This window comes from Acomys minous (assembly GCF_964271855.1).
Source record: "Acomys minous genome assembly, chromosome: 1".
Taxonomy (NCBI): domain Eukaryota; kingdom Metazoa; phylum Chordata; class Mammalia; order Rodentia; family Muridae; genus Acomys; species Acomys minous.
Window position 1 is genome coordinate 55,456,939 of NC_140483.1, and position 134,041 is coordinate 55,590,979.

The 134,041-nt window shown below is 49.1% G+C and overlaps 3 protein-coding genes across 7 annotated transcripts; 2 read left to right on the forward strand and 1 right to left on the reverse strand.

Annotated features, from left to right (window-relative positions):
• Positions 1-12,954: 12,954 nt before the first annotated feature.
• On the forward strand, positions 12,955-29,408 carry TMEM183A (transmembrane protein 183A). Its single transcript, XM_084796330.1, has 8 exons — positions 12,955-13,170; positions 13,303-13,392; positions 14,300-14,467; positions 18,325-18,484; positions 19,554-19,734; positions 22,050-22,130; positions 25,744-25,899; positions 27,310-29,408. Exons 1-8 carry the CDS (start codon positions 13,062-13,064, stop codon positions 27,493-27,495), a joined length of 1,131 nt encoding a protein of 376 aa, XP_084652456.1. The 5' UTR covers positions 12,955-13,061; the 3' UTR covers positions 27,496-29,408.
• A 1,280-nt stretch (positions 29,409-30,688) lies between these two features.
• PPFIA4 (PTPRF interacting protein alpha 4) lies at positions 30,689-80,993 on the forward strand. Of its 4 annotated transcripts, XR_014781996.1 has the most exons (30): positions 30,689-30,814; positions 44,689-45,327; positions 48,380-48,481; positions 48,819-48,983; positions 49,244-49,318; positions 49,502-49,591; positions 50,139-50,330; positions 50,613-50,759; positions 50,973-51,107; positions 52,775-52,858; positions 53,144-53,275; positions 54,228-54,319; positions 56,415-56,523; positions 57,989-58,212; positions 59,406-59,646; positions 59,977-60,012; positions 60,242-60,375; positions 60,636-60,799; positions 63,711-63,804; positions 64,318-64,399; positions 64,730-64,930; positions 65,327-65,389; positions 65,947-65,973; positions 68,201-68,376; positions 73,440-73,537; positions 74,212-74,387; positions 77,798-77,866; positions 79,929-80,106; positions 80,262-80,371; positions 80,570-80,993. XR_014781996.1 is itself a non-coding variant. In XM_084796150.1 (28 exons), exons 1-28 carry the CDS (start codon positions 45,094-45,096, stop codon positions 80,617-80,619), a joined length of 3,570 nt encoding a protein of 1,189 aa, XP_084652276.1. In that variant the 5' UTR covers positions 45,055-45,093; the 3' UTR covers positions 80,620-80,993. The 4 variants fall into 4 exon arrangements, 2 of the variants coding, with proteins under 2 accessions (XP_084652277.1, XP_084652276.1); XR_014781997.1 differs by lacking the exons at positions 30,689-30,814; positions 65,947-65,973 and having other exon boundaries at positions 45,054-45,327; XM_084796150.1 differs by lacking the exons at positions 30,689-30,814; positions 80,262-80,371 and having other exon boundaries at positions 45,055-45,327.
• Positions 80,994-87,465: 6,472 nt separating this feature from the next.
• Positions 87,466-90,123, reverse strand: MYOG (myogenin). Of its 2 annotated transcripts, none has more exons than XM_084780415.1 (3): positions 89,587-90,123; positions 88,900-88,981; positions 87,466-88,356 (listed from the first exon to the last, which is right to left on the reverse strand). In XM_084780415.1, the coding sequence occupies exons 1-3, from the start codon at positions 90,055-90,057 to the stop codon at positions 88,232-88,234; spliced, it is 678 nt and encodes a 225-aa protein (XP_084636541.1). In that variant the 5' UTR covers positions 90,058-90,123; the 3' UTR covers positions 87,466-88,231. The 2 variants fall into 2 exon arrangements, with proteins under 2 accessions (XP_084636541.1, XP_084636542.1); XM_084780416.1 differs by having other exon boundaries at positions 88,900-88,984; positions 89,587-90,119.
• Positions 90,124-134,041: the final 43,918 nt, after the last annotated feature.

Consider the following 134,041-nt stretch of genomic DNA (forward strand, 5'->3'; position numbering starts at 1 on the left):
TACAGGTGGTTGTGGGCAGCTTCACGTGAGTGCTAGGAACCAAGGCGGGGTCTTCCAGAAGTGTAGCAAATGCTCTTTCTTTCTTTCTTTTTTTTTTATTTTTAAAGATTTCTTTATTTATTATGTATACAATATCCTGCCTGCAAGCTAGAAGAGGACACCAGATCTCATTATAGATGGTTGTGAGCCACCATGTGGTTGGTGGGAATTGAACTCATGACCTTTGGAAGAGCAGTCAGTGCTCTTAACCTCTGAGCCATCTCTCCCGCCCCAGTAGCAAATGTTCTTAACCATCGAGCCCTATCTCCAGCCCACACACTGTTTAATATGCTAAGCAGAATATATTTTGTTGGCAGAACAAGGTACGGAGACACAGCTCTTGCCTGAAGGCCTTTTGGACTTAACATGGTAGACTACGTGACCCATGGCTGAGCATCACCAGCCATCCAGGGAAAATGACAACCCTTCGGTTCGCACAGTCACCCACTCAGCAAAGTGCCGGCTATGCAATCTTGAGGATCTGAGTTCAGGTCTCCAAGCCCCACATTAAACTCAAGCATGCTTGAACCCCAGTGCTAGGAAAGGTGGGGGTGGTAGCAATAGGTGAATACTTGAAGTTCATTGCCGGCCCGTCTAGTGGAATCAGTTAAGTTCCCGCTTCAGTGAGAGGTCACGTCTTTAAAAATTATGTAGAGATGGAAAAAAAACAAAAACAAAACAACAACCTACTCAAAGTTGACTTTTGGCCTCCATACATAATGTACCCTGACCCCTCGCACAGACACAAACAAATACCACACCAGGCTCTCCTCCACAACCACAGTGAGGCATGACTTCACACACGCATTGGGATAGCCACGATGAGAGAGATGGACAGTAGCAAGTGTTGGTGAGGAGTCGAGGAAATCAGATGCCTTCACAGTTGGTGGGAGATTGAAATGGTGCCACTGCTGTGGTAGTTAGTGTCCACTATTAAAAAAGATCAAGACAAAATCAGACATCAGGGCACAGGACTGAAAGCCTGAGGAAGACCGTTTGTGAGCTGGAGGCCAGCCAGGGCTGCACAGGAAACCATCTCCAAAACCAAACACAACAAATGTTAGCACTACCACATCAGCTTTACTTCTTGTATAAACTCAAGAGAACTGAAGCATAGGCTCACCCCAAATTTTCCCACGAATACCCAGGGAGCATTGTGCAAAATAGCCCAAAGCCCAGTCCAGTGTGGTGGTGCAGACCTGTAATCCCTAGACTTGGGAAGTGCAGGCAAGAAGGATCAGGGGTTTAAGGCTACCCTTAGCTACATAGCAAGGGTGATCCCTTTGAGGTTAGCCTGGGCTACATGAGACTTCTCTCAAACAAAACAAAATGAAATCCCAAACAAACCATTGACCACAGGGGCTGGAGAGATAGCTTAGAGGTTAAGAGCACAGACTGCACTCCCAGAGGACCACTACCACCCACGTGGCAGCTCACGACTGTAACTCCAAGACCTGACACCCTCACACAGACACACATGCAGGCAAAACAGCTATGCACATTTTAAAAATTTGAAAACAGAATCAACAACAAAAATACAGCAAAACAGAAATAATTCAAATTTCCTGTGACTGATAAACAAAATATGATATTTCATCCAATGAAGCATCACTTGATGTAATAATCATATCTGCATTGCTGTTACCACATACCTGACGTAAACAACTTAAAGGAGAAAAAGTTTATTTGGGGCCACAGATTCAGAGTCTGGTCATGATAGTCAGCTCTGTTGATTCGGGGTGATGCAGGGCCTCATGCTGTGGGTTCACATGGTAGAAAGTACTCACTGCATGGCTGATAAGAAGCAGAGAAAGGGATTGTGGGAAGTAGCCGGGGCAAAACCAAATCCCCAAGGACAAGCTCCCAGAGACCTAATTAGGTCCTATTTTTCACTACCTCTTAGCAATAACATCATTTTTATAATCAAACAAGTGATTATGGTTAGGTCAGATCCCTTAGGATTCAGCTACCTCCTGAAGCTCACCCTCTGGCAACTAAACCTTGAATACACAAACCTGTGGGGACATTTCAAATTCAAAATCGAAACATTCTTCATTTGTCCCTGAAATGTTCATGGCCATCTTATGATGAAAAAAAATTTTTTTTAGTTTATTTCCAAGAGTTTTTGAACTCTTAAAGACTTTAAACATTATTCAAAAACTTAAGTCCAATATCTCTTTGAGACTCAAAGCAGCCAGTTGGTGGTGGAGGACGCCTTTAATCCCAGCACTCAGACGATAGAGGCAGGCAGGACTCTGAGTTCTAGGCCATTATAGTCTACATAACAAGTTCCAGGACAGCCAGAGTTCCATACAGAAACCCTGCCTAGAAAACAAACAAACAAATGAACAAACAAACAACAAAAACAAACAGAGAGAGAGAGACTCAAAGCAAACACTTAGTTGTAAGATATTGTTAAAAAATCAAGACACAAGTTATGTCATTCCAATGTCCAGCATCCAATGGGGCAGAGTAAACAGTCCCCATTCCAAAATGGGACCTTGAAGGCCTAGAAAGAAAGGATGAGACCAAAGCAGGAAAACCCAGCAGGGCACGCATGGAGTGCAGTAGGTCCATGTCTGGAATCTGGTGCACATGGTGACATCATCTGAGACCCGGTGGTGTGGATAAGTCCACCAGTGTCATTTTCCCTGTTGCAGTACACGGGGCCTGGTCCTACTCGTTGCTGGGGATCTCTTCAGCATGGGTCCCAGATTTCAGGCATCTCCAGCATCCTGGAGATACCACGGAAGCTCACTCTTTACTGTTTCAGCTTCAAACATCCCCCCCCACCCCCCAGACAGGGTTTCTCTGTGTAGCTCTGGCTGTCCTGGACTTACTTTGTAGACCAGGCTGGCCTTGAACTCACATCGATCTGACTGCCTTTGTCCGCTGAGTGCTGGGATTAAAGGTGCATGCCCCCATGTCGGCCTGCCTCAGCTGTCTTGAGTGCTAGGATTACAGGCATGCACCCACATGGCTTGGCTAAGCATATACTGTTGATTATTGACTTATGCCAACACATAACCCTTCAATCACACCTTCTGTAACCAGCCCCCATCGGGAGACTGTAGTTACCAATCATCTCATTTGCATATAAAAGATCTTTTTGTATATTCCAAGAAGTCAAGGAGTTGTATGCCCAGGAATGGGGATATTTTACAAAACACCATTTCTTTCTTTTTTCAGTGTTGGGGGATTGGCCGTAGGGCCTCCCACATGTGTAGGCAAGCAAGCTCTCCAGCCTCTGGCTCCTCGATGGTCTCAACGTCAATTACAGTTCCTTCTTTTTTTTTTTTTTTTTTTTTTTTGTTGTTGTTGTTGATTCTCCCTATCTCCCTGCAAGGTTGGCGGATTCTTCAAGATTCATCTTAATGTCTCCTTCCAAATTTATGTTTTGCCATGGTGGCAGGGATTTTGGAGAGACATACCTGAAAGTCTTGGAAAGGTGGTAAAGCACAAACCTTTCCCTCCCGCGCCACATTTCCACCGTGGGAGCAAACTGGAAGGCATGAGGAAGTTTCCCAGCTCTGGAAACCCTCCCCACAATTGGAGGCAGTAAGTCCATCGCAGTCATGTGGGATTTCTGGTGGGTCTCAGGTCATACACTCGAAAGAGACTTCGAGTACCCCAGAGAATAGTGGTCTTGCCCAAACGGAAAAGAAGCTGAAGGCCTCCGTTCTGTACAAAGTGGGCTGAGGTTTCCTGAATTGCTCCTTCAAGATAGTCGCCCACTGGCCGGCCACGCGTAAGACCCTCCGGCCAAGGAGGAGCAAGAGGAATGGGGAGGACGGTTAGGGATAGAAGGAGGGGGGAGGGGGGAAGTCATGCAGCATAAACTTGGAAATCACAAAAATAAGCTTGTTAATATCAAGCTCAGTTTTGCAGTCAGATTTCAGGAAGTCCGAGCATTTTGATGCTCTAATGAGGCTCTGCTGCCCCCATGCGGTGCAGCCTGCTCAGACACGTCTGTAAAGAGATAGAAGAGTACTTACTATGTTAGACAGCTGAGGCTTTGTGATCTTTGTGGTGTGGAGTGAACACAGCCACTCATCGAGGAAGATGTGGTCACAGCTGCAGCAGAATTCTGGTCGGCCTTGTCAGCTTCTGCGCATTAGCAGATGTGGCGTTTAAGAGCACGGAAAGAGACCGGCGGAAGTGGAAGTCTCAGAATTAGACTCTTCCTAAGCAGGCCTGACAGGAAAAACACGGAGAGGGACTGGTGATGATGGCGTTACAGGTCACACTAAAGGGGCTCAAGGTGGAAGGGACACGTTGGATCCCAAACAAGAGTCCTAGACTCCTTGAGAGAAACTCCTTGGGATGAAGGTGCAACGACTCGGGAGAATCCGAGATTATTCACATGAGAACCAGAGCTGGATTAACCACCAGCTGGTGTGCTCTGCTGGTCCTGGCACCTTCTCTCTGAGTTACAAAGGGACCAAGTAGCCATAGGACAAAAAAATGCATTCCAATAAAACTTTAGGCAGTTAGGGGTCATTCTGACTTGATTTGCTGGCCTGGAGAAAATATTTTAAATGAAAAAGTAAGTTATTTTATGTATAACTTTTTTTCTGCATGTCTGTCTGTCTGTGTACCATGTGCACACTTTTTTATTTGTTTGTTTCTGTTTTTCGAGACAGGGTTTCTCCGTGTAGCCTTGGCTGTCCTGGACTCGCTTTGTAGACCAGGCTGGCCTCGAACTCACAGAGATCTGCCTGCCTCTGCCTCCTGAGTGCTGGGATTAAAGGCGTGCACCCCCACTGCCCCGCCAGAGATAAGATTTAAAATTTTAGGTGGTTAGAATCTTTGGTGTGGGGTCAGACCAACTGCCTGTTATAAAAGTTCACCACCAAGGCATCTGTTATGTTAATTCAAAGATCATACTTCTGCTTGTAGTGGATGTTTACTGAGTACATAGTACATATTAAATACTGCTAAGCTAAGAGCTTCCCATATACTTTCTCTCTTATCCCCCACAGCTCTATGAATTGGGTACTACGGTTCCACCTATTTTACATATTTAGAAGGTGAGATGAAGTAATTTACTTCAGGTAAGCCATTGTTGGCAAGAAGGACAACAGTTCAAACTCCGACAATAGCCCTAAGGCCCCATCCCTAGGCTCCTCTTTTTCTTATTTTAACAGGAAAACACTGCAGTGGAGCATGTCTCTGACAGGCTTTGCCCTTCTCCTCGATTCCCTCTGCCTTGCTAAAAACCCTCATATTACCTTCCTAAAGCTGGCTACCATGGTCTAGTCCGTCATTGGCCACTTCCTCCTCCTGAGGTTGACTATGACTATCAAGGTCCAGATATCAACGTACTGAAGTCCAGTAATCAAAAGCTCCCTTTGGTTCACCTAATTAACATATCCAATGAAAATGAAACATCTCATCCTAACATTGTTTTCCCATTTTATCTTTATAAACTGCCACTTTTCCCCTTACTCCCCTCCCCTATGACTGTGACTGAGGGAGACCTCCTCCCCCTGTATATGCTCATAGGATATTAAGCCTCTTCTTGGTAGCCTGCTATCCTTCCTCTGAGTGCCACCAGGCCTCCCCATCCAGGGGACGTGGTTAAATATGGCGCACCAGAGTTCGTGTGAAAGTCAGTCCCCACTCTCCACTCAACTGTGGAGAATGTCCTGACCATTGGCTAGATCTGAGTAGGGGATCAAAGTTTATTGCACATATTGTCCTTGGCTGGTGCCATAGTTTGAGCAGGACCCCCGGGCCCAGATCCCCCATCGTAATGTTCTTCTTGTAGGTTTCTAGGACCCTCTGGATCCTTCTATTTCCCCATTATCCCATGCTTCTCTCACTTAGAGTCCCAGTAGGATTTCCTCCCCTCTGTCTCACTTTCATGGTAAGTGAAGACTTTCATGGGACATGCCCCTTGGGTTAGTGTCCAGATATAAGTGAGTATATACCATTTGAGTCTTTCTGCTTCTGGGTTAACTCACTCATTATGATCATTTCTAGTTCAATCCATTTGTCCACAAATTTTGGGAATTCCTTGTTTTTAATAGCTGAGTAGTGTTTCATAGTGTAAATGTACCACAGTTTCTATATCCATTCTTCTACTGAGGGACACTTAGGCTGTTTCCATGTTCTGGCTATTATGAATAAGGCCACTATGAACAGGGTTGAGCAAATGTCTTTGTTGGGTGCTGGAGCATCTTCTGGGTATATCCCAAGGAGTGGAATAGCTGGGTCTTGAGGAAACCTTATTCCCAGTTTTCTGATATAGCACCAGATAGATTTCCAAAGTGGCTGTACTAGTTTGCATTCCCACCAGCAATGAAGGAGTGTTCCTCTCTCCCCACATCCTCTCCAGCATGTGGTGTTGCTTGAATTTTTGATCTTAGCCATTCTGATGGGTGTAAGATGGAATCTCAGAGTTGTTTTGATTTACATTTCCCTGATGACTAAGGAGGTTGAGCATTTCTTTAAGTGTTTCTCAGCTATTCGATATTCCTCTGTTGAGAATTCTCTGTTTAGTTCTGAGCCCCATTTCTCATTTGGGTTATTTGGTTTGGTGGTGTTTAACTTCTTGAGTTCTTTATATATTTTGGATATTAGACTTTTGTCAGATGTAGGGTTGGTGAAGATCTTTTCCTAATCTGTAGGCTGTTGACAGTGTCTCCTGCCTTACAGAAGCTTTTCAGCCTCATGAGGTCCCATTTATTGTTGACCTTAAGGCCTGGGCTGTTGGTGTTCTGTTCAGGAAGTTGTCTCCTGTGCCAAAGTGTTCCAGGCTTTTCCCCACTTTTTCTTCTAACCAATTTAGTGTCTCTGGTTTTATGTTTAGGTCTTTGATCCACTTGGATTTGAGTTTTGTGCATAGTGACAAATATGGGTCCAATTGCATTTTTCTACATGTAGCCATCTGGTTAGACCAGCACCATTTGTTGAATATGCTATCTTTTTTCCATTGAATAGATTTGGCTTTGTCAAAAATCAAGTGACCATATGTGTGTGGATTCATTTCTGGGTCTTCGATACGATTCCATTGATCAACCAGCCTATTGCTGTGCCAGTACCATGCTGTTTTAATTACTGTTGCTCTATAGTACAGCCTGAGAGGGAGGAATGGGAGGATACAAGGGATGGGATAACAATTGAGATGTAATATGAATAAATTAATAAAACAAAAAAAGAAAAACAAAAACTATTATATTGAAGTTGGACAGGACAAAACAACAGAAGGAAAAGAGTCAAAGAGAAGGCACAAGAATCAGAGACCCACTCACTCACACATTCATAGGGTCCCATAGAAACACTAAACTGGAAGCCACAGTACATAGGCGGGGGATCTGGTGCAAACAGGAGCAGGGCTTGTGCATGCTGCGTCAATCTCTGTGAAGTGGTATGAGTTTTGCTCATGCTGATTTAGACAACCTTGTTTTCTTGATGTTATCCATCCCCCTTGACTGTTACACTATTCCTGACTCTCTGCCACAGAGCTACCTAAGCCCTGAGGGGAGAGATTTGATGGAGTCATCCCATTTAGGGCTGAGTGTTCCAGGGTCTCTCACTCTCTGCATCATGCCTAGCTGTGTGTCTCTATTTTCGTTCTCATCTGCCGCAGGAGGAAGCTTCTCTGCTGTTGGCTGAACAAGGCACTGTGAGTATAGCAGGATATCATTAGGAGTCATTTTATTTGTTTGTTTGGTTTTCCTTTTTTTTAAAAAAAAAAACAGTATTATTTGGTTTTCTGCTAGGTCCCTGGGTTATTTAGTCTTTGGTTCTTGGTCACCCAAGAGGTGTCAGAAGTTCCATGTCTTGGAGTGGGCCTTAAGTCACACTGTTATTGGTTGGTTGCTCCCATAAGCTTACCACAATCCCCTTCCCTTTCCTCCTTTCAACCTCGCCCCCCCCATGAATTTCTCCCTGCTCTCTTTCAACTTCATGCCCTTCTTTATAACCACTTGTAATTTACATACATATTTGTATTTGTATACACACATATATTCCTAATTATTACCTGTTGAATCTATATAATATTACTTATACGTATGTTTTCAGGGCTGACCAGTTGACATTGGACAACCAATTGCTATGTTCTTCCCTGGGAAGGTGACCTCTTCTGTCCCCAGCCTTACTCAGTGGCCTCTAGTTCTTCCTGCAGAGTTGAGGCTTTGCAGGCTCTTCCCACGGAGTTTGGCATGTATCGGGGAGTTCTCCTTGTTCTCTTCATGTCTGAGTAGTCATGTTCCTGTTCCTTCTGTTCTTACTTGGAGATACAATCTCACAGAAACCTCTTGATCCTCTGGCTCTTATGATCCTTTCATCTCTTTATCGATGGTCTCTGAAGCATACGTGCCAGGGTTGTTTTGTAGATGTGGGCACTGGGTCTGGACTCCACAGCTCTGCCAATTGATTAGTTTCAGTGTTTGGTAATAGTCTCTGTCTCCTGTAAAGAGAAGTTTTCCTGATGAGGGGTGAAGACGACACTTACCAAATGGGTATAAGGATATCCTATACACTTTATGAAAAAAGTTTATGGATCTGTGTTCCTCTCACCACATGTTAGAACAAAAACACATGTTTAGTATATACTGTATTACTTCCTTAACACATATCATTGTGAAAGCAACTTTTACTTTGAAACAAAAGATAAAAAAACTGCCATTTTTTCCTAGGTGCCACATATGTTTTCTCTCTATCCAGAGGTAGTCCTTTGTCCCTCTGGGACAAATATCCCTGCCCCTTTCCCTTCTCCCTCATCTGCTAGCTCCTGTCTTTGTCCCTTGTCCTATGATCTCTGTCCCCCTGAGGCAAATAACTCTCCTTTGTGCTAAGAACTTGGTCTTGGGGGACCTGAGGTGATACCAATCTTAATACTCAGTACCTGAACTTAACCAAATGAACTATTAAAAAAAAAACATAGGGCTGGAGAGATGGCTCAGAGGTTCTTCCAGAGGTCCTGAGTTCAATTCCCAGAAACCACATGGTGGCTCACAACCATCTATAATGTGATCTGATGCCCTCTTCTGGAATGTGGGCAGAGCAATGTATACATAATAATAATAAAAAAAACCTACATAGATTAAATCAGGCTTACAAAGCCAGTCACAGGCACCCTTAGCTAGATTTAACTAATACACTTTTCCTGATGCCACCAATTTCTTACTCAGAATTAAATTTTTCTTAGACTTCATCCATAGCTTGGACATGTATTAAGTAACCTTCCCATTTGTTTTCTTCTTACAGTTTCTCCAAGATGCCACTGTTTGGCCCCATTTCTCCTTGCTATCCTGATTTTCCTTCTTAGATTATTAATGTTCATTTTATAGGTGACATAGTGTACTGGTTTTAGATATGGACTCGGGAGGCAGTCTTCTGTTTGAAAGTCTCATCTTGCCACTTGCCAGCTGGTCTGTCAGGATTTTAATCTACTGGAATGGACTGTCTTGATTGTGACTCTGTGTTGTAAGTAGAGGCAAAAAGTCATCACGCTTTGTGGAACGCACCCACGGAGACATCTCAGCCCACATAAGTGTCTTTAAAGTACCTCAGCTGCAACTCAACTATCATTACCACCACCACAATAACCATAGCTGGTAGTTGCTGGGTGCTGGCTGTATGCTACTTTAAATGCTTTTTATGAGTTAATGTACTCATTTGGTAATCCTGTCAAGCAGATGATATTGCCTGTACTCTGTAGTTAAGGGATAATGTTACATATATAGTAATCAGCAGGGACCTTATTTTCACTTCTGGCAATAAAACTCAGGATCATATGCTAAGCAGCAAGTATTCTACCATTGAGTCTCCAGTCCCGGATCTTGGATTTTGAGACAAAGTCTCATCCAGACTGGCCTTGAATTCATGACCTTCTGCCTTTGTGTCAGAAATGCTGGTCTTACAGGTGTGTACTACATCTGTAGTTTTTTACCCAAGCAAGTCTAACTTCACAATCAATACTCTGTTTTTATTTTTATTTTTGAGAAGGCTTTTGCTAAGTTCTAGTTTGGAACTTGTTAGGGTAGGACAGGTTTCCTCCAAATACGGAGATCCCTTGTTTCAGCTTGCCAAGTGCTGGGATCAAAGGTACGTGTCACCACTCCTGGACACCACGCCACTCCTGGACACCACACCCGCGACACACGCCACGCCATCCCCGACACACACCACCCCACCCCCGACACACACCACCCCACCCCCGACACACACCACCCCACCCCCGACACACACCACACTACTCCTGGACCCCCCACCCCTGACACACACCACGCCACTCCTGGACACACACCACGCCACTCCTGGACCCCCCCACCCCCGCCACACACCACGCCACTCCTGGACACACACCACGCCACTCCTGGACACACACCACGCCACTCTTGGACACACACCACGCCACTCCTGGACACACACCACGCCACTCCTGGACACACACCACGCCACTCCTGGACACACACCACGCCACTCCTGGACACACACCATGTCACTCCTGGACACACACCACGCCACTCCTGGACACACACCACGCCACTCCTGGACACACACCACGTCACTCCTGGACACACACCACGCCACTCTTGGACACACACCACGCCACTCCTGGACACACACCACGCCACTCTTGGACACCACACCACTCCTGGCTATATTCTTTCTTTTGAAAAGTAAGACACTGAAGAGACAAATCTTTTAACTTCATGTTACTGAACTGCCTTCAGTAGGAAGTTACACTGTGGTGGATGCCTTCAGTAGGACTGACCAAAGATTCTGTATAGAACCAGTATAGTTTCTTTCTTTCTTTCTTTCTTTCTTTTTTTTTTTGAGACAGGGTTTCTCTGTGTAGCCTTGGCTGTCTTGGACACTTTGTAGACCAGGCTGGCCTTGGAGTCACATCGATCCACCTGCCTCTGCCTCCCGAGTGCCGGGATTAAAGGTGTGCGTCACCACGCCTGGTTACCAGCATAGGTTTTTAAGGAAGGATCTTAAAAGGCACACACAATACTATTTACTATTAACACAAAATAAAATACAATGTGATACCAGAGGCACTGTGTACATAATCTAGAAAGATAGCACATATTAATACTTTTCCTGTCTATATATTATCCTTACATTTCCTGCTTCGTGCTTGGTTGGAAAAGACCTACTTTTTTCCTAATAGCCAGGTTAAGCAACTTCCATTTAAATACAATAGCAGCTTAGGTAAATTTACCTATTATCTTTTAAGAAAGAACCTGTAAATTTGGGTCTGATAAGTAATACAACTAGTTGAAGTGTGTGTGTGTGTGTGTGTGTGTGTGTGTGTGTGTGTGTGTGTGTGTAAGGGGGTGACCAGTAAGCCCCACGGATTAGCCTGTTTCGGCTTCCCCAGGGAGCCCACATAGCCACCGCCATAACTCCAAACCACCCTTGGCTTTTTATGTGGGAGTGGGAGAGATGATAAAGCTCTCGCCAAGGCATCTTTCATGGCAAGCACTTTATAGAGCGAACCATTTCTCCAGCCACCAGTTGTTGGTTTTTTACTGAAAGGAGGAATAAAATACCTGTGGGTCCTTTGTTCCTCGGAAGAGGCTAAGTACTCTGAGAAACCTTGTTTATGATTTTTCGCAGTCAAACCTTGAGAGAATACATTTTTGGGTGGGGGAGGCATCTAGTATATTTCTCATTCCGAAGCATTAAAATGAGACCATTTCAGCCAAAATCTCCATGTTTTTAAAGCAGCGACGGGGTGTTCAGGGCCTGAGTTTCTTGCACCTCTGATTCTTTCCAGGCCCCCGGGTGTGGGGATTCAGGAGTGCCGCATGAGCAGACATCAGAGCGCACGAAAGCTTCATTAATTTTTTACTGGTAATGTGAGATGAGAAGGCGCGGTGCTGACCAGCTGTATTGTGAGCCCAACTACAGACATGAATTATTTATACACAAAGCGATTTGCAACAATTTTACTCTGTTCTAGTCTGTTAGACCCTTGCTTCTTGTTATAATTCTAGATAAATTAGAGTATAATTATAATCAATTATGTTGCCTCAATTATCATTCCTAATTGAGCCAAGCCTTAATACACAATCTCTGGTAGTTTCATAATTCTAGTAAAAATGATGTGGCTTGCTCTTAATGAACGTCTGTGCACAGTCCCAGTTAATTAGATTAGAATGAAGCTCCCCTCGAGGTGTCTTAGAGGGTAGCTCTCTGGATCGAGCTACCAGTTGGATGCCTGGGTCAAAAGAACTGTTTCTCCAGTCAAAGACTCTTACACGTTGGGAACTGAAAGGAGAGTAGAATACAGATGCAACTCGGGACTTCTCTTACAATACAAAGGAAATACGATATTCTTTTCTCATCTATCCTTCTAGAAGCTGCTTGGATGATGGCGATGGGAAAGCCTTTTAAGAATCCTTCCTACGTTGAGAATTCAGACATTTATTTGCTTATTTATTTTTGAGACAGCATCTCATGTCGCTCAGCCGGTTACGAACTGAGGACGACCTTCAACTTTTGATCTCCTTTCTACTTCCTCTTCTGTGTTGGCATTACGGGCGTTAGCTACGGTCTGGATGGAGAGTTCCTAAAGCTTTTGTAAGCAAAATTATGGCGAACACTTTGATGTTTAGGTACTTGGCGTCAGTGGGAAAGAGAGAATGGAGTGAACAATGTATATGCAATCTAGATATTGAAGTGGACCTTTAGTGTGGAAAGAATAACCAGCAGGGATAATCAGGGAGACCAGGATGTAAACTGTTGGTCCTAATAAACACGGTTGGAAGACTGGACTGGATCTGACACACCAAACACCCCAGAGAAGATCATAGCGAACACACCCTGTTCAAAGGCAGCTTCACTTACAGAAACTTAGCCTCTGCTCTCGCTGAGGGCGCCGGCTGATGACGTAACCCGGGCCCGGAGGCGATTGGCTCCCCGAGAAGAGCGTCGGCAACCAACCCAGAGCCTCCGCCTAAGTCCTCGCGATAGCCGCGGCCTCGGTGCGGGATGGCCGCGGAGCCGGGTGGAGGTCCCCCGCGGCTCCGGGAGCCGGCTCTCGGGGCCGAGACATGGCCCGGGGCCCAGGCCAGCTAGGCGGGCCTCGTCCGGACACCGTAGCCATGCCCAAGAGAGGGAAGCGGCTCAAGTTCCGGGCCCACGACGCTTGCTCGGGCCGAGGTGGGCGAGGGGCGGGGCCGGGCGGCGGAGGGGGGCTGGGCAGCAGGGTCGGCCAGGGAAAGCATCCGCCGGGAGCGGCTGGGAGACTTTGCCCGGAGTCTGAGGAGGCCTTGGCACTTTGCTCTCTTTCAGTGACCGTGGCCGACTATGCCAACTCGGATCCGGCGGTGGTGAGGTCTGGACGGGTTAAGAAAGCCGTGGCCAACGCTGTTCAGCAGGAAGGTAGGCTTTTCGCGGATCTTTCTAGGTTCAAACGTTTAAGATAGCTTTAGGTGTTGTATTTTCCTGGAATTTTGTCCCGCTGTTTTTACTGCAGCCCTTTGGGCATCTGGCCACGAACGTGTTTGCTTTTTCCACTGTTTACTTTCTCCTGGGATGGGTGTGTGTGTGGCCAAAACTAGTAGGTTCCAGAGCTGAGATAAATTTGTTTCCTCTTTGAGTTAACGTTCATACAACTTTATGAGTTGGCCATTCCTTTAACCTCAGCACTGGGGAGGCAGAACACGTGGATCTCTGTGAGTTTAAGGCTAGCCTGGTCTACCTAGCCTTTTGCATTGTGAGATCCTGTCTGAAAAGAACAACCAACCAAAATAAGAGTGAAGTCCCCCCACAACTTTATGTACTCTTTAGTTTCTGCTGTCACTTCTTGATATCAGTCTATTATTTTTTTTTTGTAATTTATACATATTTTACCACACAGTTGACATCCGTTTATGTCACATGTCTAGTCTCCTGTGCAGGAGAGGGTTAAATTGGATCCCATTTTTCTTAAGCCATTGCTCCTCAGAGTTGAGGTGCAAGACTGGAGACTTGACTTTTTGCTTTTATTGTCCTGCACGGTTCACAGTGGAACAGATGGACAGACAGACCCCTTCACACCCCCACACCCCCCACACCCTCCACTGAAGTTGGCACTTGGAAGGAAATCAATTTCTGCATCTTTGGAGACAGTTTGCCAGTTGCTTTCCAATTCTTTTGGTTCTTAAAATACTACCATTTTGTTTCATCTTTTGTTATAGGTCCTCAGCTTTCTTCAACATTGCCTCTCTCCTCCATGGTAGCTGATCCATTGGCTAAGTATCTTTGGCGGGGACCAAATGCATTTAAATCTTTACTTGTTTTCTCCTAGTAAAATCCCTTTGTGGCTTGGAAGCCTCCCAGGTGCCTGCAGAGGAGGCTCTTTCGGGGGTGGGTGAGCCGTGTGACGTCATGGACAGCAGTGATGAGATGGATGCCCAGGAGGAAAGCACTCGTGAAAGATCAGTCTCCAGAAAAAAGAAAAGCAAGAGACACAAAGGTACGGGGCTTGCTTTTCTGAGCATTCTGAGTTCTGTCTCTGATCGATCCTGGTGACGTTCAACATAGGGGAATCTAAGAGGTAATAGTGTTGCTATACCAGTTATTGTCAGTGTTAATCTTTCTCAAGATCCAAAAATTGATAGCAATACTTGTTATATTTTATTCTTTCTTAATTCTGTTATGGATGTAAACACACACCCACTCACTCTCACGCTTTCTCAGGATCCAAAAATTGATAGCAGCAATTTTGTTCATGCATATGTGTGTATATGTATTCTTCAGGAAATTTGCCAGTTATATTTGAAAAGTTTTATTTGTTTGTTTGCTTAGTTAATTATTTATTTGAGACAGTGTTTGTCTGTTTAGCCTTGGCTGTCAGTGGACTCACAGAGATCTGCTTGCCTTGCCTCCCTGAGGGCTGGGATTAGGTGTGTACCACTGTGCCCGGCTTAAAGCTTTTTTTTTAGGTACTGAATATGAGCGTGTGTACATGTATATGTGTGCATCACTTGTACGCCTGGTACCCTCAGAGGTCAGAAGAGGGCATTAGATTCCCTGGAACTAGAGTGGAGTTGGGACTTAGATGGTTGAATGGATGACTGTGAACTCTGATGTTCGTTCTTTCTTTCTTTCTTTCTTTCTTTCTTTCTTTCTTTCTTTCTTTCTTTCTTTGTGATGTGTTTCTCTGTGTAACAGAGCCCCAGCTGTTGTGGAGCTCGATTTGTAGCCCAGGCTGGCTTCAAATCCATGGAGATCCACCTGCCTTTGCCTCCCACGTGCTGGGATTAAAGGGGTGTGCCACCAAGCTGGGCCTCAAGACAATTTTCTTTCCTTTCTTTTTTTTATTTTTTGAGATGAGGTCGTACTGTGTAGGCCAGGCTGGTCTTGAAACTCACAGAGACCCCCATGCCTGTCTCTCTCCAGTGCTGGGATTAAAGGGGTGTGCCGCCATGTCTGGCAAGACAATTTTTAAGTACATAGTTGAGTAGTTTTGCTATTTTCCCAGTTGTTCTGTTCTCGTTGTGAGCTAAGTATAGAACATCTCCATCACTCAAAAAGAATTCCCAAACCATTAACATCACTGTTTCTGATGAACACCACCCCTGCCTGATCTAATTTCATTAACATCACTGTTTGTGATGGACACCACCCCTGCCTGATCTAGTTTCATTAACATCACTGTTTGTGATGGACACCACCCCTGCCTAATCCAATTTCATTCTCTGCACATTTACCTGTGTGGACATTCCATACAAATGGAATGCAAGCATGTTTTTTCAGGTCTGGTTTCTTTGATGTGGTTTAATGTGTTTAGGGTTCATCCATGTGGAATATGTACCAATAGTTCATTTTTATTGCCTTTTGGCCATTTTTCATTATATGGCAACCTCAGGGATAATTTTTGTGTAGGTAAATGCTGTCACTGATAATAGGTAAGGAGCAGTCACACAGTTTCTGGATTGTGTGGTATGCTATGCTTAAGGTTTCAGGACTTAACCAAATGGCTCTGTTATTTGATGTTTCTTTCTTTTTTTGTATTTGTCTTCATTTTGTTTTGGTTTTTTTTGAGACAGGATTTCTCTGTGTTAGCCTTGGCTCTCTTGGTCTTGCTGTGTAGACCAGGCTGCCCTCTCCTTTAATGTTTCTAACAATAGTGTATGAACATTGTAATATCTTCACATCCTTGCCAACATTGTTTTACTTATGACACTATAATGGGTATGAAGTAGTATCTTTAAAAATACATTAAGCCGGGCATGGTGGCTCAGGCCTTTAATCCTAGCACTTGGAAGGCAGAGACAGGAGGATCACTGTGGTTCGAGGCCAGCCTGGTCTACAAAGTGAGTTCAGGACAGCCAAGGCTAACACAGAGAAACCCTGTCTCAAAAAACAAAAACAAAAACAAAACAAAACTTGTTTAGAAGTGTGTGTGTTTTGTGAATGTTTTGTTGTGCGTGTATGCCTGCAGAGATCAGAAAAGAGTTAGACCCCCGGTGGCTGTGCATGCCCTCACAGGGACTGGAAACCAAACTGGGAGAGCAGCAGTGTTCTTAGCCCCTGAGTTATCTCTTTAGCCCCATGAATATGAAATAGTATCTTCTTATGGGTTTATTTAAATTTTATTTATTTATTTATTTAGAGACAAAGCCTCACTATAAAGCTCTGGCTGGCCTGCTACTCCTATGTAGACCAGGCTGGCCTTGAACTCTTAGAGATCTACCTGTCTCTGTCTCTCAAGTGCTGGGATTAAAGGAATATACCTCCATGCTTGGCTCTTCATTCATCTCTTTATTAAAATACTGTATTATAAGACTCCATATATCCAGGATATAAATGATTTGTAGCTTACAAACTCTTTAACATCATTTTTATTTTTTTGCTTTACTGTATCTCTGTTACGTACCTCTTCTAGTTAGATTATTCCTTTTTTCTTTTAAAAATATTTTAAAAATCACTTTACTTGTTTCTTTCTCTCCTCTCTCCTCTCTTCTCTCTCTCTCTCTCTCTCTCTCTCTTCTCTTCTCTTCTCTTTTCTTTTCTCTTCTCCTCTCTCTCTCTCTCTCTCTCTCTCTCTCTCTGTGTGTGTGTGTAGGGGGTACAGTAACGGCAGTGTGTATTCAGGGTGTGCAGGTGGATATCAGATGACATGCTGTGGTAGTTGTCTCCTCTCATCATCTGAGTCCCAGGGTTAAACTCAGATAGACAGGCTTGGCTGCAAGCTCTGTTACCTCAAAGCCATCTGGTTGCCTCTGCCTTTTAGTTTCTTTTAAACGAACCAGAAGAGGATAGTTTAATCAGGCCATTGTAACCACTGTTGAACAGCTGTAAACTCATTGCTATTTATGTTTCAACCCTTACTCCTCTCTCCCGTTACATCCACTGTAGATAAGTTTAAGTAATTCCTAGATATCATTATCTCTGTAAATGTAGGTTTCCTCAAAAGAGATATACTCTTCAAAAGTACTATTGTTATTTTTCAATAATCTCAGGAGAGAGAGGAGGATCAAGAATTGAAGGCCAAGCCCAGTTACCTGTTAGAGGCCAACCTGGGTTACATTAGACCCTGTCTGAAAAAGCTAAAAAAACAACAGAAAATCTGAAATGCTGAGAAAAAAAATGGTTATGATTAATTACAATTAAGGTGTCTTTCTGGCATATGTGTTGTTATTCAAACCTGAGATGTATATTGGACCTTAGGAATGAAGGGAATTAGCAGTAATGAGGTCTGAAGGAGGAAGAGGAGATAGCAAGGACATGCTACCAAATAGCAGCGGAGGAAAGAAAACTAGAAGAGCGCTTGGCTAGCCGGCTGGTGGCCTCCAGGTGCAGTGAGAGACCATGCCTTAAAAAATGAGGTAGAAAAATGATTGAAGAACATGCTGGATATTGATTGTGCACACACACACACACACACACACACACACACACACACACACACGCATCTGTGGCCACACATGAAAATACATACACACATGCACATACAACAAACAAAGGCCTTTAGAACATTAACTCATCTCTTGGGCAACAGAAGTCAAAAGGATTTTAGCAGCAAAAATTATCAGGAAACTGTCAGCTTGAGGGGTTTCCTTGGACCTGTTTTAAACCCTTTTCTTTGCTGGGTGTGGTAGCATACACCATTCATCCCAGCACTCTGGAGGCAGAGGTAGGTCAGTCTCTGAGTTCAAGGCTAGCCCAGTTTACAGAGTAAGTTCTAGGATAGCCTGGCTACACAGAGAAAGAAAGAAAAAAGAAACAACAAAAATGCATTGTTTTGAATAAGAGAGAATTGGAATGAATGCCTTTAGGTGTGTGTGTAGTAGTAGAACACAGAATCTTGTTCTTTTTATGTTTCAGAAGACCCAGGTGGGGCTGGAGGAGAAGAGTATCCTATGGATATTTGGCTGCTGCTGGCTTCTTATATCCGTCCTGAGGACATTGTGAATTTTTCCCTGATTTGTAAGAATGCTTGGACTGTCACTTGCACTGCTGCCTTTTGGACCAGGTTGTACCGAAGGTGCGACCACAGAGTGCCACAGTGTTTCCTCTGTAGCTGATTTCGTTCCTCTTTGTGATTTGGAGCTATGCCTGAGGTGATAGGCTCTTGTCACTTCCTCTCTTCCATGTCTTGGCATGACCCTGTCTTTGGACTTCTTGATACCCTCTACATCTTATGTTACTGATTCCTGCAGGTGATGGTCTTCCCCGTGTCTGCCACCCTAGCCACAGGGTGTCTTTTTTTTTTTTTTAAACCCAAATGATACTACTTCAGGTCCCAGGAAGAACGTAGACTTTACTTTAGAGATTTATTTTATTACGTGATCAGTAAAAGCGCTAGGTTTTAGTGTGGGGTACAGAAGGGTAGTGGGCTTTATGAGCTATAGGGCTGAGGCAGGATGGAGTAGAGAATTTGTTGATACGGCTGACAGGGACACCCAGTGGCTCTTTTCCACGGCAGGTTGTTTTTGAGCAATTAAAGCATATCACACTATCACCAATTCAGAGGCTTGGGTTTTTCCTTTGTTTTGGTTTTTGTTTTTGGTTTTTCGAGACAGGGTTTCTCTGTGTAGCCTTGGCTATCCTGGACTCGCTTTGTAGACTAGGCTGGCCTCGAACTCACAGAGATCTGCCTGCCTCTGCCTCCCGAGTGCTGGGATTAAAGGCGTGCGCCACCACCGCCCAGCTTGTTTTTGTTTTTGAAACAGGGTTTCTCTTGTTGTCCTGGCTGTCCTGGCCTCACTTTGTAGACCAGGCTGGCCTCGAACTCACAGAGATCCGCCTGCCTCTAGAGTACTGGGATTAAAGACATGCGTCCCCACACTTGGCTAGAGGCTTGTGATTTTTTTTAGAATCTGAAATAGTCCAAATTGAAACTGAGAAAGGTGGAGAACCACAGGGTTACAATTACAAGATAAAGAAGCAAAAAACACTGATAATTTAAGGAGATAGTGATTGTATTTTTAAGAACTGGCCAAGCTAGTAGACTAGTGGAATAAAGTTCACATGGAAACCAGGAGTCCTGGGAGACTGAGTAAGAGCAGGAGAGACGTGTCACATATTGGTAGGAGTCATGTGTCGTGTTTCAGGCACTATACGTTGGATGCTTCTCTGCCTTTGCGCCTGCGACCAGAGTCCATGGAGAAGCTGCGTTGTCTCCGGGCATGTGTGATCCGATCTCTGTACCATATGTATGAACCATTTGCTGCTCGAATCTCCAAGAATCCAGCCATTCCAGAAAGCACTCCCAGCACATTAAAGAATTCCAAAGTAAGTGAAAAATTGCTGTTGGGGTTTGGCCAATGAACTCTTGTGCGGTGGGCCTGTTCCTGTGCCTTGTTTGTAGCCTCTTGATGGGGAGGGCTGTTGGTCCCAACCCACTAGGGGGCTAATGTAAACTTGTAGGGTTCAGAAGTCTCCTTTCTCCAACACGTTCCTGCTGGGCTGGGCGGGGCTGTGCTGTGCTATCCTTCCTTAAAACGTTCTTGTGCTGTTAGTGTACTTCTTAGTCTCTTTATTTCAGCTTATTTTTATGCACTTATGTTAGACCACTGCAGATAGAATGGTTTTGAAAGTTTGGGCTAGGAAGAACACTTGAATGGCAGATGTATATTCCAGTTCTCACTAAGTACTTGGTCATGACACACATAACATGAGGAGCTCAACTGACTTTGTCTCTGCTGGAACCCCGGCCTCTGGGATTCCACTTCTTCCTTGACTTCCCTTAAGGACTGGGATAGACATCACTTGCTCAGCCGCTGTGCCAGGCTCAGCGGTATAAGGTACTCCAGTTCACAGATCTTAGGATTCCAAAGTCTTCTATGCTTTCGGCTGCCTTTGTCTTAGGGTTTCCCACATAGTTTAGATGTATACACTGTATTCAAGTTTCTGGTGTTCTGAATCATAAACAGGTCTGTTAGCTGTCGGCCTGTTTTCTCCTCCCTGCTGAAATCACCTTTACCTAGCTAGATGAGTCTAGTTATTATGGTTCTTCAGGCACGTTGCTGTCTCAGCCCTTACCTCACTCAGCTGATACTGTATGCATTTCTTACCTTTTGAATTTGTAGGTAATGTTTACAGCTCTGTTCTACCCACTCTAATCCATTCTGTAGCACTTTCTTTCTCTTGTGCTTTGCCTTTATGCTCTTAGGTGTTACCTGACTCTTCTCTCCTAGTTGAGCTCTCAGCCTATATTAATTCCAGGAATAAAAGGTACTATTGTTTCAGAGTAATCAAGATCCCCCCGCCCCTTAGAAATGGAGGTCATCAGGACCTTCGGCCTGACTCTGTTTAACTTAATGATAGTTGATGGATTCAGGGCAGGATTAGTGTATTGTGTGAGTAGAGTATCACCCTGAAGCTGCTTCTGCTTGGGATGTGAGTGGACAGTGTCCCATCGTACATTTACAGTGTCTTCCTCCTAGAAGCATTTAATATTGTCCAATTAACTATAAGGAGGGTGATAACGATTACAAAGTTAGCCATGCCAGGTGTGGAGCAGGGCAGCATTGAGTGGGCAAATCCTCATGCTTGACACATCTTAGCGGCTCCAGTGCACAATGCAAGGGCTACTGTTGCTTCGGTTCTAAAACACCCATATCTTTATATTCTTGTTACTGTGTCTTTTTTTTTTTTAAAGTAGATTAGGAAGCCAAAGTGGATTGAAAAACATAAGCTCTTAATCCAGGTAGTCAGCACAGGCTACCTGGCAGCCTTTTTTGTGTTGTTAGAGATCCTCTGAAGAGGATATGGGTCCTATAGTGGCAGATGCCTGGTACATGGCCTCACCACTTATGTGCCTGTAATCACATGGCACTCAGTTGCCAGCATGCCTGGGAAGTTGTCCCATTTCCTGGACTCCAGCTTTTCGTATTTGATCCCCTCTCTCTCTTTTCAGTAGCATAGCTTGTGTGGGACACTGGAGCCGTTGTGATGGCAGCAGAAATGTTTTCCCCTAAAAGCCAAGCCCATTATTTTTGATGGAGCAGCAGGACGTACAGGGCATGTCTGAAGGCAGGACAGCTGGCACGGCGGACGACCCACCCCTTGTCCCCTGGGAGGTACTTCACTTCTTGTGCTTAACCCTAGCTATAGCCTGACTTCATTGAGGGGCTTGCTTTAGACTGAATTCGGCTTAGCTCATTGGGTTCCATAACAGCTGTCTGTTCCCAGAAAGTCCTGAGTGGCTTGTTCCTGTTACAGGGCTAGCCCTCCTTGCCTGCTTTGTGGCCTTGTTACCATCTTGCCTGGTGGCTGCTTGCTGCCTTTATATTTTAATGTAGAGCAGTGGCCTGCTGAATCAGAGAAAATGCCCCACAAAGATGAGAACAATAGGGGTTGATCTTAATAAGCCTCTGAGGTTGACTTGTATTGGTCCCTCTTGTCCTTCCTGAGTAGCATTGTGACTGTCTTCATGTTGCACCAGTGTCAACTTGGGGGTCTGTGTGTGCCAAAGTAAATCCTCTGCATCGGGACTGTAGTTGGCTTTAGAGCTGTCAGATATTTTTGCTTTGTTTTTTTGTTTGTTTGTTTGTTTATAATACATTTTGATGTCATTCCCTTAGTTTATTTGTGCTTTCTTACAGTGCTTACTTTTCTGGTGCAGAAAGATTGTTGGGAACAGACAAGAACCAATGTGGGAGTTCAACTTCAAGTTTAAAAAACAGGCATGTGTCCTTTTTTGTCTCTATTTTTTTTTTTTTTTATAAATTTAATTTTATTTTTTTAAGATTTGCTTATTTGAAGCCGGGCGTGGTGGCGCACGCCTTTAATCCCAGCACTCGGGAGGCTGAGGCAGGCGGATCGCTGTGAGTTCGAGGCCAGCCTGGTCTACAAAGCGAGTCCAGGACAGCCAAGGCTACACAGAGAAACCCTGCCTCAAAAAAACAAAAAAAACAAACAAACAAAAAAAAAGATTTGCTTATTTGGGTAGCTGGATGGCTCAGAGGATAAGCAAGAATACTGCATTTATAGGGGACTCTAGGGCACCTAATACCACTTCTGGCCTTGTAGGGCAGCACACTCATATGTTCAAACCACTATCCACACATACCCACCTTAAAATCAAATTTTAAACATAATGTATGAGTTTGTTTGTTTGTTTGTTTTTTGAGACAGAGCCTATGTATCTATATATCCTTGGCTGTCCTGAAACTTGCCATGTAGACCAGGAAGGCCTCAAACTAATAGGGATCTGTCTGCTTCTGTCTCTTGAGTGCTTGGATTAAAGGCCTGTGCCACCATATCTGGCTTGTCGACTGAGTGTCTTGCCTGCATGTATGGTGTGCACCAGGCATGCCTGGTACTTGTGTTGGCCAGAAGAAGGTGTCAGCTTGCCTAGAATTGGAGTTGTGGACAGTTGTTAGCTTCCAGATGGGTGCTGGCAACCAAACCTGTGTCCTTTGCAAGAGAAGCAAGAGCTCTTAACTCTGAGCATCTCTGCATTCCATCAGCTGTCTTACGTAATGAATTTCACTATGTCTTAATCCCTTTGTGCTGCTGTAATAAAGTGCCAGAGATTGGGTTATGCCTCCCCCCCTCCCCCCCAAAACAGGGTTTCTCTTATAGTCCTGGCTGTCCTGGACTCACTTTGTAGACCTGGCCGGCCTCGAACTCACAGAGATTTGCTTGCCTTTGCCTCCCAAGTGCTGGGATTACAAGCATATGCCACCACACCTGGAGATTGGGTTACTTACAAACAACAGAAATTAATTCCCTCATATACTGTAGGCCAGGAGATCCAAGTAGATTCTATGTCTGATGAGGCTCTGGTGCCTTTTGTACCCTGTGTATTCTCACATAGCTTTGGTGGATGGCCGAAAGGGGCCGAATCCATTTTAAAGCCCTTATTTTAGTGAGAGCCTTCATCCATTCATGAGAGAGGAGTCCTTATGACATTATCACCTTCTTTTTTCTTTTTCTTTTTTCTTTTTTTCCGAGACAGGGTCTCTCTGTGTAGCCTTGGCTGTCCTGGACTCACTTTGTAGACGAGGCTGGCCTTGAACTCACAGCAATCTACCTGCTTCTCCCTCCCGAGTGCTGGGATTAAAGGCGTGCACCACCATGCCCGGTGACATTATCACCTTCTAAAGTCTCCATCTCTTATATGACAGTAGATTAAATTTCAAAATAAATTTTGGAGGGAACTATTTTATATTGGATTTAAAAAAAGATAGCAACTTCAGTTGTTACCAAAGGTAAACCATGACAAATTGCCAGATCAGAGAACAGGGCTATAAAGAATGAGTGAGTGATTGAGAGAGAGAGTGTGTGTTTGTGTGTGTGTGTGTGTGTGTTTGTGTGTGTGTGTGTGTGTGTGTGTGTTTGTATAGAGCTATGGCTCAGTAGATAAAATAACTGCCACAAGCTTGAGAACCTGAGTAAGAGAGTGTGTGTGTGGTGTGTGTGTGTGTGTGTGTGTGTGTAGCTATGGCTCAGATAAAGCCACAGCCAGGTGTGGTGGCGCACGCCTTTAATCCCAGCACTAAGGAGGCAGTGGCAGGAGGATCACTGAGTTCCAGGCCAACCTAGTCTACAAAGTGAGTCCAGGATAGTCAAGGGTACACAGAGAAAACCCTGTCTCAAAAAACCAAAAACCAAACCAAACCAAAACAAAAAACCCAAAAAAACCAAACCTGCCATAAGCTCGAGGACTTGAATTTGGCTACTCAAAACCTGTGTAAAAACTAATGTGGCTGTGTGCTTCTGTAACCTCACTGTTGACAAGTGGAACTGGCAGAATGCTGGGAGGGCTCACCAGCCAGCCAGTTCATCCAGGTTCAGTAAGAGACCACTTCAAAACTAAAATGGAGGGAGGTGGGTGGGTGGGGGCATGGAGATACTCAGCATTTACCTGTGGCTTTCACACGTATGTGCACTCACACATCCACCTTCACAAACCCCACCCCCACACAGTTTGTGGGCAGCTGAGAAAAATTAAATATTTGTGGCATGTTAGTGCTTTATTGCTGTGAAGAGACATCATGACATCAGCAGTTCTTAAAAAAGAAAGGATTTAATTGCAGTTTGCTTACAGTTTCAGAGGCATAGTCTATCCACTGTCATGGTGGGAAGGATGGTGGCATGCAGGCAGACATGGTCCTGGAGAAGTAGCCAAGAGATCTACATCATGTTTCTCTGTTATTTATTTTAAAAACCATAGTTCTAGGGGCTGGAGAGATGGCTCAGTGGTTAAGAACACGGACTTTTTTTTTTTTTTTTGAACACAGACTTCTTTTTCAAGAGGTTCTGAGTTCAGTTCCCAGCAACCACATGGTGGTTTAAATGTGACCTAATGTACACTGTATACATAATTAATAAATAAATAAATCAAAACCAAAAACATGGTTCTGGTGCAGAAATTTGTAAGAAACTCACAGTCTAGAGCCAGGCGTGGTAGAGCATGCCTGTAATCCCAGCACTTGGGAGGCGGAGGCAGGCGGATTGCTGTGAGTTCGAGGGCAGCCTGGTCTACAAAGAGAGTCCAGGACGGCCAGGGCTATACAGAGAAACCCTGTCTTGGAAAAAAAAAAAGAAACTCACAGTGTGTGATGTCGATTAGACACTTTTCTCTCCTCAGGGGTAGCCCTAGCAGTGGGGAAGTGGGACAGGAGACTAGGATTACTGCAGGAATTGAATGCTGAGAGTTCCTTTAGTCCTGATGCTTGGGAACCCAGATTTATGGTTCCTGGAATTCGGGGCTTGCTTCTACTTCTGTCCTCTTCTACAGTAAATACTGGGAAGTCTCACACATCATATGGAATTTGAAGTTTTCAAATTGGAGAGTGGCTGACAGAGTCACTCTCGTCAGGGGGCAGAATACTATCTAAATGAACCTGACCTACTGCTGTTTGCTAATCGAAACACACACTTTCCCTTTCTTTCTTTCTTTCTTTCTTTCTTTCTTTCTTTCTTTCTTTCTTTCTTTCTCTCTCTTTCTCTCTTTCTTTCTTTTTTTGTTTTTTGAGACAGGGTTCTCTGTAGCCTTGGCTGTCCTAGACTCACTTTGAAGACCAGGCTGGCCTCGAACTCAAAGTGATCTGCCTGGCTCTGCCTCCCAAGTGCTGGGATTAAAGGCGTGCGCCACCACACCCATCCACTTTCCCTCTCTTAACTGGTAGATTGTCTTTAATCTCTGCGTGGAAGCTAGTACATATGCAGAAAGGAGATGACAGAAAATTTTATCTTATTTTAGTTTACCTGTTGGGTTTTTCTTCACAGCATCTTAAAGAGCATACATATTTTCTCTAAGCCACTAGATTAATGCCTGCCTCTCTTTAGTCCCCTAGATTAAAGAGCAAGTGTATGGACCGGTTGCAGCCACCCATTCAATATGAAGATGTTCATACCAACCCTGACCAGGACTGCTGCCTGCTGCAGGTCACCACCCTCAATTTCATCTTTATTCCTATTGTCATGGGGATGATATTTACCTTGGTAAGTGGGGATTCCACTCTTCTGTAGATTGTCACTCTATGGTTTGAAAAAGGATTTGTGGATTTAACTATTGGGGAAAAATATCTGAAGAATAATAAAGTCCAAAATTAAAACTAGAATAACACATGGGTGTACCGTTTCTTCCCCCATTAAGTGATTGCACACATACCAAAACCAAAATAAAACCCACAAAAGAAGAACAGTACAAGTTGTAGTTGTAGTTGTTGTAGTAGTAGTAATGGAAGTTGTAGTAGTGGTAAGAACCACAACCCCAAACACCTCCTCAGACAAATAAAAACAGAACAAAGTCTGAAATCAGATTTGCGTAGTAGAAAGACAGACAGATACGGGGAGAAGCTAATTATGTCTGAGGCTGTTTTGCCTGCCTCGTCTGTAATAAGGGAAGGCCTTCCTATCTTTCTGCATGTCTTGAAGGGAACATTGGCAGACATACACTTGTGCTGTCAAGACCTTGGCCATTGGTTATGTGCTGCCATATGGAATATTAAAATAGAGGATAACTAGCTCTGTTCTTGTGTGATGCTTTTGAGTCTTCAAAACTTGGCCAATAATTACGTGAGTAAGTAATATATGTGCTGTAGCTTATACTTTCCATGTTTAAAAATACTTAACTGGATAGGCAGCCAGAAAGTTAATTTTATTTGCTATTTGTCTTCTCTGTGTCTTAGGCTTATGTTCAGAGATGTGTGGAATTCCACTCTGGTTAATTTTTAATGATAATATATGTATCATGAAGAATTTAAATAATAACCTACATTTATTGAGACAGTAGAGGTGACTTAGATGCCACAGTCCTGTAACTACAATTAACTTTCTGGAGACTGTTTCTAAAGTGTGTCAAGTATACCTCCTCTTGTAGATACTTTATTGTAGTTGAAATGTATCATAATGCTATTTTTATCACAGGCATTTTCCCTCCTTTCAGGTTAGGCTGCATTAATGACCTCACTGTTATTCATAGTCAATATATGCCATACTAATTCTGTATAAACCCATATAGAAATACTTGAAGATTTTTACAAAAAAATGGCATCAGGCTTAGGTTTCATGTATCTTGCTTGCCTTGTTCATCAGTGTGTTATCAGAATTTCATCTTTGTCCTAAATGTATAGCATGATTACATGGCTTTTGTGGTAGTATGTGCATATATCCTCTTGATCTGTAAGGCCCTTTAACATGTTACAAAGAGAGTAGAGAAAACCTTCGAAAAGCCATCCCGAGTTTTTTGTGTTTTTACAAATGTGTTGGTGATACAACTTAATAGACAAATCTTGAGACTGAACCAAGGTATATACGTGTAGACCATCACCAGGAGAGCCTAGAGAAACCAAAATCACATCAAATACTAAACATACTTAGATTAAATGCTAATGTCCCTTTCTCTTCTAGTTTACTATTAATGTGAGTACAGATATGCGACATCATCGAGTGAGATTGGTGTTCCAAGATTCTCCTGTCCGTGGTGGTCAGAATCTGCGCGGTGAACAGGGTGTGCAAGTTGTCCTGGATCCAGTGCACAGCGTTCGGCTCTTTGACTGGTGGCACCCACAGTATCCATTCTCCCTGCGAGCATAGTTTCGGCTGCCCTTCCCCTGGGACAGCCTCCAGTCCCATCCGTTAGCCATCAGGTTCTGTTGGGAAGGGGCAGCTGGATGGTGTAGCTGATTAGTGATGCACACACTCTTTGGTCCTGCGGATCCTATTACAGGAGGTGAAGAGGTTGAATCAAGAGGAAAAACAACTATGATTTATAAACATTTTCATGTAAAATTTGCATATTTGAAAGGAGACGCCTGGTCATTTTCTGTGTTAAGTCCCAGTTGGTGCTGTTGAGTTTGTTCTTTATTCTTTTATCTCAGCAAATGGATGATCTTTTGATAGGGGAAAATTAAGCTCTTATTACTCTTCAAGCAAGGAAAAATTTCCCCTTGTGGATCAGAGGAACCCAGAGGCTTAAAAAGGTTGCTCCAGTGTGTTGCTCCTCAAATTGAAATGAATATTTTTTTCTTTGCCTTTTACCCTTTTCCAGAAATAAAGCAGGTGACAGGGTTGTCAAAATCTTACAAGATTGACTTGTGCATCTTTAAAAAAAATGCTTTTTGGATATTTATTACATGAATATTGATTGTTTTGCTGATTTTGTATTTTGGGTTTCTGTTTCATTGCATGAGATTGATAGTGATGGTAATGATTATGTGCCCCGGTACTGTCGTAAGAACTTTATAGATTGTGTCTCTAATCCTTGTGTCTTGCAAGGTAGTTGAAACCCTTCCCGTTTTATGGTTGAGAAACTGAATCATTGACTTACCCAAGGCCAGAAGTACTGCTACATGCAGAGCTGGCATTCTGACCCATGCCTATTGTTGCTATACCACAACTGCAAGGGCCAGTCTCAGTTTTCTTGTGGTATATAGTGGTAAAAAGGAATAGGCAGAGTGTGATAAATAAAAAATTGAAAGACTGAGTTATTTGAATCTTTTGGATAGACCATATTAACTGAAAGGTAAAACAGTTTAAGAAGAATTGTGGTGTTTGCATTAAATTGTTAGGCTTTATTATACTAAAAGTCATTTTCAAAAGATGTGTTGCATGTTGAAACCAGCCTTAAACTAGAGCAATTAGTGGCTTTTCCCTGCCCTGTCCTGTCCTTTGCAACCTTTGTTTTTCCTTTTAAAATCATCCTGTGTGCTTTCAGGAGCCTGGTCTTCTGTCTTCACAGAAGCGTTGACACCCTCATTGGTCAAGGTTCTTACTGTTAGTGGCATGCTCTGAGAAAAGGATCATAGGTGGGTTTATGTTTCTTTCATTAAGAAAATCTTGTTGCTTCCCACATGAGGATGTGGCAGGAGGTAGACATTTAAGATGGTAGTCTTGCACTCACGATCTTGAGTTCAACCCCTAGCACTGCAGTGCAGCCTCCTCGCCCCACAAAAGCAGTCTCTTGAGACAGGGTCTTGTGTGTAGCTCAGGCTGGCCTTGAACTTAATCCTCTCACTTTAGCCACCTGGTGTGTTGCGATTATAGGTATGAGTCACCAGACAGGACAAAGGCAATATTTTTTAAACGTAAAAATACCGTGGGGTAGATACTATTGTGAGCTAAATTGCTAAATTAGTGTGTTGGTTTTCATCGCTGTCCTCACCCCATGCTGTTTAAAGAACATTCTTAAGAAGCATCTGTTTGATACTGCTGCTGACAACCAGCCTTACCCCACACGGGGGCATTGCGGGTGAACAGAGAGTGAGCCTGGGTCAGTAAACACAACTAGACTTTGGGTACTTAATTAACATAAGCCAACGGAACCCAGGACAGTGAAAGCCACAGACCTCTGCGATCAACAGCTGTCTCCCTGAAGCAGGAGAAAAGAAGCACAGACTCTGGATTCCCCAACACAAGGCGCCATGGAGCAGGGGACGGCTGTCCTTGAGGACTGTGTGTCCCCCACCTAGGTTTACCTTAAGGGGTGAAATAAATGTGGCTTAATTGTTTTCTGGCTCAACTTCTGAGTTCTTGTGCCAAACTCCATGGTGTGATGGTAGATGCTGCATTCTGCCTTTGAAGTTGCTGCTCTGCTGTGTTGTTAACACATTGCCAACGCTTGGTGAAGTGACTCCTCACTTTATGGTTGCCATAGCTTCAGCCTTACTCAGCACTGACTGAGTTGTCTCTTCTGGCATTATCATGTTTTGTTAATGAAAGGGTGTGTGTGAAGAATCTCAAGGATTGCCTTTTCCTAAAAACTAGAGCACCTGGATTTAAATGTTTTTCACTTCTGGAATTACATATTCTTGCTCAGAGTGTCAGACAAATACTACAAATTGAGAGTCTTCCAGCCCTGTTAGAATGACATTTCCATCCCTTTCTCTAAAGATGCAAGGGAATGTTGAATACATTGGGAGAAAGTGAGTGAAAGGCTGTGTTAACTGACCTCAGACCTGCATCCCTTACAGGACACACTGTTGTAACTACCTATGTGCATACATAGAACACTTAGCCACCACTGCCGCAGCGCAGACCTTGAATCCCAGCACAGGAGGCAGAAGCCGGTGGATCTCTAGAGTTTGAAGCCCGCCTGGTCTGCATAGCCCCAGGATACCCAGGGCTACACAGAGAAACTGTCTTGAAAAACCTAAAATAGAAGAAGAAAAAAGCCCCAAACAGTTCTTCACACTTATGATAGTGTATATGGGGTATTTGTAAAAGATTTGAGTAGGCACTGTAATGAAATTTCACAAGCCAGATGGGAAAGATACATTAATAGCCATGGGGGCAGGGAAAGGGAGCAATTCAGAAAAGCAAGCTTAGCTAAAATTTGTCAGAATTTTGGCATTTGAGCATGTTTTCATAGGATGTATGTATCAGACAAACACTTGGTTTTATAGTAACAGTGTTAGGACAATCACATGCCTAAAAGCAAGCACATACTATGAGAGTGTCTGGGTTTCCAGTTTCTTCACTTAAAAAAAGGTGACAAACACTGGCCATTTAGGAACAGGTTAGATTTCGATAGGTGAGTTCAAGAAGATAGAAGTGAGTAGGATGTGCTCTGCATTCCAAGTCCTGAGGCCTAAATACCTACCACATTAAATGCTTGCCCTGCCCTTTCAGGCCCAACCAAGATGGCGAACAGCATCAAAGCAGCGCCCTTGTCACGTGTGAACCTGGGCTGGGGAGCGCCTGAGTGTCGGGGGCGTGGCCTCGGGAGAGATGGCCAGGCCCCGCCCTTGGGGGTGGGGCCAGGGTATCCGCGGAGGAAGGGGGCGGGTCCTTGAGGCCTGGGTACTGGGCGGCGGAGGCTGCAGCTACCTTTGCGCGCTGGCCTCTAGGACTCCTCGCGCTGCCGAGGTCGGGGGCGGCGCCCTTCTGCTGCTGGGCCTTCGATTATTCCACACAGGTGAGCACCCACAGCCCGCTCCACCGGGAAAAATATCCCTTTCTCTAGCTTCAGCTCCCCTGCACAGTTAGAGGAGGAGTCTCAGTGCGCTCTGGGAAACAGTCTTTTCTGGTCTGGACATGTCTCTGCGGGGCGCGGGTTTCGTCGCCCCTCGCCTTTGCTGTGCCCTGTGCCCTTGGGGATGAGGATGGGGGTCGATGCCCATTTTTCAGGGAGGATGTGGAGTTCGTCCTCAGCTCCGTCTGCTCCTGGGAAGGGGGCAGCCGGCTGCACTGCGCCCCCCACATCCTCTCCAGGACAGTCAGAGCAAAAGCACCTCGGGCTTGGGGGCCAACTCTGTTCCTTGGGCGAGCACTTGTGAGAGACCGAGATCTTCGTTCTTCCCGGGGGGTCTTCGTTCTTTCCGCGTGCCTCTTTACGCCCTTGGTTACTATCGCCAGCTCTGCATTCCTTGAACTGTCAGGGTGTCAGATACCCCCATCTCCGCAGTGCTGGGGCGGTGGGGTGGAAGGAATGGGCCTGGTTGGGCGTGGAGATGAGGGTGGGCGCAACACGAAAGGACTGTCATAATAGAGATTCCTGAAGTGGGGTGGGGTGGGGGTGAGGAGCCAATTAGTGATCACAGTAGAGGTATTTCCCAGCACGGATCTTGAGGGGTTTATGGTGGGTAGGAAGGGAGGTCGGGCTGGAAGACTTGGAAATGTGTTATAGGTGGTTTCTTTGAGAAGGAGGAGGGATCTAGGACTAAGTGCCACTAGGTGCTGATGTCACCTTTGAGGAGAGATGTGTTGGAGAGGAGGAGAGTTGAGGCAGCTCCTCAGTACTGCTCATGGAGAGCAAGTGGTTAAGGGGGTTGTGCTTAGCTTGTTGAGTCGCTCTTGGTGGGGGCTTCAGGAGGCTGCTCCAGGAGCCTGGTTTCAGGGACTCCCTCCCTGCAGTCCTTTCCAGAGTTGTTGGAGTTGGCTCTTAGTACTCTTTTCAATATCGAGTAAACATTTATTGGGCACCTACTACATGCATGCCAGACACCATGCTAGATATTTGGAACAACTGAATGGTACCCCAAGTAGGCACACATCCTCCTATATACAATTTAGTTACATTGCTAGTGGACTGGCAAAAACAAAATCAACCAACGAACCAACCAACAAACCAAACCAAACAAAAACAAAAGACAAAACAAAACAAAAACCCACAAAACAATAGCAACAAAACTAACCAATGTTAACTGTCCAGGTAGTCTTTAGTATAAATGACAGCTTGACTGATTTGCTTTGGCTATTTTCTTAGATTTTGTGCTAAGGCCTGACAAGGCTTCCTAAGATAAATTGATGTCTCAAAGTAATGACAAGAGGGATAGCACACTTTTTTGGGGGGCCATGGGGGCACCATATGCTGTGCAGTAGAGACACCATCTCCAGAAATGAGTGGGTACCGGAGGCTGGCATGAGTGGACTTCTCATGAGGAGGTGTTGGGTCTGTGCTGCTGAGTGTGTCATGATGTCAGCGTATGAGCTCGGCCCCGGCAGCTGGCCTGGAAAGGAAGACTGGAGGGGCAGAGTAGGGCAGCAGTCTGCTCGTGGGGGTCACCTCTCAGTCATGATTGGAATCTTAGACTTGGAAAAAACATATGGGGGTTTGCTAGGGGTCCCTTCCGAACCTCTGAGGGTGGTAGGGTTAAATCTAGGAATACGTTGGATAGTTGGGCTGGGCTGGTGATGAGGCAGGGACCAAAGGCTTGGGAGGACCAAGAAGCTGATGCCAAAGGGGCCTTCAGACACAGGGACGTTAACTGGCCGCCTTATGCCAGGAATACTCTCCCCTGGGCCTTCAAGAGCTGTATTATGTTAAGTTGGTAGAGGGTTTGCCCTATGAACAAGGTGTGCTGTGCTGACTGAGCAGTATAGAGAGGGTGTTTGTATGTGTGTGTGTGTGTGTGTGTGTGTGTGTGTGTACACATGGATGGTGTACATGGGTGTGCTTGTGCAAATGGGTGTGCTGGTAATGAGTAAGAAAGACTGAGTAAAACCTGCCACGGAGTCTGGGTCCCACATAAGGAATTGGAAGAGATGAATGGGAGGGAGCAGGGTCAGAGGGAGAGATAAGTGTGTATTGCAACCACATAAGTCACCATCTGTCCCCCTCTCTCTGGCCTGCTAGCTCACTGACCTATAATTAGCTCTGGAGGGCATACGGTGCTGGCTCACAGGAGTGTGGCACTTCAGGTGGCTAGCAGAGTCAAGAACGCTCAGAGGGGCTGTGGTGCTATGCATACATACATACATACATACATACATACATACATACACACACACACACACACACACTCACATACCCAGGGCCACAACCCATCTGAATTCTCCAGTCTGAGAAGGGTTCTGTATTGCTAAGGTGGGAAGGGGGCCTTAGGGACATGAGACTGGTAATGAGCTGGAGCTGGTGGCGGGGTGGTGGAGCAGCAATGGGGCAAGGGGCTCGAAGCAAGGTAATATGAGACGTGAGGCCAGCAGACCCTAAGGCTCTGCTTTTGTCCTCCCCTAGCTGCTGCCTCACCACACAGGCATGACCGCAGCAGCCTGGCTTAGCACTCAGATTGCAGATGGCCTGGGGCTGTGTTGGGGGGCTTCCTTCCTGTGTTTTCTGTTGTCCCAGGAGAAGTCAGTTCTAGCACAGAGCAGCTATGTGCCTGAGAGAGTTGGGGACTGAGAGGCCTTGGTTCAGGGTCACTTTTCCTGAGAGCTTCAGTTGCTTATGCTCCAGGTGGTGCCCAGCACTGACCCCAGACCAGAGGCTGGCCAACTGCTGTTCTGAAATAAGGACAGGTATGTCTGTATTCTCCTGAGGAGCCTGTGATGTGCCTTACAGGTTTTCTGTATCTGTAACAGTACTCTGAGTGATGTTGAATTGAATTGAAGTGGTCTGTCTTCTGGTCCCCTGGGTTTTATGAAGCAGGCTCTCCTTGCAATTACGATATTAACCTACAGCAGAGCTGTGCCTGGGGACCGGGTACCATACTGTTACATTCCATTGAGGGAACTGGCTGTAGATGACATGACAATCCCTAAGTCTTGTCATAAAGCAGAGAGTACTTGGGTTGGTTTATGTTTATGACCTTGAACAGTGCTAGAAATGTATAGATTTAGTATATCTTGTTTATATGTACTTTATAGAAGTACGCAGCATGTTGTAAGGCAATTCAAAAAAGAACTTATAGTTTTAAAAATTAGGAGAAAATTAACTTCATGTGTATGAGTGCTATGCTTGTAAGAGCAACTGTGCACCCTCTGTGTCCCTGTTGCCTTTGGAAGCCAGAAGAGGGCGTTGGACCCCTGGGACTCTGCAGTCATAGACAGCTGGTGGCCACCATGTGGATGCTGGGACTTGAACCTGGGTCGTTTAGAAGAGCAACCAATGTTCTTAGCCACTGAGCTATCTCTCCACGCTCCTCTGAAACACACACACACAGACACACACAGACATACACAGACACACACACACACACACACAGACACACACACAGACACACACACAGACACACACAGACACACACACAGACACACACACACACAGACACACACAGACACAGACAGAAACACACACACACACACAGACACACATAGACACAGACACAGAAACACACACAGAAACACACACACACAGACACACACACAAACACACACACACAGACACACACACACAAACACACAGACACACACAGACACAGACACAGAAACACACACACACACAAACACACACACACACACAGACACACACACACAGACACACACAGACACAGAAACACACACACACAAACACACACACACACAGACACAGAAACACACACACAAACATACACACACACAAACAAACACACACACACAAACACACACACACAGACACAGAAACACACACACAAACATACACACACACACAAACAAACACACACACACAAACACACACACACACAGACACAGAAACACACACACACACACACAAACACACACACAAACACACACACAGACACAGACACAGACACTGAAACACACACACAAACATACACACACACACAAACAAACACACACACACACAGACACACACAGGAGGCAAGGTCTCTTTACATAGCCCTGGCTGTCTGGATCTCACTACATAGACCAGGCTGGTCTCAAACTCAGAGAGATTCACCTGCCTCTGTCTCCTGAGTGTTGGATCAAAGGTGTGTGCCCAGCTTTGAAGTAGTCCACCCCATCCCGGCCCCTACCCCGGAGACAGGGTTTCTCTGTGTAGCCTTGGCTGTTCTGGTCTTGTAGACTAGGCTGGCCTTGAACTCACAGCGATCCACCTGCCTCTGCCTCCCAGAGTGCTGGGATTATAGGCGTAATCAAAGTAATTTTTTGATTGTGACATGAAGTAGTTGGTTTGCATTTAGAGACCTTTCTTGCTATCTTGCCCAGCCAATCCAATGAGTTGAAGTTTCATGAATTATGAGTGTGCACACTCGAGTGTGTGTATGTGTGTGTGTGTGTGTGATATATAGGGTTTCATGCAGCACAGACTGGCTTCAAACTCGCTGTATAGTTGAGGATGAGCTTGAATTAATGATCTTTCTGCCCCTATATAAAACGCTAGGATTACAGGTGTGCAGTTGTGTGCATAGCTGATGTGTCTCTATGGCTATTGTTTTCAGATGGATAGCTGTCTTTTCAGAGGGGAGATAGGATTCCACTCACTTTAAGAAAATCTTCCACAGAATGATGGAAGTCCCTTCCTGTGGTAATGAGCTCCTTATTCCTGAGTAAGATGTGAAGGGAACACACGGTGGGGGATGCAAAGCTACAGGGGGGGGGAGGGGGGGTGCCTCAGAGAGTGGGGGAGGGGCAGAAGGTGATAGGTGTAGTGGCTCTTGGTGGTTGCTTTAAAAGGACGCCTTTCTGTGTTTGGCTTAGAAAAGTGGAGAGCTGGGAAGGCTGGCTGCCTGAGATTGGCTAGGGCTGCTCCATGCTATTTGCCATTCTGAGAGTGAACAGAGGGTGAACCCAGGATTCTCGCATGAGCATAGAGACCTGGGCTTGGAGACCCTGCAATGCATCCCTAATAGGCTGAGGTAATCAAAGGGAGGGTTGGGCCCACTCCTATGACCTGAGCTCACACAAGACTAGCGTGGTGTGTCTACATCTTTTGGTCCTGTAAGGGGCAGATCACCGGAAACAACATTCTTTCATCCCCATCCTTTCTGCTCAGGTGTTCTCACATAGGCTCACTTATGACCAACAGTGCACGTCTATGGTCACACGTATATGCCCAAGCTTTCATGGCCCTCACTGTACTTTCAGGCGCATACAAGATTTCTTGTCTCCTAGATGCATATCATATGCCTGTCGTTACCACACACACTCCTTCTCATGGCTGTACACCTGCTCACACACAATCACATCCAGTCGTGAGCCCTGACATATAACCACGTGCCACGTGTGTTTATAACTCACTGCTGATGTTTAGGACATGCTTACACACTCACTGGCTTTCAGGCACACAGTCAGGCCCTGGTTGTCATGGCTGTAAGCTCTTACCATAGTCTCATTCCCATCCTAACTTTTTCATGGCTGCACACACATACCAACCGTTCTCATGGCTGCGTGCTCACATACCTGACTGCGTAAAGAACATGACCTCCTCGGTCTCTGTTTTATAAACACATGTACGCATGCTGTTTTTGACCACACACAGACCCACACAGACACACACAGACACAGACACACACACACACACACACACATACACACACCACACACAGACACAGACATACACATACACACACATACCACACACACAGACACACAGACACACAGACAGACAGACAGACAGACAGACACACACACACACACACACACACACACACACACACACACCACACACAGACACAGACATACACATACACACACATACCACACACACAGACACACAGACACACAGACAGACAGACAGACAGACAGACACACACACACACACACACACACACACACACACACACACCACACACAGACACAGACATACACATACACACACATACCACACACACAGACACACAGACAGACAGACAGACACACACACACACACACCACACACACAGACATACACATACACACACATACACACACACATACCACACACACAGACACACAGACAGATAGACAGACAGACAGACACACACACACACACACACCCCTCTTTTACAGTGCTTGTATTTCTCAGTAGTTCTGTACCCTGATGCTTCACCCTGACACCTGTCAGTGCTTTGACCAGGACTGTTTGCTGCAATGTGATAGCTCCTTAATCTTAACACTGACTCACTAATGCAGTGACTTCTGAGCATTTATTTTTTCCCATGCCAGAGAACCCTGTTGTTGGACATTTGTCCCACATAGATCCTCGGCTTTGAAAGACTTTTATTTTCCAAATATATCATACACATTGCTTTGCTTCTTCTTTGGAAAACTATTTGAGGACACTTGTTTCAGTTGATGGCTCTGATGAATACGAGATGGCTGGAATATGTCTGTACTCGGTGATGAGGGATGGAGGGGCCGAGGGCTGTGTTCAGTGTCTTTGAGATGGCTGGAATGTAGGAAATGGCCGGCAGAGCGCGGTGCCAGCTGTGACTGCGCCAGGTCTTTTGTTCTGTTGCATTGATATTCTGGCTTTCTGATTGAAACTTTTCATTTTAGCAAAACAGGAGAACTGTATTTAGTATCTTTTTTTTTTTTTTTTTTAAAGATCAGAATGGACCAGGGCTTTATTTTCTTTGTTTAATTTTATGTGCATTGGTGTGAAGGTATCAGATGTACTAGAGTTACAGACAGTTGTGAGCTGCCATGTGGGTGCTGGGAATTGAACCTGGGTCCTTTGGAAGAGCAGGCAGTGCTCTTAACCACTGAGCCATCTCTCCAGCTCCTGTATTTAGTATCTTAACAGACAGTACTTAAGCCAGAAATTGTCAAGCCATGTTTTAGACTAACATCCTTTTAATACAAGAGAAACCTTAGGCAAGTGTTCTGTAAAAAGGACACATTTGTAATCAATGAGAGTCAAATAAGAAAAGGGGTTTGTGGACTGATGAGCTGGCTCAGTGGTTAAAGGTTGCTTCCATGAAGACATGACAGCTTAAGACCCGACAGTGGAAGGAAAGACTGACTTCTGAGAGTGTTCTCTGACCTCCAGAAGTATACCATGGTATACACTCACCTGGACTCACACACATACAATAAATAGGATTTAAAAAGATCAATAAAGAAGAGAGTTTAGAGCCCTTTGAGTTGTCACACTGCTTCCACCCTGGCTGTCCTTGAAAGTACACCTATTAAAAAAAAAGAGAGAGAGAAAGAAAGTACACCTATAAACGCCCCACTCGACGGGCAGAGACAGGTGGATGGATCTCTGAGTTCAAGGTCAGCCTGGTCTACAGAGGGCGGCCCAGGACAGCCAGGGATCCGCAGAGAAACCTTGTCTCAGAAACTAAAAAAAGCCAGGCACAGTGGCACACGCCCATAATCTCAGCACTCAGAGAGTCAGGGGCAGGTGGATCTCTGTGAGTTCAAGGCCAGCCTGGTCTACAGAATGAGTCCAGGACAGCCAAGGCTACACAGAGAAAGCCTGTCTTGAAGAACTAAAAAAAGAAAGAAAGTACTAGGTCAGAGAGTCCAGTTTGTAGTCTTTGGAGTTAGAGAGGGAGTCATGATCTCTGGAATTGGGTGTCGCAGAGGAGGAACTAAAGTGACAGGTGTGTCCAGGATGGACCTGGTGCCCTGGTGTGATGGTCTGCGGAGCTTCCCTTCATTGTCGAGGACTTAGCTTGGGCAGTACACTGTGTGCTCACAGAGGTGATAGGAGCTAACTTGGGACAAAGAGACCCATCACTGTTATTTTAGGGAGTAACTGGAAAGCTGGAGTTCAGAGAGAGCCCAGGGGAGCTTGTGCAGTAAGCCAGTGCCCACCTGAATGTGCCAGCGTTGGGAATGCTGAGTGCTGAGGCTGGAAGCTGCTGCCAACTTGTACTTGGGTCACACTCGACACCCTTTCAGAACCCCTTCTTGGCTGTTGTCTCCTGTGAGCCCCTTGACATTCCGTGAGCTCCCTAAAGCATTATGTGCTATGTCCTTCCTTTGTCAGATTCAGAAACCCAAAATACAGAGGCAAAATTTCACTGCTGGTCTTTTTTAAAAAATATTTTATTTAAATTTTAATTTATGTGCGTTGGTATAGGGGGATCAGATCTTGGAATTACAGACAGTTGTGAGCTGCCATGTGTGTGCTGGGAATTGAACCCGAGTCTTTTGGAAGAGCAGGTAGTGCTCTTAACCACTGAGCCATCTCCCCAGCCCCTTCACTGCTGGTCTTATAGGAGGTGAAGAGAACTGGACCCCTCTGAAGGGTTTGTGCTAGCAACTACCAAGTAAATCTTGTCCAAGACTTTATTCTCTGGGAATGGCTTCCTGAAGTAAGGTTTTGATTTTTCTGATGTTATTTGGGTGGGCCCAGCCTTGAGGGCTTCAGGAGCTAGGAGCTGGCACAGAGTTTGTATTGCCAGGAAGTGATGTTTGCACTTCATGAATAGAGACGTGTAAATCTCTGCTAGCTGCCTGAAGTGGGGCCTGCTAGCTATCACTCCCATCTCACAGAGGGACACTGAGGCCCAGGGAGAATAAGTGTCTTCCCAGGGTCATGTGAACAGCGGGCTCCAGAGTCTGCCTTTAGAGAGAGGAGTGCCCTCAGGTTGCTGGTGGGGGGCTGTGGTTTTCAGAAGTTAAGTGAGCCTAGTCCTGGGCCAGGATTTCTTCCTTGAACTCTTTTCTCTTTCTCCTTCCCCTCACCCCCTCTCTCTGTCTCTCTCTGTCTCTGTCTCTGTCTCTCTCTGTCTCTGTCTCTCTCTCTCTCTGTCTCTCTCTCTCTCTCTCTTTCTCTCTCTCTCTCTCTCTCACTCTCTGGTTTTTCGAGACAGGATTTCTCTGTGTAGCCCTGGCTGTCCTGGACTCACTTTTGTAGACCAGGCTGGCCTCGAACTCACAGAGATCCGCCTGCCTCTGCCTCCCTGAGTGCTGGGGTTATAGGTGTGCGACATCGTGCTCGGCTCTCTTTGAAGTCTTGTTAGGTATGAACTTCTACAAACCACACATGTGCTCAGTTTCTCTCACATGAAGGCCCGGCGTTAGAGCTTCCAAAGCTGCCTGGAGTTCTTATGACGGGCCGGCAGACTGAGATGATGTAAAGAGTGCCCGTGTCAGAAAGAGGTCTAAGTATAGGCCTGTAAGGGTCATATAAGAGTGGACCCTGAGCTGGACAAAGATGGAGCTTCGAGGTAGGAGCCTCTTTAAAGTCTTGCGAGGGGATTAGACAAGGCTCTATGGATGATGTGTGAGGTGAGCATGGGCAGTCCTAGTTTATTAGAGGAGGCAGGCCAGGCAAGGCCTTGGGGTGATGAGTTAGACACTACCCTTCATCCTGGAGAAGGAGCAGCATCTGGGTGAGCAGGAAGGATGGCAAGTGGTCTGAGGGCAGGGGCAGTTGGTTGTTGGTGGCCCTGGGGGACTAAGGGATACCATGACCCAGAAAAAAAAAAGTGTGGGCTGGAGTGTGCAGGTGAGCTGGTGGTGGGCAACACACAAGGGGAGGTTTATAAATCTGTGTGGAGCTAGCCAGCCAAGGCAGGGGCAAGTGATCTGGGTACCTGGATGGGGCTTTGGAGACAAACGGCCACCTCTGTGAGCATGACACATGTCTGCCTCAGGCTTGAGGAGAATAGCTGAGGGAAAGCCCAAGCTAGTTCTCAACAGGCCACCACCTGCCTGAGAGGTGTAAGAGAGGGCACGCTCAGGGAAGACAAGATGCCTGAAACACTCCCACCCCTTTTGCTCTTGGTTTTTAGCACTATCCTGATTTTTTTTCCTTTTACAATCTGCGGGGACTTGCTTATGTGACGCCAAGTCCCAGTTCTCATAGGACATGGGAAGAAGGACTGAAAGTTAGCACCATCTCGGCATGTGACAAATACTGATACATCCTAGTGGCAGGCATCATTGTCATTTTTTGGGTCACCACCTCCATTTCCTTAAGATTCCCACCCTCCCTTAGTCTAGGGCACATAAGACCGTCCTCTTGTTCTGTTGACTTTAAAGAGGCTCCTACCCCGATGCTCCATCTTTGTCCAGCTCAGGATCCACTTGGGCATGAGCACGGTTCCCAGCAGCTTGGCTGTGGCTCTGTATCCTTTGCTGAGCCAGGCAAGGGCTGGGGCTTGCCATCTGGTAGGGCAGTAGGGAGCCAGGTCTGTGTGACTGACTATACAGCCAGAGCGTCAGACTGGGATGTTTAGCTCTCCTGTTAGTTAGGGGGTAATGGGGGTGACTTTGGGGGGAGCCAGAGATGCTGGGAGATTGCCTTTTATGTTTAGAGAGCCAGAGGCCTAGTTTTCAGGCACCCCCTCCCTTCTTAACACCCACCCACCCACTCACTCACTCTTGAGCCTTCTGTTGTTCGCAGCCTGCCCCACACCCTTCCTGGCAAAGCCCCTCGCAAATGCTGGCTTTGGGGCCTGGCACTTTCGTCTCTGAATCAAGACCTGTGAGTTTGGGAGTTGCAGCTTCTGCTAAACTGAGATGATAATTGCACTATTTAAAGCTGGCCCCGGAGCCAGAGAGGCCAGGTGTCCCCATGTGGCTAGTCTAAAGTTTCTTCTTCTTACCTGGTGGGTGGGTGGTCCTGTGTGGTCCTCCAGGGCTTTCTGCCTGGCATCTTTCTCTGGGCTCATCTCCAGACAGCTCTTCTTGCCATTTCGCCAGAGGAAGCGGAGTTGCCACCTGGCACCTGGTTTGCAGGGAGGCTGAGAAAAGGTTTCTGGCAGCAAAATTAGTTTCTCAGTTGTCAGAGTGGCTAGGAGGATGTAGGGAGGCTGGGCTGCACCACATAGCCGGTACCTTATACTGTTGTTCTATCTGGTCTCACCTGCTTACTCCAGCAGCATTCTTTTTTAAAGATTTGTTTATTTATTATTATGTATACAGCTCTCTGCCTGCATGTACACCTGCAGGCAGAGGAGGGCATCAGATCACATTATAGATGGTTGTGAGCCACCATTGGTTGCTGGGAAATGAACTCATGACCTCTGGAAGAGCAGACAGTGCTCTTAACCACTGAGCCATCATCATTCCAGCCCCATCCAGCAGCATTCTTTACTTTTCCTTTTTTTTTTTTTTTTTTTTTTTTTTTTTTTTTGAGACAGGGTTTCTCTGTGTAGCCTTGACTATCCTGGTCTCACTTTGTAGACCAGGCTGCAGCATCATTCTTAAAAGAGACTTTTCAAATGGGATGAGGTGCCATCACGTGATGGGCGTGAACAGAAGGCGCTTCTCAGCCGCCACCCCCAGGCTTTCTTTTGCCTAATATGAAGGCAATTCCTTTTCTGCCACCGTAGGGTGCTTTCTCCTCAAAGCCGGGAAAAACTAGGCTTGCAGTTCCATCTTACAGCCCAGGCCTCAGGAGTGGCACCACGCCCAGGTTCCCGCAGCTGGACTCTGGTAGCGCTGCTCCCCAGACGGCCTAGGGTCTGGCTCTAGGCTTCTGCATTCTTGCCATACTGCAGGCTCCCTGGGAACCTGGTGCTGAAGCCGTCAGCAGGGAGCTCAGTTGCTGAGAATACTCTCCCCCCCCCCCCCACTCCCCAGCTCCTTCCCTTTCTCCCCCCCCACCCCACAGCCCCCTCTAATGACCAAGTCTAAGGCTTTGCACTTAGTAGGCAAGCCCTGTGCCACCGAGCCACTCCTCAGGCTCCGTACTGCTCTTGTCCACAGGACTGCTTCTACACAAGGGGACTTCTGTCCAGCCTGCTCTCCTCTTCCAAGCTTTCAAAAAACACAAAAACAAGAACAACAACAATAAAATAAAATAAAATTAAGTGGTTGTGTGGGGCATAGAGAGAATGTGAGGTGGCTGTGGAGAGGGAAGGTGGGGGTTCCCCGGTGTGTGTGTGTGTGTGTGTGTGTGTGTGTGTGTGTGTGTGCGCGCGCGCGCGCGCGTGCTTGTCAGTCTCACAGCCTGGAGCAGGGGGAAGGGGCTCTGAAGCCCTGGGCAGGAGAAAGAAATTGCTGTTGTTAGCATCCCCTAGGGCAGTGGATCAACCTGGAGCAGCAGTTGCTCCTGTGTTCCCTGCTGCTCTGAGGTGGTGAGGGCTGAGGAGCTTGGGCTGTCTGACCACAACTTTCCACTTCCGTCCAGCTGGTGGAAAGAGTTCCTGTCTGCTTCTCCATTTGGGAGCACGTGTATGTGCCCTAGGTCTCTCCTTCTAAATCCACTCCCCCTCCCCCACCGCCATGTGTGTGTGTGTGTGTGTGTGTGTGTATGTGTGTGTGTGTGTGTGTGTTGCTGGCTTGAGCTATGGCACCTCTGGAAATGGCTGCTTCTCTGTCCCCTCCTTCCTTGTCCCCCATTTTGGCCTGTTTTATCAGGACTCGGTTTTCCCTGTTGGACTCTGCCCTGCCAGAAGCCCATGTCTGATCTCTCACTCATACTGGCTCTTGACCTTCCCGAGCTGCCCTTCTTCACCTGTTGAGGAACGCGCAGGCTGCCTCAGTGTCTTCAGAAGGGGGTGGGTGAGGCAGGAATGACAGCACCACATATATAGGTCTCTGGAGCACCTACCATTCTTCTTCTTCTTCTTTTTTTTTTTTTTTTTTTTTTTTTGGTTTCTCTGTGTAGCCTTGCCTGTCCTGGACTCACTTTGTAGACCAGGCTGGCCTCGAACTCACAGCGATCCGCCTGCCTCTGCCTCCCGAGTGCACCTACCATTCTTTGGGACCCTTATGTGGTGTCAGAGTTCTCTTACAGTGGGCAGGCTGAGGACACTCCCTCTGAGAACTGATGAAGCCAGTGGCCTAGCCTTGGACAGGAGGTTGAAAACTGATGGCAGGCAGAGACATTCCCAGCTGTGTCCTAACTTCCATGTCCAGCCTTCCTTTGCTGTGACGCTGGTCCTTCCCCCTCCCCCCACCGCCGGGCTGCTCATATGCCTGTGACCTGGCGGGTGACTTCCGGTACCACCAGCAGTGGGTAGTTACCTATACCAAGGGACTAGGTTGCCAGCCACAAGTAGGCTTCCTCACACAAGGTTTCTCTTTGGAAGCACCCCCTTCATTCCCTGTGTGGACCTGGGGTTCTTTGTCGTTCAGTCTCCAACAAAGAGATGGAGGCTGTGGACTCACTAGTTTGCATGCCTTCTCCTTGGCCGACTTCAGAAGTGGGCGATGGCGAACCCGCCTCATCCTCGAATTAAGGGCACCCTAGCAGGTCAGGGTTGTCTGTCGCCCCCCCCCCTCCCCCGCTGCCCACCTCTCCCAGAGCCTCTCCCAGACTTCAGCCTGGGTTAAGGATGTCCCATGCCTGAAGCCTTTTTAACCCCTTCTGCACCTGCCTTGGCTTGAATGTGGGAGAGGAGGCTACAGAGGGAGGACAGAGACCCCGTTTCCTCTCCTCCCACCTTCAGGGCTCAGGAGGACTCTGGGCAGCCTGCCGGCTGCTCCCCTGTCGCTGACTGAATCATTTCTATATTTGGCCAGCAAGCCACGTGGGTGGGGAACCACTGCGGCTGCACTTCTGACAGCTGCAGGGGGTGGGGGGCAGGGGCTGCAGGCACCGAGGTTAGGCGGGAGGCATGTGCATTCCTTGGGAAAGCTAATGAGATGCTAGCAGAGTGAGTATGCCTGAGAGGGGGCATGTGCCAACACCCCTCCCCCCCATCCTCTCTTACTCTGGTTTAGGGCCTGCCTCCTCTGCCCCTCCCCTGATGCCCTTTTCTCTTCAGCTGGTCCTCATGGCACTCTCTTTTCCTACAGACCACACCGTCCTCCAGAAACCATGGGTGTTGCTAGACCCAGCTGGGATTCTGCCAAGCTCGGGTGCTCAGTCTAAGAAAGGGCTGCCTTCCAGCCCTGCTCGCCCAACCTGTCATGGCCACACGCCGATGCCTCCTGCTTGTGTGGGGACACAGGGCACCCAGCCCCAACCCTGAAAAGTTAAGCCAGGCCTTCTGGCTCCGTTCCACAGGGACACTGCAGACCCTGGGCTCCTGTCAGAGCAAAAGCAACTGATGCCATGGCAGAAGCCTCTACCCACCTGTCCACTTGCCTGACACTGCCTGCTCTGAGACCCATGCCCTGGGTCCTTCTGCAGGTGCCAATCCTGTGAGCTCCTTCCTACCCCTCTGACCCAACTCCGAGAAGGCTCTGTCCATCCCCATCATGTGTGAGGTGATGCCCACAATCAATGAGGGGGACCCCCTGGGGCCCCCCCATGGGACCGATGCTGACGCCAACTTTGAGCAGCTGATGGTGAACATGCTGGATGAGCGAGAGAAGTTGCTGGAATCCCTTCGGGAGAGTCAGGAGACTTTGGTAGCCACACAGAGCCGGCTCCAGGATGCCCTTCATGAGCGAGACCAGCTCCAGCGCCACCTGAACTCCGCCCTCCCCCAGGTAAATTTACAGACTCCAACCCCCCACCCCCCGCCCCTTTGAATTTAACATCTTTGGCCCTTCACTCTCTGCATCTATTTACATATCGGATCCTGGAGATCTCAGAGTATTTTTGTCCCCACGTTCCTACATGAACTCTTTCCCTCCTAAGTGCCACTGCCTAGATTGGCTTCCCCTGGAGAAATGAATGCGGAAAGACAATCTGGCCATCCAGCCATGAGTGCCAACAGCAGGGAGCCCAGGCTGCCAGTAGATGGCACCCTAGACTGGACAGAGACCTCCTCGCCAGGGACCAAGAGTTGACAGGACTGAGAACCAAAGGAGTGGTGGGAGAAGCCTTCGAGACCCCACACAGACAGTCACAGCCAGGACTCTCAGCATCCCGTGTCATGGTCCTCAACAGCACCTCCAAACCTTAGTCGCCATTTCTTGGGCACCTTCTGTGGGCTTGGCTCTCTGTAGAGGTTATCTCAGCAAGGCTCACAACAAAGCTTGTGCTGTTAGCACTGTCACCCTGTTCTGCCAATGAGGAACCTGAAGCCCAGGGTTGTCAGTCAGTTGCAGATTGCTATGGGGTAGCAAATAGCAGCAGGAGGGCTGTGCACCCCCCGAACCCCCAAGATATTGTCTTGTTCTCTGCTTTCTTTCTTTTTAAAAAATTTTTTATTTACCTTCATTTTACATGCAATGGTGTCTCGCCTGTGTGTATGTCTATGTGCGAGTGTCAGATCTTGGAGCTACAGACAGTTGTGAGCTGTCACGTGGGTGCTGGGAGTTGAGCTCAGGGCCTCTGGAAGAATGGCCAGTGCCCCTAACCGCTGAGCCATCTCTCCAGCCCCCTCTGCTTTGTTCCTACTTCGACACATGGGGGCTGGAAATCTGAGCTGCTTCCTGCTTAGTACCCAGTGGGTAGATAATTCTAGGGGGCGAGGGTGGGGAGCCCCAGTTAGAGGCTGGAGACAGGAACCTGAGCTAAGTTACAGTGAAGGTGTGGCCTGCCAGCTCACCAGGTCCAGGGAGGTGGGGGTGAGGGGGTGAGGGGAGTGGGGGTGGGGGGTTTTAGTCTACACGGCCCTCCTACTTTCTTCACCTCTTCTTAGGAGAGAGGGGTTGCATGCATTGCACAGACCGCCCTGAGCCAGTGAGGGTGCTGCTTGGGTTGAGAGAAGCATCCCTGGAGAAACCAAATAAGCCAAGCCTCAGCTGCAGGGCCCTTCTCCAAATTCTTGGAGAACCAGAGCTAGGCTTGGTTGGATTGGTGAGTTTCAACCCAGGGGCTTAGAGTGTAAGAATGTGGACTCTGCCGGAGAGGAGGGTTGGCCATGTGGGCCCTGCCTACTTTGTCCATGGCAAATCCTGGGCTGTGTATTTGAGGTTGCACAGCCAAGGCCTTCCCAACTCTTTATGCTCGAAGCTTCCAGAGGGGAGGGCAGTGACTGACAAGGCTCTAATGGCTTTCAGGGAGGGATGCTTCCGTTTCAGAATCTGGAAGGCTCCTGGGGAGGCTGGACCCTTTCAGGATGGCCTTTGGAAGCGGACTGTGACCTCCTCAGGGGCTGCGTAAGGCGAGGGAGTCCTGCCAGGTGAAGGCGTGGTTCGTAGATGGCTTGCTGGTGTTTGGAAGCAGTAAGTCACGCAGGTGATCTGGGTTGTAGGGTACACAGCAAACAGCCACGAGAGAAAAGTGTGAAAGCCAGGAGAGTTAGTGCTTTGTTTTAACTTTGTGGACAGAACTGTCCTTGGGGGATTCTCCTGGCAGCGGGCTATCAGATGAGCTAGGGCTGGAAAGGCCTGCTAGGGTAGGGAAGCAAGGCAGCTGTTCAACTTGGGGCCAGTGGAGAGGAGAGCGGTATAGCCCATTAGGGATGGGATGCGATCATGAGGTGTGGGCATGCCTTCAAGTCCTTTCTCTAGGGGTAAGTGTGTGTGTGTGTGTGTGTGTGTGTGTCCTTAAGGGTGTATGTGTGCAAGCTGAGGGGCAAAGCAGCATCAGGCCCAGGGCTCAGCTCCCAGATAATGAGATATTTAAATTTCTTTCACTTTGGCCATGGCCATGATAGTGAGGGAGAAATCACAGACTTTGAGGATGCTTCCTGTGGTTATGAATTCTTGGTGTTTAAAGGAGGACCATCGATGAGGAGTGGAGCCTTGGCTTCTACAGTATGCTTAGACTTCGTGGCCACAGGGTGCGGCTACTCATGTGAGATTGTGTTTTGGCGTAGTATGATGTCATCAAGCCGGTGGGAGGCGGTGGGCCTGGAACTTCAAGGTCAAGCCCTTTCTCCTAGTAACTTGTCCTGATAGAAGTGCAGGGGTTGGAAAAGCCTCTACATGGCAGTGTGGGACACTTTCCCCTCGGAAGGGACAGATAGTCTATACCATCAGATGCTGAGCTGCAGCCCTAGCCTGATTGAACAGGGCTGCCAGAAGCCAGGGCTGACGTCACGGGGCTGTGTGCGCCCTCCTGCTCTAATGTAGTGTGCTCCTGCAACCCATTTGTTTTATTAGCCATCTGCAGCCTGCAGAGCTCTGGGGAGGGCGTGGAAGAAAGCTTCCTAGGAGTCATGCACACCTGAGCCTTATAAGCACCCATCTTTTCCCTCTCTAACACACGTTAGTTTCTGTGTGGGCCTCATTCCGCCAGACCCGCATTGGCACTGCCCCCCATGATTCCAAAGGAGATGGCTACTGAGTTACTGGAGAGCTCCAAAGACCAAGTGCGAGGGAGAGTGTAATCTGGCCACCGATGACTGGAGAGGCAGGACTTGCAGGGCTGACTTGGTGACTTAATTATTGCTGTGTGCAGTCCTGTTCCCTAGAATTCTGATTTGTTCTTCACCGTGGGAAGCTCACACTAGGTGTTGGCTTCCTGCCCTGAAGTGGGGGGCAGGCTGGGGTTTGAGGGAGGTGGGCAGATAAAAGTAAAAGGTGGATGAGAGAAGCCTACCACACATGTGGGTGTGCAAGGCCAGCCTACCAACCACACACGTGGGTGTGCAAGGCCCCAGGTGGAGCTGAATTCCAAACACTGAGGGGCTTTGGGCCCTTTCAGGAATTTGCCACATTAACTCGGGAGCTCAGCATGTGTCGGGAGCAGCTTCTGGAGCGGGAGGAAGAGATATCTGAGCTGAAAGCAGAACGGAATAATACAAGGGTACGTAAGGGGCGGCCTTGTGTGCGTGCGTGTGTGCATGCATACGTGCGTGTGTCCTGACCAAAAGAACAGGTAACACCTTGGCTAGGTAGGTTCTGCCTCCCATCCTGTGGTCCTGGGCAGACAGACCATGTAGTCCCCAAGACTGGGTTCTTCCTTGTGGTTCCTGGGTTGCGGGTCTGGGGAAGAGGCCAGGGTAGCCGAGCTGGGGTCGGGCGTTTAACTGAAGAACAGCCATTTCTGGATGCTGTACTTGGTGATCCTGTGGGCCTTGCTTTGTAGCTCTTGGGGCACATGTCCGTGGTTCTCCCTCCTGTCCTCCCCTGCTCTCTACCAGCTGCTTCTGGAACATCTGGAATGCCTAGTGTCCCGCCATGAGCGGTCATTGCGGATGACGGTGGTAAAACGCCAGGCCCAGTCACCTTCAGGCGTCTCCAGTGAGGTGGAGGTGCTGAAGGCCCTCAAGTCACTTTTCGAGCACCACAAGGCCCTGGATGAGAAGGTACCCACCTCCCCTACCCTTTTCCCAACCCACCCAGGTTTCCTTGAGTCTCTCATGCTCCTTTGTGGGTTTCTCTGCACTGGTGTTTGGGAACTTGTCTCCCCGCTGCAGGACCCTGCTGGGTTCTCTCCTGGGCCTTTGCCTCTCCACAGGCCCTTCATGTTTCTTCCATGCCTGACAGTGGCAGAGCAAGCCTATGCTGCCTAGCCTGAGTTCTATGGGATAGCTTTCTCCTTCCCATCTCTCCTTCCCCTGGGCAGGTGCGAGAACGGCTCCGGGCAGCACTAGAGCGTGTTACCACCTTGGAGGAGCAGCTGGCTGGAGCTCACCAGCAGGTAAGCTGCACTGGAGCTCTGAGGAGTCCAGTGGTTCACCCTCTTTGTCCCATTGTGTTCCTCCTCCTCGGATTTCTGCCTGCTGGGGCTGGAGCCTGGGGCCTGAAGCTAGGCCAGGCATCGCTTTCCAGGTCTTTAACTCATTGGATTTTGTCTGTGTGTGTCTGTGTCTGTGTCTTGTAGGTATCTGCCCTGCAGCAGGGGGCAGGAATTCGAGATGGAGCGGCAGAAGAGGAAGGGGCTGTGGAGCTAGGACCAAAGCGCCTGTGGAAAGTGGGTAATGGGGAATTGGTTAGCGGGAGCCTGTATTCCACAAGACAGGAGTGGGAGGTCCCACCTGCCTAGGGTCAGTAGGATATTACTTGGATTAAACTGGGGCCTTCTATATAATATTCCCACTTCTCTTTCCCCTTCGCACCCCTTGGCAAAGTCACGTACAGATTCTTCCAGCTTGTGCTACTGCACATGGCATGCCTGTCCGCACATCTTCCTTGTGTGTCAGCATCAGGCAAGGTTCCTTCTATCTCTGAGCCTTCCTGAGCCTCATCTGTCCCTTCCTGGGTGACAAGAGGTCGAGGTGGAAATTAAAACTAGAAACAAGCTTGTTCAAATAGATACACGAGAGGGTCAGGTGATTTGGCCATTTTCAGGAGTGAGCTACTAGGCTCAGTGGGGGAAGGTGGGCCTGGCCCTGGTCCTGAGCTCTAGCTGGGCAGAGCCATGACCTATGGGCATTCCTTCCTCCCAGCCTCCCTGGGATGGAGCAGAGGGTGGGGTAGGACTCTCTGGCTCCTCGGCTGATGGTTCATTGTTTCTGGAGGATGACACTGGCCGGGTGGAAGAGCTGCAAGGGCTCTTGGAGAAACAAAACTTTGAGTTGAGCCAGGCCCGTGAGCGACTGGTCACCCTGAGCGCAACTGTGACTGAACTTGAGGAAGACCTGGGCACGGCCCGCCGAGACCTCATCAAGTCGGAGGAGCTGAGCAGCAAGCATCAACGGGACCTCCGTGAGGTAGGCGAGGGCCCAGGCCTGCTCTCAGCACCTGCATCTCGCTGGGTACAGGTGGTGGCACCCAGGAGGGTGTGCACAGAGGTCTGGGCAACAGCTGAGGAGGGTAAGAGTCCGCACTTGGCAGTGTGTGAGGAGGGAGGTGAGAGGGTTGGGCCAAAGCCAGAAACTGACAAGGGGAGCGCAGATCACAGCCCTTCCTGGGCTCTCACAGCCAGATGTTAGTAGGGGAGGTGCAGATGTGAGAGGAACAGGGAAAGGCTGGTGACCCTCTGCCCCACCCAGGCCCTGGCTCAGAAGGAAGACATGGAAGAACGAATCACCACCCTGGAGAAGCGTTACTTGGCCGCTCAGCGAGAGGCCACATCCATCCATGACCTTAACGACAAACTAGAGAATGAGCTGGCCAACAAGGAGTCCCTGCACCGCCAGGTAGCTCCTGGAGACAGAGCGGGGCGACCTTGTACCTGACTCCAGGGGTCCCTTGGTGGCCTAGGAACCCCTGGGGGTCCTGCAGGTGCCCTTGGGAAAGAGGAAAGAACCAAGATTTTTCTGGGATGGCTGTCAGCTGCTCCCTGCTGAGGCCGGGGTGGGGATGGGAGCTTAGCGCTCCACCTCGCCTTGCTTTCCTTTCTGTACTGCTAGTGTGAGGAGAAAGCCAGGCACCTGCAGGAGCTCCTGGAAGTGGCTGAGCAGAAGCTGCAGCAGACGATGCGCAGGGCAGAGACTCTGCCGGAAGTGGAGGCTGAGCTGGCTCAGAGGATTGCAGCCCTCACCAAGGCAAGTGGGCCAGGGGGCCAAGATCTCCTACCATGTCCAGTGTCTGAGGCTCTTATGGAGTCAGGCAGGGTATGAGGAGAAGGGGAGTCACCTCAGGCAGGGGGGTGGGGGTTTCTCTGTGTAGCTCTCCCTGTCTGTCCTGGAGTTTGCTTTGTAGACCAGGCTGGTCTGGAACTCACATCGATCCGCCTGCCTCTGCCTCCCAAGTGCTGGGATTAAAGGCGTGTGCCACCACTGCTCGGTTTAAGGCAGAGTCCTGTAAGGGGAAGCCACTGTGTGGACGCAGGTACTTTTTATAACGTTCCAGCTGATGCTTGTTTTGTTTGAGGCTGTAGGATTTTCATCTCTGGAAGGATACAGCCTGAGGGGAGATGCCATCAGAGTCTGTGTTTCCCTGAAGGGGAAGCAGGTGGAATTTTAGGCTCGGCACATCTTTCTTTACCAAATTGGAGCAGTCAAGGCATAGAGACCATCTCTGATCGCTTGATGGCTGCAGCTTTAGAATGAATTAAAGGCAAACATAATGTTACCTTATGGAGAGGTTAACTTGGTAGAGCAGTGGTCCCTGAGAGGTGTGCAGGCTAGACACTATGGATTCTGGAGGAGAGAGGAACTACATGGACCTAGACACATGGCCGCTTAATCAAAGAATTTAGGAGTCTTAACTGATGGGGAAACTTATGTGTGTGTATGTTTTTGTGTATGTGCATGTGTGTGTGTGTGTGTGTGTGTGTATGTGTATGGATTTGTGTTTGTGTGTGTGTATTTGTATAAGTGTGTGTGTTTGTGTGTGTATTTGTGTGCTTGTGTGTATATGTGTTTGTGTGTGTGTGTTTGTGTGTGTGTGTGTTGCTAATGTGATCATCATATCCACCCCCAAACGCTGGGGTAAAAGGAGCCAGTGTTGCATGAGCACTTGACCCAGAGACTAAAGTTTAGAGCCTTCCAGTGTGGCTGATGGCTGCTCTTAAGGACTGAGCTCAGGCTGGCTGTGCCTTTGAAGACCCAGGGCCATGTCTGTTCTTGACACCGATTGGCTCTGTGATCTGAGGAAAGTTCACCTCTCCTCACCCGAGCCTCAGTTTCCTTACCTCTGGGATGCTGGAGTCAGCTAGGGTAGTTACTGTGGTCTTTCCAGACCTAGAACAAGGCACTAGATTCCAGTCATAGTGGAGGATAGAGGACAGTGTGTGTGGGCGATGCTGAATGAAAACTGACGAGAAAGGATGGGCTGAAGTGATTAATGGGTTCAAGTGAGTCACAGCAGGAGGGTGTTCAGAAAGGGTTTCCTGACTGTAGGGGATGCAGGGTCTGGGTACAAATACCACAGGGTCTCTATCTCTGGAGATTACAGCCAGGAAGGGAGACCTTCCACCTGGGCTGGTTTAGTAGAGAAGGTTCTAGCCACAGTGAGGCTAGTGTCTGGCCTGCCCATCATGTTTACCTTTAGTCATTCCCTTTAGTCCTTGTGAGGGGCCAGTGGGAGTAAGTTTTAAGGTTAGCCTTGGGCAGGAAGGAGATGGGAAAAAGGGTTAACCATTCTGTTTTGGGACAATGGGAAAGAGCTGGGGACCCCCAAGGCCACCTTGACACCAAGGGTATGTGGCATATGGGGCCTGAGCAAAAGGAGCAAAGACCTCCAAGGTGGCTGACTGTCCTGCACCTAGGCTGAGGAACGTCATGGCAACATTGAGGAACATCTGCGGCAGCTGGAAGGACAGCTGGAAGAGAAGAACCAGGAGCTGGCAAGGGTGAGGGCACCAGGCAGCCATCTTGGCCTCCTCTCCACCCCCCAGGGCCACCTTACAGGGTGGTGTGTGGAGGGGCACGGAAGGGACAGGCCAGGGAAAGAGCTTGCATCGGGGCAGGAGGCTCACAGATCAGGAGGAGCTGGCTGCAAGGCTAGAGAAAAGGGTCTCCGAGAGCAGATAAGGGCACAAGGGACAGGCAGAGAACCCCGGTGGACATGGATGGTTCTGGAGGAGGGTGGTGACAGGCCTTGAGGTGGCCTAGTACCAGATGGCCGGGCCGTGCAGGTGCGCCAGCGGGAGAAGATGAACGAAGACCACAACAAGCGGCTGTCAGACACTGTGGACCGGCTGCTTAGCGAGTCCAACGAACGCCTGCAGCTCCACCTCAAGGAGAGAATGGCCGCCCTGGAGGAGAAGGTGAGGGGGCTTGGGTGGGCAGGGAGGGCATGGGGCTGAGGCTGTAGCTGTCTGGAAGGGCTGAGTCGGCATGGAGCCCTGCTGACCAGAGGAGAGGGATTGTGTGCGGGGAAGGCATACGAAGGCACAGTAGTAAAGGCCCCCCGGGCCACAACTGCGGAAGGGAGGAGCATTCCTGGCCAGGAAGGGCCATGCTGGCCTGGAGAGGTAGGCCAGGAGAGGAAGACACCTGAGAGCAGGGTCATTGGTCAGTCAGGGCCCCTGGCTCACAGCTGCTCTCCCTCAGAACATGTTGATGCAGGAGTTGGAGAGCTCCCAGTATCACTTAGAGGAGCTACACTAACTACCACAAGGTACCCAGCTGCCCACGTGTGAGGGCCCGGGGAACATGCCGCCACTCTGTGAGAGCCTCTCTTAGTTGTTCATGCACACGTTATGCCATCGCCCTCCACCGTTGCCCAACACGGGCATACAAAGCTCCATACAAAGGCTAGAGAAATGGAGGCTGTGGGCATAGGCCATGGCGTCGACCCCGACTCGGCCCACTGAAGGATGTAGTGGAAGCCTCTCACTTCTCTGAGGAAAGAGTCCTACATGCTGGCCATAGCAGCCACTGTCCTCAGAAGTGTGTGGCACAAAGACCTGATCCTTTTTGCTGCCTGGCTTCATTTGCCTTACAGGCGGTGAGGGGGTCAACTGGCCTGTAGAACTCTTCTCTAGGCAGGGTCCGTTTCTGGCCTGGCCCCTCGGTCAATCTTCTGCTTGTTTCCCCGCCGCACCTGTTTTCTTTGGCGTCATCTGCGGCCCTAGCTTGGGGCCCTTGGCTTTGGACTTGGCAGTGCAGTCTTCTACTGTCCCCCAACTCTGCTCTCCTCTTTGCCCTTCTCTGACTCCTACCCTTCCCTCTCTGCCCCTCCCCGGCCGCATCCCACCCTGGGTCTGCCTGGCACAGGGCCGCCTGTCTGAAGAGATTGAGAAGCTGCGCCAAGAGGTGGACCAGCTGAAGGGTCGAGGGGGGCCGTTTGTGGATGGCATCCACTCCAGGTACTAGAGTGTGGGACTCAGTGCATGCTGGGTAATGGTCCTGAATGGACCTTGAGGAAGGAGACTCCCTCACCAAAGCACTGCCCAGGACCTCAGGCTCTTCCTCTATTCCGGATGGGATGGGGGTGCCAGGCTCCCCCCACCCCCTTGCTCAGAGAGCTTGGCCAGTCCTTCAGCTCATCTGAGTGCTTAGCAAGGGAACCTGTGTCCTCTAGAGGGTGCTGAGAGGCTAGGAATCAGTGGTGCTCCACTGCTGTGGGAGTAGGCCATGCTGCGCGGATCCTTGCCAGAGGACACACCCTTGAAGGGTCCTCTGAGGTACACACTCTCCCCTGTCCCACAAGACCCTCTGTAGAGTTCACCGCTCACTGTAGTTGTTTTGAGACATCATATTTAGGATTGCTGTTTGAGATCCGAGGACCATCCCAAGTTCAAGTGGGAGACAGTGGACAGAGAGACATCAGGGAGGGTGAAACGAGGCAGCGGACCCTCCTTCCTGTTGGAAGTTGAGATGCTGGGTTACTTGTGTGGGGCTTGCAGCCATACTCTGTGAAGCAATTGGTATTGAACTCAGTTCTCAGATCAGCGAGGTAGGCTGAAGGTGAAGATGACCGGATGCAACTGCTGAAGGTTCTTGGCTCCTGGTTGTCTCTGCACGTCAAAGTCTCTTAGACACGCTGTTCTTGCTATGTCAGGGAAGTGGGCATTAGCTATTGGGAAGGCAGTTAGGGGAAGTGTACACATGTGTGTGGATGAGCAGGGCTTGGATGAGGGAAAAGGATGCTGGGCTGGAGGTGAGAGGCCTCTGCAGGACTGAGATAGTGTCCTGCAAGTGCCATTTTCCAGTTCCTGCTCCTGTGTAGGGAGGGCGTGAAGAGGAGGTAGTGGGACCACTCTGATTTCCCCTTCCCCCGTTGGTTGTCCCGAAGGAACGGGCTCTCAATGAACAAGAACTGACCCAGAGTAACCAAGCCCTTTGCTGCTGCTTGCTTTCCTTGCTGACTGGGACTTCTTGCCTTTGTCTGTAGAGCTGCTAGACCCTTCACAGAAGTGAGGTGGGGGAGCTGGGTAGGAGCTCCCTCTTCCCAGGGACATGGCATAGATTGTAGGCTTCTGTGCCTCTCTGTGTTGGGCTCCATCCAGGCTTCTGAGCTGAGCGGGCATCGTGGAAGTGGCACAGAGGGTCCTTCCAGATGCCTAGACATTGATCCTGGGACCCTAAGGTCTTGCACCTGGGATAGACACGTGGGGCAGGCAGAGTGGATTCTCCAGCCTGCATCTGTGATATAGCTTCCTGGGGATGTGGTCGCTGCATCTAGGTTGAATTTTAGCCAGGTGTTTGACTCAGGTTATCAGGAAACTCACACAAAGATGCTAGAGAAAACCAGGAAGCAGGGCCTGGGGAGATGGCTCAGTGGTTAAGAGCACTGTCTGCTCTTCCAGAGGTCCTGAGTTCAATTCCCAGCAACCCCATGGTGGCTCACAACCATCTGTTCTTGGCTCTGATGCCGTCTTCTGACATGCAGGTGTACATACAGATAGAGCTCACACACACACACACACACACACACACACACACACACACGTGTGTGTGTGTGTGTGTGTATATATATATATATATATATATATATATATATATAAAATATATAAAATAAATAAATCTTAAAACAAAACCAAGAAGCAAAGACCCCCAGAGTTAAAAAGGCTCTTAGAGATCATCTCTTTGGATTCCTCTTTGTCTCCGGGCCAGGAACCCTTCTGCATGGCTGTGATCACAAAGCCCAAGGCCCTCCACTTGAATACCTCTCTGACAGGGAGCTCAACTTTTAAAAAGCATCCTCACACTTCTTAATAGGAGACGGTCCTGTCCTACAGAAAGGACCGTTGTTCCCTACAGCTTCCTCCTCTGGGTCCATTTGACCCCTGAGCAACAGAGCGGGAGTGGAACCTGGAGCTTCCATGGCAGCTCTCCTGATGTTCCAGACAGCTGTGTCCCATATTGCTTCTCTCCCAACTGGCCATTCCCCCATCGCTGGTCCCTCTGAGCTGGTGCTGCCAGTCTTCAGGGCCCGTCTTTTCCTTCCTGCCACTCAAGGTCACATGTGGGCAGCGCAGCAGATGTGAGGTTCTCTCTGAGTACAGCCACGCACGCGCCCCCAGGTCTGCACCGCCGCTATACGGCGCTGAGGGAAGAGTCTGCCAAGGTGAGGGGTGGAGGGATGTATGTTGGGGTCCCCTTGGGGGATTTGGGGTCAGTTCGGCTGTGTGTCTGGCTCCAGTTACACAGACGACTGGCGTGTGGTGCAAAACCTCGCTGAGCCTTCTCCCCTGTCAGTGACAGCTGCAGCCTTGGGGTTGGGGCTCTTGTCAGCTGCGACAGCTGTGATGCTCCCCCCAGCCCCCAATTGCCTCAGCCTCCCAGTGGGCAAGAGGTAGGGGTGGAAGACGGCCAGCGGTCCCTGAGGCCCACCACAGCATGTGTGCGTGTGCCTGGGTGTGCACCATTTGTTTTTGGTGGCCAGAGAGGGGGCTGCAGGGGTAAAGTGGAATGAACAGGCTCCCTGGAACAGAAGTGTGGCTTCTAGTGGTGAGAGGAGAGAGATGACAGATTAGCTGCCCCTGGGCAATGGCACCTGAGAAGCATCTGTGAGTTTACACTGTTGCCCCAGGGAGATGGTAGGCAGTGAGAAAGAGAAGGGGCAGCAGAGGGCCAGCTGCCCTCAGTTGTCAGTCCTCATATGCTCTGGGGCCCCAGAAGGTACGGAAGGAGAAAGAGGGGACACCTATTCTGATGGGGAAGGATTTACTTTTACTTTTGAGAATCTAATCTGAGCTTGGTGTGAAGCTGTGTTAGCATACTTGGAAGGCCGAGGCAGGAGGTTTGTGAGCCAGTTGGGGTAACATGGCAAGAACCCATTGAAAGAAAGGAAGAAAGGACCGGGCGTGGTGGCGCACGCCTTTAATCCCAGCACTCGGGAGGCAGAGGCAGGCGGATCGCTGTGAGTTCGAGGCCAGCCTGGTCTACAAAGCGAGTCCAGGACAGCCAAGGCTACATAGAGAAACCCTGTCTTGAAAAAAAAAAAAAAAAAAAAAAAGAAAGGACGAAAGGAAAGAAGGAGGGAGGGAGGGAGGGAGGGAAGAATGGAAGACAGAAAGGAAGGAAGGAAAGAAGCAAGCATGCATGCATGCAAGGGGGCAGGCAGGGAGGCAGGCATGCATGTTGGCAGGTCAATCTGAACATAGTTTGAAGGCCTCTTCTTTTCTCCCTCTCCTGATTCTTTTTTTGTTTTGTTTTTTGTTTTTGATTTTTGAGACAGGGTTTTTCTGTGTAGCCTTGGCTGTCCTAGACTCACTTTGTAGACCAGACTGGCCTCAAACTCACAGTGATCTGCCTGCCTCTGCCTCCTGAGTGCTGGGATTAAAGGCCTGCGCCACCACTGCCCAGCCCTCTCCTGATTGTTTACTCTGCTGTCTACAAGAATACAGCAGCTGCCCAGGTGCTCCCCTCCATGCAAAGGAGGCAGAAGGGGACACTGGGGCCTTGGGTGGACAGACTGTGTTAGAGCTCTTCTCCCCCATTTTCAGCAGCTCCCATTTTTAGCAGGCTTCCAGAGATGCTGATGCCATGGGATGGAGGGGGTCTTACTGCTGCCCCTCTCATTTGCTAAGGACTGGAAGCCATCACCACTGCCGGGGGTGTTGGCCAGCACCACCACCACCACCACCACGCCTGCCTTCGACAGTGACCCTGAGATCTCTGATGTGGACGAGGATGAGCCCGGGGGCTTGGTGGGCACTCAGGTTGATGTCATCTCACCCGGTGGCCACTCTGATGCGCAGACCCTGGCCATGATGCTTCAGGAGCAGCTGGACGCCATCAACCAGGAGATAAGGTGGGGCAGGCTGAAGGCTGCAAGGGAGGACGGGCCCTTTGCGTCCCATCTTACAGCTTAGGACCATCAGCCGTGGATGCTCTGTGGGCAACGGGCAAAAATTTGGCTTAATACTGATCCCAGAGGGGGGAGGGCTACAGATGACTCTAGGTGTCATTTGTCCCCTCCAGGCTGGAAGGTGGCTAGGCTTCAAAAGATGGAACTGTCTGTGTTCCTGGTGTGACCATGGTATGATTGTGAGGAAGCCAGCTGGGGGTGGGGGTGGGGGTGGGGGCCTTGTCAATGTTATGGTCAGCTGAGGGGGTGTTGTGATTTGCTCCTGGAGACATGTTAAGTGGCTGAGCCAGGGTCTAAGCTCAGGTATAAAGCTCTGCCCAGTGCCGTGCCTTTTCATCTCTGAGGGCACATCAAATGGAACCGAAGATAGGGTAAGTTGTCAAAACCCTTATTTCATCCTGCGTTTTCTAGTCAGCTTATTTATGGTACTGTCATGGAGCGAGGTACAACTGACAGGCTGCTGAGGTCAGACTTTCAAAGTTGAGAAATCAGTGTCAAGACACACACACTTAACCACAGGGCTGCAGTTTTTGAGCCCTAGAGGAAACCAGTAGCTGTAGCTAGCCTTTCCCATCACAGCCTACTCTGAACAGCTTCAGAGTGGGGAAGGCGGGGTCTCAGGATAAGGACATGCTCCCTGTCTTTGAAGTGCAATTGTCCTCTTGCTATCAGTGAGCGTGAGTGCGCATGCGCCTCTCCCCCAGCCCTTTACTTTCCTCGGACAGAACACACAGTCTCCGTATGCTCCTCATTCTCAGTGGAACAGAGGAAACCTCATTAGGGGTTGGCTTGCATTTAAAAAAGCCCTGCTTGGGCACTCCTAGCAAAGAGGATCCCCCCAGAAACGGCATCTCCTGAGAAAGTGAGAGACAAGAGAGCTAAGCCTGCTAAAGGTCACTCCTGTAGCTAGTGCAGGTCAGGGATTCTCACTGCGATGGTTAGTAGTTCATTGACCGAAGAGCTTCCTTCCAGAAATTGGCTTTTGTTAAGCCAAAGAGACCTGGGAACCTCCGTGGTGCCTGCCTGTAAGTGTTACCCACCTTCGGTGCCACATTGTTGAGTGCAAGGCAGACCCAGCACCACCCCCTGCTGCGTCTTCCTGGCTAATGGCCAGGTCTGGTTTTGCTGACCTGCAGGATGATCCAGGAAGAGAAAGAGTCCACTGAGCTTCGTGCTGAGGAAATTGAGACCCGTGTGACCAGCGGCAGCATGGAGGCCCTCAACCTGACACAGCTGCGCAAGCGCGGCTCTATCCCCACCTCCCTGACCGCGCTGTCCCTGGCCAGTGCATCTCCTCCACTCAGTGGCCGCTCCACACCCAAGCTTACTTCCAGAAGTGCTGCTCAGGATCTGGACCGGATGGGGGTCATGACCCTGGTGAGTCTGTGCAGCGGTTGAGAGGCTCTGTGATCCCTGGGCCTGTCTCCATCATCCTGGCATCTTTTTCCTGTGGCATGACATGCTAGGTCACCAGAATGGGCCTTCTGGGTAGGAAAGGGTTTGCAACATCTTCCCTGCTCCCTCCTTTGGATGGTCACACTAGGCATAGAGCCATGCCCACTGCCCAGCTGCGTTCTCTTCTTTAGAAGGAATGTGTCTTTGCAGGTGCTCCTTGCTGCTGTGGTCCTTTCTCCAGGCTGGTGTGCGCCCCTGATTCCTCTGCTCCCATCCTAAGCAGGCTTACTCTTTCCTCTTTCTCTTTTTCAGCCCAGCGACCTAAGAAAGCATAGGAGGAAGCTGCTGGTGAGTGCTGCCCGACACCCAGGTACTAGTGGGTTACCCGGTTACTGGCTCCCAGGCCCTTCCCTCTGGGCTTCTGCCCCCGGCCCTGGGGTCTGAGTTTACCTTGAGAGGCCACAGGGCCTCCCCGCAGCACTCTCCGGTCTTCTTCGGATCCTCTGCCTCATCTGGGCTGGGTAGGCAGGCCCCAGCTCTCGTCCTCTACCCCCTGACAACCCCACTGTCTGTTCAGTCGCCAGTGTCTCGGGAAGAGAACCGAGAGGATAAAGCCACCATAAAATGTGAGACTTCTCCTCCTTCCTCACCCAGGACGCTGCGGCTAGAGAAGCTTGGCCACCCCGCCCTGAGTCAAGAAGAAGGCAAGAGGTAAGTAGGGCAGGCTGCTCTTCTGGTCTCTGTCCCACAGCCTCTGAGGGGCTGCATCTCTCCGGTGGGTCTGAGGTGCTTGGCTGCTTCATTTGCGCTTGGGACACCATCAGGGATGGATGTTCCCACATCTCCCTTGGTCACCTGCTTTGGCCACACCCCTTCAGCCCCACCCCTTCCCTGAACTCTGACTTCCATCTGTCTCGCTGTAATTGAAGTCTGTCTCTTCTCACTCGCCCCTCCTGGCTGTCATCCTGTAGTGCCTTGGAGGGTCAAGACAGCAACCCCAGCAGCAGCAACAGCAGCCAGGACTCCCTACACAAGGGCGCCAAGCGCAAGGGCATCAAGTCATCCATTGGCCGCCTGTTTGGGAAGAAGGAGAAGGGCAGGCTGATCCAGCTGAGTCGGGATGCCACAGGCCATGGTCTCTGCCCCCTCCCCAGCAGAGGGCTGGGTGGGCACTGGGGAATCTGCATCAGGAGTGCCTGTTTCTGTACTGCCATATTTGCCTGTCTTAGGGCTTGTGGGTGGGAGCCATATGCCACCGGTAGATGGGAGTTTTCTTCGAGCTGTGTCATGTTAGACCGGGCTGCCTCATGGGGTGGTGGGTTCCTGTGCCTAAAAGGGTCAGGCAGGGCCTGGTGTTCTCTGACCTGACATGCTGCAGCATGGAGCCTGTGTGGAGGCAAAGTAGGCTCCCTGCCACTGTTTTCACTTTGGAACATTTCTCATGGGCACTATAGGACCTGCTGGGCAACTGTCTTCTTTCTTTCTTTCTTTCTTTCTTTCTTTCTTTCTTTCTACCTTCCTTTCATTCTCTCTCTCTTTTCTCCTCCTCCTCTTCCTCCTCCTCCTCCTCCTCCTCCTCCTCCTCCTCCTCTTCTTCTTCTTCTTCTTCTTCTTCTTCTTCTTCTTCTTCTTCTTCTTCCCTCCCCCCCACTTTCTCTCCCCCTACTAGGTCTCTGGGCTAGCCAGCCTCTGTTTTTTGCCCCTCCAGGCAGTGTCAGTCATTGGCTCCCTCTCGTGGCCTGAGCCTCAAGTTGGACTGCACCAGTCATTGATTGTATCCTAGCTCCTGAAAGTTGGATCACCACCAGACCTTACTTCTAGGTGCATCTGGTTTTCACAAGACTCACTATGAAATCTTTGGCTTCGTTTGTCCCATTCCTAGGGAATGCACTCAGGGCTTCCTGTGTACTAGAAAAGTGTTCTACCATTGGCTTATATTCCTAGGCCTCTGGTTGTTTTAAGACTGGGTTTCATTGTGTTATACAAACTGCCCTTACAATTCACTCTATAGTCAATGCTAGTCTTGAATTTATGGTCTTTCTGCCTTAGTTTCTCAGTAGATGGGATCATAGGTCTAAGATAACAGGCTGAGTTTTAATTATTATAACTGTGTGTGTGTGTGTGTGTGTGTGTGTGTGTGTGTGTGTGTGTGTTTGTTTGCAATAGAGCCTTGCTGTGCATTCTTGGTCAATCTGGTACTTGCTGTGTAGCCCAAAGTGGCTTTAAATTCTTGGTACTCCTTCTGCCTCTTCTTCCTGAGTGCTGAGACTACAGTTTCTGTGGCGTGGCAGCCTTCTTGGTGGAGAAGGTGGTTGGGCAGGAGTGGCTCTTACGTCGCTGTGTGGCAGTGCAAAGCTGCAGTCACACTTAGGGTGTGTGGGGCACATAATAAACATGTGCTGTGTCTTAACTTGCTCCACTTCTTCCTTCCTGTTTCCTCTCTCCCCCTCCTCTTCCTTCCAATATTCCCCCAGTCATTTATTCACACATTGAGTAACTCCAGTTCAGCAGAGTGCTAAGGGCATGGCGCCTTAGCTCAGGGAGCCTGGCAGCCAATAAAAGGGGAAAAATAAGATTATTCCAAAACACTGTGATAGTGGAGATAGCTCAGGTGCTTTAGGACCCAGAAGTAGCCATGGAGGGTCTGAGGAAGGGGACAGACTTCCTCCCCTGGGCAGCTCTGAGCTGAAGCTTGTAGGGTGACAGGAGATAGGGTGCAGCTTGGAGAGAAGGAACGATGTGGGGAAGAAGCCTGTGTGTGCCACTGTCTGCTCTAGGAGAGGAGGGACAGGTGGAGAGATGGGGGCAGAGGAGTGGATGGCTAACCCTGACTAGCACCAGAGCCTAAGAAGGGAATTAGAAGTCCCCCTGAGTGGTTGGGGCACTGATGAATCACTGGGGGTGGGTGGGTGTTGGCCAGCTAGAAGAAAGGAACCATGGGACCTAAATGCATAATTAGACCTTCCCAGACTCCACATCCCGGGGGAGGTGTGACTCCGCACAGAGCTATCTGAGGGAAGAGGGGGCTGGGAATGAGGCGAAGCAGGTGAGAAGGGCGCGCGGAGGAGCCAGCCATAGGAAGGTCGGCCTGGTGGCGGAGGCATGCCCTGAGAAGCTGTGTAATGTCCTGTTCCCCTGCACAGCACCATCACCTAACTTGTCAGCCCTGCAGACTAGTTTTCGCATTACCCGCACCTGCTGCCCCACAAACTCGAGTGGCCAGGCCTGCGGTGACTTCAGTGACAATGCCCTGTCTCAGGAAGTCTTCAGGGTTTCATCGGGAGACTGTCAATAGAAGAGGGTGCAGGGGGTTCCCCCTTGGTAGGCTGTGCAAATCAGTATACCTGGAGAGAGAGGCTGGTGTGCAAGAGGACACCCAGAAAGGGTGTGTATGTGTATGTGTGCAGTGAGTGTACACAAAACTAGGCTGTTATAAAATGAGTGTGTACGAATATGTACACATGTACACACACACACACACACACACAGAGAGAGAGAGAGAGAGAGAGAGAGAGAGAGAGAGAGAGAGATTGAGAGAGAGAGAATAGGTCTCTCACACACAGATAGAGGTAGATGACTGATAGATGGGTGGATAGATGATAGATAGATAGATAAACAGACAGACAGACAGGCAGACAGACAGATAGCGGGGCAGCGAGTGCAGAGATCGTCAATAGTTCTCTATCAAGTTAGGGTTGTTCTTTTTGAATTCTTGCCTGTGTCCATTCATATTTTCTCTTGGGGTTTGCTTAGCTCCCTGGCTTAGAGAAGTAATGGGCTCTGTCTAGAATTCTAGAGTGTGACAACTCAGAGCCATCTCACTGGGAAACACTCCCAGGGCTGAGGCCCCCCAGGGGATGGGTCAGTTCGTGTCCCTGGTTGCAGAGTGCGGAGACTAAAGGAGGCAGCCCTGGGAATAAAATGGGGAGCCATCGAGTTGGGTTGCTATGTGCTGTGGAGGCACCTGCTGCTGCTTCTCTGTTCTCTTGGTCCAGGCCAAGGCAGAAGCAGAAGAGCTGCTGACATGCCCGTGTCTTCCTTTCCAGTTCTGCTCACAGACTCCGAGCTCAGTCTGCAGGAACCAATGGTACCTGCCAAGCTGGGGACCCAAGCAGAGAAGGACCGGCGACTGAAAAAGAAGTAAGAGCCTCAGGCCAGGTGCTACGAGGGTGGCCCAAGCCCCCAGCTGCTTTGCTTCCCCTGTTTTGAGCTCAGAGAGACAGAGCTTGGTCCAAGCAGGCACATCTGAGCAGCTCTGCATTGAGAGCAAGGCCTTAGGCTGATCCTAGGGAACAGGAAGCAAGAGGGTATGGGAGAGTAATCTGGGACCCATGGTTTTCTTGCAGGGCGGGGCCCATGGGGATGGCTAAGTCAGTGTGTATGAGGTGTGAGAGCACTGTGGGCATGGAGGGGGTTCCTGCCCCACTTTGAAGTTTCATATTGCTTCAGGCAGAGAGCCCAAGAACTCAAGAGTGGGGAAGTGGGGAAGTGGGGAAGTGGGAGCCAGCTCTTGGCCCAGACTGAAGTGGTCCCTAGGACTCAGATTGAGAGAGAGAGAGAGAGAGAGAGAGAGAGAGAGAGAGAGAGAGAGAGAGAGAGAGAGAGAGAGAGAGAGAGAGAAGAGACTAGTGAGCCTGTTGTTCCTCCCCCAAGACACCAGCTGCTTGAAGATGCTCGCCGAAAAGGAATGCCCTTTGCCCAATGGGATGGCCCCACAGTGGTCTCCTGGCTGGAGGTGAGCCTGGGCAGGGAGATGCTCTAGGATCTGAGGGAAGTCCATGCGGGGTCGGTTTCCCCATTCCTACCCAAGTCAGGATAGTCCTCTGTGAACCTAAGCCACTTGGGTCTGCCCTCCGGGTTTGTTTGCTTCACACCTTGGTTTGGTGGGATGAGGACTCCCATGCAGCAGGTGTGATGCCCCTCTAATTTTACCTGAGGTTTTCTCCCAGATAAGTACGAATGTGCCATACCAAGAACAAGGGAACAGATCACCGAGATGTCAGACTGCCCTAGAAGTAACCACCCAAATGATGCTGAGTTGTTCCTCTGTGCCCTGTGCCTGTAGCTCTGGGTGGGGATGCCAGCCTGGTATGTGGCAGCCTGCCGAGCCAATGTCAAGAGTGGCGCCATCATGTCCGCCCTGTCGGACACAGAGATCCAGCGGGAAATCGGCATCAGCAACGCCCTGCACAGGCTCAAGCTCCGCCTAGCCATCCAGGAGATGGTGTCACTGACCAGCCCCTCCGCTCCGCCTACCTCCAGGACTGTGAGTAGCCTCCTTCACTCTCAGATCCACAGAGGTCTTGACACAGTGTTTGCATACTCTCCCGTTGGTCTTCGGGAAGTTGGGAGCGTTGAGTTGATACCTTAACTTCCCATCTGCACAAAAGGGCTCCCTGCTGATCTTCAGGAGAGTACAGTGGATTCTGGGAGGGTCCCAGCAGGTCTGGTTCCCATGAGCCACTGGTAGGCTCCATTTCCCCTTGCCTACCTGACAGTGATTGCAGGTCTCTGGATAGTTTCTGGGATGGACTGCCTAGAGCTAGACAGTGGGGGAGCTACGGGTTGGGCCCGTGGGTGGTGGCAGGAGAAGGGAGAGTTGTCTTTGGAGCCTCCTGCTGGGGACCTTGGGGGACCAGGATGCCTTCCTCTCTGCCCGCAGTCTTCAGGGAATGTCTGGGTGACCCATGAAGAGATGGAAACCCTGGCAACATCTACCAAAACAGTGAGTCTGTCCCTTGGCCCAAGGACCAGTGACACCTGGGACGATTAAGTGAAAGGTGTAGGAAGCCCAAGGGGCTGGCAGGGACCTAGCATCCCTGATGTTGCCTGGCTCTGTTCTCAGGGTGGAGGACTGTGGGAGGGCAGGATGAGACTGGGAACCAGGGTTGTGTATGTTGGAAGTTCTGTTCCAGCGTCATAAGCCCCTTAGCAGCCTTGGGCAACAGAGGGCTCTGTCCCGCTGTGGGCCTGAGTCACAAACTCCATGTTCTTGGCTTGGTCCCTGGTGGAGTGTGAGGGAAGAGACTGGCAATGCCTGGCATCTTGCTGGTCCCCCAGTCAAGCCTGGGAACCAGGAAGTATGTTTTGGTTACACAAAATTTTTCCCAATTCCACAAACACGCATGTATACACCACCTTTCTCAGTGGTCCTGACAAGCTTTGCCTGGTCACCCACTAGCTACTGGGGTGTCTTTTCCCTCTTTTGGCGGAGCCTGCGTGGAGGCTCCAGGTTTCTTGACTTTGGTGTCTCCCCTGACATGCGGCACTGGTTCCTGCTAGGACAGTGAGGAGGGCAGCTGGGCCCAGGTAAGATCTCTCCCTCCCTCATTAGAACTACTCAGAAGGTCAGGGCAACATGGCTCCACCAGGCTCTCTGAGTGACACAGCTGGTTCAGTCCAGTGTGTGTGTGTGTGTGTGTGTGTGTGTGTGTGTGTGTGTGTGTGTGTGTGTCTTTGTCACATGTGGATCCCTGAACAAAGTTCCTTCCCCTCCCCCATCCCCCACCCCCGCTACCACCTCAAATTCCTTTTTCATTCCTTTTCTGCTTTCTCTTTCTTTCTTTCTTTCTTCCTTCCTTCCTTCCTTCCTTCCTTTCTTTCTTTCTTTTCTTCTCGGAGACAGGGTTTCTCTGTGTAGCCTTGGCTATCCTGGACTCACTTTGTAGACTAGGCTGTCCTCAAACTCACAGTGATCCTCCTGCCTCTGCCTCCTGAGTGCTGGGATTAAAGGCGTGCGCCACCACGCCTGGTATCCTTTTCTGCTTTCATAGGATGGCAGGTGAGGAGTGCTTGCGGCTGGGCCCCCAGCATGCCGAACCCTTCACAATTTGACGCTGTTCATGAATGATGAGGGTTAGATTTATGCACTCCTCTTCCATTTCTAATCCTTCCAAGGGACACTCTGGCGAATGAGTCTTTGGTTCATGTACCCCACGAACAAATATTTACTGGGCATCCACTAGGATTGGCCTCTCTAAGCTTTCTAAATGAGTAAGGGATAATATCAACGAACAGTTTAATGGACTAAAAGGACAATGTTTACAAACACAGGGACAGTGTGGGATTGTGGCCACTATGGTGGAGAATGAAGCAGAGCAATCAGAAGTGTAATGTTAAGTGAAAAAAGCTAATTCTGGTGGCTGTATAGAATTTGATAAATCAAAAGACACACAAAGTTTGTAAAGGCTTTTGTAATTTTGAGACAGGGTTTCTCTGTATAGCCCTGGCTGTCCTGTGAACCAGGCTGGCCTTGAACTCACAGACATCCGCCTGCCTCTGCCTCCCTGAGTGCTGGGATTACAGGCGTGCGCCACCAGCGCCTGCCTAAAGCCTTCTTTCTTAGAGTAGAAACACGGTAGACAATAGAGCATAGCAGTTTTGTGTGGGAGGGACAGGGGGAACAGGGTGCAGGGGAAATTTTCCTTATAAAATAGGATTTTTCAGTTTGAAAACATCAAGCAGGGCAAAGGAAAGGTGGTAGAGGGTTGCTGAGCCTTTCTGAAGCTCAATGGTCAAGGAGCCCCCACTTGCTCTCGTCCAGAGTCAACGCCTTGTAGAGCGGGCTTCATAAGAAAAGTTAACAGTGTGAGTAGGAATTGTCAACAAAGGACCTAGAGATGGTCAGGCCTTTAGGGAGAGAATCTGGCTCTCCAGGTACAGGCTACTGTCCTCTGCTTTTTGTTGTTTTGTTTTTCTTGTCTCCAGCGAACATTTAGTCACTCCCTGGGCTACGGGGATAGTCATTGCCCAGAGTCAGGCTGTCATCTTCTGCACGTTCCCTCCGCTCTGACCTCCGCGCTGGGTCAGCAGGCTTGGGGCTCACGGAGATAAGCCGGCAAGCTGTCCACACCCCCCCACTATACATTGCCTTCCAGAGGTGACAGGAAGGACTCTGTCTTTTCTCCTCCTTGGACAAATGCTCTCATTCATTGGTGTAGACTGGAAGTTCTCAGTCTCTGGGTTGCAACCACTTTTGGGGGTCAAATATCAGATATTTACCTTATGATTCATAAACAGTAGCAAAATTATAGTTTTGAGATAGCAAAGAAATAATTTTGGGGTTGGGCTCTCCACAGCCTGAGGAACTATAAAGGGTGGCAGTGCTAGGAAGGTGAGAGCCGCTGCTGTGGGCCGTTGCTACCTGAGTGGAGCTGGCTTGTTTTGAGACCCCGAAATACATCTCTTACCTCCTATTACTACCAGCTCCTTAGTACAAATAGGCTGAAATGTTTTGTTTGTTTGTTTGTTTTGATTTTTCAAGACTAGATTTCTCTGTATAGCCTTGGCTGTCCTGGACTCACTTTGTAGACCAGGCTGGCCTCGAACTCACAAAGATCCTCCTGACTCTGCCTCCTGAGTGCTGGGATTAAAGGCGTGTGCCACCACGCCCTGCAAGCTGAAATGTTAATTGAACAGTTCTCTCTCTCTCATGGGTGGAGGGTGGATTGCTGTTTCTCCCAAATAGACACAGCATCTGTAACCTGTTGGCCCTGCCTCGCTGCCTCCCGTGTCCTCTTCCTTCTCATGTCCACAGACCCTGGCCTACGGAGACATGAACCACGAGTGGATTGGCAACGAGTGGCTGCCCAGCCTGGGGCTCCCTCAGTACCGCAGCTACTTTATGGAGTGCCTGGTGGATGCCCGGATGCTGGATCACCTCACCAAGAAGGACCTGCGGGTCCACCTCAAGATGGTGGACAGTTTTCATCGGTGAGCCAGGCTGGAGCCAGGGCCACCTTCCCTGGTGTGTGGCATTCCCCCGAGCCCTGGGGCTCTGTCTTCAGAGATGATGGGGCCCTGTGCCTCTTTCTGGGGCCTGTTTTGGATGGTAATAGCATCGTCTCTGAGTTTCCTCTCACTCTGGATTTCCTTGCCTGTCTTTGGGCTTGCTGCGTTCTCTGTGTTAAGCAAAAAGGCTTACAGGGAATCTGGCATTGAGTTTAGGTACAGTATTTCTCCTTGGGTGTGTGATAAAATACCCTGTCAAAACCGTCTTGAAGGAAGGAAGGAAGGAAGGAAGGAAGGAAGGAAGGAAGGAAGGAAGGAAGGGCTTGCTTTGGTTCACAGTTCTGGGGCACAGCGCATTGTGCTGCGGAAGTGAAGACAGCAGGGACTTGAGGCAGCTGGCCACTTGGTGTTCATAGTAGGAAGAGGGAGATGAGTGCTTGTGCTTGGCTGGCTTTCTCCTTTATGTACAGTCTAGGACCCCAGCAGGGAGCGGTGCTACCCACTTTTAGTGAGGGCCTTCATACCTCAAGGCTGTACAACTTCAGCGCCACCAACTTTCTCCACCTTTACTTCCTAAGAATGCTGTGACCTTTAGAGACAGTACTGCCATTTGGAGACCAAGTGTTCAAACTGCCACCATCACAGGGGCAATGAGCTTGCTGTGCTTTCTCATCCTTGATGGGAGTTCCTCTGCTTTGGACCCATGTCCCTTTATGCAGGATGCCACCTAATCCTTAACTTCTTTTGACTAAAAAGATCTGTCCAAATGTGTCACAGTAGAGGTCCCAAGCTGGCAGCCTGTGAATAGAATTTGACTGATAGATACATTTTGTTTGGCCCGTGTTTTTTTTTTTTTAATCATGAATTTGGTTACTAGCATTTTGTTTTTAATTTTTATTATTTTATGCTTATGAGTGTTTTGCCTCCATACATGTCTGTGAACCGCACATGTGCCTATTGCCTGTGGAGGCCGGAAGAGGACAAAATTGATCCCCTGGAATCACAGACAGTTGTTGAGTCATCATGTGGGTGCTGGGAACTGAACCCAGGTCCTCTGGAAGAGCATCAGGTGCTCTTAACTGCTGAGCCATCTCTCCAGCCCCTGTTGCAATGTTTTAACAGTAGTTTCTGAGTGTCTGGAGTTCTGACCTCTTGAGTTTTTGTTTGTTTGTTTTCAAGACAGGATTTCTCTGTGTAGCCCTGGCTGACCTGGCCTGGCTTTGTAGACCAGGCTGGCCTTGAACTCAGAGATTTGCCTGCTTCTGCCTCCCGAGTGCTGGGATTAAAGGTGTGCGCCACCGTGCTCAGCTTTGCCTTCTTTTGAGAGATGGAAAGCTTTGTGGGCACGCTGCAGCCTGGACACAGGAGCCCCTCCAGCCTCCCTCCCAACTAGCTCATTAGCAGCAACCAGTATCACTGTCTGGTCTCGGCAGCACTGGAGAGCGAGGCTGGTGGTGATGGAGATGACTGCATCCAAAGTTCTTATCCAGCTTTCTGTAGCCCCACTTACCGCTTAAGCCCTGGCGTTGTCTCAAATAGTTAGTAAGATGGCAGGCGGCACTGGGTGTTTGTGGCTTTTCTAGTTCTTCCAGGACTTGGTGGACATCTTCCAGTTGATACATCATAGAAATGAAAATCTGGACATGATCTGGTTAACCTCTTCATGGCTGAGGAAACTGAGGCACAGGAAGGAGCAGTAGCTTTGGGATGATGGCAGAGCACAGGTGGCACTAAGTCCTGGGCCCCTTACTTAGCCTTTCTGACCTCACAGTGGCTTGTAAGGGCGGCAGAGAAGTGAAGCTCTGTCTTCGCTGCCCTTCATCCCTCGCTGGCGCTGAAAGGGAGTCTTTGTCTTGGCCTGGGAGGTTGCCAGGCCCAGCTGCACCTGTCTCCTCCTGGGTGATTGATAGGTTGGGAGATGCGCTACTCCTCTGCCAGGCTGACATGTGCCTAGACTGCTGGAGCACGCCCTCCAGACTTGCCAGGATGGTTGGAGCCCCTCCCACAGTCCTGCTGTGAGGAGTGAGAAGAAAGCCAGCTTGCCACCGGGGTATAGAGTAGTACCATAGGTCTCGGTCTTCAGGTTTGTGAGGTGTCCCCACATACCTCGCCTCTGCTGTTCACTTTGCTTCTATTCCACTCAACAGTCCAATAATATTCTTTTTCCCTCTTGGAGCATGGGAACAAGGCCTCACTCTGCAGCTCAGGCTGCCCTCAGACTCACAGCGTTCCTCTGTCTCATCCTCCAAGCATTGGGGTTACAGGTGTGAGCCCTCATGCCTGGCCTCAAAAGTATATTCTTGGGTCCGGATATTTTTTTTCTTTTTTCTTTTTTCAAGTCAGGGTTTCTCTGTAGACCATGATGGCTTCAAAGTCAGAGCTCCTCCTGCCTCTGCCCCCTGAGTGCTGGAACTAAAGATGTACACCACCGCTGCCTGGCTTGGATTTTTTTTTTTCTGTCTGTTGCAACATGTGGGATTGCGTGTGTGGTCTCTAAACAGGCATCTGGTATGCCTGTGCTGAGCTATACCCCCAGCCACTCCTGTCTTTTTTGAAACAGGGACTCATGTAGCCCAGGATGGCCTTAAACTTTCTATGGAGCCAAGATGACCTTGAGCTTCTGACCCTCCTGCCTCCACTTTCAAGTGTAGGGATTATAGGCATGCGCTGCTGTGCCGGGCCTCCCTGCCGTTTTGTGAGATTTTTGTATTTTGAGGCAGGGTTTCAATAAGTTGTCTGGTCTTGAGTTCATTCTGTAGTAACCCTTGATGTTGGGATCCTCCTGCCTCAGCCTCCTGAATAGCTTGCATTATAGGCTTGCACCACTGAGATGCTTTTGGAGACGCTTATATAAGTCTTTTGTTTTGTTTTGAGACAGGGTTTCTCTGTGTAGCCTTGGCTGTCCTGGACTCACTTTGTAGACCAGGCTGTACTCAAACTCACAGCGACCCACCTGCCTCTGCCTCCCAAGTGCTGGGATTAAAGGCGTGCGCCACCACACCTGGCAACAAGTCATTGCTTTTATGGCAAGAAAGGGATATTTACGTCTTACCCACAGAGGTAACGAATCCAGGTGAGATTGTTTCGACCTGCTCACTTAGCCAGATGCAGCTGACACCTTCATCTTCTGATATCTCACCTCGTGCTTCTTGGATGGGGGTATTCTGTTGAGTCGGGCTCTGGTGTTTGGGTAGATCCCATCCTGCACATACTTTAATCACACCTAGCCTCCTAATAGTGGTCCTGTTTCTGAGTCCCCGAGATGTGCTTTCTGTCATTCTCACTTTTCATCCTCATGACGACCCTGAAGGAGAGGCAACACTCCATCTTACAGATGCCTTGTGCCCTCTGTTAGGATGTGGCAGTGCTGACTGTCAAACCTATCTTGACCTAACTTTAAGGGCTTTGTAGTTTTGCCGTGTTGTACAACAGCTTTGAAAGTCACAGGAACTGTGTAAAGGATTACAATGAGACTGAAGTCAGGGGCAGTTCTCATCGTGGGCTGTGTGTGCTTGTGTCTCTTTGTGGTCATCCAGAAGTTACAATGGCAGCTCAAGCAATAAAGACAGGCAGCCTAGACATGTGCCTCTGAGCTCTGAGCGGTCCAGGCAGAAGAAGAAGAGTTTTGAGAGTAGTCCGTATAATTTAATCTCTTAAGTGATTGGAGTTGGAAGGAGCCTTCCGTTCTGTTCCTCTGTGTAAGGGGAACGTGAAAGGACAGAGTAGTGGTCCAGTCAAGCCAGGACCCTCATAAAACTTGTCCCAGTGTGAGCAAGCTGCCCAGCACTTGGGGAGGGTGTTGCTCAGCCACTCCTGTGGAGGTGCCATATAGTGAGTCCTAGATTCGGAGGGGCCTTGGACTAAGAACTTTGGGGTCCCTTCTAACCCAAGGTTCTCTGCCTGGCTTATTGCTTATTCATTGCTTATTATGGCCTGCTGCTGTTTTGATATAGTTAGTAAATTGTGTAAATTGTTTCATTTCATCATGGAGCACTTATGACGTGCTAGAAATCTATGACCAGTGAGATAACAGTGTCTCTCCCCCTCCCCACCATGACTTGGCGAGACAGGACAGTTAAGGAGTGGGGAGGGGATTAGAGCAAGTTAATGTGGGAGTCCACGTGAGGTAGAGATGGTGTGGGTCTACGTTAGGTGACTGTTGAGTTGGACTGAGCAGATGTTTGAACAAAGGCATAAAGGTGATGAGAGAGAGAGAGTGTGTGAACTGTAATGCAAAGGCCCTGAGGTACCCAGGCCTCAGAAGCCAGCTGTGTCTGAGGGACAACATGGGTGTCAGCATGGCTGCAGCGGAGAGAAGTTGGGCAGGGAAGGGGGCAAATCCACTAGCATCTTGTAGGCCACTGAAAGGACTGAGTGAGATGGTAAGATGGAGAAGTATCTTGGACTTCCTCTTTCTTTGACTCCTGAGTGGTAATCGTCTTTATCGTTCTAAGGCCTGCAAAGAAGAGACGTGCTGGTTTCACCCAAAGCCCTCCCACCAGCCAGGCCCCTTGTTAGCGTCTTCTTGCTATAACAGAATACTTGGCACAACTTAGGAGAGGACAGATTTATTTTTGTTCCTTGTTTGAGGCCACTGTGAAGGGGAAAGCAGAGAGGATGTCCGGCTTCTTTGCCTGGCTCCTTCTCCCCTTTCATCCCATCTGGTCCCCAGCCTGTGGTATAGAGCTGCCTGTGTTCAGGATGGACCCACCTCCCTTAATCACCCCCGGAAACGCCCTCGAAGACATCCCAGGGATGCGTTTGATTCATCTACTAGGTGTCACGGTCTAACCAAGGTGACAGTCAAGCCACACAGGCCCTTCCTACCTGAAGGGGGGGGGGAATGTGAGCAGCAGGAGGTGGAAATAACCTCAGATCAGGTGCAGGCCCCGGCAGCAGGAACATGGGAGGTACCAGGGTGTTCTTTGTGCCGGATGCAGTGTGTCTGAGTGCACTGTACCTATTGTGGCTGGTACAGAACTGGGGCTGTGTGGGCAGGAATATGGTTACGCCGAGGCCCTGGCTCAGGTGCTGTGTGTCTGCAGAACCAGTCTTCAGTATGGCATCATGTGTCTGAAGAGGCTGAACTATGACCGGAAAGAGCTGGAGAAGAGGCGGAATGAGAGCCAGCATGAGATCAAAGGTAAGCTGGTCGAGCCTGGGGAAGCCTGCTTCCACCCCAGCCTGGGGAAGCCTGCTTCCACCCCGAGCCTGGGGAAGCCTGCTTCCACCCCGAGCCTGGGGAAGCCTGCTTCCACCCCGAGCCTGGGGAAGCCTGCTTCCACCCCGAGCCTGGGGAAGCCTGCTTCCACCCCAGCCTGGGGAAGCCTGCTTCCACCCTAAGCCTGGGGAAGCCGCAGACCCGAGAGGCGAACCTAACCGCATGCAGCCTGTCGGATGCAGTAGACATAGTCCACGCCCACTCAGGTGTGATTCCACCTCCCTCAGACAGTGGCCACCAACTGATGTGTTCATAGAAGGTGGTGATCTGGAGGCCAGGGGGGGGGGAAGGTTGGGTGGAACAGAGGCAGCTTTTAGACAAGACTCTGAAAGAGAAAAGAGCAAGACCGCTTTGGCCTTGGGTTGGGGAGTGAGCCATGCTGGGACTCCATCTGGCAGAGATGTGGTGAGGTGGAGCTGGCTCTGCAGGAGGCCAGATGCCATGAGGGGACGGAAAGATGTGGGAAGTTAGGGATGGGGTGGGAGCTGAAGAGCAGAGTAACTGAGGCCCTGCGTCTCAGGAACTCCACTCCCACACCTAGAAGAGCCTGGACCACGCGTGTTTCCTTTTTGTCCGTTTCTTCCTCTGCCCTCCAGATGTGCTGGTCTGGACCAATGACCAGGTGGTTCACTGGGTCCAGTCTATAGGGCTAAGGGACTATGCAGGAAACCTTCATGAGAGCGGTGTGCATGGTGCCCTGCTGGCTCTGGATGAGAACTTCGACCACAACACGCTGGCCCTGGTTCTGCAAATCCCCACACAGAACACCCAGGTAGCCAGCCAGCCCTTCTTCAGTCAACGCCCAACCCGTGTGTGTGTGTGTGTGTGTGTGTGTGTGTGTGTGTGTATGTGTTTCTGTCTCAAGGGGGTGCTCAGAGTGGTCCCTGTGCATTGCCAAAGCTCTTGTGGAATATGTATCTTTCACATGCAGAGATGTTTTCTTGTCTCCACACCGTTGTGCGTTGGTTACCCCAGCTCTTCCCAAGCCTCTTTCATTGCTGAGGCTGGGATTTTCCTTCTCCTTAAGCTGGTCTCTGTCTCAACTTTCACAGGGAGGAATGAGCTCTGGGCCTCAGGAGATCAAGGAGCCCATATCTCTATTGTCTGGCACCCTAGGGATCTGCTCTTGGCTCCTGGGCTACCCTAGTCCCAATAGGCACAGTCCAGAGACTCGCCATCCCAGGCCTTTGTCTCCCTGTCAGCAGCAGAAAAGATTAGCCATCTCCTTCAATTACATTTCATAATTATTACTTCAACTGTTACCTAAAAATATATCTAAATTCTCTTGACTCTATTTATATTTTTGGCCTTTCTGACTTCCTGTGGGTAATGGATCCTAGATGCACTCACAGTTGTGTAAAGTACTTCCTGATTTTAGTTGTCCTCAATACGTCTCTGCCAGGCTGCCCCCTGGGGAAAGAGCCGCTTCTTCCTTACAAGTTTAGGTTGGTGAGGATGTGTGTATCTGACCAGCTTTCCCCTTTTATAGGAACTGTGAATTTCATAAATTCTGATTATATTGCTTCTGGGCCCAAGCCTTTGTCTCTCCAGACAGAATGGGCTTAATTCTTTTAGCCTTCCCTCGTGGACTAGCTGCTGCCCCTGATCATTTTAGCTGCCCTTGTCTGAACTGTTTGCAGCTGTCAGATTGCTTTTGAAATCCAGCCACTAGCTGTGCTCCCTATTCTGGGAGCAGATGCTTTTTGGCTTGAGGGAGGGTGGGGCCGTGGTGTCTCTTGGTCCTGGACAGTGTGTTGGTCGTGGGGCCACTGGCAGCACAGAGGGCCAGTGTGTTTGCAGACTGTGTGTTGTGACTCCTACTGACCAGTCCAAACACATCGTGGAACCTTTCTTTTCTAGTAAAAGTTTGGATTTCCTCCAAATGCAATCTCTCTACATTTGCCCACCTCTAACTTCATTTGCAGGTTCCTTCCTGCACAGGGCTCTCACTAGTGTTTCTGCAGCAGCTAGCTGTCCGTTTAACCGTTCACTGCCCAGAAATCTTTTCATTCAGCCAAGCGTCTTGGCCTATGCCTCTAATCCCAGCACTCAGGGAGGCAGAGGCAGGCGGATCTCTGTGAGTTTGAGGCCAGCCTGGTTCTACAAACCAGGGAGTCTAGGACAGCCAAGGCCACACAGAGAGACCTGTCTCCAAAACAAAACAAAACAAAACACAAACAAACCAACAAAAAGAAATGTTTTCCTTTTAGGTAATTTGTAAGACACGACATTTCCACTTCTGACAAACATTGTCCCGATAGAGCTCTGCCGTTAATGCTTTCCCCAGATATGGGCTTTTCCTTTCTTTTGCTTCCTATCCCAGAATGCACCTCCCTCCCTCCCTCCCTCCCTCCCTCCCTCCCTTCCGTCCTTCCTTCCTCATTTTCTTTTTTGAGACAGGGTTTCTCTGTGTAGCTGTGGCTATCCTGGAACTTGGTAGACCAGGCTGGCCTCAGATATCCCCTTGCCTCTGCCTCAAGGAGTGCCGGGATTAAAGGTGTGCTCCTTCACTGCCAAGCATTTTCTTTCTTTCTTTAAGAAAAAAAATTTTTAAAGATTTATTTATTTTTATTTTATGTGCATCGGTGTTATGCCTGCATGTATGTCTATGTGAGAGCATTGGATCCCCTGGAACTGGAGTTACAGATGGCCATGTGGGTGCTGGGAATCGGACCTGGGTCCTCTGGAAAAGCAGCCAGTGCTCTAAGAGCTATCTCTCTAGCCCCAACCAGTATTTTCTAGACCTATTTATCTGACCTGGTATGGAATCCTCCATGGACAGTGGCTGAAAATATCTGGTGACAGAATTTCTTCTTTCTTTCTTTTCATTTATTTTTTAGTGTATGTGTGTGTGCCTGCATGTATGTGTGTATGTATGTAGGTGTATCATATGCATGCAGGTGTTGCAGAGGTCACAAGATTGCTGGGTCCCTGGAACTGGAGTTACAGGCAGTTGTGAGCTGCCTGATGTGGTTGCTGGGATTTGAACCCTGGTCCTCTGCAAAAGCAGCAAGTACTCTTAACTGCTGAGCCACCTCTCTGCTCACTCTGGTAGTTACCTTGATGAGTTAATTTTGAGGAGTCTAGAAAAAGTGTCTGTTGTGCCATGCAGCTCAGGGCTCCCACTAGCCATGACTGGGAATCTTTTAGTTTGGGTTTGTGATGTGGACCCTGTCAGATGAGGCTTACTTCCTCCTAGGAAGTTTTGTTTACCCATGGTGTGAGCGTTTATTTCTTTTCCTCCTGTCCTCCTTAGAGACAAAATACAGGCCTTTAAAACAATAATTTTTACATATTCATCGGAACTTGCATATATTTGTACAATTTATTTTAATCATCTTTGTCTACTGATACTTCCCTCTCAGCTTCGTGCCCTCTTTGTCTTTTCTTACTGGTAACTCTCTGAGTCCAGTTAATGAAAATAATTTTCCCCCAAATTAGGTAAAGCCTGCCTCTTCAAGGCTTCTGCCGTCCTGTTCTTTAAAATGACATTTCCTCCTAATTTGCCCCATATGAGAGAATCCCAAGGTTAACAGTTTAGTAGGATACAAAATATTAGTGATTTGCCAGAGGCAGCAGCCTCAGGGAAGGGTAGGAGGTTCCCAGTGGGCTAAGTACACTAAAGCCTGCCCCTTCTTTGCCCGTAGATTCTAGGAAACAGTAGAAAGATTCAACAAATGGGGAAGTGGAGATGGCTGGGTGGATAAAGGTGCTTGCCACCAAGCCTGATAACCTGAGCTCTGTCCAGAGTACACATGGTAGAGAGACCCAATTCTTGCGTGTTATCCCCTGACCCCATACATTTACTGTCGTGTACTTGCCCTTCCCCACATGTTTTAAAAAAAAAAAAAGGTGGAGCTGGTGAGGTGGCTTAGCATGTTAGAGCACTTGCCACCAAGCCTGGTGACCTGGGTTTGATTTCTGGGACCTGCATGGTGAAGAGAGAAACAACTTTTGCAAGTTGTTCTCTGACTTCCACAGTGCACAGAAGGAAATGTGTGTGTGTGTGTGCGCGCGCACACACACACACACACACACACACACACACACACATTCTTTCTCTCTCACACACACACTGAATAATGTATAATAATAAACTGAATTAATGTACATTAAAAAAAAGATAGCATAAATGTTATTAACTAGAGCCTCTCTTTTTCCCTCTCACCCTGTGGTTTTCAGGCCCGCCAAGTGATGGAGAGAGAGTTCAATAACCTGTTGGCCTTGGGCACAGACAGGAAGTTGGATGATGTGAGTACTGGAATATGAATTCCTAGCCTTGGTTGTAACTGGCTGGTTGGCTTGAGGTTCATGAGCTCTCCTAGCGTGGTGGCTAGCCTAAGGGAGGAAAGCCGGAAGGGATGGGGAAGGGAAGGGGTGGGGAGGCATGTCAGCAGCCGGGGAGAAGTCTCTGTGAAACTTACTTAAAGCATAAGACCCAAAAGCATCTTCAACCTCAAGGCTCAGCCCTCTCACCTATACAGGGTTAACGGTCTTCCTTGGAATGGAATGTATCTCAGACCCTTTTCCTGCTTGGTGAAGATTGCAGCAGCCTGTCCTCCAGATGTGTGGCATTTGAGGACAGGTGCTCTGCTGAGGAACAGAGCGACAGCTCTGCTGGCTGCCCCTCAGGCCAACCCTGCTAAACAGAAGTTCAGGCTTTTGTCACCCCTGGTCTCCCTGTAGCTTCACCCTTTTGCCTTTACTTTTGCATCCAAGCTATCTCTCTGCCCTTCTGGGTCTCAGAAACAAAAAGCCTCCATTTCATCAGGCCTTCCCCTTGAGTTCAGGACTTCACTGTTCTGAGGCCACAGCCTGGGCCTGCCAGTACGCCCTCCTCTCCCTCCCTCCCTGTTTTCCTGCCACCAACCTTCCTTCACCTTGCTGGTCAGGGCCTCCTTAGCTGACTTGGCTTTAAGCAAGTTAAAAAAAAAAAAAGAGCTGGGACGGGTGAGATGGCACAGCAGGTAAAAACTCTTGCCGTACAAGCCAATGACCAGAGTTTGATCTCTGGAGCTTGTGTAAAGGTAGGAAGAGAGGCCAACTCCACAAAACTGTTCTACGGATAGACTGAGGCATGCATGTATTCCTCTCCCCCCCCCCCCCAGGCTTATTTTTAGGTTCTCTATCTTCCGATCTTGCTAAATTAAGGAACGGGACTCCTGCTAACCATTCATTTAACAAGCCGTGACTGAGGCAGACAGCATTCCCAGACACTACTCAGGATCAGGGGAGATGTTCTTTGGAACAACAACAGCAACAACAAATCATGTATTTTTCTCCATGGAGCATAGAACACAATAGAGAAAAAGAAGAAAACAGAAAGGGCAGAGGCAGGAAGGAACTGAGGGGACCAAGGGCAGAGGGTGAGGGGAAAGAAATAGTAATGAAATAATCTTGAAAATGCATGTAAAATGCCTCTAGGACAGATCTGTGGCATGTTAAAATGTAATTATAGCATTTGTCGTCCCAACGGCACAGATTACAGGTCCTAAGAGAGATGGGAGGAGCCCTTGAGGCAAAAACAGGGCTATTTGGTCCTGTGCCTGCGCACTCTGCCTCTTATCATGGGTCCTGTGTGGTTCTGAAAACACAAGGGTGGAAGATAAGGCTTGGCCACAAGGCAGTGAGCTGTGCCTCTGAAGGGTGGAGCTGGGTGTGGCCCGTGGAGTGAGGCATCCTGTGGCATTGTGGCTCCGGGAGCCCACTGGCAAAGGAAGTGACTTTGGAGACTTGGTTGACATTGATGGGGAGCCAGATGGTGGGAGTTGCTCCCTGATGTCCCTTGGTTATCTGTCTGACCCACCTTTGTCCCTGTGTTCTGGTCCCACTGGGCTTGGTAACTTGAGAAATAAATAGGTGAGGCAAATGTTGGGATTCTGTTGTGCAGATAAGAAAACAGAAGCCTGGATTGGCCATGTTCTCAATAATGTGGCTGAACCAAGAACAGCAGCCTACAAGTCTTGATCACTTATTGAGGCCCTAAATGGAGCTGGGGAGCAGTGCCGGGGCTGTACAGGGACTGGCCCAATGGGAGCCTGAAAAGAAAAATACTTTGGAAGAGCAGTGGACTCTCTGAGCTCAGTTTGGGGAGGCTGGGGTGAGTAGAGCAATGGAGTTCACTGCTGGACTAGACCTGATAGGAGGGACCTCCTGCTTGGTCTTTGTTAGAGGCCCCTGTAATCAGCCCCGTCAGCTCCCCCATCCATTCGACAGGAGACACACTAAGGGCTGGGGAGGGAAGATTAGGAAAGTAGTACTACTTGGAGCTCCAGGGACCGGGATGGCAACTCCAATGTGCCTCTTGGTGCAGGGCGAAGAGAAGGTGTTCCGCAGAGCACCCTCCTGGAGGAAACGCTTCCGGCCGCGGGATCACCATAGCGGTGGCATGCTGGGCACCTCAGCGGAGACCCTCCCGGCGGGCTTCCGAGTGTCCACGCTGGGCCCGTTACAGCCCCCACCCGCTCCGCCCAAGAAGATCATGCCGGAAGGTGAGTGCCAGGCTGGCCAGGGGTTCCTTCCCGCACCCTGGGGCCGAGCGGGCTGGAGAGGGGCGAGGCCGAGGCTGAGCTGCACTAACGCTGCGGTGGGGGCGCGCACTAACCCGCGCTCTGTGTGTTCTCCCGCCGCTGCCGACTCCTGCCAGCCGGGACGGCGGGGGCGCAGAGACTGGAGCCCTCCACGGTCCGGACCTACTCCTGCTGACCCCCCCACCCTCCCGCCCCGGGTCTGACGGGGGTGCGCCCCCGGCTCGGGGTAAGTGGGCCAGGCTGTGGCTGCGCTCACCCGTCCTGCCGCTGCCCCGGCCCGTCCTGCCGCCGCACCCTCGCTGCAGCACCGCCCGGCTTGCCCTTCCCGCTTCGCTTTGTGCTTGGACGCATGTCGCACCTACCCGCTACCCGCCCCGGGGACCACCTCCACTCACAGAGCCTGTCTCTCTCTCTTCTCCCGTAGCTCACTCCCACTATCTCTACGGACACATGCTCTCCGCCTTCCGGGACTAGCCACGGCCCCCAGGGCGGGTGTCCTGGTTCCGCAGGCTCAGCCGGCCCTGACCCTTCCTGCTCGTTCCCTTTCTCCTTTGGCTCCTAGTCTCTCCTCTGTGACTTTCCAGTTGCCCGGGATCTCAGAGTATGCTCATCTACTCCCTCGGCACCCCACTATCCGAGTCCCACTCCGTACCCCTTTTGTAAGTCTCTAGTGGATGTGGCCAAGGTCTCCTGTGTGTGGCGGCACCCGGGTTCCGTGGGAGGGAGAGAAGGGCCGCCACCTTCCCTCTTCTGGATCTAGTTTGGTCTGGACTATGGGCTCATCAGACCCAGGGTCTCGGACTAAGGATTGAGATGGCCCTGCCAATAAAAGGCCATTTTGGACTCTGTCCTGCTTGGACTACTTGGCCTTCTGGTCCCCGCTACGCCCCCCCCCCCCACTCTGGCTGTGCCGGATGGTCTGAGTGGTTTTGGCACCCCCCTCTTGAAGTATCATCCCCTCTTCCCCAAACCCTATCTCCAGTGTTGGTCGCTATGCCTCCAAGTCTTGCTTGTGAGTTGAAAGGTGTAGCATACCCCAGCCCCTCCAGGATAAAGCCCGGAGGGGAACTGAGGAAGACTAAGGTAGGAACTGTGCCCAAGATGACGCAGAATCCCAAATATGCGCGGGAAACGGACCCCAGAGCTTTGGGCCAAGAGTGAGGGCAAGGGAATCGCCTCAGCCCCTTGCCCCGTAGGAGGGATGGTTAGGAACCTAAGCCCAAAGGGCGGTAGGAATGCCTCTAGCCCCAGCCACAAATGGCACTGCTACTGGGTTGAGTGGATCAGTTTGTGAACTGTTGCCTCTGCCCTGAAGAGGGGAAAACAGCTTCCCCTTTAGCGAATCATGTCCCAGGGCCAGGGAATCTAAAGTGGCTTGAGGCAGCCTCCCTTGTGTCTCCTCACACCACCCATTCCTCCTTCAGGGTTCTTTTGGGGGCAAGGAGCTAACTACTCAAGACATTCTGGATCTTTCCTCTCCTCCACCGTTTTATCTGCCTTTTCAGGCAGGATGGTCAGGGCAGGACAGATTTAGGAGGACTGTCAGTCAGCCCTCTTCTAGACCAATTCCTTAACCTTGGGAAAGCTCAGGACCTGCCATCAGGGTGGCTTGATAGAACCTGACACTTGATGGAAGAGGAAAGGGAAAGTGCCTGGATTGTGACTGTGGGGGACAGTGCTGTCCTCTAGGTGATAGGGTAGCTGGTTCACCATCTCATCCACTGGGATTCTGAGCAGCACCTAGGCTAACAGGTGGAGACATGAGCCAGAACTCCCTGTCTGAAAAGGACTCAGGGCCTTTGTGCTGCCTGCCGCTCAGTGGAGGAAAGCTTGGCTAATGAGGTGACCAAATGGGTTCACCTTGGCTGGGGCAGGCAATCATCTGTCCTTGATGCCATTGTTTTTGCTTCCCCGCCAGTGAGACTGCTGGGGGTGGAGACGAGAAACAATTGAGTGGACCATGAATCAGTTAGAGAGAAAGAACCTGTCCCTTCCCCCCCCCCCCCCCCATCCCGAGTGCTGGAGTTATAGAGAAGTGCCAGCATCCTAAGATGGAAGGAGTTGAACATGACAGTACCATCTGACTCCCAGAGACTCTATGGGGCTAGCTATGTGGGCGGGAGAGTCGGCCCTGCCCCTCCTCTACCATGTAATCCTTTCATGGTTTGCCATGTTATAGGTAGCAACTGGGGATCCAGGTACATTCAGGGTCAGCAGGGAGGATTAAATAGGGGAGTCTGCATGAAAGGCTGCTGTCGTGGTGTACCCCCTGCCTCATTGTCAATATATATGTGGTTTTTTTTTTTCCTGGAGAGTCACCAGTGACCGAAGCTCTCCTTGCCAGCCTCCTGTGTCTCACCAGGTCCCTTCTCAGTACTGTATCGGCTCAGTGCTTCAGGAGTGTGTGTATGAGTGTGAGTGTGTGTGGGTGTGGGTGTGGGTGTGAGTGGGTGTGTACGTACCAATAAACAACCTGGTTTTAAGACAATGTACAAATGGCCTCGGTTTCTTTTTTCAATGCTAAGTTCATTTGATGTTTCCAGCTTTACTTCACGGACGTTGGGGCTGCTATCCCCTGGGAAGGAAGCATCCGTTTAGAAACATATAGGGTGGCTTATGCCAAGGGTTAAGAGAACAAGGTGAAAGGTTGAGAAGCCTGCTGTCAGGCTCAGTCAGTTTCCTGTTTCATCTGCCCAGGCTTACTCTACTGAGACCCTTTCACACTAGCCTGGGGTAGCCGCCACCACCGCCCAACTTCCTCTGAACATCTCTCCATTTCAGTAGTTACTTTTTACTTGCTGTGAGAAGATACCATGACCAAGCAGATTAACACATTATTTGCTTGAGTGCTTGCTTACAGTTTTAGGGGCTTAGGGTCCATGACCATTATGGCGAAGAGTACAACCTTAGGGCAGGCAGACAGGCAAGCAGGCAGGTAGGCATGGCGCCGGAGAAGTAGCTGAGAGCTTGCACGTTGAGACAACAACCAAGAGGCAGAAAGAGAGCTACCTAAGATGGCGTGGGCCAGTGACTCACCTCCTCCAACAAGGCCACACCTCCTAACCCTTCCCAAACAGTTCCAGCAGCTAGGGACCAGGTGTTCAAATACAGGAGCCTCAGGGGACCACTCTTATTTAAACCACCCATCAGGTCTCCACTGCTTTAATTCAGGGTCCAGCTCCTCTCTACTGCGTGGCTTTAGAAAGCTATTCCCTGGCACTCTCCTCTCCCCACCTAGCTTAACAGAATGTTCCACGACTCTTTTTTTCTTGCCTTTGGAGCCTTGACCCTTTAACTCTTTTCCGAGTCTCTCCTGGGAGGCAGTGGCTGGCACTGCAGTAGAATTAGGTTAACTGACACCCTTCAGCTCCCTGAACAGTCAATGCATGTTGCACACACGCACGCGTGTGGTCTCCTTGACTGTCTACTGCACTGGGCTGCGACAGCGCTCCTCAGGTCAGTCTCTTCCATCTCTACATTGAATGAATGAGTTGACTGTCCTCGTCTTGGAGAATTGTTGAAAGGATTAATATTCATTTTTTAAAAACCTGACAAGTCACCAAGCACCGTTGTGTGCCAGACACTTGACTGCTGCTATTACAAAATAGCTTTACGTGGGTTATTTTTAACCAGCAGAAGTGTGTTTCTCACAATATTAGAGTTGAAGAAGTCCAAGGTCAAGGCACCAGTATTTAATCTCCAACACACCCCAGAAATGGTACTCTCAAGGTGTTCCCACATGTTAGAAAGGTTGAGGGGGTAACAAGGGTTGGGCGGGCTGTCAGCCCACTCATGAGGGCACTAACCCCTCTCATGAGGGCACAGCCTTCATGTCCCAGGCGCCTTCAGAAGACCTATCTGTTGATACCATTCAATTAGGGATAAGGTATTTTTAAAGATTAATTTTTTAAAAAAATCTAAGTGAATGTGCACATGTGTGTGTGGGTTCTGGTGAAGGTCAGAAGACACATGGGTCCCCCAGAGCTGGAGGAACGGCATGTGTGAGCTGTGTCATCATGGTATGGGTGCTGGGATCCAAGCTTGGGTCTTTGTGATAGATGGAGCAGCAAGCTCTCTTAGCCTCTGGTCATTTCTCCAGCCCTGAACATGAATTGAATATGAATTTGGAGAAACCCAAACATCCAAATTATAATTTGTAGTAAACAGATGAATTTGCCTCATCCTCAGAGCCATCAAGGTGGGATCATTGTCATTTTAAAGAACAGGAAATTGTCACGCTGAGGTCACACGCCTGGGGAAAGATAAAGGTTTCAAATCTCAGCCTGAGCCCAGTGCCTTGTCCCTAACTGTAACCTGCAAATGGTAAATTCCTGACCCAGTACCCGGAAGGTAGCCGCTGCTTTTAAGGGGGAGCACCCTCATTTCTACAGCTATCCCAATTCTCTTTTCCTCACACCTTTGTTTGTAACCGCTCAGGTGGCCCTTGGCACCTGCCAATCATCCTGAGGCCATAGTCTACTCATCTGAGTGATGAACCATGTGGCACAACACACACTGCGCTCTTGTGTCCCTTCCACAGCCATTGGCACCCCAAACACTGATGAAGCAGGAACGACAGAGTCGATGGGCACAGGTGACAGGAAGAAAGGCAGATACCTTATGAGGCAGAGCCTAGGCAAGGCAAGAAGAAGCAGTAAGGTGTGCCGGTCTAGTGTCTACAAGCCTCTCAGTGCCCCACCCGTCACGGTCAAAGGTGGAGCTGATTAGCTCTAGTAGCCGGAGAGAGGTCTGAAGGGTCCAGAGCACCGTGACTTCCCAGTGTTGCCAGCCGCTGGGCTGGGGATATAGGAAAAGCAGACCAGTATGGAAATGGAAGTTCAGGCATGCTGAGCTCCAGCTAAGACCCAGCATCCTGTTTCTTCAGCGTTTGTAGAAACCAAGGAAGGGTCCTTAGAATGTTTTCCTTTACTCTCTCTGAAAATGTTCTAAACAGAGTGAGAGGCAAGGAGTCTGTGTCAGGATGGTCACCCATTGCTGAGAGAGTGCAGGGAAGAGGTACATCTCGTGTCACCAAGGGAACTGACATGTCCTTACCATGTCCGCTTAGGCATCTGTACCCCATCTTGAGCCCAAGAAGCCAGCGAACTAAAGTCCATGGGACATGACCTGTGAGGGCTGGTAGGGTAGCATTTCACCCGCGGACTTGAGTTGAGGGGACTCTTCTTTTGTACTGTTGCTCTTCTGCACCACTTGGGACAATCACTTATCCCTGCGAGCACTAGTGGAAAGGTTTTCTGGCCTGCCACCTGGCTCTTCTGGGAAGTTACACCTTAGAATGTTTACTAGGGGAGCACAGATAGGGCATATAATTCATAATAATTAGCCAAACACAGGTTCCTGTGTCCCCACTAACACTTGGCATGCCCGTTTCAAGTAATTCTTGTCTTTTTATTCCTGTGGAGTGCTTAGCGCCCATTGTTAGACAAGATTTGATTAACCCGGTTTGATTTATTGTAGTTACTTCCACGGATGAAGGAATTTAGGTTAATTTCCCTAAAGAACTCCACCTTGTTATTCATTAACGTTTGGCTGTTATCTGTAATTCTATTGCGAGGGTCGAGAATTTGTTAATCTAAGGAAACCCTTATGCTTAATAGCATTTATTTAGTGAAAGCAGTCTGGGCTCCTGTACAGCCGGGTTAGTCACTCACATCTGGGCTGTGCTGCCGTAGTTTGACGTGAGGATTTTCAAGCCGTGGGTGACACCTGCCAGTGCGGGGGTCACTTGATTCTAGTGACCGGCCACTGCTATTCTTTCAAGTGTGAATATACATCTGTTTCCAGTTGACATAACCGAGGAGAGTGGGCTTTAGCTGGCCGGAGCCCAGGAGCTCCATGGTATTCTTCACTGAGTGCCCTTGCTCTTGGCCAGCACTTAGACCCATGTAGGGGCCTAGGAGGACACAACTGAAGGCAGTGAGTGGGGTGGTAGCAACTCAAGAGCACTGGGAGGGACCGGGACAGAGGACAGCCAATCCGAGAAAAACCCCTTCTGGTTGTGTAGTTCTGCATTTTGGTGGTCCTAAGGGAGCACACTAGACGGGAGGTAAGGTGAGGTAATGCACATATGTACTTCACCCCAAAGACAAGCAGGTCAAGGCTAGATTTTGATATTATTCCTCTCCAGGCTATCTGGAAGACCAAATTCAAACACACACACACACACACACACACACACACACACACACACACACACACACACACACACAACCTAGAAAGAAAGAAAAACGCAAAGCAAAGCAAACCTCACAAGCAGGATGGATGATTGCTTATATGAGACAAACAGACCTTGATGGGAACCCAACTTCTCACCCTCTCAAGCTGCCCGAGGCTCTGCCAAGTCTTTCTCATGCCATCTTCTCTAGGTATAGATCTCCAGGTAAGGAGGGGCCCAGCTGAGCTCGAGCAAGTGCAGAATGGCCATCAGCAACTGCTCTCTCTTAAACTGGCTCAGGTCAGTTGCCAAAGGGCCCGAGAGAACTGGAGAGGGCCCAGGATGTACCAAGCACTGAATCCCTGTCTGCAATGGTTTGGAGACCATCCTGTAGTAAACCAGACGAGCGGCACGGAGTTGGTGTCCTTGGTCCTTTCAACCCCTCTGCTGAATCTTACCCAGTCTCCAGCCATCATCTTCCCACTCTGCTCCCCACCCACCTTCTGCCCTTGGGAAGCTCGTCTTTGAAATGGTAGCATCCCAAGTGATGAGAACCCTGGCTTCTCCCAGCTCCCTCAGCAGACTCCCCCCCACCCCCTCATCTTTGAGCTGTAGGCGGGGACAGGAATATCCCTGTCTCTGGAGGGAAGGGCAGAAAGTGGTAAGGGGACATGTTATTGGTCCTATGAAGAAATGACAGTGTCTGGCCACACCCATTGGCTCTGTGTGGTCACTTCCTACTTCTCTATAGAGCTTAAGGTGATGTGGATCCAGGGGAGACAGAGCTGAGGAAGAGAAGTCCAGGCACAAACCCAGCTCCACACCCCTAGCTTGTGGGCTGAGCACAAGGCAAGCGAGCATGCTCAGTGGGCCTACTGGGCTGTAGATGGGAACACAGCAGACTGTGAATGATGTTGAATTAAAATTAAAATACAACAGAGTGCTTTGCAGGCCTGCCCCTGGGTGCTCAGGACTTCTAAGGAATCTGGTCTTGTTTCTGCATCTAATGATCTGATCAGGACTTCAACTCCGCTCGCATGATCCACTCCCATGAATGCCTCACTCCCCTCGCGTATCTGGACCTCCAAGGGGGAAGGCATGGTGTTTTCAGCGTCTCCCCTCCTGATACATCATTGTAGACACTCTGATAGCAACCGGTCTTTATTTGTTTTTTAAAAAAAGGAAATCCAAATAAGTTAGCAAAAGAATTACAAAAAGAGTTGGCAAAACCACACAATACTAGTTAACAAAAGAAGTCACCCCAAGGGCCCCCACCCCTTTTCCCTGCCTGCCCCTGGCAACATCAGCACAGGAGACCTTGGTCAGATGGCAGCTTTACAAACAACACACAAAACAATAAACAATACACAAACCACTGGGAGGTCCCCAGTACCCACTGCAAATACTTTCCCCACCCTCCCCCCACCCCCCAGTGACGTTGGAACAGTTCCTCCCCATTTTCCCTTAACTCAGGGCAGGCCCAGCCCAGCCACTGACACCAGGGGGAGACTAGAAGACATGTGCGCACTTGTCCAGGTCAGGGCACTGTCTCCGCCCCTCAAACTGTCTCTCATTTGGGGGGGTGTGTGGAATAAGAGGCGTATTATGATTTTTAAAAAAAGGAAGCTCCTGAGTGTGCCCCATTGGGGGACATCAACAAGAGGGCTCTTTGAACTCCGTCTTTCTCTCCTTGGAAGGGGATGCTCCCTGCTAGAAGGAGCCAGATCAGTGAGGGCATCCATTCCTTTGCTGGGCTGGGTGTTAGCCTTCTATGAATGGGGAGTGGGTAGTCTGGCCTGTGGCAGCCCCAGAGCTGTAGGACAACCCCACTTAAAAGGCCCCTGTTGCAGAACTGGTGGCCTTGGACACCAACTTGGGGGCTCACATGGACACCCAGCCTGGGAGACCATCTCAGTTGGGCATGGTTTCATCTGGGAAGGCAACAGACATATCCTCCACTGTGATGCTGTCCACGATGGAGGTCAGGGAGTGCAGGTTGTGCGCATCTGTAGGGTCGGCTGCTGCGAGCAGATGATCTGTAAGGAGAAAGCAGGGAATGCTTCCTGGGCAAGGGGTTTGGGACCCTTGAGATGACACAGGACAAAGACTCACGAGCTGTGGAGTGCCCCACTCTCCAGCCACTAGCACTCCCCATGCTGTGTGTGTGTGTGTGTGTGTGTGTGTGTGTGTGTGTGTATACTTGTGTGCTGCCTCTAACGCAGTTAAGTTTTGGAAGTGGCTCCCCCAAGGCGAAGCCAGGATAGTCTATCCTAGGGAACTGGTCCCGGTTTTGCAACATTGACTCAGCAATTCCCAGGGACCCCTGGGGCGGGGACTGGCTCTTCCCCCTGAGGTCGGACACCAGCTGGGAAGCTACTGGAAGCTCTGAGTACTCCTTTCCTTAGCTGGTCAATTCTACAGGGAGACACAGGGTGTCCAGCCTACCCGTTGGGGGCCTCAGGTTCCTGGAAAAGCGGCAGAAAAGGTTGGAACACGGAATAAGGTCAGAGAACAGCCTAGCCTGGTTAGGGATTAAGGGATTTGAGCCTTGTTGTTAACTAGGGTCAAGATTCACTTACCTCCTGGGTTGGGACCGAACTCCAGTGCACTGCCCCACTCTGGGCTGCAGGAGGCGCTGTGGGAGCTGCATTCACTGGGCACCTGCTTGCAAGACAAAACCGAAGTCCAAGGTCAGGTCTACTACCATTCTCAGGTGTACCTCTCCGCCTGCTGTACAAGGTAGGTTATCTACAATGTTACCATAGACAACTCTACTTCTAGGTCTTTCCTGCCTGCTAGGGTGAGAATTTTGCCTTGGGGGGGAGGGGCGACAAGAGTGGTAAGTCAGAGTACTTTATTATAGTGGCCTCAGAGGAGGCCAGCAGAGATTCTAATGTGTTTCGTCAGCTCAAATATGAAGATTGTGGACTTACATGGGGCAAAGCAGGTTTCCTTGGCCACTCGGCCTGGCCTTTTCTCACCTTCACCTAGGCTCACCTACGAGCTTACTGCAGGTTTGTTTCTGGGCCTCTTCTGCTCTCTTGTGCCAGTCCACCCCGACCCCATCCATATTTACCATCCACTGCCTTTGTCTGGTCTGGACACAGTATGAGCACAGAAGGTTGCTGGACAGCCTAGCTGACAAGCAATGGGGTCCCGGGATCCCCAGGGCTCTACTTTGCACCTGTTCCGGTTCTGGTGGCCCGGAGGCTGACCAGGCACCTCCCTCTGGCCCTATCCCTGGGACTGGCGCACCAGCCACTTACCACGGGCTGGGGCCCGCCCCCGCCTCGGTAGCGGAGATCTCGCTCCTCCTGGTTGAGGGAGCTGAGCAAGGCCTGTAGGCGCTCAATGTACTGGATGGCGCTGCGCAGGATCTCCACCTTAGGCAGCCGCTGGTTAGGGTTCAGCAGGGTGCTCCTCTTCAGTGCCTCGAAGGCCTCATTCACTTTCTTGAGCCTGCGCTTCTCCCTCAGCGTGGCTGCCCTCCGCCGGTCCACAGACACAGACTTCCTCTTACACACCTTACACGCCCATGGCAGGCACTGGCCTGGACAGTGCTCAGGGGTCCCCAGTCCCTTTTCTTCCAGGGGACCTCGGGCTTCTGGGCTTAAGCTGAGCTCAGTCCGCTCATAGCCCGGTTGCTCGAAGCCCTGAAGGTGGACAGGAAGGTAATTTTCCCCATCATAGAAGTGGGGCTCCTGGTAGAAATAGGGGGATGTCTCATACAGCTCCATCGGGTCGGAAAAGACTTGTTCCTGCCACTGGCCCCCAAGCTCCTGCAGCCCCTCACGCCAACTGCTGGGTGCCATTTAAACCTTCCCTGCTGGCATGGGCCCAGAGATAAATATAGCCAACGCCACAGAAACCTGAGCCCCCCTCTAAGCTGTTGCTGCACATCAAGACGTTTACAGTGGATTACATGTGATTCTCCTTCCCTCTCCTTTTGCCCCCACCCCACCCTGCCAGCCTGCCCCTGGCCCAGGCGGCTCCTGCGCACGGGTCGGGAGGCCGTCGGCTGTAATTTGATTAGTTTTCATTTCTTCACAGCCCCTGTGGGGCAGGGAAGGTGGGGGTGGGTGCATTCCCCTCTCATCTGCTCCTTTCAATTACTCCCTACCCGGGCCGCCTGCCTGCTCTCCTCCATGGTCCAAGGCAGCTGGTGGACAGGGCAAGAGGCAACAAGAACCGGGTTGCCTTGCATTGGAAGGGGTTTTCAGAGTCCATCTATCTGCTCAGCAGCACCTTAAACCATACTCTATCAGTCCCATGAAATCCCCAAAGACCCACCCCACAACAGGAGCACTCGAAATTTGGTGTGTGTGTGTGTGTGTGTGTGTGTGTGTGTGTGTGCGCCCCTAGGGTTTATGGAGGCAAAAGACAGAAACTCAACAAGGCTAATGGATTCAAGTTCTGGGTTTCCATAGCAGCTTTGACGTTATATGTTCTATTAGGTCTTACATAGTTGGGGGTAGATTGAGGCAAGAGGACATGAGGACTTCCAAGTAAGGGGGGGGGAGGCAACTGGGAAGGGGAAGTCAGTGTCGAGCAAGGATTAGAACTCACAAACTCTACATTGCCATCTTCTCCCCCAGTCAAGAGCAATTCATTCCTCTGTCCCCTTTCTTGGTCACTCTTAGTCATCTCTCCTGTGCTTTCCCCTCAGTGACTCAATGACGTCTCCTGCCCTGTTTGGACACTAGAGCCATCTTGGCTCCGTTCTGTAGAAGGGATGATAAAGAGAATAGTCCAATATTGCTTGTGTCCATCCTGGACCACCGGGTTGCCTTCTTCTCTCCCTCCCTGCCTGAGTCATCACCTTTGTGTGCACCATACAACTCTAGAACGCCAGGGCGGGGAGGGCCAGCCCCATTTAATCTTGGGCTCCATTGGTCAGTCGTTACAGAGGCATTGGGGGGCAGGGAGGACCAGTGCTCAGAGCAGTGTGCAGGTCCCTGGCTACGTTTTCTCCCAATCTCTGATTCCTGACTCCCCTTCCTGTGGATGTCACATGACCTGTAGCTTCAGGAATTCTGGCTTTTGAGGCACAAAATTTTACCCATGGGTCAGGATTTCCCCCAGGACCCTGCAGCCTAAGTGTGATCGGTCCTGCTATATCCTCAATTTCCTGTGGAGGGGGAGATAACATATTATGACTATCAGTCAGGACCAATATGTATGTGATGGTGTCTCAGGGGGGACTCACTTGCTAGTGGAGGTGAGCGCTGTGTGAGGTTTGAAGGGCTGGGTTTTTCTTCTCCCTTAAGCCACAGGGAAGAGCCAAGAAAATACTGCTGCCCTTTGACGGAGAAAACAGATGTCAGGGATGGGGGTGGGCGACACTGACAAGCTGGGCAATAAAAGAGCCCCAAGCAAACTGGGACACAGTGAGGCTTCGACTCAGTTCTTGACTTCACGTGTGGCATACAAAGTACAGTACAGCACTGTGGGTTCTAAGCCAGAGAATAATCACATTCAACACACTGCCCACCACCTCTACATGAAGAAAGAAACAAACAAATGAAAATTTACCTTGCTTCAGTTTATACCCTGAAAAGAGAGGAATGTCACAACTGCTATGGAGACATCCAAATGGCTCTTTGTCCTTGTGCGACCCAATCCAACTTACTCCTAAACAATCTGTCTTCCTCCTCTGAAGTGAGTGCAGGAAGGACCCTGCTCTTAGATGCCTTGTAGGATCCTTCTGCCCAGCAGGTGATCCTGAGCCCTGAGCCGAGAGCGCTCTATTACAAAGCTGTTAATGCTGGAGCCAATGAGACGGCTGAAAGCTGGGTGGGCAAGGTGGCACATACCATTACTTCTGTACTTGGAGAGGCCAAGTCTGGGCTAGTTGGGAGACCCCGTCTCCAACAAAATAAAAACACAAAGCGAACAAGGACAACATGGATCCATCACAGACAAACAAGAGAGCCCCTGAAGGCTAAGCCTCTGAGGAGGGCTGGGGAGGAGGCAAGCACTGGATCAGGTCTTGAGCAATCACCAGAATGAGGACATGACGAGGAAGGTGTGGTGGGTCGAGCAGTTTGGGTGGATCTCAGGGCCCTGGTGGCAGAGGGAGACTGAAAACAGGTCTGTAAGGTTAAAAGGCCCAACTGGGCATGGAGGGACATGGGGACTGAGACAAAGAAGCCATGTTAGACCCTCCACTCCCAGTGACAGTAACTCACAGTAACTCATGATAAAAGGTCTGAACCATTGGCTCAGGGGCAAGAGGGTGGATTTGACTGGGAAAACATGCATGTTTCAAGTTGGCAGCAGGTGCCATGTGTGTGTGTGTGTGTGTGTGTGTGTGTGTGTGTATGTGTATGTATGTGTGTGTATGTGTGTGTTGTATGTATGTGTGTATGTGTGTGTATGTATGTGTGTGTGTATGTGTGTGTATGTGTATGTATGTGTGTGTATGTGTGTATGTGTGTGTATATGTGTGTATGTGTGTATGTGTGTGTATATGTGTATGTATGTGTGTGTATGTGTGTATGTGTGTGTATATGTGTGTATGTGTGTATGTGTGTGTATATGTGTATGTATGTGTGTGTATGTGTGTATGTGTGTGTATGTGTGTGTATATATGTGTGTATGTGTGTGTATAGGTATATGTGTGTGTGTATGTGTGTGTGTGTGTGTGTGTCCAATGAATACAAGACTTAGCCCTTGTCTCGCCACCTTTCTTAGTTTCATGCTCCTTGAATCAGGTGTCTACAATGACCCTATTGGCCACAGGATCAGGATTGGAGAAGGGAACCCCCTCCTTTTCTTCTTCTGAGACAGCATTTGGGCTCTTCTTGTAGCCCTGGCTGTCCTGGACTCACTCTGTAGACCAGGGTGGCCTTGAACTCACAGAGATCCACCTGCCTCTGCCTCCTGAATGCTAGGATTAAAATTGTGCACCACCATTCCTGGCTCCTCTTCCCTCCCGTTCTGCCAATCAGGAAACTGTCAACTTGTACTAGGTACCAGGTGACACAAATTGGATGCCATCTGTCTACCACCCTGTGCTCACAGTGGTGTGATAATTGTGAACCCAAATTCACCCTTCCAATATAGAATATGCTTTGTGACAAAAGAGAAGGCTGAGAGAGAGGCCAAGTATAACCCAGAGGGGAAACTGATGTTTTTCTCGTTTCTCTGTTCAACCCCTACTCTGTGTTGGCCCCTGAGAGGGTATGAGGGCAGTGACTGGATGGAGCTCTGGTCTGCAGGAGACACTACTGGATGTTTGTCCCGGCCTAATGAAGGTGCGGTGGGAGTTGTGTGTCTGGGTTTCTGTGAATCCTTGTCCGTAGATGTCTTTAAGTAAGTCTGAATAAGGAGCACTAAAGCCATGCCAGGTCCAACTGAAGTCAAAGATGCTCTTGGGACTGAGATGGTGGTGTCTTTCAAAATCCCAATGCAGGCGTGGGAGTGCTGGCCAATTAGACACCTTGTTCTCTCATCAACTTGTGAGGCATGCCTAGTCCTTGGTCTCCCTCCCCTGCACACCCCAGCACCCCATAAGCTGCCCTCTGATGGACGGGAACACATTGGTGCCAGGCACAGAGCAGCCTTTGTCTTCCACCATCAGTGGTGATCCATCAGCTCTGACGTGACAGCAGGGCGTCCAACCCTAATCCCTACCCCCTGCTGCATGGGCATACAGGGGGCCCCTGCCCCTACTGTAGCCTCCTCGGGCAGTCCAGTCGTGCTTTCTCCAGAGGAAGCCCCCAGCCCCTGCAGAGGCTTCACACCCAGGCTGTTAGCCTCCCACCCTAACCCATCTCAACTTGACTTTGTCCATTTGCATGCTGGGCTGACCTCATTTGCATGGTAGCATTGGATTTCAGAAATCCCCCTGCCACCTGCTCCCCCTTCCTTCCCCTTCTGCTGCTCACCGCCATGGCCGTCTGGTCCCTACAGATGGGCCATCCTGGGCTGCCAGGTTGCTTGGTAAAATCAAGGCAGGTTTCTCATGCTAGAGTCTCATGTGCTCGGGAACAGAGTGAGAAGGCTAGAGAGAGGAAGCCTCCAGCCTCTCCAAACAGGCCCACCTTTTGTTTTCCCACGCAAGGTCTCTGAGAATTATGTATTGGCACTAAGTGGGGGTTGGGTCTTGGTAATATGTATATACTTCAGCGAGTTGGCGTAAATACGACATGCAAACCACGGTTTACGAGACAGCCGCTTTCTAGCAGGGTGCAAAACGATCACGGTGTCAGAGACCGTGATCAGCTGGAAGGCAGCTTGAGGATCGGCCGGCCCATCTTTCTTCTATACAGAAGGAACCAGAGCCCAAGAAAAGGGACTTGTTCAAGAATGCTGAGGACTAGAGTTAGAGTAAGTAGCAGAGTGTCTCTCCTCGGAAGGCCTGAGCTTAGACCCTGGAGCTGGACCCCTCTCTCCCTCTGTGAAGTTGCAAGTGAGGAAGGGTGCAGCGAGTGGGTATACAGTCCCTGGGGGAGGGTGGGGCTACGTCCTGTGGACATTGGGAGAGTTCAGGGAGACCTTAAGGGAAGCTGTGCTGGAGAGAGGAAAATGAGAGCAGAGGCTGCGGCCTTGGGACAAGAGGTTTGGAGGCGGATGGGACCAGAGATTAGAGCTGGGGCGGGGAGAGACCTTGGCTTTTGGACCACATTGTTTCCATAAAGGCTAAGCATCAGGTAACCACTGGGAAATCCCATCCTTGTCTGGAATCCGGAGCCCAGAGCCAGGATCATCCTTCAGGAATCTTTGGCTTTGGGGTGGGGAAAGGGGCAGACCTGGAGGCGGAAGAGCTTGGGTCCCAGGAGACTTGGGGTCAAGGGGAGGTGGCTGTTGGGGACAGAGCAGAGAGCCGGTGTTCAGAATAACTGGAACAGGGCTCAGTAGAACACATGGCAGTGTGAACCCAGGGCCTGGCTCCTGTGGACCTTAGGGAATAAGGATGAGGATTGTGACTATTTCACACTCCCATCGCATGGGCCCCTTTACCTCCTGGTTGGAGCAAAAGCTGTCAGGAATGGAAGGAGAGTGGATGGATAAGGAGATATGGCTGGCTTGTCCTCCTCCGGCTCTCCGTTTGCCCATCTGTAAACCAAGATCCTGGACCCAACGATTCGAATAAATGGGCTTTCCCTCAACTCAATGAGTAGACCTGGAGGAAGTGCCAATGGGCATATGAGAAACCGTGTTGGTAAACCGTGGTGTGGTGTTTGCGCTTGTTGAATGCAGACTCTGGGAGCGAGGAGCCTCCCCCCTCCACCTCAAACCCCATGTTGATTTCAAGTGTCCCTCAAAACTCCCTGTTCTTTTTCTTAAAATTTAATTTATTTACCTTTTATTTGATGGGCATCGGTGTTTCACCTGCATGCATGTCTATGAGCATCAGCTCTAAGAGCACAGATAGTTGTGAGCTGCTGGGATTTGAACCTGGGTCCTCTGGAAGAGCACTCAGTGCTCTTAACCTCTGAGCCAGCTCGCCATCCCGCTGCCTGTTTTTTTTTTGTTTGTTTGTTTTTGTTTTTTTAAACTTTGGTTTGCAGCATACCCGATAACCTCTTTCTTTCAAAACTGGAAGTCTGGATGCACAGACTGTTTTCTGAGTGGAACATGGACTTGGGGTAGAAAGGCGCTGTCTTTTTGTGGTTGCTGTTGATTGTTTAGCTTTGTGGCACCGGGCACAGAAGTCAAGGCCTTGGCATACATGTTAGGCAAGTGCTCCACCACTGAGCTACACGCCCAGCTGAAGCAGTGTTCTACAGGTTGTTGAAGCAGGTCTTGCCCTGAAGAGTGAACCCCTGGGTCTAAAAGGACAGGCTTCTTTAGGGTAGGTATATTGTCCCAAATTCACTTTTGCTCCTATGCTCAACCTCACTTGGGCTGTGGGCATGCGTTCTTCACCCCCCCACCCCCCACCCTTGCCCCCCCTCGCCTCAGGCCCCTTGTTTGTCCCCCTTCCCTCTTGGCCACCCCCTACATGACTTCAGAAGCCATAGCATGCCACCCCGCCCCCTTCCACTCCCCAAACTGCTTCTATTTCTGCCTCTTTGACAAGTTGTGACATATTTGGGAGCAGCTGCTGCCTGGGTGGAGATGTCTTTGCTTTCTCCTGGCTCTGTCCTCTGCCCCATCCCTCTGCCTACAGCAACCCCTTCCCAGAATGCATCTTACATTATCTTCTTGGCAACCCAGACCCTAGCTTTCTCTAGATGTCTTCAGGGCTGCCTAGGGCTCCAGTGTGATCCAAGGGCATCTTTGGCCCAGGAAGTTGGCAGGGTAGACTCTTTTCTGTCAACTCCAGAGCTGTGTGGTTTGTGGTAAATTTCTTCCACACTGGGCTTCACCCTCCCGTCTTTAAGATGGAGGTGGTGGCTATCGCTAATTTGTCACTGTGAAGACTCAGAGAAGTTTCCATTACTCTTGCCTGCTCTAAGGATGCCTTTCTCTGCTGCCCTTTCTTCTGAGCTGATGGATGTGCTAGAATTCCCTTCCACCACAGCCATCCCTCAGCCACAGCTCTTCACTAGCCTTCCCTTCCTCCTCACGCTTCTAGAAAGAGCAGACAACGTGTCCTCACCTCCTGTTTGCTTGCCTGCTCACTGGCCTCAACCTCCCCGGCCTGGGTCATTTCCCTTCCCAGCCTGAGCAGAGACCCTCGGCAGATGGCAGCGCGAGACTCTGCACCTCATTGCACTGCTCGGTGGCGTCCGGCGTGCGGGCTGTGCCGTTCTTGAAACCCCGCTCTTTCCGCCCCTATAACCCTTCATCTTTGGCTCTGCTCGTCTTATCTCTTGCTCTCTTCTTTCCTGCCTCTTCTGTCGTCTTCTTGCTCGTGCTCAAGCCACTTCCTAGGAGAATCGCTGTATTCTTGTTCTTTCCTGTTGTGTCTCTTGGCAATCGTCTCTCGCCAGGACTTCAGGACCACGCCTGTGACTGTGAGCTGCTCCTAACTGTGATGATAGGCTGGTGACCCCCTTCATTCCTCTGCTGCATCACTTCCTTATCCTAACTGTGACAGGCTGGTGACCCCCTTCATTCCTCTGCTGCATCACTTCCTTATCCTAACTGTGACAGGCTGGTGACCCCCCACTCCTCTGCTGCATCACTTCCTTATCCTAACTGTGACAGGCTGGTGACCCCTCCCACTCCTCTGCTCCATCACTTCCTTATCCTAACTGTGATAGGCTGGTGACCCCCCCACTCCTCTGCTCCATCACTTCCTTATCCTAACTGTGACAGGCTGGTGACCCCCCCACTCCTCTGCTCCATCACTTCCTTATCCTAACTGTGACAGGCTGGTGACACCTTCCCCCCACTCCTCTGCTCCATCACTTCCTTATCCTAACTGTAACAGGCTGGTGACCCCCCACTCCTCTGCTCCATCACTTCCTTATCCTAACTGTGACAGGCTGGTGACCCCCCCACTCCTCTGCTCCATCACTTCCTTATCCTAACTGTGACAGGCTGGTGACCCCCCCACTCCTCTGCTCCATCACTTCCTTATCCTAACTGTGACAGGCTGGTGACCCCCCCACTCCTCTGCTCCATCACTTCCTTATCCTAACTGTGACAGGCTGGTGACACCTTCCCCCCACTCCTCTGCTCCATCACTTCCTTATCCTAACTGTGACAGGCTGGTGACCCCCCCACTCCTCTGCTCCATCACTTCCTTATCCTAACTGTGACAGGCTGGTGACCCCCCACTCCTCTGCTCCATCACTTCCTTATCCTAACTGTGACAGGCTGGTGACACCTTCCCCCCACTCCTCTGCTCCATCACTTCCTTATCCTAACTGTGACAGGCTGGTGACCCCCCACTCCTCTGCTCCATCACTTCCTTATCCTAACTGTGACAGGCTGGTGACCCCCCACTCCTCTGCTCCATCACTTCCTTATCCTAACTGTAACAGGCTGGTGACCCCCCACTCCTCTGCTCCATCACTTCCTATCCTAACTGTGACAGGCTGGTGACCCCCCCACTCCTCTGCTCCATCACTTCCTTATCCTAACTGTGACAGGCTGGTGACACCTTCCCCCCACTCCTCTGCTCCATCACTTCCTTATCCTAACTGTGACAGGCTGGTGACCCCCCACTCCTCTGCTCCATCACTTCCTATCCTAACTGTGACAGGCTGGTGACCCCCCCACTCCTCTGCTCCATCACTTCCTTATCCTAACTGTGACAGGCTGGTGACCCCTCCCACTCCTCTGCTCCATCACTTCCTATCCTAACTGTGACAGGCTGGTGACACCCCCACTCCTCTGCTCCATCACTTCCTTATCCTAACTGTGACAGGCTGGTGACCCCTTCCCCCCACTCCTCTGCTCCATCACTTCCTTATCCTAACTGTGACAGGCTGGTGACACCTTCCCCCCACTCCTCTGCTCCATCACTTCCTTATCCTAACTGTGACAGGCTGGTGACCCCCCACTCCTCTGCTCCATCACTTCCTATCCTAACTGTGACAGGCTGGTGACCCCCCACTCCTCTGCTCCATCACTTCCTTATCCTAACTGTGACAGGCTGGTGACCTCCCCCACTCCTCTGCTCCATCACTTCCTTATCCTAACTGTAACAGGCTGGTGACCCCCCCACTCCTCTGCTCCATCACTTCCTTATCCTAACTGTGACAGGCTGGTGACCCCCCCACTCCTCTGCTCCATCACTTCCTTATCCTAACTGTGACAGGCTGGTGACACCTTCCCCCCACTCCTCTGCTCCATCACTTCCTATCCTAACTGTGATAGGCTGGTGACCTCCCCCACTCCTCTGCTCCATCACTTCCTTATCCTAACTGTGACAGGCTGGTGACCCCTTCCCCCCACTCCTCTGCTCCATCACTTCCTATCCTAACTGTGATAGGCTGGTGACCTCCCCCACTCCTCTGCTCCATCACTTCCTATCCTAACTGTGATAGGCTGGTGACCTCCCCCACTCCTCTGCTCCATCACTTCCTTATCCTAACTGTGACAGGCTGGTGACACCTTCCCCCCACTCCTCTGCTCCATCACTTCCTTATCCTAACTGTGACAGGCTGGTGACCCCCCCACTCCTCTGCTCCATCACTTCCTTATCCTAACTGTGACAGGCTGGTGACACCTTCCCCCCACTCCTCTGCTCCATCACTTCCTATCCTAACTGTGATAGGCTGGTGACCTCCCCCACTCCTCTGCTCCATCACTTCCTTATCCTAACTGTGACAGGCTGGTGACCCCTTCCCCCCACTCCTCTGCTCCATCACTTCCTATCCTAACTGTGATAGGCTGGTGACCTCCCCCACTCCTCTGCTCCATCACTTCCTATCCTAACTGTGATAGGCTGGTGACCTCCCCCACTCCTCTGCTCCATCACTTCCTTATCCTAACTGTGACAGGCTGGTGACCCCCCCACTCCTCTGCTCCATCACTTCCTTATCCTAACTGTGACAGGCTGGTGACCCCCCCACTCCTCTGCTCCATCACTTCCTTATCCTAACTGTGACAGGCTGGTGACCCTCCACTCCTCTGCTCCATCACTTCCTTATCCTAACTGTGACAGGCTGGTGACACCTTCCCCCCACTCCTCTGCTCCATCACTTCCTTATCCTAACTGTGACAGGCTGGTGACACCTTCCCCCCACTCCTCTGCTCCATCACTTCCTATCCTAACTGTGACAGGCTGGTGACACCTTCCCCCCACTCCTCTGCTCCATCACTTCCTTATCCTAACTGTGACAGGCTGGTGACACCTTCCCCCCACTCCTCTGCTCCATCACTTCCTTATCCTAACTGTGACAGGCTGGTGACACCTTCCCCCCACTCCTCTGCTCCATCACTTCCTTATCCTAACTGTGACAGGCTGGTGACACCTTCCCCCCACTCCTCTGCTCCATCACTTCCTATCCTAACTGTGACAGGCTGGTGACACCTTCCCCCCACTCCTCTGCTCCATCACTTCCTTATCCTAACTGTGACAGGCTGGTGACACCTTCCCCCCACTCCTCTGCTCCATCACTTCCTTATCCTAACTGTGACAGGCTGGTGACACCTTCCCCCCACTCCTCTGCTCCATCACTTCCTTATCCTAACTGTGACAGGCTGGTGACACCTTCCCCCCACTCCTCTGCTCCATCACTTCCTATCCTAACTGTGACAGGCTGGTGACCTCCCCCACTCCTCTGCTCCATCACTTCCTTATCCTAACTGTGACAGGCTGGTGACCCCCCACTCCTCTGCTCCATCACTTCCTTATCCTAACTGTGACAGGCTGGTGACACCTTCCCCCCACTCCTCTGCTCCATCACTTCCTTATCCTAACTGTGACAGGCTGGTGACCCCCCACTCCTCTGCTCCATCACTTCCTTATCCTAACTGTGACAGGCTGGTGACACCTTCCCTCCACTCCTCTGCTCCATCACTTCCTTATCCTAACTGTGACAGGCTGGTGACCCCCCACTCCTCTGCTCCATCACTTCCTTATCCTAACTGTGACAGGCTGGTGACACCTTCCCTCCACTCCTCTGCTCCATCACTTCCTTATCCTAACTGTGACAGGCTGGTGACCCCCCCACTCCTCTGCTCCATCACTTCCTTATCCTAACTGTGACAGGCTGGTGACCCCCCCACTCCTCTGCTCCATCACTTCCTTATCCTAACTGTGACAGGCTGGTGACCCCCCACTCCTCTGCTCCATCACTTCCTTATCCTAACTGTGACAGGCTGGTGACCCCCCCACTCCTCTGCTCCATCACTTCCTTATCCTAACTGTGACAGGCTGGTGACCCCTCCCACTCCTCTGCTCCATCACTTCCTTATCCTAACTGTGACAGGCTGGTGACCCCCCCACTCCTCTGCTCCATCACTTCCTTATCCTAACTGTGACAGGCTGGTGACCCCCCACTCCTCTGCTCCATCACTTCCTTATCCTAACTGTGACAGGCTGGTGACCCCCCACTCCTCTGCTCCATCACTTCCTTATCCTAACTGTGACAGGCTGGTGACACCTTCCCTCCACTCCTCTGCTCCATCACTTCCTTATCCTAACTGTGATAGGCTGGTGACCTCCCCCACTCCTCTGCTCCATCACTTCCTTATCCTAACTGTGACAGGCTGGTGACACCTTCCCCCCACTCCTCTGCTCCATCACTTCCTTATCCTAACTGTGACAGGCTGGTGACACCCCCACTCCTCTGCTCCATCACTTCCTTATCCTAACTGTGACAGGCTGGTGACCTCCCCCACTCCTCTGCTCCATCACTTCCTTATCCTAACTGTGACAGACTGGTGACACCTTCCCTCCACTCCTCTGCTCCATCACTTCCTTATCCTAACTGTGACAGGCTGGTGACCCCCCCACTCCTCTGCTCCATCACTTCCTTATCCTAACTGTGACAGACTGGTGACCCCCCCACTCCTCTGCTCCATCACTTCCTTATCCTAACTGTGACAGGCTGGTGACACCTTCCCCCCACTCCTCTGCTCCATCACTTCCTTATCCTAACTGTGACAGGCTGGTGACCCCTTCCCTCCACTCCTCTGCTCCATCACTTCCTATCCTAACTGTGACAGGCTGGTGACACCTTCCCCCCACTCCTCTGCTCCATCACTTCCTTATCCTAACTGTGACAGGCTGGTGACACCTTCCCTCCACTCCTCTGCTCCATCACTTCCTATCCTAACTGTGACAGGCTGGTGACACCTTCCCTCCACTCCTCTGCTCCATCACTTCCTTATCCTAACTGTGACAGGCTGGTGACACCTTCCCCCCACTCCTCTGCTCCATCACTTCCTTATCCTAACTGTGACAGACTGGTGACACCTTCCCTCCACTCCTCTGCTCCATCACTTCCTTATCCTAACTGTGACAGGCTGGTGACCCCCCCACTCCTCTGCTCCATCACTTCCTTATCCTAACTGTGACAGGCTGGTGACACCTTCCCCCCACTCCTCTGCTCCATCACTTCCTTATCCTAACTGTGACAGACTGGTGACACCTTCCCTCCACTCCTCTGCTCCATCACTTCCTTATCCTAACTGTAACAGGCTGGTGACCCCCCCACTCCTCTGCTCCATCACTTCCTTATCCTAACTGTGACAGGCTGGTGACCCCCCCACTCCTCTGCTCCATCACTTCCTTATCCTAACTGTGACAGGCTGGTGACCCCCCCACTCCTCTGCTCCATCACTTCCTTATCCTAACTGTGACAGGCTGGTGACCCCCCCACTCCTCTGCTCCATCACTTCCTTATCCTAACTGTGACAGGCTGGTGACCCCCCACTCCTCTGCTCCATCACTTCCTTATCCTAACTGTGACAGGCTGGTGACCCCCCCACTCCTCTGCTCCATCACTTCCTTATCCTAACTGTGACAGGCTGGTGACCCCTCCCACTCCTCTGCTCCATCACTTCCTTATCCTAACTGTGACAGGCTGGTGTCCCCCCCACTCCTCTGCTGCATCACTTCCTTATCCTAACTGTGACAGGCTGGTGACCCCTCCCACTCCTCTGCTCCATCACTTCCTTATCCTAACTGTGACAGGCTGGTGACCCCCCCACTCCTCTGCTCCATCACTTCCTTATCCTAACTGTGACAGGCTGGTGACACCTTCCCCCCACTCCTCTGCTCCATCACTTCCTTATCCTAACTGTGACAGGCTGGTGACCCCCCCACTCCTCTGCTCCATCACTTCCTTATCCTAACTGTGACAGGCTGGTGACACCTTCCCTCCACTCCTCTGCTCCATCACTTCCTTATCCTAACTGTGACAGGCTGGTGACACCTTCCCCCCACTCCTCTGCTCCATCACTTCCTTATCCTAACTGTGACAGGCTGGTGACACCTTCCCCCCACTCCTCTGCTCCATCACTTCCTTATCCTAACTGTAACAGGCTGGTGACACCCCCACTCCTCTGCTCCATCACTTCCTTATCCTAACTGTGACAGGCTGGTGTCCCCCCACTCCTCTGCTCCATCACTTCCTTATCCTAACTGTGACAGGCTGGTGACACCTTCCCCCCACTCCTCTGCTCCATCACTTCCTTATCCTAACTGTGACAGGCTGGTGACACCTTCCCCCCACTCCTCTGCTCCATCACTTCCTTATCCTAACTGTGACAGGCTGGTGACACCTTCCCCCCACTCCTCTGCTCCATCACTTCCTTATCCTAACTGTGACAGGCTGGTGACACCTTCCCTCCACTCCTCTGCTCCATCACTTCCTTATCCTAACTGTGACAGGCTGGTGACCCCCCACTCCTCTGCTCCATCACTTCCTTATCCTAACTGTGACAGGCTGGTGACCCCCCACTCCTCTGCTCCATCACTTCCTTATCCTAACTGTGACAGGCTGGTGACACCTTCCCCCCACTCCTCTGCTCCATCACTTCCTTATCCTAACTGTGACAGGCTGGTGACCCCCCCACTCCTCTGCTCCATCACTTCCTTATCCTAACTGTGACAGGCTGGTGACACCTTCCCCCCACTCCTCTGCTCCATCACTTCCTTATCCTAACTGTGACAGGCTGGTGACCCCCCACTCCTCTGCTCCATCACTTCCTTATCCTAACTGTGACAGGCTGGTGACACCTTCCCCCCACTCCTCTGCTCCATCACTTCCTTATCCTAACTGTGACAGGCTGGTGACCCCCCCACTCCTCTGCTCCATCACTTCCTTATCCTAACTGTGACAGGCTGGTGACCCCCCCACTCCTCTGCTCCATCACTTCCTTATCCTAACTGTGACAGGCTGGTGACACCTTCCCCCCACTCCTCTGCTCCATCACTTCCTTATCCTAACTGTGACAGGCTGGTGACACCTTCCCCCCACTCCTCTGCTCCATCACTTCCTTATCCTAACTGTGACAGGCTGGTGACACCTTCCCCCCACTCCTCTGCTCCATCACTTCCTTATCCTAACTGTGACAGGCTGGTGACCCCCCACTCCTCTGCTCCATCACTTCCTTATCCTAACTGTGACAGGCTGGTGACCCCTCCCACTCCTCTGCTCCATCACTTCCTTATCCTAACTGTGACAGGCTGGTGACGCCCCACTCCTCTGCTCCATCACTTCCTTATCCTAACTGTGACAGGCTGGTGACCCCTCCCACTCCTCTGCTCCATCACTTCCTTATCCTAACTGTAACAGGCTGGTGACACCCCCACTCCTCTGCTCCATCACTTCCTTATCCTAACTGTGACAGGCTGGTGACCCCCCCACTCCTCTGCTCCATCACTTCCTTATCCTAACTGTGACAGGCTGGTGACCCCTTCCCCCCACTCCTCTGCTCCATCACTTCCTTATCCTAACTGTGACAGGCTGGTGACCCCCCACTCCTCTGCTCCATCACTTCCTTATCCTAACTGTGACAGGCTGGTGACCCCCCCACTCCTCTGCTCCATCACTTCCTTATCCTAACTGTGACAGGCTGGTGACGCCCCCCCCCCACTCCTCTGCTCCATCACTTCCTTGAGTCACAGATGACGAACACATGGTTTTGGTACTAGCTGTCTCACAGGCTCCTAAAGTTAAATATTTACTCCACTCCACTTTTACCTTTACTGTTGACTGAGGCCACTGTTCACCAATAATTTCTCTTCACTTTTAAATCCACCCACATTCAATCAGCTCCATCTTAGCAGTTCCTTGATTCAGGTAGGACCAGGGACCAGAATGAGAAGACTCACTGAAAATATGGACGTTTGGCAGAGATCACAGTGGGATATGCCTTAGTAACAAAGTAAAGGCTACTCCACATCTGCCTTCCAAAGGTGTAAAAGCAAGCCTGGATGTAGCTTCCTGATAAAGCACATAAGGCCCTGGGTTTGATGCCGGACACACTAAAATGTCACAAAACAAGCCTCAAAGGCTCCATCATTATGTGATTGCTCGCAGAATAATGTCTAGTACTCTTTAAAGCAGTGTAGCAAAATCTAACAGTCAGAAAGAAATGTGAGGTTCTCAATGGTGGTCATTCTGTCAACACTAGTTGACAGCGGGGTCGAGAGAGGCTCAGTTGTGAAGAGCACTTTCTACTTTTTTTCTTTTCTTTTCTTTTGGTTTTTTGAAACAGGGTTTCTCTGTGTAGCCTTGGCTGTCCTGGACTTGCATTGTAGACCAGGCTGGCCTGGAACTCAAGGGTTCCACCTGCCTCTGCCTCCCCAGTGCTGGGATTAAAGGTGTGCGCGGAGGACCTGGGATTCGCTCCCAGCTCCCACACAGCAGCTCACAACACCCTCTTCTGGTGACTGTGGGCATGGCAGGGGTGTGTGTGGTGGGTATACAGGCAAGCCAGCAAAACATGCACGCACGTGAAACGAGAATAAAAAGCAGTCGATAACAAGGAAGCAAGGGGAAAAAATGTGATTTCCCCCCCCCCCCAGAAGAAGAATAAGTTCATTCAAATCAGACCTCTTAAAATAGCTGTTATAAATAATGTTACAAATATGCTTGATATACTCGACAAGTATATTTATAAAGCATGAGCACAGTGAACAGACAGGTCTGGAGGCTGACTTTGAAAGCAAAGGTCCAGGATGGCAAATTCCCATGGGATTCCTTTTTCTCATTGTATTATAAAATGGCTGCCTTTATGCTGCTGTGGCTTGTCCTTGGTGTTTTCGTGGAATCTCATCCCTCCCTCCTTGTCTCCCTCCCTCCCTCCCTCCCTCCCTCCCTCCCTCCCTCCCTACCCCCCTTCCTCCTCCTTTTCTCCTTCTTCACTGTCTATACATAGTCCAAGCTGACCTTGAACTCTTGGTTTTCTTGCCTCAGGCTCTTCTGTGTGATGGGGTTACACATGTGTGCCGCTACATCTGGCTGGTGTCTTTTCCACTGAGAGCACTAATCCCATTGGACCAGGCCCCACTCTCACTAAGCTAATTGTGTCTCAAAGGCCCCATCTCTACAAATCCTAATACACTGGGGTTAAGTAGTCAGCTTGAATGGGGGTGGGGCATATGTAATCACTCAATCCATAATAGATTAATATATGGCTAGACACTGCTAAAGAGGGCGTTACTGAAAAGGACCACAAAGCAGAGGAAGCTGTATAAAATGAAACAGAAAAAAACATTAAAGAACCAAACCAAACAAACAAACAAAAAAAAGAGCTTCAGTGTTCTATGGGAAATACCGTACCAAATAGATTTACATATATGTAACCGAGTCCCAGAAAGGGGAAGAAAAAAAACCCAAAAATTTTAAAGTTGATAAAAATGGGGCTCAGAGGTTAAGAGCACTGACTGCTTTTCCAGAGGTCTTGAGTTCAGTTCCAAGCAACCACATGGTGGCTCCCAACCGTCTATAATGTGATCTGATGTCCTCTTCTGGCCTGCAGGTGTACATGCAGGCAGAGCACTGTATACATAATAAATAAATCTTTAAAGTTGATTTTTAAAATGACAGATTTATATAATATCTAAAGCATTCAATTAACCCCTGAAAGGATAAACACAAAGGAAACCATGCTGAAACATATCACAACCAAATTGCTAAACACCAGTGATTAAGAGAAAAGTGTGAGCACCTGGAGAAACGAAGGTGTGTCTTATATGGAGGAATAAAAATGATTAACGTCTGCCAACTTCTCACTCACTGCTAGGAAGGCCAGAAGACGTTGAAATTTTTAAAAAGCTGAAAGAAGAGAAAATGAGTCAAATTCTGTCTACAGTGAAAATAGCTTTTGAGGGTGGCGATGGGATAAAGACTTTTTCAGCCAAGAGAAGTTGCCAGGATTTGTCACCAACAGATCTTTACTACATGAAATGTCACAGGGAATTTCCTGAGAAGAAGAAATTGATTTAAAAAAAAAAAGTAGAGACTTAAATATACCCAAAGGAAATGAAGAACAACCAAAGTGGTAAATATAAGTAAATAAATAATGGAAAAAGGCTATTACTTTGACTCTAAAATTCATTTAAAAATATAGTTACATATTTAAAACAAAATAATAATGATGCATTAAGGCGTTTATTACACACACACACACACACACACACACATAAAATAACAATAGTACAAAAAGTAGAAGGTGGGAAATGGAGGTACGCTATGGTTGCATTTCTCCGTTATATACGCAGTGGTAACAAGTGAGGGTAGACTGTGACGAGTTAAAGGTGCATGTTGCTGACACGAGAGCAGCTACACAAAAGCAGAACGTACCCAGCTAAGGAGCCTGTGCTGAGGATGCACAGGGATGTTTAAAATAGCTCACCTAGAATAGGAAGAGGAGGAGAGATGAGACAAGTTAAAACAGCGCGCGAGATGGTAGGCTTAAGCCTAACCTCCTGCGTAAGTGCACAAATATGAAGAGGGTGGATTTGAAAGAGCAGGCGCCACCTTTGGGCTCTTATTTACCATAAGAGACTGTGGTAAATATGTAGATGGGGTGAGAGGAAGAGGACGGGGGAATACATAAAATGAAAACACCATGCGGAAGTGAGAGCGAGAGAGTTGTGGCTTTGTTAGTTATCAGGTAAAAGGTGACTTGAGAATGAAGGATTCCAGCCGGCCGGGTGTTACTGGTTGACTGTGAAATGTCCCCAGCGGTGGTTCTTTGCCGCAGGCCACTAGGGGTGGGCCTTGAGGGCATAGCCTTGCTCTGTTTCTGGTCCCTTTTCTGTCTGTCTCCTAATCCTTGAGGATGTGCAGAGCCTTGCTTTCACCACCACACAGCCCTCTCAAGCACGATGGACTGACGTCTCCTGAGACACGAGCCAAAAATAAAGCCTTCCGCCGTTAAGTTGCTCCTACCTGGCCACAGTAACAGGAATACACTATCCCCAATACACCAGGGATAAAGAGGCACATTATGTAATGATAAAGGGGCCCACTTATCAATAGGATGGGATGGTTCTGTGTCCATTATGCCTTTAATGTCCATGAAACAAAAACTGAAAGGAGGGCTGGAGAGATGGCTCAGTGGTTAAGAGCACTGACTGCTCTTGCAGAGGTCCTGAGTTCAATTCCCAGCAACCACATGGTGGCTTACAACCATCCACAATGAGATCTGGTGCCATCTTCTGGCCTGCAGGTGTACATGCAGGCAGAACACTATATACATAATAAATAAATAAATAAATAAATAAATAAATAAATAAATAAATATTTTAAAAAACCCGAAAGGAAATATAGACAGATACAGACATAAGCAGATTTCAGTACCCCTCCAGGAATTGATGGAGCAAGTAGCTGAAGCAAGTGCGGAAACAGAGGGCTTAGATAGCCCTGTCCATTTTATCAACTGATAGTTAGTTGTAGGATATCCCACTCAACAATAACAGAATACTACCCCTGCCCCAAATGCACACGGAACACTCTTCAAGATCATACACTGGGCCCCGAAACATGTCTTGGTAAAATTTAAATATTCATAACAATGAAACTATGTCCTGGCCACAGCAGGGTGAAATAGGAGTTGTGTTAAACTGATGGCTCCAGGCAGCATGACTGGTGCGGTCTACGGTAGGAGCAGAGACTCAAATTTGTGTCAAGCTAAAGCTCAGCTAGAGGTCACTCTGATGCCACCCTTAGCTAGCTAGTGCCCTGGAGAGGATGCCACGGGAGCTGTAGTGAGTTCCGGATCCTAATGACTGATGTGTGGGCACCAGGTCCCTAGCTGCCATCTCATCCCAGGCCTGTATTCCAGCGGCTCTCCCCAAGGAAGGAAAGGCTCCGTGTGTGTGTGTGTGTGTGTGTGTGTGTGTGTGTGTGTGTGTGTGTGTGCGCGCGCGTGTGCGTGCCTAGGGTGCTCCCCACAGTGAGTGCCCATGTTTGTTCAGCTCCCACGTGCTGTCTCACTGACTTTCTTAGATGTTTCATCCAACCTCCTCTCTGTCATCGTGGCCTTCCTCCTGGGGTCTTGCCCACTGCCCTTGTTCCTGGCTGGCCACTCCCAGCTCAGCAGGCTTGCTCTTCCAGACAGGGTCTCAGGACCGTAATTCCAGGAACTGAGCTCAGAGTAAGACCTGAGACACCAGACAACTCAAGCGGTCCTGGTTACCTGGATTCCACCAGGAGCCAGAGGGTCTGCCTGCTGGCCAACCCTGTCCAGCGCCTCCACTTTTCTTTATTTCACTTGAGGGACTCTTGAGCACACTGCTTGGGCTGAAATAATAGGCATGCCCCACCCTTCTGGGCTAGTTTCCTCATTAGTGGGTCCAAATTCTCCTGCCCTAGCCTCCGTCAGATGGGACAGTCCTAAAGACAGTAGTAGCTCTTGTCAGCCTCAGAACTTTCTGGTGAGAGGGAAGGTCCATGCTTCCCCTAAAGAGTGGGTTTCCTGACGGCAGGGCATATGTCTCCTCAACTACACAGGCACTGCCTCTCTCATTGGGCCCTGAATTATCTTGCTTGGCACTCCCTGGGGACCAGAGTAGAGCGCCACCTCTGAGCAGCTCTCCCCACAAGACAAAGAGCTGCTCCAGGGGCTGTTCTCCCGCAGGAAGGGGTAAGCGGGAGCGCTCTCCCATGATCCTTTTGGCCACTCACATCTATCTAACTCCTGTGCAGAAGACAGGATATGCTGAGAGGCACAGGCACAGCGAAGCTGGATCCCACGGAGCCCTGGCTCTACCACTTGCTAGCTGAGTGACTTTTTTTTTTTAATTTAATATCTTGGAATCCTGTTTCATCACAGGCCAAACACTAACCAGAGAACCTGTTTCTCTGGGGTATCCTGTGCTCTGTGAATGCAGGCTGGATGGAAGAAATCATATTTGTTTCCTTTCTCTGGGGGAATTTGGGAGTGGTCTAACTAGCCTCTGATAAATTCTAGTGCCTGTGGGTGGGACAGGTCATTGACATGACATTTAGTTCATTCTCAGCGTTTAATCCATCCCAGGCACACACTTAAATACGTTCCCAAAATGGAACCCTTGGTAATGCATTCCTGAGCTCTGGTCATGAGAAAATCCCATCCAGCGTCACCGTCACCCCCATGGCAAGTGGCAGGCGTGTCTTTCCTTTGACTCTTCAGTAGCTGGACTGGGCAATGTGTCATAATTGATGGGTCTGGATTTTGGATCTAGCTCTGCCGTCAACCCCCTATGTGACCTTGGGAGTTGGAGGCTGATATTATTGAGTCTTACTGCTTGCTGCCTGCCAGGTTGAACGTCCCTCAAACATGACCTCACTCACATCTCACAATGTATCTGTGGGGTAGATGCCAGGCTCCCCCTTTTACAAAGGAGAACACTATGGATCAGAGAGGTTTAGACACTTGCACCAAGTCACATAGCTACCGAGGACTGCATGGAGAGCTCCCTGATGCTACAGCCTCTTTCCATGGCATGGTAGGATTCTCCAGGGTCCACAGTTTCCTGGCCTGTGTATTAAGAAGCTTGTAGTCAGTCTTCTAGATGGTTCTTGCACTAGGCTTATGGAAAGGAAAGATCTCTGGAAATCTCTGCTCAGCTTCTTGGCTCAGGCTCCTTACACGTCCCCAGTCTTCCCTTTGTCTCTCCTAGTCCCTCTCTGCCACCCTTTCCAGTGAGTCGGTGTGAGACCAAATGTTTCTCTGGAGTCTGGGCAGTCCATCTGCTGCGTTCCCTGCATAGCTGGCTGTGGGAACGCTGCGTTCCACCCTCCTGACTCTGAGGTCTGGAGTCTTTTCCCCAAGCCTCCTTGCTTGTCTGCATTCCCTTCCATAGGAGACTTAGGTGGCCGGTGGCAAGGCTTGCTGTCCTCTGAGAGCAGATGGCTTCCTGGTATTTCGGGGAGAGTGTGGGTGTGGGCGTGTGACCGTACTTGCTTCCTAGGCTTGCAGAAGGCGCGCACACACAAATGCTACACTCACACTCCTTCTCTCTCCACAGACCTGACTTCATCTCCTTGGCCTAGCTTTGGCACCCTTAGCCTGTGAATTGCCGACTTTCCAACACCAGGGATCTGGCTTTCCGAGTCCCGGTCGGCTCGCCATGTTCCTGCACTGTCCACAGGCTGCTGGAAGGGGCTGCTTCTCTCTTGGCTAGGGAGGCACTCACACTTCCTTGTGCAAGGGGTTTCTGGAAGTCTTAAACACAGAGTTGACTGCTTTTGCCTCCTGGTGTCACATGACAGGAGCTGGGAAGTCAGGGACAATACCCTGGGCATGCATGGGGGTAGGGGACACTGACAATGTGACATCTTCCCTTGTCATCACCAACAGTTATATCATCATTTCGGGCTTTCCTGTTTACTGGACATGAGGGCAGATGCTTTAGACACATTGGCTGGTTCCCACAGTGAATCAACGAGTTAGGTTTCATTACTATTTTCAGACTGAGAGTCACGGCTTGGAAGTTTGCTAATGGTGCTAATGGAAGATTGAACCCATGCTTCAGCCCAGCCTGGCTTCCTCCAGGCCAGTGGTTCCCAACCTGTGGGTCGCGACCGCTCTGGGGGCTGTCAAATGACCCTTTTACAGGGTCACCTAAGACCATTGGAAAGTACAAATGTTTACATTACAATTCATAATAGTAGCAAAATTACAGTTATGATGTAGCAATGGAAATAATTTTGTGGTTGGGGGGTCAGCACAACACGAGGAACTGTATTAAAGGGTCAAAGCATTAGGAAGGCCGAGAACCACTGCTCTGGGCAAGGCCAGTCCTCCTCGTTAAGGTGGTCGGCTTCCAGCCTTGGACAATCTTGGTCACCGGCTTATCTTCAGGGTGCGTATGCTGTAGGCACTCTGCAAGTGCACACCATGGATATTATTAATTAGCTGAGCTCAGCGATGGAGTCTATAGCATCAAAACCCGTCCCACTTCCCGGTAGCCTCCGGCTCTCGATCTTAGTCAGTTCTTGCCTTTTGGACCTTGGTGGTACTCACCAAGTAGAAAAACTGAGGAGGTCATTCAGAGGGTCACAGAATGGTAGACTAAGAGGGTCAGGGACCAGTGCCTTGGTCATTAGGGGGAGATGCTACCTCAAAAGTGGGTGAACTGATTTCTTTGTTCAGAGACAGATAGTTTTCCAGAGTAGTGAATCTCTGAACATTCCTCCCTCCACAAGAGGAGGAGCCCGGCGCCAGAGCCTGCAGCCCCAGTGGTAGATGTAGAACCTTATGGAACCTCACTCCCTGCCCTCATGCTATCCTGAGCATGGCCTGGCGCAGATGGTGTCTCCTGCCCTGCTCTTGTTTGCCTTGGCTCTTGCTGGCTGTCTCACCAAGGCTTGGCTCCTGGCCTTGGAGGTTGATAGCCAACCTCTGGCCTTTGACACCTGAAGTTACCCTCCACCCCCCACTTGTTAAGCATGGTGAAATCATAGATACATAAATCATCAGAGCTGGGAGACATCTTAAAGCAACTGTCTCATTTTAACAAGGAGAAACCGAGAACTGGTTAGGGAGTGCCTTGCCTAAGGTGACAGATGGCAGAGTGCGGTGAGCCATATTGGTCTTCAGCAGTTGGCCTGCCTTGTCCTTAAGAGCCAGGACATGCTCAAGCCTTCCACAAGTAATTACATTGCCTTTACCTGGATGATGCTCGTACATGAGCGCTCTCTCTCTCTCTCCCTCTCTCTCTCTCTCTCATCACCTTTCTGTACCTTTCTAAGAGGCAGATCTCTGCCCCCACCCCACTCTAATGAAAGCTTATCCAATTAAACGGCAGAGAATCTTGCCTCTGTTAGGTGCCAAGAAGCAAATGGGACATGGTGGAAGATATCCAGGCCCTTGGCTGCCTCTCCATCCTCCCATACAGAGCAGGCAGAGAACCTTGTGCCTACAGCCATGAGGCCCTGCTTTGGTTACTCACTCCCATCGAGCCTTGGGTTTTTTTTTTTTTTTTCATTTTAGAAGCAAGGATAATGAGGCACTTGGCTTGGTGCCTGGCATACCACTAGCTAATAGAATGTTAACCATTATTTATTATTGGCGCAATTATAACTATCCCTGAAGGTAGTGGTTCTCTGCAGGACTTCCAGCCTGGAGGACTGACCTCGGGCTCTATGACAATTCCCATGTGCTCTTCACCCCACACCCCTGCCACCACCTCTACAACACACACACAGGGAAACCCTTGCCTTCTAGGGGTCCTGTGGGGGGCCTCAGCCCTACCCTGGACCCAAACCATCGTTAGCCGAACCTCTTGCACTTCACAGATCTCTCTCTGTCTCTGAACCGCCAATAGTCAGACCTAAAGCGAACCGTTCCTAGATCTCTGCCCCCATCCGTCCTCCTCTTAGTCTGTGCCTGGCAGGAATTTTATTTTTCTCTGCTTTAAGATGGAAAGCTCTTGCTCGCACTGCTTTCTGTGCGCAGACGTTTCATCACAGCAGATGTGGAGAAACTCTCCTGGGAACACTTCTCTGGGAAGGAAGTGCCCATTTAAAGAAATTACACAGAAAAGTGATGTGTTTCTTCCCCCCCCTCCCCCCACCCCCAGCCCAGCCCATGGCTGGCAGGGTGGCAGCTGCAAGGTAGGTGGAATGTGCCCAGAAAACGTGAGGGTCTGTGAGGCAAGGACCACACACAGCAAAGGGCCCAGAAACTGGCTTCCTGAGCCCCTAAAACCAAGTGACTCCTCCATGTTATGGGAGTGGAGATAAAAATCCTTGGGCTCTTTCTGCCCCATCGCTCCACCCACTAAGCAAGGGTACCCTGAAGCAGTCCTGTGTGCTTTGGTCCCTGTCAACCTGTCAAAGGGACAGTTAGTTGGTGTGAATGGCCGAAGACTGAGGCCTGAATGTGTTACCTACCCTTCAAATCCACATGTTCAATTGTCACCCCAGTGTGATGGCATTTGGGGGCAAAGCCAGAGAGCAATCAGAGTTACATAAGATTATGGAGGGTGAGTCCTTTATGATGAGATTAGTGCCCTAATACGTAGGGACACTAGGGGGCTTGCTCTCTCTGCAGGTGCTGTGCAGACCACAGCAAGCAAAGCAGTTCCCAAGCCTTCCCATGACCTCAGCGTCCAGGCACAGTGACGTCTAGTTCCAGGCTGCCGCACTATGAGAAAAATAATTTCTGTTGCTTAAGCTTCCCTGTCACTGGTATTTTGTTATGGCAGTCGGAGATGACTAATAACTCTAGAAATCAAATAGTCAGGTCAGACAAGTAGTCTGTGTTCCTAGCACGCTATCGGGGGCTTCCTGGGCACAGTGCCGATGACTGTAGCTACTCCATTAGTGAAGCCTAGGGTGGAGGCTGCCATGCTCTTGTTCCACGTTGAGCCGCTCAAACAGAAACCACACATGTTTAAAAGCTTAACTAAAAAGAAAAGGATATTTGTAAGTCACAGTACACAAAACAACAAGTCAATAATAACCGCGGGCTAACTAAACTTTGTCCTTGCTATTACCAGGTACCCAAGAGAAACAGTTTCTGCAGGAAAAGAGAGATGTAAGGTCGGGTTTCCATCCATGAGGCAGAGAAGACGTGGCAGGTACAGCTTATATGGTGGCGGATGGGAGGCAGAGGAGAGCAGCAACAGCATAGACTCAGGCAACATATAACCCCCAAGGGTGCACCCCCAATGATGGGCTCCCTCCAAACAAGTCCCACTTCCTACTTTCTAGTAGCATAGTCAGAGTCTGGACCCATTGATGGCCTAAACCGTTCATCTCGCCAGCATTCTCAGGATCTAATCACCTGTGGAGATGCCCCCATAGATACAGGCAGAGATGTGCTCTACTGATGTCTTAGGCATTGCTCAGTCAAGTAGACACTCAAGACGGACCATCACAGGTCACAGTCAGGGCTATGAGTCAGTTTGAGAAAGGGTCCAGAACTGTTGCTTTTGAATGATTCTCTCTCCGTCCTCTCTGTGAGTGGAGGTGACTCAGTTAATTTTGTGCTTATGATTCTTTTATAAGATTGCCCCATTTTTATCTCCAAATGGCGTATTTTTCAGTTGATGTGTTTCTAAATAATTTATTATGGAAATCAAAGTGTGTTTTCTCTTATGACTAGCATCTTTCATCTGTGCTGTGTGTTACAATTGTTTTCTTTTCTATATTATGGGATGAATCCTGTCAAGGGAATGACCCCACAGTTACTGAGTTTTGTAGTTTCCCCCCCCCCCCCCCAGTTTTGGAATATAGGACACTGTGTTTCAGTGATTATTCAGTTTCAGGCTGCCTGATTTCCTGTGTGGAAGAATTATCTAGGATGTCTGTGTTCGAGTAGACTCTGTAGACATGGTTGCCTGAAGTGACTTGTACCAATTTAGAATGCGTACTTTTTGTGTGTGCATGTGTGTGGTGTATCAAAGTATGTACACACGCATGCACCTACACCCACGCCTGGAAGCCGGAGATGACATTAGATGCCTTCCTTTATCCTTCTTCATCTTATTCTGGAGCTGCTGGGTCTCTCACCAGTTTTGATCAAGGCTGGTGGTCAGCAAGCATCCTCTTGTTTCTACCCATACCAGCTTTGGGGTTATAGATGTGTGCAGCCATGTCTGACTTTTTAGAGGTGACGGGGATCCAAACTCAAGTTCTTGCTCACTTGCTGAGGCGTCTTCCAGTCCCGATGACCCTACTGGTAGTGATTTTGTCAGGCTACATTTTGATTTGTTGTTGCTTCTTTGAGGCAGTGTTGTTGAAGAATTATTGATATTTAATATTGATTCATAGGATTATTAATACAGTGGCTATTCCTTAACCCACTATTATATAAATAAATCACACAGACACCTGTTAGAATTTTAGTATGCCTTAAACATTGGGACTGGGCAGACCTCAACCCCCTAAGCTAGCTTGTCTATTTCCCAGCCTCAGCCTTAGATCTTCGCTGTTGTTACTTATCCAAAGGGAATAAGGTAACTTCTTGGCCTAATGTTCTATCCAAGCTTTTGCTTGGATGCTCATTGGTCATAGAGATTTTTTTTTCTGTGAAATCCATTTTAAAGTATTTTGTTTAGTTTTATTGGTTTGAACTTTCTGCCACTGTACGAAAGACCTAAAGATAACAAAACTTAAGTGGAGGAAAGCGTCATTTTGGCTTTCTATAGTTGTGATGAAACACCATGTCCAAAGGCCTCATTGGGAAGAAAGAGTTTATTGGCTTACATATCCCATTTCTACACGAGCCTGTGAGTTTGAGTAATTCCCATACACAGTATTTGGAAACATTATGTTAACAGTCATGTTGTTGGCTAACACCAAGATTTTCCTTTTACATTTTTATCCCATTTTCTCCTTCTTTGATTAAAAGAAATGTTTTTTGCTTTTAAGAATTAGTGTGTACATGTGAGTGTGTGCGTCTGGCCAGAAGAGGGCGTTAGGTGCCCTCCCCTGTCACTCTCTGCCTATTGCTTTGAGGCAGGATCTCTCCCTGAGTCCGAGGCTCCCATTTTCTCCACCCTGGTCCTTATGGTTATACAGCAAGTGTTCTTATTGTCTGAGTGTTCTTATATGTTTCTTTCTTTCTTTCTTTCTTTCTTTCTTTCTTTCTTTCTTTCTTTCTTTCTTTTCTCTTTTAGACAAGGTCTTATTATGTAACCCTGCTGGCCGAGGACTCACTATGTAGGTCAGGCTGGCCTAGAACTCCACAAAAATCTACCTGCCTCTGCTCCCCAAGTGCTGAAATTAGAGGCACATGCCACATTTCATTACTTTTTGTTTTTACCCATTTTAATTTTGTATTCCTTTATTGCACTGCTTCTGGCTCTAGTGTTATGCCCGATCTCAGAGGAGGAATCTTTGTATATTTTACTACTGAGCAAGATATTTGATGTTGTTTTTTATAGAGAGACTTTAAAAAATCAGATTAATGGATTTCTTTTCTAGCCCCATTTTACAGTGATTGTACTTTATAAATGAGATATGGGGGAGAAGGGCTGGAGAGAGAGAGATGGGCGGTTAAGAACACTGGCTGCTCTGCTAGAGGACACGGGGTTCAATTTCCAGCACCTACATGGGAGTTCACAACTGTCTCTAACTTCTGTTCCAGGGGATCTAGCACACCCACACAGACATACCTGCAGTCAAAACACACACACACACACACACATACACACATATACACATACACACACACTTACCAGGGACTTGAGTTTGGTTCCCACACCCACATAGTGTGGCTCACACCCACCTGTAACGCTACCTCAGGGATTCAAGGCCTCTGACCCTCTGGGTATTGTAGTAATGTGCGCACATATTTAAAATAGAGATTTGGGCCTTTAATCCCAGCACTCGGGAGACAGGGGCAGGCCAATTGATGTGAGTTTGAAGCTAGCCTGGTCTACAAAGCTTGTCTAGGACAGCCAAGGCTACACAGAGAAACCCTGTTTCAAACACCAATAAACAAACAAATGCCAACCAACCAGCCAGCCAAACAAAAAAATACCCCAAACAAACAAAAGAACTCCCCCCCAAAGAGAGAGAGAGAGAGAGAGAGAGAGAGAGAGAGAGAGAGAGAGAGAGAGAGAGGGAGAAGTATTTGGATATTATTAAATAATTTTTTGCGTATATTGAGAATGTGCCCCTTTTGTTTTGTTCTATCTATTATCATGAGTGCATTGATTTTTAAATGTTGAATCACGTTCACCCATAACTTTTATAATCTTTATCTTATATATCATTATGTTTGATAAGTTGATATTATATCTAGGGTTTCAGTTATGTGTGCATAAGTGATTGATGTGTGATTTTCCTTTCTTCCAAAGTTTTAGTCCCATGAGTGTGCTACTCTCATAAATTTAGAAGTGCTCTCTATTAGCTTGGGAATTTGTTAAGCAGGTTGGTGCTCAGTCTTTCATCGACTCTTCAGAAGATTCCCCCTGAGAACGCTTGCGGTGCCAGAGCTTTGCTGGTGATGGTTTTGTTTTGGGAAGTGGATCTTGTTCTCCAAACTGCCATTGAAATCCATACATAGCTGAGGGTGGCCTTGAACTCCTGCTCCTTTGGCCCATGCTCTGGAGTGCCGAGGGTACTGCACAATCTAGCATGCCTGGCTCCTCCACCGTTCTCTCTTTGAGAACTTTTGCTAACATTTGTTTCTTTTCTAGAAACAGAATGAATCATTGTTTCTATTTACATTAGTGTTGATGTGGGTGCTGGAAACCGAGTCCTCTGCACACTCTCTCCAGCCCCTGGTTAGATCAGTTTTTAATAACGGGTGGCCTTGCTCCTCTTCCTCCCCTTCCTCGTTATGCCTTCTACTGTGTTAGGAAGCTTCAAGAAGGCCCTCAGCAAGTATGGCCCTCCAAGTCTCGGGCTTCCTCGTCTTCAGATCATAGCAAAGAACTCGTTTATAATTTACCCAGTCTGCGGTAATCTGGTGCCATAGCAGCAGATGGCCTAAGGCCTGCCTCACTGGTCAGAATATGCTGCCCTGTGTGTGTTCGAAGAGTGCATCCTGCAGCTGTTGGGTTTAGAGTGTACGTCAGGATTGCTAACCATTCTACTCAAAATTTCTCTAAGCTTTGTAGTATATTTAACTTTTTTGTTTACCGTTGTTTAAGTCAGGGTACGACGACGACGGCATGCATCTTAAGTCTACTCTCTCTATATATTAGGTCTACAGGTTTCCTAAGAAAACACCATGACTCAAAGCAACTTGAGGTTTTACCTTACAGTTTATAGTCCTTCATCCAGGAAAGTTAGGGAAGGAGCTCAAGGAAAGAACTGATGCTGAGGTCATGGAGGAATGCCGCTTACTGGCTTGCTTTCCTGGCATGCCCAGTTTGTTCTTTTTATTCAAGCCAGGACCACCCACAACGAGCTGAGCCTGCCCACATCCATCACCAATCAACAAAGTGTACCACAGGCCTGCCCACAGGCCAGTTTGGTGGGGACATTTTCTCAGCTGATGTTCTCACTTCCCGAATAGGTCTAGCCTTTGGCCAAGTTGACATAAAAATTAATGAGCAAAGTCACCTACCAATAGAGCAATGGCAAAATTTTTAACTACAGTTGTGTTGTTTATCTGTTCATTTGAGATGAGTGGTGCTTAGTGTATTTCAAGGCTGTATTACTGATACAGAAACACAGATTTTTAAAATATTTCTGTTGAACTTATTCTTTTAATTACCGTTCACTTCTTTATTGTATTTTAAGACTTACTTTGTCTGATATTCCTATTGCTGCACCAGCTTGCCTCCCAACCCTTCTCTCTTTGACAGGCTCTCACTATGTAGCCCTGGCTGGCTTAGAACTTACTGTTTAGAGCAGCCTGATCTTGAACTCACAAGAGTCCCACCTACCTCTGCCTCCGAAGTGCTTGTATTAAAGGAGTGGACCGTTGTGCCTGGCCTCCCAACTTTTTTTTTTATTAGTGTTTGTGTGGTTTAGTTTTTACATCCTTTTAATTTTTCTTTGAACTTGCAAAGCATATCACATAGCGTCTAAAAACCTGATCTTTGTTTGAAGCATTTGATTCATTATTATTCAAACAATTGCAGATATGAAGTTAAACTCTATCATGTTAATATATATATATATATATATATATATATATATATATATATATGCTATTTCTCTTGTGTGTACAAACATTTCTTCTTTTCTTTTTAATCAATTTATTTCCTTATTCTCTATTGCATATCAGTATTGTATTATTTTATTCTCTTGATTACGGTATGCTCACATCTTTGGCTTACTATACTTTACCTTCAGTTGCTGTTTGTATTTGTCGCTTTGGGTCACCATGACAGAATGCCTACTTAAAGAAGGAAACACTTGTTTTGACTCATGGCCTCTGAGAGTCTTGGTCTGCTGGAGGCCCCGCCTATCAAACAGCATACCTCTACAGGACCAGATGTACAGGGTGATCACTGAGGCAGGGGCCAGATCCAGGGACCAGGGCTGCCTAGAGATGCACTTCCTCCAGCTACTCTGCCCACCTCAAAGACTCTTTATCCCCCTTTCTACACTACCACTTACTAGAGGGCAAGACTTCAAAACATGGACCGCTCTCCATCCCCCACCCGGCCAGGGGTGGTGTGCATTTCAGAGTCAAGTCACAGTGTTTTTGTTTTTAAAAAGATTTATTTATTTATTATGTATACAATGTTCCACCTGATTGTGTGCCTGCCCACCAGAAGAGGGTACCGTATCTCATTATAGATGGTTGTGAGCCACTATGTGGTTGCTGGAAATTGAACTCAGGACCTCTGGAAGAGCAGCCAGTGCTCTTGACCTCTGAGCCATCTTTCCAGCCTGCCACGGTGGTGTTGGTGCTTTTCAAACAAAGCAGTAGAGATCTGCCACTTCAGGTACCTCATCTTATGCCATTATTACGTGTCCTATGTCTACATGTACATACATGAAGCCGCACAAGATATATTTGCTTTTAGGTACACATTAGGGAATTTTGGCCCGAGGAAGTCGTCAACTCTCAGGAGTGGAAAGCTTGGCCTGGTGATCCCCTGCCGCAGCAGAACCAGCCAGAGACCTTAAAGAACCAGCACTCTGGGGGAACCGTGTATGGCAGCTGCTTTTCTCTGCCCTATTCAGAGTAAACAGGCTCCGAGTGGCTCTGGCAGTGCAAGGCACTGGGGAGAGAAAGAACGAGGAGTCACTGAGGACCAAACCTACAAGCCCCTTGGCCAGGTCACCATGGTAACAGCTTCCAAGACATTACTTTTTCACAGGCGCTATTTGTGAGGGTGTTGTAGAAAATAAAAATGGCTAATAACGTTTATTATTAAATAGCCTATAATTAATGCGGCAGTGTTATCTAACCCACTATCATAATCAATAAAAGACAGAGACACCTGATATATTGTAGAACAAGCCTTATTTTACCTAGGACTGGGCAGATATGTTCACCTAAGCTATCTCGTTTTCTCCCAGCCCCCATCCCAGGCCATCTGCTCTAATAATTTCTTTCTGGGCTACTTCCTATCCATAATACCCCAAAACTTGCTTGTGCCTCTCATCTGGGCCGCTTCCCCCACGCAAGCCGATCCGGCCGTGTGCTTCTCTCCACGGTACCCCACCCCCACCGCTGTCTGCTTCCTCCCCTTCCTCCGGTACCTGTCTTTCTCCCGTGATCCTTCTGTTCCCAAGACCCTCGAACCTTAGCTCCGCCCCCTCCTTCACTTCTGCCCAGCTCAGGTGGAGGCCTTTTATTCAGCCAATCAGTAATAATTTCTTAGGCAAGGTTACAAACGTCATTTTGGGGTCGAGTGAGGGTCTGCTCATAAAAGACAGCAAGCGGACCTCGGGGAGCAAAATAATTAACCATCACATACAAGGCACCAGACCATGCTTTTAACATGAGGTTATGCTCATATTTTTATTCCTCTTGGCCTTGGGTGTCTTCGCCTGTGCTGCCAGATTCCGTATTAGACTGTTAGCTTTTATTCTCAGGCGTACTTTAAAGTGTCGGCGGGATAGTGATAAACATTAATTACTTTGTTTGGAGATCTTTAAACTGTATCTTTAAAGGTTTCTTTTTGGCTGTTTATTCTTTTCTATGTTTATGGTTACTGGTGGTCAGCATCTTAAAGGTTTATTTTATTTTATATTACACGTGCTTGTCTGTATGAGCACCATGTGCATGCCCATGAAGGTGGACACCCTGGAGCTGGAGTTACAGGCAGTTATGAGCCAAACCTGGGTCTTCTGCAAGAGCAAGTGCTCATAACGACTGAGCCATCTCCCCAGTCCTGTGCTCTCCAGCCCAGTGTGATGCTCATGCTGAGCATTTTATTTTATTATTTATTTATTATTTATTTATTTGGTGGCTGGAGAGACAGCCGTGGGTGCTGGGAACGGAACTCTTGTATTTTTGGTTGTGAGCCTAGCCCTTAACGGCTGAGCCAGCTCTCCAGCCCATGTGGAGCATTTTAAAGCTGCTGTTTTATTTCTTTTGGATTTCATTGTCTTTTCTGTTGACAAACCACGGGACAGTCTCTCTCTTTCACAGCACCTGGCTTCCTGTTCTTAAGAAAGCCCCTCCCTTTGGGTTCTTCCTCGTCTCATTCTGCTGGGCCTAGTTGTTTAGTTGGGAGAGTGTCACAGATACTCTGGAACCTATGGTTTCATTCTGGAACATTCTAGGTATCTCCAAATCCTGCATGTATTTTTTCTTCGCCTCTTCTATTCCAGTTATCTGTGTGCGCTGGGCTTTTAGCCATGTCTCTCTCATATTTCTCACTGTCTATTCTATTTATTTTGGTATATGGGTGGTGTGTGTGTGTGTGTGTGTGTGTGTGTGTGTGTGTGTGTGCAAGTGTATGTACCAGCCTGAGAACAACTGTATATTTTGTTCCTTGGGAGCTTTATGCCTTCATTTTGCTTTTTAGAGAATATTTCTCATTGCCCTGGAGATTGGTGAGCAGCTAGCTGGCCGGCCTGGGAACGCTGGGCACCCTCTTGCCTCCTCCTCTGAAGCACAGTGCTTACAGGTGTGTGTTGTTATTCTTGGCTTTTTTATGTTGATTCTGGGGCCTTGAACTCAGGTGCTCATGGTTGAGCAGCAGGCTCTTTACCAGCTGAGCTACGTTTTGCCCCAGGCCCCTCACTATAGATTTGTTGTTGTTGTTTGTTTGCTTGTTTCTTCTTGAGACAGGGTTTCTCTGTGTAGCCTTGACTGTCCTGGACTCACACTGTAGACCAGGCTGGCCTTGAATTCACAGAGATCTGCCTGCCTCTGCCTCCCAGAGTGCTGGGATTACAGGCGCCCTATGGATTTTAATCTGAATATTTTCTATTGATTCATATTCTAGTTTGCCAATCTTCTCTTTCACTGTTTTTAATCTGCTGTTAAAACCTCAAGTGAATTTTGCATCAGAAGGCCGTGCCGTGTGATTGACCTGTACATTTAGCTTGTATACAAGAATGCTGTGAAGGTCCCACAATGATGACATCACCCTAGTGATATACCCTCTAGAGCACATCCTCATCTGAGTGGTGCGTATTGGGTAGTTTGTGAAGGTCCCACAATGATGACATCACCCTAGTGATACAGCCTCTAAAACACCTTCCCATCGGAGTGATGCATACTGGGTACTTTACTTTCCCACTGCTTTTTGATATCTTCTCTTAGATATTCTGAACATTTCTCTGTGATGTTTTGGGTACTGATTTTTATTTACCCTGCTCCTCCTGCCCCCCAGCTTAGACTGTATCACTAGTTACCTGTTTTTCCATTCTGAGAAATTCTCGGCCATTTACTCCTCACCTGCTGCCTCCACCCTTTGACTCTCTCTAGTCTCCTAGAACCCAATTTGATCTTTCTTTCATTTTTCTATCTCCTCGCCTCTGTGAACTGTATTTTGGGGAATTTAGATTTGTCTCCTGGTATAAGAATGATCAGTTCAGCTTTTTCCACTTCATTTTGAAAATGTTTTAGTTAGGAACATGCAACACCATTCAGAAAAGTATGAGGGCCGGGCGGTAGTGGCTTTAATCCCAGCACTTGGGAGACAGAGGCGGGTGGATCTCTGTGAGTTTGAGGCTAGCCTGGACTACAGAGGGAGTCCCAGGACAGCCAGAGCTGTTATATAGAGAAACCCTCTCTCAAAAAAACAAAACAAAACAACAACAACAAAAAAGAAAAGTATGAGATCACAAATGTCAGTTTGACAATTTTTTTTGTTTTAACTTTTGTTTTGTGTATATGAGTGTTCGCCTGCATGTTTGTGCTTATACCATACGTGTGAAGGAACCCATGGAGGCCAGAAGAAGATGCTGGATCCCCTGGAGCTGGAGTTACAGGCTGTGAGCCAGGTCATCCAGGCTGCTCTTGGTGTTAGGACCCAACCCAGTTCTCTGCAAGAGTAAGTACCTTAGTTACTGAGCTATCGCTGCAGGTGCCTCCTTCCTTCCTTCCTTCCTTCTTTCTTTCTTTCTTTCTTTCTTTCTTTCTTTCTTTCTTTCTTTCTTTCTTTCCTCCCTTCCTTCCTACCTTTCCCCCCACCCCCACCCCCGCAACCAGTCTCACTAAATAGACTAAGCTGGCCTTGAACCCACAGAGCTCCATTTGCTTCTGCCTCCCAAATGCTGGGATCAAAGCTGTGAGCCACTAAGCTAGGCCTTGACAATTAATTATAAAGCATACACCCAAGTCACTACCTGAGTAATAAAAAAAATCACCAGTAGCCCCAAAACCCATGACATGCCATGTCCTCTCTTGACCTCTAATATTTTCTTCGTCAGAGGAAACCCTAGAGCAGTGGTTCTCAACCCTTCTCAACGCTGTGACCCTTTAATGCAGTTCCTCGTGTTGTGCTGACCCCAACCATAAAAGTATTTTTGTTGCTACTTCATAACTACAATTTTCCTACTGCTATGAATCTTAATGTAAATACCCATGTTTTCCAGTGGTCTTAGGTGACCCCTGTGAAAGGCTCATTCAACACACAAAGGGGTTGTGACCCACAGATTGAGACCTGCTGCCTTAATGGTCATGTAGTCATTTATTTCCTCCTTGACAGTAATTCAGATCAGCTGTAATTCAGGCCAGCTGTTCCAATTGTGTTTGCTTATATTGTGCCTGTGTTTTGGGTCTGCTTCTTTTATTTAACATTATTTTTTTTAAGGCCAAATCCACATTGGCACCCATGTTTCATCTTTTTTCACTGCTGTGAAGTATTATATTGTGTGATTGTTATAACTTATCATGAAAGGAATACCTTTTTATTGATTCTTTGTGAATTCCCCATCATGTACCTCAGCCCTACTCATCTCCCTATCCCCTCATATCCTCCCTTGCGACCTCTCCCCCCCCCAAAAAAAAAACCCCACATAAACAACAAACAAACAAAGCATAGAAAACATCTCATCATGGAAGCTGTAGTGTGTCACACGGTGAGTCCCACAGCACATCCCTCTGATCACACATCCTCACTTGTAAGTGAAGTGAGTTCATTGTATTGAGTCATTGATCTGGTTCAAGATCTCTGGCTTCTGTGACACCATCATTTTCGCATTCTCATTGGGATTCTGCAGCTCTGGAACAACAGGACTGGCCCTCTTATTGTCTCAACCATTTGCAGATGATACAGATTTTGGGGTTGGCCAATTCAGAGCCCTGAACCTAGGCCTGGGTGGTAGCTGAGCTGGTCAGCTTGCAGGCTCTCACCCTCACCACCAAGGCAAGTTCTGCAGCGGCTCTGGCTAGGCCACTCGATGCTGCCATCAGCAGGAGGCATGGCCAGCTCTCTAGTTCTAGCCCTCAGGGCTGGCTCACCTGTGCCCGGGGCCGCCATGTCCAACTCTACCGTGATGTCTAGGCGAGGTACAGGGTGCTACAACTGGTAGGGGGCAGGGCTAGTTTCTCCAGAGCTCATGACCCTGTGGGCAGCTTTCCTGACTGCGGGAGGTGGTGAGGGATGGGGGTAGGGTGGGAGAGCACTGTCTTTGTGCCCATGCCACCCCATGGCTGATGCGTAGCAAGGTCAGCTCTCCCACATCATGCCCTTGGGGGCTGGCTCACCCATGCGCCTGCCACCAGGGTCAGCTCCACTGTGCTGCCTGGGGGGAGGCACAAGGCCCACTTTTCTGAGTGCTGCCACTGGTAAGAGATGGGGCAAGCTCTCCAGAGTGCTGTATCCAATGAGGGGGCTGCATTCAATGAGGGGCGGGGCTAGTTATGCACAGTCCCTGCACATCCATGTGACTGCCCTGCCAGAGACATCCCTATGTTCCCAAGTAATATGAGGCATGGACTTTTTTTGAAAAGTTTTATTTATTTATTTATTAAGTATACAGTGTTTTGCCTGTATGTACACCTGCAAGCCAGAAGAGGGCACCAGATCTCACTATAGATGGTTGTGAGCCACCATGTGGTTGCTGGGAATTGAACTCAGGACCTTTGGGAAAGCAGGTAGTGCTCTTAACCTCTGAGCCATCTCTCCACCCCCGAGCCACGGATATTGACACGGAGCCCTGCTGCTACATAGCCATGGACTCAGATACGGCCTTCAGCCGCAGCAACAGCTGGGGCCTCACCATGGCCTCAGGTGGTGGGGGCTTTCCAATCACAACAGATTACTCCTCCCCATCCTCAAGTCTCCAGCTCTGTCTTTCTTCATAACACTCAAACTTCTCCACTTCTCTTTCTCTCCCATCTGACCTCCACATAGCTGCACATTGTGGTGGCTCCTGCTGCAGGCTGCCCACGCAGCTAGCGAGTCTCTGGGTGACATCCTCCATGCATCTGTGCTGCCTGGAGTTGACTTGATTTGATTTTTATGAATCGTAGGTATAAAACAGCTTTTGGCCACCAAGCCAGGCATCATGCTAGGATGGACAAAGGACTGCCATCTGCTCTGCACCTGACTGATATAAGAACAACACCACCGGGGCTGGAGAGATGGTTCAGTGGTTAAGGGCAAGGACTGCTCTTCCAGAGGACCCAAGTTCAAATCCCAGCACCCACATGGCAGCTCAGAACTGTCTGTAACTCCAAGGTCTGACACACTCACATATACATACTTACAGGCAAATCACCAATGCACATAAAATAAAGGTTAAAAAAAAAAAAAGAATAACACCACCAACAAGATGTCTCGTTGTCCATTGCCAGGAGAGATAACTTATCATTTAATCTTGGTCAACATTTAAGTTAATTTCCCCCCCTTTCTTGAAGGACGGTATGTTCATTGAATGTTACTGTATATTTGAACAAATGTTCATGAGCTCCTCTAAGTCACATACTAACAAATGAATCTTTGGGCGACATATTATATGTAGCCTTAGGGCTTCTCAGCCTGGGTGTGACTGTCTTGGGGGCAGTAAAGTCTGTAATGGGAGGGGTTTTCCCGTTCACTGCGGGATGTTTAACAACATTCCTGTCCTTGCACGCTGAATGCCAGCAGCACTTTTCCTTCACTCTTCCAGGCACGCCATCAAGTCATGTAAGCCGCCCTGGGCTGTTTTTCCCTTTGCAATGCCGCCCCCATGGTGTTCTATTTCCTTGTGTTTTGAACGATTTTTAACTTATTGTTCATTATTATTATTATTATTATTATTATTATTATTATTATTATTAGTGTGATATTCAAAATATATCAGTGTGCATGTAGCAGCCAGGGGATGACTTCTGAAGGCCAGATCCATCACTCTCTACCTTGAGAAAGGGTCTTTCAGTGAACGCGGAGCTAGGCTGGATGTCAGCAAGCTCCCTGGGGTTTGTTTGTTTCTTTATTTACTAACCGTAAGCTCGTTGCTGTGGTCATGATCTTACCTATTCTCCCAAAGGCTCATGGATCGAAGGTTTGGTCTCTGGCTGATGCTGCTTGGGGGATGTTGTTGAACCCAAACATTAACCCAGAGCTTAATGGAGGGAATTAAACCTTTGGGGTATGCTCCTAACGGAGCCGGGACGCTGGGGTAAGATTCCTGCTCCTTTCTTCTCTGCTCCCAGGCTGCCATCTGGTAAACAGCTTTGCTTCCCCACTCTGCAGTGAGCAGGGTGAGTGTGCATGGCCTTAGTTCTCTGGAAACAGGAACCCACATACACATCGCCTCTTTTTATGCTGCCGCCGTGACAGACAGATGAATACCAGTCTCATGATTCTCAGGCCTGTTTCTGAAGGGCTTTTCTCTTTCTCCCTGAGTGTCCTTTGTTTGACAGACACCCATGGGTGCTGCCAGCCAGGATCACAGTGAATTCTTGGCTCACAGTTGTGAATCACCATGCACCAAGGAAGGCTAGCTGGCAATTACTTTTCAGCACAGAGGCTTTTCTCCCTTCTGGTCAGTTCCAAGTTCTAGGCGGGCAGAAAGGGTGCTGGCCCATGTTCAATGTGCTCTTACACTGAACTGTAGCCTCTGGGTTCCAGCTTTACTGGTTTATGCTGAGGGTGGGGCCTCCCGCCAGAGACCACATCAGTGACAGACCCTTGCTGCCTTGAGAGTTTGTGAGTGCTGAAGGTCAATGAGCTCGATGCTGGCACGACACTTGTCTTTCATGTGACCTTAGGGTTTGGAGTTTCTCTTTCATCCTGTCCTGGTTGATTGATGCCTTTAAAAAGAGGTTTCCAATATTCTGTCCAGTATTTGTTGTTGTCTCTCCTGAGAGGACTGATCGATAAGCTATCCCTCCAAACTGACGTCTGTAACTTTTAAAAATTAACAACAGCCGTGAAGCTGGCTGAGCAAATACCTGGGCTGTTACCAGCAGTTCAGGAGAGCTGGACTTAGCAGCTCTATGCAGAGGCGCCTTCCTGTAGATACCTGCCACACAGGGGTCGGTTTAAGAGATCTATGAAGCACATCTCAGGACAGGCTCCAGATACACTGTGGTGATGGCTTTCAGGATGGGCGTGCATCGCTGCACCTGGCCGAGCTGTTTTCTGGGAGAGCATGATTTACTTTCACCTTATTATGTTTCCCAGACATGAAGCAGATATAGCCTCCTTGTTTTGCTCAAGGTAGCCTGGAGCACCAAAGATAATCTGCTTGGAATTTTAAAGTCTCTCTCTCTCTCTCTGAACTTCTTGGGTTGTTGTTGTTGTTGTTTTGGTTTTCTTTTTTGTTTTTGCAGATAGGGTCTCTCTGTGTAGCCTTGGCTGTCTTAGACTCACTTTGTAGACCAGGCTGACCTCAAACTCACAGCCATCCACCCGCCTTTGCCTCCTGAGTGCTGAGAGTAAAGGCGTGCACCATCACACCGGCTTCTGGGCTTTTTGGTTGAATTTGAGGCCAGCTACAGAGAAAGCAAGGCAATTCACACTTGGTTCTGTAAATCTGATTGTAAGCACATGGCTGGGCACTGCTGGCTGTGGGGAGGGAGGGGATGGAGGAAGAGACATTTATTTCTCTTTGGGGATGTGGCCATTGTTACAATGCCCATGCTATGTGCATGTAGGCAGCACTAGTTATTAAAAAAAAAAAAAAAAAAAACAAAACGAAGAGGGCACGGAGATGAGAAGGGGATGTATTAGGGGTGAAATTGTCAAAGAATATTTTTATATTTAAAAAAAAAAACACAAAAAATCAACGCCTGAAGCAAATTCACACTTGTCAAACCTGAGGCCCTTTCCTGCTGTGTGACTCGGTGCTCATCAAATAGTGCCACATTTCTTTACAGTTGGGGATAGCGAGAAACCAGAAAAGTTCCAGGGCTCATCCACACAGTCAACATGGACATAAGCAGTGGCAATGTGTCAGACAGGATCTGGGTGTTTACGCGTCTTGAATAGCCCTAAAACCTGCAGTTGGCTGAACTGGGTGCCTGAAAGCCCTTTCACTCGCATGACCCTTCTGGTGTAGCAGCAGCTTAGCAAATCCTTCTGGTAAGTTTTCTGTGAGTCCACTGCCCAGTACCGTCAACATGACAGTGTCTCCATGCCCGGCCTCACCCTCTTACTGAGCATTAGTTAACTCATAGCTGAAGCACAGGTTGTAGTTGCCTTTGTGTGTTACTGTGGTAAAACACCGTGACCAAGGCACCTTGTGGGGGGGGGGGGAGAAAGAGTTTATTTTGCTTTATCATTCCTAGAGGGTTATATCTCACAGTGGTGGTGAGGGCATGGGGTGAGGCACAGGCATGCTGGCTGGAGAGAGAGAGAGAGAGAGAGAGAGAGAAGAGAGAGAGAGAGAGAGAGAGAATGCACTAGGAGTGAGAAACCTTTAGAAACTCAAAGTGACTTCCACCCCCAGTAACCTCCTCCAGCAAGGCCACACCCCTAAGCCTTCCCAAACAGTGCCACCAGCTGGGGGCCAGATGCTCATATACACGATCTTAAGGAGGACTGTCCCATTCAAAGCACCGCAGGCAAGAACACAAACTTTCACAATATTGGCAACATCTGCAGTAGCATCGTGCAGGGAGTATGATTTGCCGGAACCATAGAGCATGCTCTTCGAGACTGCCGCCCAGCCATCTGTCCCCGGGGGGTTGGGGTGGGGTGAACCACTGGGACCCCTGGGCTGGCTTCTACCTCTGCTGTTCATTTCAGGCAGGCCTTTGTCTCACTCCAGGGAGCTTGGCTTTCACATATTTATAGCCATGCTAGTAGTTTTAAGGTAGTTCTATTTTTGTGAGGTTGCTCCTAGGGAAGGAAGGCCTTTCAGGGGCAGAGGGCCTGTATCTTGGTGAGATGGGAAAAGGCACCAATGAATATGAATCCTGCTTTACATTCCTGCATGTTTGTTTGAGCTAGTGTTAAATGGACGCTCACTGCTAGGTAGTGTTCTGGGCTTCCTGGGTAAGTCGCTCACGGGGAGGACCACCGGCTCCTTAAGTCACGCCTTGCTTAGAACAGGGCAGAGACAGAAGTCCAAGGAAGGATCATCATTGCCTTGAGACAGCTCCTTGCCTCTTGCTCCCACTCAGGTGTCAGCTCCTCTGCCCCTTGCGCCCCTGCCCAGTCCACTTAAAGCACGAGACTGCAACCGAGGGACCACACTAGACTTGCCTTTCGACATCCCACAGTCATTATCCATGTCCGTGGTAGTCATGTTGGCTTGACTCTGTCACGTGCCTTCCATCTGTAAGGGCCTGTCTCTCTGTCCGTCTCCCCCTCTTAGGAGATCCCTTGACTTCAGCCTCTCCAAAGGCGTGCACTGAATGAATGGGGAAGTGTTATCATATCTACCTCAGGATTTCAGGAAGTAACTCCCCGGATCCCACTTGGTTGATTGGCTAAGGCACAGATGGTTCTCACTTCCTAATGGATGTTTCTCCTCTGCCCCTGCCTGCTTTCAAAATTACGTGTGTGTGTGTGTGTGTGTGTGTGTGAAGCCAGAGTCACTTCTCTCCTTCTACCATTAGGTCCTGGGGATTGAACTTGGGTCGTCAGGCTTGGTATCTTTTTTAATTCTCTCTCTCTCTCTCTCTCTCTCTCTCTCTCTCTCTCTCTCTCTCGTGCTCTTGCTCTCGCTCTGTCTGACAAATCAGGTGTGCTTCTGCTCTGATTTAGTCCTGTGATGCTTCTCCTTGTCCTGTGTATAAATTCAAAGCTTCCTTTCCTGCCCTGTTTCTCCTGAACCCTGTGTCTAGCCATATTCAACGGTAAGCTGTGTGCTGCTGGTATGTTTAAGCCCCAGTGCATTTAAAACACATGGATTCTGCCTAGAATGCTCTGCCCGGCAATCTCCTACCCATCCTTTGAGTGCCACCTTGGATGTCCTTACTCTGCGAAGCCTTCTCAGCTTCCACTCATTTTAGTGTTTTCCAATAGCTAGACTCTGGGTGCCTGAAGAACACACTTCCGTGTGTGGCATTCTCAGCTCCCTGGTGGACTTCAGGTAGAAGGAATAGCCACGGAGGGCCAGAGATGGATGCAAGCTTCTGTGTACAGTGAAAGCTTTGTCAGTCCGAAAGAAAGGAGGTCTAAATGACACTGGCTGTCACAACCCTCCAAACTCAGCTTCTACTGTCGTCTTCCCTTCTCATTTTTCTCCCCTCTCTGCTCTTCCTCCTCTTCTACCCTGTCCTCATTAGGGTTACAATTGCTGTGTTGAAACACTGTGACCAAAGCAACTTTGGGAGCAAAGCGTTTATTTGCCTTACACTTTCACATCACTGCTCATCATCAAAGGAAGTTAGGGCAGGAACTCACACAGGGCAGGAACCTAGGGGCAGAAGCCCATGCAGAGGCTATGGAGGAGGGGCGCTGCTTACTGGCTTACTCCCAAGATAACCAGCCCAGGGATGGCACCACCCATCATGCCCCGCCCCCCATCACTAATTAAGAAAACGTCCTACAGGCTTGCATACAGTTCAATCTTCTGGAGGTATTTTCTGAACTGAGGCTCTCTCTTGTACCTTGAGTCAAGTTGACGTAAAACTAGCCAGCAGTCCCGCCACTCACTTTCCTTCCCTTCTCTTTCTCTTTCCGTTGCTAGTCCACTTTAACACTAGCCGTGTGTTACACAGACAGCACTGTAGCAGTTGACTGTGTCTGTGTCTGTTACATCGACAGCACTGTAGCATATGACTGTGTCTGTTACATTGACAGCACTGTAGCATATGACTGTGTCTGTTACACAGACAGCACTGTAGCAGTTGACTGTGTCTGTTACACAGACAGCACTGTAGCATATGACTGTGTCTGTTACACAGACAGCACTGTAGCAGTTGACTGTGTCTGTTACACAGACAGCACTGTAGCAGTTGACTGTGTCTGTTACACAGACAGCACTGTAGCAGTTGACTGTGTGGTAAGCAGCAGTAGCAACGGCACTGGTCTACCCAGGATTCTACCATGGCGTCCACAAGGCTGTTTTCATTTGTCTGTATTCCCTCCCATCTTTGTATGCATACATCCTAGTGCATACTTGTAACCACAACAGAGTTTTAATTTTGTAGTCTGCTTTTAAATTTAATATAGAAGCATTTTCCATGCTCCTACACAGTCTTCGCAATTATCACTTTAATGACCCCATAATATTCCACTGAGTGGCCGCACAAAGTTTCACTTAACTGTTTCCTTTCTGGCAGAGAGCTGCTGTCCTGCTGGGATAATGAAGTTCCTCCTCCTCCTCCTTCTCCTCCTCCTCCTTCTTCCCCTCCCTCTCTCTGAGACTGGCTCTCACTATGTAGCCCTGGCTGTCCTGGAACTCTCCCTGTAGACCAAGGTGGACTTAAACTCACAGAGATCCACTTCCTTCTGCCTCCTGAGCGCTGTGCCCCACTACACCCAGCTTAGGAAGGGTAATCTTTACTTTCTTTTTCTTCATCCTCCTTTTTACTCCTCCACCACTGTCCCCTTTTCTTTTTCCAAATCTTTTTGTCCCTTCTGTGTGGAAAAAGGAGTCATCTTACTAGGGTATAAGAATTTGGGGAAAAGTGACGAAAAACGTTTGGTTGGTTGGTTGTTAGTTGGTTTTGGTTTTTCGAAACAGGGTTTCTCTATGCAGCCTTGGCTGTCCTGGACTCACTTTGTAGACCAGGCTGGCCTTGAACTCACAGTGATCCTCCTGCCTCTGCCTCCCAAGTGCTGGGATTAAAGGTGTGCACCACCACGCCCAGCCTAAAAATGTATTTATAAGATGTTCTACAGATGTTTGTGATCTTGAAACATTGTGAGAGGCAATCCTTCTTGTTCCCAGGGAGTAGGAACACAGGGCCAGGCAGGACCAGGTTGGAGAAGGCTCAGACTTGTGACACAGACACTTTGTTTATGGTGGGAGAAAATAAGGGGTGGGGTAAATGGCTGTCAATATGAGTTGCTAACGAAGTGATGCCTGATGCCATGTCTGTGCTGGGACAGGATGTGGCATTTGAAGAGACTGCAGAGCTGTGTGCAATGACGTAGACAGGTAGGCTTTAAAAAATCTGGTTTTACAATCATTTACTTGTTCGGTGGTGTGTGTGTGTGTGTGTGTGTGTGTGTGTGTGTGTGTGTGTGTGTGCGCGCGCGCGCAAGGTCAGAAGATAACTTTCAGGAGTCAATTTTCTTTGCACCATGTGGGGCCTGAGGACTGAACTCAGACTGTCGTGCTTGGCACCAGGTGATTGTATCCACTGAGCCATTTTACTAGTCCAGGTAGGGCTTTTTACAATAAACTCATTTGCAGAATGTTTGTGGGTTACATCTCTCATAAGAACAATAAAACCCAAACCTGCATAAGAATGTGAGTGGCATAATATATGTGTATATAACACATGCATGTAAGTTATACAAAATACAGTAAATGCTTGGAAACGCCCCCAAAGCATTCACAGTGGTCCCCTCTGTGCTCAAGAGAAGGGTCTGGGTTGGGAATTAGTAAGAGGGAATTTGAGCTGAACTGTAGCCGCTTCACTGTTTTAATTAAGAAAAGTATATTAGGCCAGGCCTGGTAGTACACGCCTGTTATCCCAGTACTTGGGAGGCCGAGGAAAGATAATCAAGAGTTCAAGGCCAGCCTGGGCAACACGAATCCTTGTCTCAAAAAAAAAAAAAAAAAAAAAAAAAAAAAAGAAAAGAAAAGAAAAATAAAATGAAAGAAA

What these genes read in the sequence shown, in the direction of transcription:
- PPFIA4 (XM_084796150.1), top strand. Translation starts at nt 45,094, where the DNA reads ATGTGTGAGGTGATGCCCACAATCAATGAGGGGGACCCCCTGGGGCCC. An exon ending in TGGCCGCCCTGGAGGAGAAG is followed by an intron (nt 53,276 to 54,227) that starts GTGAGGGGGCTT and finishes TGCCTGGCACAG; the next exon opens with GGCCGCCTGTCTGAAGAGAT. An exon ending in AGTCAAGAAGAAGGCAAGAG is followed by an intron (nt 60,376 to 60,635) that starts GTAAGTAGGGCA and finishes GTCATCCTGTAG; the next exon opens with TGCCTTGGAGGGTCAAGACA.
- MYOG (XM_084780416.1), bottom strand. Translation starts at nt 90,057, where the DNA reads ATGGAGCTGTATGAGACATCCCCCTATTTCTACCAGGAGCCCCACTTC. An exon ending in GGGGCGGGCCCCAGCCCGTG is followed by an intron (nt 88,985 to 89,586) that starts GTAAGTGGCTGG and finishes TTGTCTTGCAAG; the next exon opens with CAGGTGCCCAGTGAATGCAG. An exon ending in GTTCGGTCCCAACCCAGGAG is followed by an intron (nt 88,357 to 88,899) that starts GTAAGTGAATCT and finishes TTCTCCTTACAG; the next exon opens with ATCATCTGCTCGCAGCAGCC.
- TMEM183A (XM_084796330.1), top strand. Translation starts at nt 13,062, where the DNA reads ATGGCCCGGGGCCCAGGCCAGCTAGGCGGGCCTCGTCCGGACACCGTA. An exon ending in CAACGCTGTTCAGCAGGAAG is followed by an intron (nt 13,393 to 14,299) that starts GTAGGCTTTTCG and finishes GTTTTCTCCTAG; the next exon opens with TAAAATCCCTTTGTGGCTTG. An exon ending in TGGGGATGATATTTACCTTG is followed by an intron (nt 25,900 to 27,309) that starts GTAAGTGGGGAT and finishes TTTCTCTTCTAG; the next exon opens with TTTACTATTAATGTGAGTAC.